The following is a 144,179-nucleotide window of genomic DNA, read 5'->3' as shown; positions in this document are numbered from 1 at the left end:
CAACAGAACAGTGGCTTATGCATTCAGTGGTGGATGAACTATATTGATTAGCATAGGATTCAGTTTGCTACTGCTGAAGATAGTGAATAATTGCTTCCTGTATTGAATATATTTCTACAACAAGGGATAGGACTAGTCTCCTAGAAAACAAACCCACTCAGCCAGCATTAGTGATCAAACAACATGGCTCTGCTGGCTGAAAAGACCCATACTTCTTCAGGCAGGCTGGGAAAGAATCAAAATACGCTCTCCCTTTGCAATTATTTAAAGGCTGTATTAAATCTAAACTCAAATGCAAACCAAAATAGAGCCATCTTTTTCCTGCAGTTTTGAAAATCTATGGTCTTTGATAAAGAGACATATTAGAATATACTGTCTGGCACTGAGGTATTAAATATATTAACTAGTCCCCCCCCCCCCCAAAAAAAAAGTATTTTGCAAAGAAGGATTTTATATTCATATGGAAGTTGAGAATTTTGTCAGGGAAAATATACAGCCTCAGTGAGACAGCCAAATAAATTTATAGTCTACTATGTTACACATGATGGTGAAATGACTTGGCATGGTTTGCATATCATGCTGAAATTTCCTTAGAAGATGTCTAATATATCAAATAAGCTGCATTTCAGTAAGAAAGAAGGCTATTCAATCTGCTCTATGCAGTAACAATATTGAGCCAAATGCCATCCTTTCTATTTCTGTTGCTGATGCAGCACGAAGAGCACCAACTGAAGTGTTTACAAAGTGTGAGAAACAAAAAGTTTTTATTGGTTGCTGTGCTCTCCTCTCAGTTCACCAGAACTGTTTTAGATTTTGTGTATTAAGAGCCCCACAGAACTCTGCCTCTATCTCAGAGTGACTACCTCTAGGAAATTCCTGATGGTTCCATATTTTTAGTAGTACAATGGTACCTCTGGTTACGAACTTAATTCGTTTAGGAGGTCTGTTCTTAACCTGAAACTGTTCTTAACCTGAAGTACCACTTAATTAATGGGGCCTCCTACTGCTGCCGCGCCGCTGCCGCGTGATTTCCGTTCTCATCCTGGGGCAAAGTTCTTAACCCGAGGTACTACTTCCGGGTTAGCAGTGTCTGTAACCCGAAGTGTTTGTAACCCGAGGTGTTTGTAACCCAAGGTACCACTGTACTATTATTATTCTTTTAAAATATTATATACGGTCTTTAAAAGCTAAATTCTTCCAAGACAGCTTAAAGATAAAAATGCAATACAATCACAATAAGTGTACTTAATTAAAGGCAGCTGAATTAAAAGAAGCCCAAGACAAAATAACATTATATATATATATATATATATATATATATATATATATGCAGGTTTTGGTGTCCTCGGGTGTCTTCCTGTGTAAAAGTTGGGGTGTCTAGGCGACGTTTCGACGAGGTCTCACTCGTCATCTTCAGGCTGGTGCTTTCGGCTTCTTGTTACTGGAACAGAGCAGGATCTCAGTGTTTGAGTTCCTATAAATACTGTTGAGGGGGTGTGGTGTATAGCCTCCAATGTTCTGGGCAGAGAGGAAGTTCCCAGGCTAGTGTGCCTTTTCTTCTTTTGTTCCTTAATTACTTGAGGGATATCTTGAGTGATTTCTTGAGTGATATCCTGAGTACCACTTAGGTGGGTCATTAGGTGTGGATTAGTTGCTAAAGTCTTTGTGTCTTGACCTCTTGAACTTTGTGAAGAGTTTTTCTGAGAAGATGGCTGTACTGCACTTAGTTGTGCTCTGGCTTGGCTTCGTGTATAGGGGCGAGCTGTGGTTTTGTGGCCTGTGTCAGCCAGATCTGTGTAGGGATTGCAGGGGGGTGCAGCATCCGGAGGTGCCACCATGGTTTGGCTACTGGATGGTGTCTGTAATTTATCTGTGGAGAGGGTCTGGGTTTGGGTCTGGTGTGGTTGATTGGTGATAGCGTTCTGTGTGCCTCTGGATCTGGTGTCAGTTTTTGTGGGGAGGGCTAATTTCCAGATGTCTGGCAAGCGGGATGTGTCGTCACGCTTGTTCATGTTGTGAGGGTGTTTCTCTATCTCGATGGCTTCCATGATTATTCTCTTGTGGTGATGTTCCATGTTAAAGAGCAATTTGGCATCTGCAAAATTAATTTCGTGTCCTGTTTCTTTCATGTGTTGGAAAAGAGAATAATCATGGAAGCCAGTACCTGTTTCATAGGAAAGGCTCCTCCTCTAAATAAGCTACACTCCTTGCCCTAACAGATCTAGCTTCACATAGGACCTAAGAGGTGGGGTCAGGATGTCCATAAAGGAGAAGAGGCTCCCAGCCCATCAGACAGGTTGTCCACAGGTCTGATCATTCTAGTTCTTTGAGTTTGAAGGTATCAACTTTCCCTCAGCATTGACACAACAGCACCCATCAATACTGATATTCGAGTGCTTTAGATCCTATGTGGCTCAGCTGAACTATGTGGCCTTTTAAGAATGAGACTGGTTTTTAGCAGAGACACATCTGAAGCTGAATCACCAAAGACATTTGTGCAAGCTTCAAAGATTCAGAAAAGTGAGCTTTAGTGGCGTGAAAACAAGAAGAATCATTTCAGGGTACCATTCCTTTTTGTTGCTGTATGGCTTGGCCAGGCTCATGGCAAAATCCTAGTCATTTCACCACTCAGAATGGAATTTTCTGAAAATCTCTGTGTTGAGCTTCCCCACACAGATTTTTTTTCTAATTCCCCTCTCACTCTTTGATCTCATCAGAAAGTGAGTTATTTTCACTCTGGTGCTGCTGAAAATGCAAACAATTCTCGCATATTATTATATACATTAATGCACACAATATTTCTGCCATATGTGTTATACATCTATTTTTGTGTATAATTTTGTTCATAATTAGTCAGACTTTTTTTGAACGCTCAGGCATGAGTGTGTCTAACCTAAGCAGGCACTGACTCAATGCAAGAGGTGGCCTGATGCAGGCAAAGCTCAATCAGGTCAGAACCACCCATTTTGCATATAAATCAGTTTAAAACAGATCCCTCATCCATCCCTATTCACCCCATATTCATTGGCATTCGTGCCATTTCAGCAGTTACATCTTAGCACTTATTTCAGGATGAGAAGAAAGGAAGCAGAATGAGGATTGTTTGGTTTGGAATCCCATTCATTCCCAAACATTGCTTGTATTTGGGCATCTGGTTGGCCACTGTGAGAATAAGACACTGGACCAGATAGGCATTGGCCTCTTCCAGCAGGCCTCTATTAGGTTCTTAAATGAGATTGTCTCCTCAACACTGGTGCAAGAGAGCACTGATGTTTCATAGTAGTCAGCTTCCTCTTGCTGCTTATTTTGGTCTGGTCCCCCTGCTGCTTATTTTTTAATGCCTCTCCACAGATGCAATACAAACGTTACCTTAGGCCACAGGAGCTGAAGCAGCAGCATAGAATGAAGCCAGTAGACTATATTTGTCTTTCAAAACTAATTATCCATTAGGGAATTTGGCATAGGTGATCCTGCCTTAGTGCCCGTTCTTGGATCAGATGACCTTCGGGTCCACAGCAAGTCCTCACAATTCCCTTATTCCACAATTTTCACAAAACGTTTTTCGATTAGCCTACCCAGACCAAATTCATCTCTTTTTCTTTTCTTTTTTTCTTTTTTTGAATGGTTGAGGTCACAGTTTTTATTTAGGCAGAGTGTTTTTTTTTTGTTGTTTATTCTAAAATAGTAGGTTTCAGGGTTTTGTTTTGTTTTTTAAAAAATCACAAAATGAAAGACTGTGTTTTCCATTGCATCACGACTGCTCAGATGGCATTTGTGTTTCTCAGGGGAAACCAATCTCTTGTGAAGGACACTGGATGTTTTGCCCAGGGTAACATCATTCGCCTGCAAGGCACTGTGCGCAACCTGAGTCAGTCCATGAAATTCATCACACACAAGCAAGCAGACAATGAAATGAAAAGCATTCATCTGAAACCAAAGACCAGATGCTTCCATGGTAAGCTTTCAGCATGGTTCACTTAATCCTGTCAAACCCTTTATGATGGCAGGAAAAGAGAGAGTATGTATGTGTAGGTGCGTAATACTTTTTATTCTTTACAAATAACCACCTACTGGAATTTTAGGTCTTGCCCACCACAAATGACTTTGTTTTTGAAAATATGCAAAGTTTTTGTTTGTTTGTTTTTTCTGGGCCATCTTTCAAAGAGATAAGAAGACTAGGCATGGTGTTAGCTGTATAAAGGTAAAGGTACCCCTGCCCATACGGACCAGTCTTGACAGACTCTAGGGTTGTGCGCTCTTCACACTCTGGAGGCCGGGAGCCAGCACTGTCCGCAGACACTTCCGGGTCATGTGGCCAATGTGACGAAGCTGCTCCAGCGAACCGGCACCAGAGCAGCACACGGAACGTCGTTTACCTTCCTGCTATAAAGCGGTATCTATTTATCTACTTGCACTTAAGGGTGCTTTCGAACTGTTAGGTGGGCAGGAGCTGGGACCAAATGACGGGAGTTCACCCCACCGCGGGGATTCGAACCGCCGACCATGCGATCGGCAAGTCCTAGGCGCTGAGGTTTTACCCACAGCGCCACCCACGTCCCCGTTTGCTGTATACAGGGGCCTTAATGAGGTAAAATGGATAGGAAGATTGATCTCAGCCACAAAGAAAGCAAGGAGTGCCCACTTACTTTGTCTTTCTTTTGGGAACATGGACATATATCCATTGGCCAGCAGAGGGGCATATTGGAGAAGAGACTCTGTATTTCTGTATTGTAAAATTAATTTAAATAAGAAGCAGCCTCTCATTCTACATTCCCCTCTGCTGGCCAATGGATTTCTGTTTCAATTGTTAAAGGTAAAGGTAAAGGTACCTCTGACCGTTAGTTCTAGTCGCGGATGACTCTGGGGTTGCGTGCTCATCTCGCTTTACTGGCCGAGGGAGCCGGCATTTGTCCGCAGACAGCTTCCGGGTCATGTGATCAGCATTACTAAGCTGCTTCTGGCAAACCAGAGCAGTGCACGGAAACACTGTTTACCTTCTCACCGGAGCGGTTCCTATTTATCTACTTGCACTTTGACATGCTTTTGAACTGCTAGGTTGGCAGGAACTGGGACCGAGCAACGGGAGCTCACCCCGTCGCGGGGATTCAAACTGCCAACCTTCTGATTGGCAAGTCCTAGGCTCTGTAGTTTAGACCACAGCGCCACCCACATCCCTCATTTCAATTGCTAAAGGTAAAGGTAAAGGGACCCCTGACCATTAGGTCAAGTCATGATCGACTCTGGGGTTGCGGTGCTCTTCTCGCTTTATTGGCCAAGGGAGCTGGCGTACAGCTTCCAGGTCATGTGGCCAGTATGACTAAGCCACTTCTGGTGAACCAGAGCAGAGCACGGAAACACCGCTTACCTTCTCGCTGGAGTGGTACCTATTTATCTACTTGCACTTTGACGTGCTTTCGAACTGCTAGGTTGGCAGGAGCAGGGACCAAGCAACGAGAGCTCACCCCGTCATGGGGATTCAAACTGCCAACCTTCTGATCGGCAAGTCCTAGGCTCTGTGGTTTAACCCACAGCGCCACCCGCGTCCCCATTTCAATTGTTACTTATCCCTGAATCACAATTCATTAAAAACCCAAAGAAAAAGTCAAGATTAAGAGAGAGAAAAACATTGGTTGTATTAAACCAAAATCAATCAATATAGTCTAAGTCTTTCATGGAATGTAGATCCTGAAATGTATTATTATCACCACTCCACTTCCTACTACTACTTCTACTACTACTACTACTACTACTACTATTTTGATATGTTTCTTGAGGTCCCACAAAAGGTTACAATTTTATTAATATCAGTTAAAACAAATTGCAGCTAAGAGAGCAGAACAGGTGCTAAAATATAAGTATCTCAGGTGGCAAGGAACCTGTTAAACACATGCATCTTTGGCGTAGGATGAAAACTAAATAATGAAGGTGCCAGATGCATCTCTGTAGGGAGGGAATTTCAGAGCTGGTAGATTTTCACTCTATCACACTCATCAGCTGGCATTGCGGGTTTTCTCAGGTTTCACACATACATTTTGGGAAACAATTGCCTCCTGAATCACTGTCCAGCAGGAAAGAGCCAAGGAGAAAATATCATGTTGTGCGTAAGTCCAGCTCTGCAAGCCCTTTGTTCATTTCACTCTGATGGGAGGAAAGACTGAAAAGTAACAAAGAATTGGAGCTTTGCTTTGTTACAGCATCAAACCATGATGTTTTAAAATAGCTGCATTGATTGCCAATTCATTTCTGGACCCAATTCAAGGTGCTATCCCTAAATGACTAATTTTCCAAACATCTGAAAGTCTGCTTCCTTCCCTACAGACCCTCTTGGGTGCTAATATCATCAGGAGTGGCTCTTGATAGTCCCACTGTGACCAACAGATCATTGAGTCATCATCCTGGAGACCCTTAGGCAAATATGGCAGAGAGGAGAAACGGCCAATCAGGAAACAGGGAGATTGACAAAGAGAATTTGACAGTTTGATTGGCAGAAAGGGTCCGGCTATGGAAGGAGCTACTGTGCTTAGGGTTTTGTCAGGCAAGATAAACCTGTTTAATTTCCACAGTTGTTGGGGACGGACCTAGAAAGGGGCTAAATGTGCTTTTACAGGAAGAATAAAAGCAGATCGCCATTCTAGGAGGAGATAGTTTTAATAGAAACAGTTCTGTTGCAGAGTATTGTAAGTAAAATTATTGTTTAAACCTGAATCAGCATTTCTGGCAGAAGATAAGAACTATGCCTTTAATAGTGAAACCATCAAATTTTATCACTCATAAAAATAGGTGTTTTGTTTCCATCACACCTCAGCTTTAATTTATACCTAGTTGATGAAATAAGTTGCCACACTAATATCAGGAGTCATGGCTGTAGTTTTATATTATACACTATCACATATGAAGAACCCCCTGAATTCTTTATTGTTTCTGACAAGGAGTGTCCAAGGTTAAATCACGCCAGACTTGGTCATGTTGCCCTGCTCCCACCTTCAATGGGTGTGTGTGTCACATCCGCCACCCACAGGAGTCCAGGGGATTGAAGCCCCATGAAAGCCCGTAAGCTTTGGGATTCCCCTCATGCACAGGTATGTGTGGAAGTTTCATTGTGTAGTTTCTGTCCTCTGCTCAAGATGCACCTCTTTGCTCTGGCATTTGACACTTTAGGTATATATTTTAGGACCCACCCTATTATCTTTTTAGCATTGTATGGTGGTGACAATAATTGAACCTCCAGCAGAATCTTTGGGCTTGCACACTCCCTACTGCTCTTCACACTATGATTCCTAGGCTCCCTGTCTGGTTTGGATTGCTGATTTGGATGACATGAGGATAGGCAAGTCTGTCTTTTTCAGTTTTTCTCTGTTTTCCACATTTCCACATCGGTATGCAATTTTCTCTACAAAAGGCAAGTTCTCATGAAAATTCAGCAGCATTTTACTATGTTTTCCTCCTAAAATACACAACACGGTATGCAATTTTGCCCAATATACACATTATTGCAAAGCAAGTTTCCCTTATATAATGCATTTTATGTGCTATTTTTATGAATATATGCAATTGTATGTGTAAATGCATTTCTAGTAAATGCATTTTTGCACACAGTTCTTGGCAGGAAAGTTACATTGTAATATTCAGAGATGTGTGAATTTTGAAGGTTGGGTCTGTTTCACTTCATTAGATAGGTTTGGCTAGAAATGTGAATTAAACCCAATGTCCCCTATCCCCCCCCCCCATCCCTAGGATGAAATGGCGAGCTATGGTTTTCCTCAAACCATTGAGTAAGAGAGAGAATCATGGTGTACAAAAAGAAAAGGAGTACCCAAACCTCAGGATCCTGCCAGGCTTAGTCATGTTTTGTTTTGGTGTTACATCTGAACCTGCAAATAGCCTGCCCCGAATTTGTCATTTTGTGCATCCCTGCTTCTTTGTCTTATTCATTTAGGACCAACCTTTCATATGCACTTATTTCAGATTTGGCTGCTTAGGTACTGATTTCTAAGAGCAAAATATTTATTTACATTATGTATCTCCTTGAGTAAATTGCCTTTCTTCAGTTCAAACATCCAGCTAATCATACCCATTTCTGATACCCATGCAGCATGTTAATCATACGGAACCCCGAAATGGTCATTACTGCCTTTGTCTCCAATTGAAAAATCATTAACATTGTTTTGTCATAATTAAGTGCCTAAAACAAACATATCCCAATGGGGAACCCTTAAACTTTATGACCCATCCATTTTCTTTTCTCCTGCACTGTATAATTTGTGAACTGCTGAGTTTGCAGGACCACAGTAGAGAGCTTTGGGCAAATCCCTCCAAACCTTTCCCTGCCTTCCTAATTTACACACAGTGTTTTACAGACTGTCAGACGGATGATTGTGAAGTGATAATGCACACAAAGATTAAGTTTCTGATTTAATAACCCAGTTTGAGTAAGGATCTGCTACAATCAATAGCATTTCTTAGGAAAATGGTCCAAACATGCTCCTCTCTCTCTGTCTCTCTCTGCTTTCATTATGCAGCAACAGACCTCCCATGAAATGAGTTCTGCTTGGATAAAAAGCCAAATATTTTGCATCAAGTTTTAAAGGGGAAAGAATGTCATAGAATTCTATTGTCTTATGTTATTAAGGAATGCCCATCTCTAGGCTTCTATATAGGTTGAAATACTTCTCCTTGATGGCTGATGCCTGCTAGTCCTTAGGTACTCTTACCTATTTAGGTGGGGGTGGAAATAAATTTTGAAGGAGAAAAAATGGTAAGTCTTGAGATTTGCAGGTGCTTAGCAAGAAGGACTCATGGGGACAGGGGTCTATTGTTTGCACGTTGTTGCAAACAACGTGCTCTGGGGGCACTGATGCTGCTTTTAAGACTATACCATCTGTCTGGGTGGCTTTTGCTTTCATTGTTAATCTTGGTAGTTATGGGGACGTGCGAAGGAGAGTAAAGGCAAGCAAAGGAAAGCACTTATTGGGTCTGAGTAGGGAACCATGAAGCATGGTATCACATTTTAACTACCTCCCACCTTATCTTCTCATAATTTGTCACAGCATTGCTACCCACTGCCTCTCCCTTGGTGCATGACACACTTTTTATATGACCTTTTCCTGCTATACACTGATAAACATGAGGTATCGGATGTTCAGCAGGTTAAAAGGGCCTCAGGTGAGCACCAAGAAAGCCAGATCAGGACTGATTTTTGAAGCTTGCAGGGTTGGAAACCATTCTGAAATCCAGAGCATCAAATAGGAATGGATAAATCCACCTGTTTCTGGTCTGGATAATGGATTCACCCCCCAAATCCATCTCATCTCCACCTGAATCTGTTTACAATAGATGGATGGATAGTTTACATTTTAATACATTTTCTCTTAAAATTTCCCTAAGGCTGTATTTCTGTAGACACCTCTGAGCAAGCCCCACTGACCACAGTGGGGCTAATTTTGAGTAGACGTACAAAGGGTTGCACTGCAAATACATTTACTTGTATTTTGGACATATTCTTGTATTTTGGTGATATGTGTATTGCTGTTGTTGTATGTGCTTAGCCTGAAACTGCATGCTAACATTTGTCCCAACCGCTTATGGTTCCAGGAGGAGCAGATCATGTCACTTCATACCGGCATTCAGATAGAAGGAATTCTTCTCACATCTCTCTCTTCAAGATGTCACATCTGGGATTCAAATAATAAAAAAGGTGTGTGTTATATGACATTGGTTAGGGGAAATGCTACAAGCATTGCACCTGCAATAAAGAGCTATGAATACAAGGAGAGATGAGACAGAAATGGAGCTTAAATGCAAAGATAGCAGCGGGGGCGGAAGGGGAGGACAAGGGCAATACGTCACCGGCACTGTGAAAAACAGGATGAGGTATTTCCCATGCACAGCACAGTAAGCTAGACACGCAGCTCTCATTAACAGTAATGGAAGTTATCACCTAATGTCCCACATACTGCAATGAAGAAGGGGGGGGGGAGCTCATATGCCGCAATGCCTAGATATAGCTCTTTGCATAAACAAAACGTTAAACCATAAAAAAATGAAATAAAATGTCTGTCTACTTAGCGTCTTCTTAAAGAAGCACATTAACATTCCAACTTGGCTTGTGAACCTAAGTGCTGCAGATGTCCTAAGGGAAAATATGTCTCCTAATAAATTGACATTTTTCTAGCTTTTACAGCTCGTTTTGGAATAAAAGTGCTCTCTCTTTTCAGTCTGCATACGCTTCAAGTAAGAGATGGGAGAGGTTATAACCAAACGATTGCATTTCTAAATATAGGCATAGTGCAGCATTTAGAACAATGCTTCAGCGAAGGAAGCCTCCACTGAAGGCTGAACAAATGGCTTAATTTGAGCCAGGGCTTAGCTGGGCTCTCTTCTGGATCATGTAAATCACTAAGCCAAGGATGGTTTTTCTCATAATTTATTACGTCCAAAATCATCTGAGAGACTTTTTTTAACCTGTTGAATATCTCGTAATTTATTCATTTTGTTATTTTTAAGAAGAGGGGCCATTTACAAGCAGAAATAGTCAATTTCCCCTTATATAATGCATTTTTTTGTGTATGCTATTTCACCAATATATGTGTTTTTATGCATAATTTACCCAGCACATGCATTTTTGTACACATTACTTGGCTGGAAAACTGCATTGCAAAATTCAGAGATGTGCAAGTTTCAACAGATGGCTGTGTTTCAGTTTGCGTATTGTTTTGGAAAGGATGGATTATGTGTGTTTGCCTTTAAATGCAAACAGAATTGAATTTCTCTTCCACTGCTAAGATGAAATGCCAAGCTACTTCCAATTTAACTAAGAAGCCAGAATGAACTATAAATATCGTGCTCCTCAGGAGGAAATGACACTTATGCTCCAGGAGCATTGGGAGGAAATCAGCGTCATGCTTTTTTTCCTGATCATTCCATCAGTGCAAGCATTGTTTCTTGCCAGATGGAATGCTCCCCCTTCTCTTACACACAACTCTGTGTTTTGCTCTAGGGGTTCTCCTGAATTTCTCCAGAGTGGTTTTATAGGAGGTGTGCAGGTATGCAGGGCGAGAAGGAGATCCCATTGCACTAGTGGGATTGCACTGGCCTCTGCTAACACGTTGGATTAGTTGCCACGTTCCATGTCTAGAAATCCCTGTTGTTCTCCTAACCAGACAATACAGTCGTGCCTTGGAAGTCGGACGGAATCCGTTCCGGAAGTCCAACCGGCTTCCAAAATATTCAAAAACCAAATTGCGGCTTCTGATTGGCCGAAGGAAGCTCCTGCAGCCAATCAGAAGCCACGGAAGTCCCGTCGGAAGTTCAGGTTTCAAAAGAATCTTCGCAAACCGGAACAACCACTTCCAGGTTTGTGGCATTTGGGAGCCAAAAGGTCTGAGTTCCAGGGCGTTTGACAACCAAGGTAAAAACTGTACTGATTCCATACCATTTTTTAAAGGGGCTGCCTTGTTCTTTCTTTCTTTCTTTCTTTCTTTCTTTCTTTCTTTCTTTCTTTCTTTCTTTCTTTCTTTCTTTTAAATATTTTATTGATTTTCAAGTATAACGAAACTTGAAAGGCAGTGGGAGTACAGCATGGGGTTTAAATTGCAATGGCACATAATCCACTTATGCCTTTTTCAAACTCTTTATGAAAGCGGTTGGTGCTTACTTCAAGCACTTTGAAGGAAGAAAAGAGTGGAAACTGATTCAAGTCAAGGGGAGTTCATCCACCACCATTTTAAACATTAGTCCAAGATCTACAATTCTATTCTACCAGAGTTGTATAACAGAGGTTTATGTGACAGTTGAATATCTTTAAGCAGATTGGACTTATTATCACTTAACTGGAAAAAAAATATGATTTAGTTCCACTCAAATCCATATGTAAAACCAAGACTCTTGATTTGCTGAGCCGGGAGAGTGGGCCCTGAAACACTTAACTTGTGAAGAAATATGCACCAAGAGTACATTTCCTAAGCAACAGAGGAATCAGATGGAAACCAGAGGCATTTCACAAAGTACAAGCTTTCGCATTGATTTACACTACAGTCCACAAGTTGTGTTTTGTATAATGATGAGCCCAGCAGATCTGGGTTTTAATGAGGGCCGTGAGTAATGATGAACAGCTGGCCATCTTAAATCAGAATGTCTGTTGAGAGTGGACAATTTGAAAACTATAAGCTGGATATTGCCAGCATAGAGGAGGCATTGCCAAAAAGTTCTGAGTAATAATAATAATAATAGAAAAAAAGGTTTTGCTGTCATTTAACCCATAGGGCATCTTTGTTGCCTAGAGATAGCTATCATGTTAATTTAAGTGGCAAGGCAATGACTGTCTTAGCACAAGGTGCTGGTATTTCTGCTCTTTTATGACCTCAATATAATTTAATATTTCAATATAAGAAAAGTTAGGCCTTCTGGGGAAAGGATTGTGACTACCATACTGACAGCACATTGGCAACTGAAAAATGTTACCAGATGGACAACTCCTAGATATGACCTAAAGGCCAATGAGTTTATACACCCCTCAATCTCTCTCTCTCTCTCTCTCTCTCCCCACACAGAGAGAGATAAGATTAGATAGATGATAGATAGATGGATAGATAGATGATAGATGATAGATAGATAGATAGATAGATGATAGATAGATAGATGATAGATAGATAGAGATATAGACACATATATAGATCTTGATACACACATATGTGATTGCTCAATTGGCAATTTAAATTACAAAAGAAGAGAAGAGGGATTTAATTTTATTCTTGAAATAAGAAATCCAAGCTGCCAAAAATCTTCCAGTCACAGCTAGGGCATCTGAATCAGGCCAAATTGTACCCTGAAGGAAAGAAGGAAAAGCAGATGAGATAATAAACAATTTAAAAATAGAATTCATTTCTATATTTTACGCTTATCGCAATCAGATACTTGAAGATCCATTGTAAATAGGCCAAACCAAATCCAAAGGCATGTTTAAGAATTAAACTGAATTGACCAACTTAAAATGTACCCGCAAGATTACCACCAAGCTCTCTGAGTCATTTCATCTCCGAAAACATTACACATCCCATTAGTTTTGCTTGGAATTAGCTTCCACCCTGGCTTTATGTTCTCATCTCTTAACAATATTTCAGCAATCTTTTCCGTAAATCGATACACCATCAACAGCAATTCCGGAGTGATTCAGTCTGGCTCTCCATTCCTCCTAATACCCTTTGTTCTCATGCCACTTCTTAAGAAGGAAGCAGAGCATTCTAATAGTGTGCTGGACAGTTGTGAAAGAGATAACATCTTAAATCTAAAGCCTTCTTGATTAATTGAGGGGGGAGAACATTGTGAATGTCAGTCACTCTTTACAAAATCTTCCTGTGCGAGATGTACAGAATGGAGTATCTGCAAAGCTCATGGCTGCTGAAAGGGTTAATTTAAACCTTTAACCACCGCGACACGCAGGTGCTAACGCAGAATATAACTAGATGTTTGGATGACATGAATTGGTGCCATCTATTGGTGCCATATGGAGATCCAACTACATTAAAGTTTGTTAACAGTATTGTGGAAAATTCCAGCTTCTTGTTTACAATAAATATGGCAAGTCTAATGGGTAACATAAGCCATGTATCGGCAAGATGGTGCCCTCCAGATGTTATTGCACTACAATTATCTCCATGCCTGATGATTGGCTATGATGCCTGGGGCTGATAGGAGTTGTTGTTCAACAACATCTGTAGGGCAGCAAGTTGTCTACCCACAACATCAGCCAACTGCTTGCCTTCCAGCAGGACAGTGTGACACACACCCCGTTGTCTTCTCCCCTACTTCTGCTATGTTCTTTGCACACACTACTGCTTTGGAAATGATGTACACATAATGTTGTTGTTGTTTAGTCGTTTAGTCGTGTCCAACTCTTCGTGACCCCATGGACCAGAGCACGCCAGGCACTCCTGTCTTCCACTGCCTCCCGCAGTTTGGTCAGACTCATGTTGGTAGCTTCGAACACACTGTCCAACCATCTCGTCCTCTGTCGTCCCCTTCTCCTTGTGCCCTCAATCTTTCCCAACATCAGGGTCTTTTCCAGGGAGTCTTCTCTTCTCATGAGTTGGCCAAAGTATGGGAGCCTCAGCTTCATAATCTGTCCTTCCAGTGAGCACTCAGGGCTGATTTCCTTAAGAATGGAGAGGTTTGATCTTCTTGTAGTCCATGGGACACTCAAGAGTCTCCTCCAGCACCATAATTCAAAATTCACATAATGTTAGCTGCAATCTATTCTGCTTCTTCTTATGAAATACTGTGTTTGGATGTGAGTTTTCCCAAAGCAACATCTCTTGGAAAAAAACAACACACCATGCACATTTTTGCAGTGACAAAGGGGAAAGGCCATTGGGACTGTGGGTGAAATTCCAGCCCCATCAATGGACAACTACTATTTGTTCAAATAAGTGCAGGCTACACAGAGGAAGGATGGGTGGGGGAAGCTGGCAAATCCATGGGCTGGGTCAAATCCATGGGCTGAAATAGCCCAGTCCTGAGGCCTCACCCACCAAAGTCAACTGAAAGTGGTCCTAGAGGGCCAGAGTCAAATCACAACAATATAGCTGAACAAAGCCAGTGCTTTTTTTTCTGGGGGGACGCAGAGATATGCATACCCCTAAACATTTTGTGAATCTAACTTTGGCCTCATTGAGGGGCAGTATTTCAATATGAGTAGGAAAATTAGAGTACACCTAAACATTTTTTTAGAAAAAAGTACTGAACAAAGCAAATGTATTTGTGATGAGCGTTGAAAATCAAGAAGGCATTTTTCAGCACTCATGTTGCTGCTGTCATTTGTCTGTCTCAAGAGACAATGGAGTGCCACTCCGGGGATGAAGTCAAACCACTGGAGAATCACAGTGCCTGCTGTGGCTGCAGAGATCAGTAACTCATAACTGCTGCCTCTCACATTGTATTTGCTGCATTAGTAGCACCTAAGTGACCTCCCCAGGGCACCAGCCTGGGCAGCATGTGGGAGGTCCTGGGCTGCCCAGATAACAAAACCCCGCTCTCGACCTCACAGAGCAATATGTTTGGCACCAGCTAGGCTCCAGGAGTTGCCAGAAGGAGGTGTACAATATGCCACCCAACTGTCTTAGGGACTCCACTCTGGACTTGTGTAGGGTTTACTCCTTAGCTTTTTTTCTTCTCCTGAAGATATCCTGCAAGGCAGCAGAGGTTTAGGATTAGAGTTTTCCTTCTCCTAGATGGGCTCCCTTCCCAGGTTGACAAGCCCCATCTGCCCCACACTTCCCTCTACAACATGTGCAGAAAAGGCCTTCTTGACCAGAAACTACCTTCTTGAATGTTCGAGCCACTATTGGTCTTATCTGCTCAATCCTCCAGACTTGTCTTATCATGCAGGGAAAGTCCCTTAATCACCAAGCATTTGACACCCATTGCCCACCTTCACCTGGTTCAGCTGGCCAGTTGAAGCCGTTCCCAGGCTGACAGCTTTTAAGAGCCACAGGTGCCAACTGAGTGCAGGGTGGGGACCAAAGATGTGCAAACTAGCCCAGAAGGAGCATGACGTCTCCCCCACCAGAGGTCCTACCCCTCCCCTAATGTTTATTGTACATAAAATGCTGTGTTTGAACGCGTTAAAAGGCACTTATGAAATAAAGGAAAAAAAGAGGTAAGTAGTGCTGTTTCAGTACGAATTCAGACACAACAGGATTGCTAAAGCTGGCAGTAGGTCAACATGAGAAGGAAAAGCACTAATAAGGAGGCCTTGGCTGCACTTTATCTCCTTTGGAAAGCTTAATATACATTTTAAGCCCACACACTGTATTAAAACTTGCAGTCTGAAAGGCAGATTCATTTGGAAGATCACATTATTTTCTACTGGTTTCAGCTTAGGATGAGTCAAATATAAAGCTCATTGTCTGCGTAGGGGAAAGCCCTGTCAATGATCCATCCACTAATTCTGAGCTGTCCCTGGTTCCTTATAATTACAGAAAGGGCACTGGTGTAATTGAGAACAAACCTCCACTTGTACCATCTACAGCATGCAAAGAGTAGGAAAACAACAACAGAAAATGAACATTAATGTATTTTGCAACTAATGTTCTACGCTTCATTTGATGCTTCACTTTTAATATTTCATTTCAGGCAACCACAGTCGCTCCCTTTTTTTCTAAACTCCTTCTAGCAAAAAAATGGAAAGGGAAGCTTCATCTAACATTTAAATAAGCTGCATCTAAAAATAACTGGTGTACGGGTGAGGGAAAGTATGTTAAAGCATTTAGCAAATAAAATTATTTTGCTTTAAAGTCATGTGCATTAAGAATGTGCGAAAGATGCACCAGTTGTACTTTACTTCAGGCCTGAAGAGCTGTATTTTTGTTTGTTTTATTTTCATTCTGGCTGGGTACATTCAGATAACTATTTTTAAATTATTATTTTTTATTGCATGATAAATGCACATTCTGTTGTTTCAAAGGATCTCACTGCCTCAGAGCTTAACACTGAGGGTGGTATTCAGCTAGTTTTTACTCAGAGTTGATCCACTGAAATTAATGGCCCTAACTTAGAGCTCAGGTAAAGAGTAAGTGGTTTATATGCATTGTATATGCGATATAATACTGTGACATACTGTGATGGCATTGTGGAGTCCTGTCTCTCCCTACCGAATTTCCCTGTATGAGTTTACAACACATTTAGCTGAATCACTTCTTTGACGTGTCCAGATCCAGGCTTAGTCATGTTCCTTAATGCCAATGTGTCTACTCTGAGTAAAACTTGGCCACCCACAATGTTTGGGATTTTTTTGAAATATGTAACAGAGTTTATGCTTCCATTGCTCTAAGGCAGAACTTTCCAAACTTTTCATGTTGGTGACACACTTTTTAGACATGCATCATTTTGTGACACAGTAATTCAGTTTTACTAGCAAACCGGAAGTTTCCAGCCCCGGGAGGAGCATGGGGAGTGTTCGCATGGCACACCTACACACTGCAGCTGACACACTAACATGTTGTGACACACAGCTTGGAAAGCTCTGCTCTAAGGAGTTCTATATGAAATGTGCTTGCATATACTGTATGTCAGACAGCCGTGCCATTTTGTAAATATTTGTTGTGCGTGCACACAAACAAACATTCTTTCATAGCCTCACAACTAACCTGACAAGCTTTCCCAGCATCTTACAAACAGAATATAAAAGTACACGTAAAATCGATAAACCAATTAAAACAGCTATCATAACACACTAAAATGTCCAGATACAAATCAAACCAGCAGTCAATAAAAACTGGCTCAAGTGCAACAACTGGAAGCCTTCCTGGAGAACAACAAACTATTTCACTGCCTTTCCATAGATTGAAGAAGAGTTTGCCAATTAGTTCCAGAGTGAGGATGTCAAGAAGATCCAAAACTGGGATACCTTCTTGACCCAAAGTAAATAAGGCCTTCCTAGAGGACCTTAATGCAAAAGGGGACATATATAAGGGGAGATGCCGCTTCATATACTTCCCACTTTGACTTTTTACAACATTACGTGTCCAAAATAAGACTTCATAAGCAGTCCCATGTGAAAACAGTAGCTGCAAATACAGCACTTTCCTCTTTCAGTTAATTTGATCACCTGCTGCAGAACTCAAACTCACATAACCCACAATGCCCCAAAAAGGGTGTGCAAGAAAATTAACCCAAATATTCTGTGGACAATAGACATACACCAGATATGATTCATAACAACCATGTCTGGCCATACTCCAGATGGGATTTATACAACCATACATACTCATTGGCTGAGGATGCCTTTCCCTCTACATGTACACATATTCAGGACTATTTTGTTGGAATGGAGAGCATTATCAAATGCCTTATTACATCCAAATGAAAATTTACATCTGGAATGTACATGCAGTTTCAAATCCAGCAAGGGAATACATAGAAACTGCTCCCACATGTGAATCTCTTTTGTTTAATTAGGGTACATTTGATTTTCCATGTTTTCAGTTTTGGGATATTTGTTATTTGCTCGATGTTTCACCTCTCTAGAAATGGATTGCATTTCTCCCATATCTTATTTTTCTCTTTACCATCAGCTATGATACTAAAGAATGTCTTCTTCTCCACATCTATCCCCCTTTCGCCATGTGTTGGTGACTGTGATGCAGAGTTTTCTTATGCTTCTGCCTTGCTCCAAGCCCATCTATCTGAATGCCCAGAAGTCAAAACATGCAAGGTCTTCAAATGAATGGCCAGCTCCTGGCTTTTCCAGAAAGTTAGAATGTCGTATTAAAATCCTATTATGAAATAAGCCACATTATCTGGAAACAAACCTAGTAAATCAATCCAGCGGTAATGTGGGTAGTTGATAACTGAAAATCCGAATGGCATAATATGCAGTTAAAAAGTAAGAGGGGGTTTATGAAATAAAACTTTTTAAAATCTAGTTAAAAGTATAAAATGATAGAAAAATGCAAGTTTTTGCAGGCAAAGCCTTCAATACTAAAACAGTGCCAGGTTTTACACGAGACAGGGCCCAAAATAACATGGTTTCCCAAAGTCCTTTATTCAAGACATTTCAAATAGAAACAGCTGTAAGTCGTCTCAGAACAAAGAACTAAGGAGAAGCAGGAAGTCAACTCCAAATTAGTGAATTCCGATTGGAATCTCTCCGGGGGGGGGGGCGACCCACAAGGGACAATTAAAAAGAACATTTATCTCCTGTATATTTTCTCTGGTACTAACGTTTACCCAATCAGTAATGCAAGAAAATGCTTTTTAACCAAACTCACCAATCATGTAAGGCAGGCAAATGATATTTTCAAATCTCATACAAATGTACAAAGTGACTTTGGCATCCCTGAGCACCTATGTGACGTGGAATTGCTCTAAAGGAAATTCAACACAATTATGCATACAAAAGACTGGTGGCTAATAATGGGAAGAAGAAGGCTTTAAAGTGTTGGGCCTGGGAATTATGACGCTGTCAGGGGTTCAGGAGTGGAGGCACAGGAGAAGGAGGAAGCGGAGAGTGAAGGGGAACAATCCGAGGGCAGTGTAGGTGAGGAAGACAGTGGGGCAAGAGATTCCATGAGTCTGTCCAGTGAGTCGGAAGATTCACAGAAGGGGGCACCCATAGCCAGGGCAAGGGGGTTCCCGGGAGGGAGGCACCAGGAGCAAGGAGCTAGCGGTGACTCCCAAAGCAGCAGCTGGAGATCGGGACCAGTTTCCCCACCAGACCGTAGCGGGGGGGAAGAGTCCCAGATGTCAGGACCGGTTTCCACTCCAGGGGAAAGAGAAGATGAGGTAGGGCTGACCACGCCCCTGTCGCTGAGTGAGGAAATAGAGGGGAAGTCAGATCCAGCGAGTCCCCCCCCCCGAAGGGGAAAGCAGTGACAGAAGCAGCGTAACGGTCAGGAGGAAAGTTCCCGGCTGGGCGCGCGCGCCATGTTCAAATACACAGGCGCGCGGGACAGCTGGGAGCGAGGATTGGGAGCCAGGTCCTAAAGCACGCCGGAGGGGGGGGGAAGAATCCGGAGACTCTTCAGCATCAGAAGAGTCCAGAAAGGGCAACACCCCGGTGGGCAGAAGGACCCAGAGGAGAAAGGAGCAAAGGAAGAGGTGGAGCAAGGCTAGGGTCTTGAACTGGTGTCTGGGGGGAGGAGATTCAGACGGAGCTTCAGCGGTCTAGGGTAGAGACGTAGAGCTGCGCGCCACGGCTTTGGAATCGAAACTGAACCTTAATAAAGACTTTTGTATATAACAAGAACTGGCGTTGGTCCTCTGTGAGCTGGGACCTTGGGCAGCTCTGACAGACGCTTATGGGACCAAATTAACCAAACCTTAAGGACTGATTCCATTTCCATCACAGTAACAGAACTGCGACAAACAGGGTTGGCTGAAGAACACTATGAGTATAGCATGTTGTGGGGGGAGTTGGGAGGTATCACTTGCCAAGGCCATTACCATGTTGTCTCAGCTAACTTGTTTTCCTTTGATCTCAAGGCAGGGAGTCAAACAATCAGGGTGACTGTATGAGGGTGATTCAAATGAGACACAACAGACTCATCCACAAACATAAAATGTTAATAGGTTTTCTGGAAAATTCAGAAAAGGAAGAAACAAAGCGACCGCAGAACAGAATGGGGATGAAAATATGGGTGCCCAGCTGTTACAGCTGTGCATGACTCTCCCATTTCCCTTCATAAGCATTTGCATGTGAAAAGCAGCAGTTGCAAATACAGCATCTTCCTCCACCACAATTCATCTGCCAGTTGGCAGCTAATTTGATCCTTCACTTAATTTGATCAAAACCTCTGAAACTAAATCACTTTGTGCTAAAATTACCATTTCCCCCTCCCTCCCTGCACCCACCATGGGCAAGTACCATGACATAAATTTATTCATGGCTTAACAGAGTTGCTGTTTAATTAGTTATAAAAGCAGCTATAAATAAAGGCAAGCCAAATTCTTAGTAAAATGTGGGAACAAGTTCAAGGGAAGCCCACATGAGAATTAAGGGCTAAGCAGGGCATTTTTAAGGGTTGTGTGCTACCCTGACACTCGGCATATATTACAAATGTGGTCAGAACAGCACACTGTAAGAAATAAGGGACTGTCACTGAAGTTGGAAGTTCTGCCTTCTCTCTCATAATATGTATGGCAGATAACTCATTCTGAAGCTGACCGGACACAGGTTAGAGCAATGTCGAGCCTACCAAGTGGTGGTAGTCATGGCAAAGAAGACTTTCTTCACCGCCTCTATTGCATCTGCAGAAAACAGCAGCAGGAGACTCTTTCAGGTGGTTTGCAATTTAGCGGAACTACCTGCTACATCAGGGCCCACTACGGGCCACATGAACTACTGCAATGATTTTGCAAAGTTTTGTGCAGATAAAGTCGCTCGGGAAGAGGTAGACTCCACTGTGGGAGCAGGGCTGGGGCAGGAGAGTGGTAGAGTCCTCTCCAGTCAAGTTGCATGGGATCAATTCCAATCTGTTACCTCTGAGGATGTAGACAGGCTGCTTGGACGAGTGAAACAAACCACCTGTCTCCCTGATCCTTGCCCATCCTGACTTATAAAAGCTAGCCGGGAAGGGCTGGGCAATGGCTTCATGGGGTGGTGAATGCTTCTCTCTGTGAGGGAGCCTTCCCAGACCCGCTGAAAGAGGCGGTTATCAAACTGCTTCTTAAAAAAACGTCTTTAGATGGGGCCAATATGACCAGCTATCACCCAGTCTCAAATCTTCCATTCTTGGGCAAGGTGACTGAGTGAGTGGTTGCTGAACAACTCCAGGCACTCCTGGAAGAAGCGGACCATTTGGATCCCTTCCAGTCAGGATTCAGGCCTCATAATGGGACTGAAACTGCCTTGGTCGCACTGGTTGATGATCTCCAGCAGGCTAGGGACAAAGGTGAGAGCTGTTTCCTAGTTCTGCTGAGAGATCTCTCAGCAGCTTTTGACACCATTGACCATAACATCCTTCTGGAACGTCTAGACGGGCTGGGAGCTGGGGGCACAGTTATACAGTGGTTCTGCTCCTTCCTCCTGGGCCGTGTCCAGAAAGGGTGGATGGGTGTTCAGACCCCTGGGCTCTCACTTGTGGGGTTCCTCAGGGTTCTGTCCTCTCCCCCATGCTTTTCAACATCTACATGCAGCCGCTGGGAGAGATCATCAGGGGGTTTGGGCTGGGTGTTCATCAGTATGCAGATGATACCCAGCTCTACCTCTCTTTTAAATCAGAACCAGTGAAGGCAGTGAAGGTCCTATGTGAGTGTCTGGAGGTGGTTGGAGGATGGATGGCAGCTAACAGATTGAGGCTGAATTGTGACAAGACAGAAATACTGTTTGGGGGGGGGGACAGGAGGCAGGCAGGTGTGGAGGACTCTCTGGTTCTGAATGGGGTAACTGTGCCCCTTAAGGATCAGGTGTGCAGCCTGGGAGTCATTTTGGACTCACAGCTGTCCATGGAGGTGCAGGTCAATTCTGTGTCCAGGGCAGCTGTTTATCAGCTCCATCTGGTATGCAGGCTGAGACCCTACCTGCCCGTGGACTGTCTCGCCAGAGTGGTGCATGCTCAAGTTATCTCTTGCTTGGACTTCTGCAACGCGCTCTATGTGGGGCTACCTTGGAAGGTGACCCGGAAACAACAACTAATCAGAATGTGGCAGCTAGACTGGTGACTGGGAGCGGCCACCAAGACCACATAACGACAGTCTTGGAAGACCTACATTGGCACCCAGTATGTTTCTGAGCACAATTCAAAGTGTTGGTGCTGACCTTTAAAGCCCTACACGGCCTCAGTTCAGTATACCTGAAGGAGGTCTCCACCCGCATCATTCTGCCTGGACACCCACCCTGTGGAACCAGTGCCGAGGGCCTTCTGACAGTTCCCTTGCTGCATGAAGCCAAGTTACAGGGAACCAGGCAAGGGCCTTCTTGGTAGTGGCACCCAGCCTGTGGAACGCCCTCCCACCAGATGTCAAGGAGAAAAACAACTACTAGACTTTTAGAAGACATCTGAAGGCAGCCCTGTTTAGGGAAGCTTTTAATGTTTAATAGACTGTTGTATTTTAATATTCTGTTGGAAGCCGCCCAGAGTGGCTGGGGAAACCCAGCCAGATGGGCGGGGTATAAATAATAAAATTATTATTATTATTATTATTATTATTATTATTATTATTATTATTATTACCTCATTATTAACACTATTACAGTATTATTGCCTGCTGGTAAATGAGCAATGAAACCACCCATATTGTAATTTTGAGGCATGAGGTATTTTTTTTTTTAACATGTTAAAGGGGCGCTGTGGCACAAGGCTGCCATTTTTAGGGACATACCCATTTTTCTTACAATGTAAGAAAGTAGTTGGCAATCAATTATTATCAGTTGGCAGGCCAATGTTTTAAAGCATGGTGGCAACTTGGACATATTGTACCATATATACAGTATTTGCTCTCTCTGTGTGTGTTACAGTAAATACAAGCAGGCTTGGTGTCCAAGGTCAATCTGGTCAGGCCAAGGACACTGGGCTCAGAAGGACCCATTGCTGCTTGGTCCAACCCTGCCAACTCATTCTGCCAGTCAGTTCACCTCACCCTGGTGAGCATTGGGTCTGATATTGTACTGGGTAACTGAACCACTGCATATTGGAGCTACGTGCTGGTTCAGCTCCCATTAAAATGCAGTGAGTGGTTGGCCCATCTATAAAACACCTGTATGGAAACATGGTCAAGATTAAAACTTTCCTTGTTGGGCAGAATAGCTGCTATAAAGATGAATGTATTGCCGAAAATGCTATTTTTGTTTCAGTCCCTCCAGATCGTGGATAAGGTGGAATGTTTTGGAAAATGGCAGAGGGATTTATCTAAATTTGTCTGGCAGGGCAAAAAGCCCCGAATAAAGTTTAAAATACTAACAGATGCGAAAGAAAGAGGGGGGTTTGCCCTGCCGGACTTGAGGTTATATTATGAAGCTGCAGCCCTCTGCTGGTTGAAGGATTGGATCCTATTGGAGAACACCGACGTCCTTGACCTGGAGGGATTTGATAATGCTTTTGGGTGGCATGCATATTTGTGGTATGACAAGGTTAAAGTTCATAAATTGTTCAAAAACCATATTGTCAGAAGGGCAATTTTCATGGTCTGGTCAAAATACAAAGACTTATTGGAGAGTAAAACTCCGAGGTGGCTCTCACCGATGGAGGCCAAAGCACGTAAAAGACTCAATATGGAGGCCCACTGGCCTAAATATTGGGAAATAATTGAAAAAATTGGAGATAAATGGAGGTTACAGAGTATGGAAAAGTTAAAAAACAAGGTGCGAGATTGGTTGCATTATGCTCAAATCCAGGAAGTTTTTAAAGCAGACAAAAAAGTGGGTTTTCAGGAGGAAAAATCGAAACTAGAAACAGAGTTGCTTGAGCCAAAATCCAAGCTAATTTCGAGAATGTATAACTTGCTGCTTAAATGGAACACACAGGATGAGATTGTCAAATCCTCTATGATAAAGTGGGCACAGGACTTGGGGCATAACATTATGTTTGAAGACTGGGAAAGGTTATGGAACACCGGAATGAAATTCACGGCATGTACTGCCTTGAAGGAAAACATTATGAAAATGATATACCGGTGGTACATGACCCCAGTCAAGCTTGCAAAGATATATCACCTGTCCGATAATAAATGTTGGAAATGTAAGGAAGAGGAAGGGACATTTTTACACCTCTGGTGGACCTGCCCGAAAGTGAAGGCCTTCTGGGAAATGATACATAATGAACTAAAAAAGGTGCTGAGATTCACCTTACCTAAGAAACCGGAGGCCTTCCTTCTGGGCATGGTAGACCAGAGGATGGTCAAGAAAGATAGAACTTTCTTTATGTACGCTACTACAGCAGCGAGGATTCTGTTGGCAAAGCACTGGAAGACACAAAATCTACCCACATTGGAAGAATGGCAGACGCAGCTGATGGACTATATGGAGTTGGCTGAAATGACTGGCAGAATTCGAGACTCGGGAGAAGAAGAAACGGAGGAAGTTTGGAAAAATTTTAAGGACTATTTGAAAAAGCTTTATAAGTTGTATGAATGTTAAAAAATGCTCCTTTCTAGGAAGGTATACCTTCAGTATCGGCAAATTTCTGAATTGATAAATAAGACACTATAAGACAGAAGTGAGGTAACGAAATATTTTTATTGTGTGGAAATTAAAAATTAATGCAATTGTATCGAAATGTTTACAACAGATAACACGATAAAATGGAAGATATATTGTTATGTATAAAACAAGTCAACAAATTGCTGAGGTTTTGGTTACACAGGGAATGCAGTGCTCGGGAGATGGGGGAAGTCCATTGGATTTACGGAAGTATGTATTTGAAAGTGGAAATTTGTTTATTAAAAACCTAATAAAATATTTATAAAAAAAAAAAAAATATAAAACACCTGTATGGAGGTGAGTGTGACTGGTGGTGAAGAAATGTGTGGTATTGCACATTAGCACTGAGCCAGGGCCCAGGTTAGAGTCAAGTGGGGGCCTATTGCTGGCATTATGCCAAGGGTGCCATGAAGTCTAATTTTGTCCTTGTTTACAAGGCATTCATGAAGTAAAAAGAGTCATTTTCCAAAGCCCAGTTTTCTTCCAACATGCAAAGAATTAATCTGGAATATCTAAACAAAAATGCCTGGTTTATTTTTTATTTTATTTTTACGATACAGGAAAACAACAGCAGAGTTTTGGTTCCATTTTACTGGGCAGTAATAAGGTAAGAACAGCCTCCAAAAGCATCATCTCCAAGCAATTTGTGGCAATACGGTTTACCAACGCACAAATCGGGGGCTAATGGGAGGCTTGAGGTTCCAGGATTTTAGCCTAATGTTTCAGACCAAAAATGCAAGGCTTGAACATAAAAGATAAGGCTGACTGGTGCAGCAAAGAAGACCTGAAGCAGCCATCTTGAAAGGTAATTGAAGCAGCCCATAATAGCTAATTAACTAAGAGCAAAAATTGCTCAGATCCCTAAAACTCAGAGATAAGAAAATATCCTCTAATTAGATTCTGTGTGGTGTAAGCAATGCTTTCCCCAAGGAAAATAGGACTAACGATGGCCTTCCCTACAGGGAAGTGATCTGTCCTATTATACTACAGAGGGCCCTCAACTCATTACTTCCCAACACCAGAGCTAAGCAGAATCTTCACAGAAACTATGGCATTTGATAGGTTTGTTTAGGAATCTCAATTAAAGTACTCTTTAAAAGAGCAACTATGCAAAGCTGACACTAATCACTTCAGAATTTGCCCGTTCTTGTTGCTGAATTTCTTTAAAATGGATTTTAGCAGATGCGTCAGCCATTTTATTTTCCAAAGAATGAAGACTGCCACCTGCTTTCCAGAATTTGCCCCTGTAAATTTCCCGGGTAAGAGTCTACCTGTGAACTATATGTAAGCAGTTCAGAGCTTCTCCATTCAAAATGGGATATAAGTGTACTGGAGAATAAATCAAAGAACAAGGAAGGCTTATATTGCTCATTTTGTGAGACTCCAACGATTTCTGGAGCTCACTGAATTCCTCTTTCAAAACAATGAAAAGGGTGCAACTCACATACAACCCTGTTCTCCCTACTTCACTGGGCCAAACTACAGGATATGTATTGCCCATGTCTGATGGGGGGGGGGGGCATTTCAATAGCAGTACAGAGAGGGACAGAATCTAGACTGGTACCATGGTCAACCAATCATGTATTATGCAGTCACAGAACTGTTAAGATAATTAATATTACATTTGTTTCAAACTCTTTTTTTTGACAAAGGCAACTCAAAGTGACTTACAAAAGAGAAGACACATACATATATTAAAACCAGGGAGTGAAAAACATTAAAATGATTATTTATGTGTCTGTTTATTTATTAGATTTATATACCGCATTTCAGCTGAAGATCACCGGGAGATTTACAACATAAAAACACATAACATAATAACAATAAACAATAACTAACACCCACCCCTGCTGCCAACATCCTACCCACTCAAAAAAGGCTTTAGATCATCAATGGTCAAAGGCCCAGTTAAAAAGGAATGTTTTCATATGGCGCCTTTTGAGCCTGAAAAGGCCTGTTCTTGTGTTGCCACCCTCTAGACCTCCTGCTGAGGGGGCCCACCAGTTCATATGGCGAAAGTTGGTCCTTGAGACATTGAGGTGCTGGGTCGCATAAGGTATAAGACTGGGGTGTGTGTGTGGAGATGGGGGTTAAACCTTTTCCTCCACCCTGACTACACTGAAAATTCCCCCTCCTTAAAGCTACTATTTATACCAGATTGGAAGCTTGCCACTGGCAGCAATGACAGCTACCCTCCCACACTGCATTTTTACAGCACATTCAAAGCCCTCCCGAATCAGATTCAGGGGAGAGGACACTTCTCCCTTGCATGGTCAACAGACCATTCAGAAGGTTGTCTCTCCATTGGATCAGGGAACCTGCCTATTCAGGAGTCACTGACTGTACATGCAGAGCCTATTTTGTTTACTTTGTGTAAACGTCAATCCTTTCATAAGTCGGTATGATCATGCTTCCTCATGCATGCATGTGAACAATCCTAATGTGTAAGCCATTTAAATATGCCTACCTCTGTGCAGATGCTCTGTATACTAGTTTGTATAGTAGTTTGTCTTGTATACTAGTTTGTCATATGGATTGGTCCCCAGCAAATCAATTGGAGGTGACTGGTGTGGTTGCACAAAAACAAGCAGCACAAGTGAAGGATCGCCCATGTGTGTCAATGACTGGCTGGATGAAGAGGAGCGGTGGGAAGCACCAGCCAGGAAACCCCCCAAGGGAAACTGCAGAGAAGGAAGGCTCAGAGCCAGGGGATTGGTGGTGGGACACCAAGGAGAGTTGAGAGGGAGAAGATTGGGAGGACAGGCTGGAGGGGCAACAGAATGTAGTGAGTAGGAAGAGCCTGTGACAGGGAGCAGTTCAGACTCTGGGCCTGAAGCAGAGGAGGGGGACCAAGGGACTGCTGAAGAATCCAGGGAGTCTCCCTCTCCTGCTGCAACAAGCTCCTATCCTCCCAGGTCTCCAAGCATGCGCAGAGTAATTAGAAGAGCAGAAAAGAGGTCAGAGGTGTGCAGACGCAGTTTGAGAATACTTGAGATGCATCCAAGTAGAAGGGGTTCAAGGCAGGGTCCTTCAGTCATGGCAACTACTCCATAGAGCCAAGTCCTACTGGGAAGTGTGGCTGAGACCACCAAGCTGAGTTGCATGTTTGTTTCCTTGAATAAAGAGTTAACTTCACTGACAACAGAGATCTGCTTTCTTTAAGGCTGACCTGCATCTGACTCCAGACCTGACAATGTGTGACCCAAGCATACCCAAAATGGTTTGGTGCATGAACATGGTGCATGACTTCAGAAGGCTACTACAGGATAGAGCAGTGTTTCCCAAACGTTTTTGGGCAACGGCACACCTGTTTACTGAAAAAAAATCTCGCGGCACACCACCATTAAAGCCCCGCCCCGTGACGTCAGCGCGCAGCGTCACGCCGGGAGGGACGCACAAAAGTGAAAGTTTTTTCCCTCCCCCTTGCTGGGGAACCTCCAAGCTTTGGGGGTGGGAGGAGGCAGCAGAGCGAGGGACTGAGGGACGGCGGCAACTGAGGCGGCGGCGGCTGAGGCAGAGCTGGGAAGGGGGTTTCCAGGGGACACGGCAGCTCCTCGAAAGGCTTCTCTCAGCTGCGCTCAATCCGCCTCGGAGAGGATTTCCCCTCCGGTCCCATGCGTTCGTTTGGGGCATCGCTCCGGCTGCTCCCTCTCCCGCCGCGCAGGAGCGATGCCTCTCTCTGGCTCTCCCTCCGCGCAGGCTGAGGGAGGGAGGGAGGGGCGCGTGTGACCCGTCTCTGCTGGGAGACCAAACCCAGCGAGGCAGAGTCGCGCGGAGGCGCCCAGGCAGCGCTGCCGGCTGCGAGGAGGAGCGCCAGGCAGCAGCAGGAGGCGCGGCCTCTCCTCGCCGCCGCCGCCCCGCCTCTCGCCGCCCGACTCGCCCGCCTCCCTCCAGGCATCTCGCGGCACACGAGGCAACGTCTCACGGCACACTCGTGTGCCGCGGAACACCGGTTGGGAAACACTGGGATAGAGAGTGATTTTCATAATGACAATTTAAATCAGTAAGGCTGGTCATACCAGGCACTGCTGAGTGTGTAACATCAGGAGATGCTTTTCCTTCAGTTGCCATGACGCCTGTTCCCTAGTTCCAAGAATCCCCTTGAAGCCAGTAATACAGAATGACCAGCACTGTAATTTGGTACATGTATAAAAACTACGAAATGGGATTTAAAATTTGAAAAGGAAAGTGGGCCACTTTGCAGGGGGGAAATGTCTGAGAATTGATGACTTAAGTTTTAAACACCGTCTGGAGGCATAATTTCTTCCAGAGATATAAATTATTGCCACCTATTTTTACACTGTGGAAGGACTCCTTTGCCTGTAATAACTGTGTTACAATCAGAAATTCAACAGACATTTTTCATTCTGGGAAAAGCAGCACCTGTTGAACTTCTGCTGGTCACAAAGCAGTAAAAGGCACTGTAATCCAGCCAGAAAAATGCAATAAGCAGATATGCTCAGGAGGAAGATGAAGCTTACAAATACAGCAAAATCAAGTGCTTGAAGCAGTGTTTCTCAAACTTGGTTCCCCAGCTGTTGTTGGACTACAACTCCCATCATCCCTAGTTAGCAGGTCAGGGATGATGGGAATTGTGATCCAACAACAGCTGGAAACCAGGTTTGAGAAATACTGTGCTAAAGTCTTGAGGTGGTGGAATGGAATTCTACCATTTCAGATTGCAACAGATGATCCCATTTTTTAATTAATTAATGATTAATGAAAAGGGGGGAGCAAAGCAGAATGTAGCACAGCAGAATATTGACTATGCCCAAAAACCTTCTCTCTGGTGTTATCAATTTGTTTTATTTTCAATGATTTTTTTATGTAGGCGGAGACATTAAAATATGAGACACATACCCCTGCAAACTGCTGTGGTACCATCATCCTGCTGTTTCTGAATTCTGTAACCTCATATGGGCTCCTTGCATAAACTAGGCCTAAGCATCATGGAAATCCGTGATGCATTTAGCTGCTTCAAGTGTCACTTTAAACTAGTACAGTGCTGAACAATGGTTGTTGTTTTCCCCCCACCAAGTTTTTCAGAGAGGCATTGTTATTTCTCCCTTCTCCACAGGGTGTATGAGAGTTTCTGTGAGAGAAAAAATTCAATAGAGGAGGTAGAAAGCTGTGTCTACAATGTGACTGAGGCCTTTTCTATTTTTCTTTAAGCATTTTAGAAATGTTTTGCGTATATTCCTTGTTGTGAGTCTCTTTGCACACAAGAACTCATCCCAGAAGAGCTTCCTGGAAAGTTCATGTGACCATGCAAACTTTGTTTGGGCTTACCATTGGTAGTTTGCTTGCGGAAAGCAAACCATGAGTGCTGGTTCGTGGAGGAGGAAAATAGATCTGACCCACATGTGGGTAATTAACAAAAGTATCAGCTGGGCAGCTGCATTCAAAACACGGGGTTTTGCACCCTCCAGCGGGATAGAGCCCTGCAGCAGAATTAACAACACTCTCAGAGTTAATCAGCAGCATAATATGGAATATAGGTTGTTAAACCCTTTTGCATATCCCACTTAATCTGTTTTAGAGCTCTTGCCTCACCTCTCTCTATCCCCTGGCAATGAACAGACCACACAGTGTTGAGTAAGTTTAAAAGCTTTACTTACTAAATCCAAAGTCTGATTCTGTGTTACTCCATGCAGCAGCAGCAAGAAAACAGGCAGATTACTCTGGGGTGCGAAATACATAATGTAATTTCAAATATGTGGTCTGATCTTGCAGCAAGTTCAAACACATCTGTCCTGGTTGGTTACTTAGCATGGAGAGGGAGGAAAGGAATGAAATATGTTTCACTTCCTCCCTCACAGAGGTAATGGGGTGCGACATAGCTGTGTCTAGGAATAGACCTCTCTGGTCTTAACACCTTCATGCACTAACTCATGCATAGTTACATTTGACTGCAATTTCCCAGTTCATGCACAATGTTAAGGCATTCTCTGGGTTTTTTCTTACCAGACACACTGATGGATAAAGTGGGGGAGGAGCAAAGCTCAAGTTCCACTTAAATTAGTATTTCTTTTAAACTACAGATTAAAGTGAGATGTGAACCTGGCTATTGTCAGGTTAACTTTTTCATAGTGTGAATCTTTCTTTCTTTCTTTCTTTCTTTCTTTCTTTCTTTCTTTCTTTCTTTCTTTCTTTCTTTCCTTTCATGGGAAAGACTTGCAGAACAGCAGCCTCTACCACTCAACCACCCCAGGATTCAGCCATCTACTTAGTTGCATATGTAGAGCAGGCCATAAGCACTACTAAAATCCATGAAACGTTATGGAGTTAACATTTTCACTGTTCCTGCTCCTATTTGCTTAATAGCATCTTTCCTGGCATACAAAATACTGTACTGCGGGGTAAAGTTCATGCTCTGAATGGCTGGCCTCATGCACTTCAACGATATGAAATCCTCTTTAACAATAATAATTAAAGAAAACAAGCCACTATGAGGCATCTAATGATAAGCCTGCATTTTTATCAAAGCTTATATATTTTATTAAGGCTTGCTTGTATTTAAAAGTGAGCTTTAAAAAAAAGGATTTTCAAATGTTTCATGCCAGGCAGAGAAAAAACCTTGGCTTTTCTCCTAAGACAAGAGGGCCCCATTGATTTATAGTAGAAAAAACAATTCTCAAAGTCATAAAAAGGGGAAATTACATATGCTGCCCTTACAGGCTGAAAAAACACAATTAGGAATGGGTAAATAAGTAAAATGATACCAATGGGCCTCATGTTAAACCTTGAGCTGAATTTTCTAAGGCCAGAAGCAAATGGGAAAAACATTTAGCTGACAGAAAAAAAGAGAACATTTTTAGGAAATCTTCTAAAGCTGTTTCTTTCTTAAACTGAGAGAGTTAAAAAGGGCAATAAATGTTGGGGAAAGGCAACTGGCTTGGCTGGAGAAGAAGCTTCTTTCTACTTTATTTTTAGGCTGGAAAGGGGGGTGAAAGGAGGGGTGTAAACTAAAGAGGCTTCTTTTAAAAGCTGTGTTTTACTGAGTTCCTTCCTTTCTACTTTGAGAAGCCATATTCTTTTAAGAGGCTACCTATGATAATGTATGAAATATAATAGCTTAAATATATTGGCTTAAATGTAATTATGCAAAGGATTTAAGGAATGCTAGATTCTTATTTCATATGGTTGTAAGAGTTGTATTTATCCTGAAATTAAGTCAGCCACCAGCCTAGCCCCCCTGCCAGACAGAAGACGCCATCCAAGCACTCTTGATATATAGTTGTCAGGCATTTGTTTAGAAACCTTAAATGAAGGAAATCTTTCAATGTTGATGTGAACTCAAGATCCTTGACATCTGTTGAACATAAAAATGTAAGATTAAACATTTGTTTTAGAAGGCAATAGGGCAAGGAGGGCAAGAGGTGAGCTGGTAATTAAGATTCCATGTAAGATATATTATTACTTATTTGTCATATATATAGCTCTTTGTCTCCCTTATAAGGGCAAGGAAATGGGTGTATCTTTTGTGGGTGTATCTTTTGTGATTGGTTCTACCAAACAGCCAATAGGAATTTCAACCAGGCTGATTGGACAGAGGCAGCCACAGGAGGAGCAAAGGGGGCTGGATTAAGGGAATATAAGTGCTGGCCAGGATGGCAGGAGGCCAGGCCAGAGCTTGGTAACCATATACCACTGTGCCTCTCATTTATTTGTCTGACAAATAAATTATTATTTTAATTTCTCTATTGCTGCGTTGAATATTTCATTCCAGCTAAGCGTTAACCACAAGCAGAGGTGCTACAACTAAGCTCAGGCAGGAATCATTCGAAGTTGAAAAAGCTGATATATATAAGCATTGACACCTGAGAAGAAAGAAAATTAAATAACTAATCCCTCATACAGTATAGCTTGTAAGCTTCTTATTGAGCCCAAATATTGTTTTATATAATAAAAAGTGACTTTACCAGATGCCATTTATAAGCGCTCAACAATTGCAGAGACATGAATACTTAAAATGGGATGGTGCCATAACATCTAGCTATAAGAGATAACCTCTGTGTTTGATGACAGAAGGTGTGGAGGATTGCATCACCTTTGTCTGAACTTTCTGCCAAATCCACGAGAACAATTACTAGCATCCACACGAGGCATTTTTCCTCCCTCCATAGAAATGAAAGAGAAATAATATCAACCAGTGTCAGACGGTTTTATTTTTCAGGTTATTGCTAAAGTCATAGGTTTCCTGGGCAATTTACATGAGCTTAACTTCTCAGTAAAAACAGACAAGGCACACACAACAAAAGCCAAATCAAGATACTGACAAGCTATTTTTATATTATGAAAAAATGTAAGAAAATTTGACATTTACATCTGCTGTTTTCCTGCCTAATCAACTTCATTCTGAGTGAACCCCCCCCTCTCTCTCACACACACACACTCCTCTCTCTCTCTCTCTCTCCCTCCAGACAAAAGGAATATAGCTGGAGAACATTAATGGGCATCTAAGGTTGAGAGAGGGCGAATGAGATCTATACTGTCAAGATGTTCCCATTAGATATGAAGGCATCACACTAAATAATTTTGTGGCTTATTTTGAAATAATAGGAAGCACAGGGAGTGGGTTAGCCATCATTTTTCCTTTAGAGATCTCCTCTGTATCTAGCAGTTGTACAACAGCCAAGGAATTATTCAGTAGTCAATGCTTTTTTCCATTGCTGTTATCCCTGTGATAGGGAAATCTGCACGTGCTGGATTCCTGCTTCTTACACACTGAAGCACCTCCAATGCTTCCAGATCTTGCCACCCAGAGTCTTCGCACCAGCAGCCACCAGAACGTGTGGTGCTGGCATGGAGACAGGAGCAGTTTTCAGCAGCCTCCACATGAGGATGATCAAATAACCCCCTTAATGCATCTGAAACAGTCTCCACAGGCTGAGTGAAGACCAACAAGATGAAGTTAAACAGGCATGAAGGTAAAGTCCTGCATTTAGAGAGCTGTACATGTGAAAAAAAGGATCTAGCTGTCTTAGCGGATCACAGGTTGGAGGTGAACCATCAGTGTAATGCAACTACAAAAACTATGCGGCCTTACACTGCACTAACAGACATAGTGCCCAGATTTTTTAAAAACCACGTAATTCTTCTCCCTTCTGCACTAATCAGGCCACATCTGGAGTACTGTGCCCAGCTTTGGGTGCACATTTTTTTAAAAACACATTGACTAGCGTGTATCAGAGATGGGCAATCTTGACAGTGAATTGGTGTGAATCTGGGAACCCAAGTCCTACCAGGAAAAATCGGAACAGCTGACTTTGTTTAGCCTGGAGAAGACAAGATTAAGGGGAGACGTGACAGCTGTCTTCAAATACTTTAGGTGTGGGGAAGCTCTGGCCCTCCAGATGGTGCTGAATTACAACTCCCATGATCCCTGGCTACTGGCAGGCCCAGATTTAGGTTTGATAAGGCCCTAAGCTACTGAAGGTAATGAGGCCCTTTATATGTCTAGCTGTCCTTTGTCAACAACAAATTGTCACTGTTTTTTGTGTTGAATATATGCTATATGGTCATTTATAGACCCAATAGGTATCTAAAGCCATTTGCACATAACAAAACATGTATTTCATCAAAGCACACCCAGTTTTTCCCCTTTAAATTATTTTGGGGGGCCCCAAGAGAGTGGGGCCCTAAGCTATAGCTTGTTTAGCTTATACGTAAATCTGGTACTGACCACTGGCCACGTTTGCTAGAGCTGATGGGAACTGTAGCTCAGTGACAGCTGGAAAGCCAAAGGTTTCCCACCTCTGAAATATCTGAAGGACTGTCCTGCAGAAGATGGCACAGACTTTCGTTCTGTTGCTCTTGACAACAAGACAGGAACCAATGTATGGTGACTGCATGGATACAGTTTTTGACTATTGGGCTATTGGGAGCAGTTTCCTAATGGTATGTGTGTTTGACAATGAAACAGAATGCCCCAGAAGGGAGTGGGTTCTCTTTCACTAGAAGTAGAGGGTGTCTATTAGGGGTTGACATTGCTGCAGATCCTGCACTGAGCAGGAAATGGGATCAGACTCTTCCAACTGTACTATTCAATGGTTCATTGTACATCAGACAGGATAGTTGAGAGGTGCGTGCCGGTGCCTCATAGCACATTTCACAAGGAGAAGTATGCCATAAAGTTGGTGGCCTGGAAATAATTGCTGTTGAGATAGTTGCTCCACAATGCCAGCAACTTGCACATTGAAACCTGCAGCTTTTAACAATGCAAAAATACTGCTGATTCTCACCCAGACTTTGGTCGATATTCTGGCAATGAATATAAGCTCAGCTAAGGAATCAGACATCATTGCCATCTGTATTTGCTGAGAATTGTACTTGGTACCTTTCATCTTCCATGACACAATGTAGCCATGGACAAGGAAAGAAAAATGTTACCATTTCAATGCAATTGTGACCAGGACTTATTTCTTTCCTGTGTTTTCAGTGTTCATCCCTACACTCAACATCACAAACCTTGGTCTATCGCATTACCATCTCTCATCTAAATACAGATAACTTAGCATTCATATAGCATTCAGAATGCCTTGTCTTCATTATCTAGTTGCAATGCTTACATTACAATGTAAGTCAGTATTATTATCCCCCCTGATTGCAGGTGGGAGGACTGAGGCTGAGAGAAAGCAGCTTGCCTAAGGTCAAGTTCAGGGTTCAGGGCAGAGGCCTGGGAATTTCCTCATTTATAGCACACTCTTTTAGCCACTTCATTTCAACAGTTCAAATGATTATAATCTCTTGCTGTATTCCTGCCCACTTCAGTCATATCAAAACATTTTTGCCACATTCATCTTCCTCTTCTCTGATTATTACGTCCTCCCCTCTGCTTAAACCTAGTTTACACTAGTGGTCTGCCACTCCCTGCATCAACACCAAGCAGCTCTTCTTAAACCCTCTCAGTCTGTCTCTTTACAATTGTAAATGCCTCTCTATATTTCGGTCCCCATAGGGGTGATGAAATGAATGTCTTCAAACATTTAATGAATGCATGAGGGGTAGTGGAAGGGCACCCATGGACCATGTAGCTTGACAACTGGCTATACCCGCTGGTGTAATTCAGGATCCCTCAGGCATTTACATAAGGAATACATAAGCCAGGAGCTGATGCAAAAATATCTGCATCGAGGTTGCTCAGTGAGCTTTGTGCTGAGCTCAGAAATTAGGGCCCATCCCATCAAAGTCCAATAATCTCGCAGCTACATCATAACAACCCCTTTTTCCAGGACTGTCCCATGACAGACAGATATTCTAATATAAAGCTTTCTCCATCACAGTTAGGTAAAGGAGTGTCTGTTGAATTGACTGCCTCTTAGAAGAAAGAGTCCCTACTAGAGACTAATGGCAAATTAAGCTGTTAGACTATGCTGAAATGGCAAAACTGACCAGGAAACTCAGAGACCAAGAAGACAAGAAATTCAAGAAAGAATGGGAAAAAAATTATAATTTATTTAGGAGACCACTGTAAGCAGGTGAAAACATTAGCTGGATTTTAATCTCACTTGTAAAGTAACAAATATCATGGACAATATGGATAGATATAAAACATAGACTATGAAACAATATGCAGTTGGAAATGTTGACATAGGACCCATAGAGGGGATGAGGGGGAAGTCTCGAGATTCAGAGAAATATCACTTTATGGATATATAACAGGTATTGTAATTAATTTATATTTGTAAAATCAAATAAAAATGATTTTAAAAAAGGAAAGAATTTACTGCCTCTTATCCAGTGTTAAAGTGCCCTGACAAAAAAAAGGTAACAGCTGTATATAACATCAAAGTCAGTGTGTTGTAGTGGTTAAGAGCGGTGGACTTGTAATCTGGTGAACCGGGTTCACATCTCTGCTCCTCCACATGCAGCTGCTGGGTGACCTTGGGCCAGTCACACTGCTCTGAAGTCTCTCAGCCCCACTCATCTCACAGATTGTTTGTTGTGGGGGAGGAAGGGAAAGGAGAATGTTAGCCGCTTTGAGACTCCTTCGGGTAGTGATAAAGCAGGATGTCAAATCCAAACTCCTCCTCCTCTTCTTCTTCTTCTTCTTCTTCTTCTTCTTCTTCTTCTTCTTCTTCTTCTTCTTCCTATTTCTCCATTTTCCTTTATCCATTTTCTGTTACCATACCTGTTTTCATGTTTTGGAACAAGGTGGAGTAGCAACCAGGAGAACAAGCATATGACTTTAAAATTAAATTCCTTGCTGAAGAGTCAGCCTCAGTCTCTCCCATCCTGACACTCCTGGCTCCTGCTGCTGCAACCCCTTCCCTCTGTCTGCTTTAAGGAGCTGGTCTCCAAACGCACTGCACTGTGGTTGCTTTGTCTCCCACTGTGCAGGGAATCTAAAGATGGGAAAGTTATCTGTATTTTCATCAGGCAGCTCTAACACAAAAGCAACCACCGGAACTATTTGTCTTAGAGCCTCCCAAATAATTTTTTTTTAAAAAAAAGAAGCTGGGAAGGGGGATATAGAAAAACATTGTTCAGTTTAATGAACTGGAGAGCTGCAATATCATTGATGCTTCTCTGGTCAAAGGGTTTTTAAAAAAATCATTGCCTTATTAATTATCAGTGCAAATGTAGGACAGTATTTAATAAACAATATTAGCAATGAATCATCAGAACCTAAGTTATAGAACTCCAACTGCTGGAGTCTTGTCTTTCTGTCTTGTCTGTGATGGCTCATAATCATGTTTTTTTAATTAATAAATAAATAAAAAACTAGACACACCCCAAAACACCCTTGGCATTAAAATTGTGAACTTAATTAAAAATTCTCTTATTTCTCTTGAAAGTGACAAAGCACTTCCCCAAAGGCTTCTATCAGTCTATTTATCAAACAATTTTCATGGAAAGCCAAGTTGGCTCATTGAGACTTCTCTGCTACTGAACTTCAGCTTCGTTCTGTATGGAGGCAGACTGGAATAGGACACATGTGCCCCTGCTTCTGCTGCTAACCTGAAAATTGAAATCCTTGGCTCTCCTGAAGGATCCAGAGGTCTTCTGAGGCTCCCAGGTGTTAAATCTCAAGTCCTAATTTTGCAGAAATAACGAGAACAGAGACAGGTCTCAAAAAATGATTTTGAAGAGATGGTCAGTTGTCCAGCACTCCCCCTTCTGTGTGCGAGACCCAGACAACTTCCCTTTGGATAAAAGGTAACTACAAGGTAAATTCCAGCATGGCTTTAGATAAGGAGCAGCCAAACTGCCAATTATGCAACTACCTATTGGCTCACAATACTTAAGAGGATATCCGAAAGCCTAAAGAAGGGGTCAGCTCTTCATTAAGACTACATTCAGATAGTATACCCTCCAAGTGTCCCAATTTTTCACCCTCCTTGGGTGACTAGCTATCTTTGAACTCTGAGATTGCCTATTTCCTACCCAGAGGCCAGACAGGGGTGTGTTAAGAATGTAGTGAAAGTGTCCCACAGCACAAAAGCAAAATTGACATGTGTTGTTCTGTCAACTTTTACTTCTGGTCCCACTAGCATGTGGCCCCCATAAGTTTGCCCAGAAGGAAATGTGGCCCTCAGACTGAAAAAGTTCCCAAAAACAGGTATGTACAGAATATCTCTGAAGTAAATATGCACAGTTCAAGCACTTGCCTTTAGTTGGAATGATCTTCTCCGTAAGGGAGAGGGAGGTTTATTTGTTGTCAAGGTAAAATCAATTCATTGCACAGTTAACAGCTTCCTAAACGCACCGCTTCTCACTCCCCCCCTCCACTTTCCATTTAAATTGTTGTCACTCTTCTTCCAAAGTTTTTACGGCATTATGCAAGGTCATCAAGGTTCAATGATATTCCAGTATCTCAAAAGGATATTGTTGGCTCCTGTCTTCTGTTACCATCTGGTGCCTCACATCATGTCTGTCCATGGCCTGGCCTTTAGCTTGCTCTTTCCCCAACCTTTAGTTCTGCTGCTACAGCAGCAGAAATGCTGATGTTTGCCACCCACAATATTCTCATTATTCTCTCTTCAACCAAAAAGATCATGGCTGGCCTCATCTTCCATGGGAGAACAGGTGTCATCATCAGATGAGAGCGGAATTATGGGTACTCTCATGAAATCAATACCTGATGAAAGTATCGCATTTGCTTTGTGTCGGGCATCCCTGTAAGGCCCACATGAAGACATTCACAATAGCAGAAACAGCATATACATGTGCAACAAACAGTCTTTGTACTAGAGAATTTCCGCAGAGGCAATCAATAAGGAAAGATTAAAGAGAATAGCTGGCTCTTTTCTATACAGTACTGGAAAAAAGTATCATGGCTGAATTGGAAATCAGAAACACAAAGATGTGGGTTCAACATTTTTATAGATTCTGAATGCATCATTTTTCTCTCTTAGTACTAATGCTTTGTATTTATATTATGCTTTTAAGTGCTTGGAACAATTCATATCCATCATTTCAGTAGTTATAATATGATACACATCTTACAGATCAATAGACCTGCCACCAGTACATATACATAGCTTTTCCAGGTAGCTAATGCCTACTCTAGGGACGCGGGTAGCGCTGTGGGTTAAACCACAGAGCCTAGGCCTTGCTGATCAGAAGGTCGCGGTTCGAATCCCCGACAGGGTGAGCTCCCGTTGCTCAGTCCCAGCTACTTGCCAACCTAGAAGTTCAAAAGCGCGTCAAAGTGCAAGTAGATAAATAGGTACCGCTCTGGCGGGAAGGTAAACCGCGTTTCCGTGCGCTGTTCTGTTTCGCCAGAAGCAGCTTAGTCATGCTGGCCACATGACCCGGAAGCTGTACGCTGGCTCCCTCGGCCAATAAAGCGAGATGAGTGCTGCAACCCCAGAGTTGGTCATGACTGGACCTAATGGTCAGGGGTCCCTTTACCTTTTTAATGCCTACTCTGAACCTGCCATTTTAATTTTCCACAATGCCCCTAATGTAGAGTAACTCCAGGACATTGCAGAAAATTGAAATGGCAGGTCTAAGTCACCTTGCATTCATTGCAGCATTACTGGTGCTCACGGCATCTATCAGATACCCATTGATAACCATTGATGTTGGAGGGGCCCAAACACAGTATAGATTTCGGTGATGACCCCTTCAAACCTGGAACTGGTGCTGCAGGAGGGAGGGGGGGAGACAGACAGACAGATGCTAAGGCCATCTATTGAATCCATGGCTGAGGGGAAACATTTGAACAGAGACTTCCCAGCTTCCAGTTAATTAGATTTAGTTTTATTGGGTGGGGGGCAACTAAAGTATAAATAATGAATACTGTTGTTGTGGGGAGGGATAAGAAGAAGTTTGGATCAATTTATAATTTATCTGTTTACAATTTACCTCTTTACAATTTATTGTAATAATCTGCAGTTTCATAAGAGTATATATTTACAGAAGATGAATAAATGAGCAAATTAAGTTAATGTGGATATGCAGAAGATATTAAAAATAAATTTAAGGAACCGCAGAAAGAAGGGGAAGAAGTCAAGCTTTGAAATGTCAAAATGATTGTCAAATTAGTGAAATCTATAAACTTGAAAAGTATAAATATATTTTTTTTAAAAAAGAGGATGAAGTTTGGGTCACTTGTGTTATAGATAATTATGAAACGCTTTATAATTTCACAGAGAACTGATGTGCTCAACAGGAATGTTGGTTTGGGATGTGGGGAATATGGTTCAAATCCTTACACAACAATGAAATTCACTGACTGGCCTTTGGGCAAACTGTTTCTCTCTCAAATTAATTTAACTCTTTTGGTTTTTGTGAGGGTAAAGTAGCTTAACCTTATATGCAGGATACAAATGTGTTGAAAAGGTGGGAAACACTGTATGAAAGTACAGTGGTGCCTCGCAAGACGAAATTAATCCGTTCAGTGAGTCTCTTCGTCTTGCAGTTTTTTCGTCTTGCGAAGCACGGCTATTAGCGGCTTAGCGGCTATTAGCAGCTTAGCTGCTATTAACGGCTTAGCGTCTTAGCGGCTATTAATGGCTTAGCGGCTTAAAGAAAAAGGAAACAAACTCGCAAGAACTCGCAAGACATATCATCTTGCGAAGCAAGCCCATAGGGAAAATTGTCTTGCGAAGCGACTCAAAAACCCAAAAACCCTTCCGTCTTTGCGCGTTTTTCATTTTGCGAGGCATTTGTCTTGCGGGGCACCACTGTAACATCGGTAGCAGCCCAGTTTACAAAGCATTTCACTTGATATAGCAAAATATCACATGTGGCTGAGACAAACAAGTGTGAGAGCCTGCAGTGGGTGCATGTTATGATTCTGCAGGAACTAAGCAAGAAGAAGAGTATAGAATATAGTACTGAGTGCATAATGGCACTCCTCAAAAATCTCAGGTTTCGTAAAAGAAAGGAAGAATGCTTTGGGGAACATGTCTTCTGTTTGGGGTTATGATGGAAAATATCCTTATGATGGTTAAGGTATACATGAAAATGTGTAGTGAATATAATGCATGTTAATATCACAGCATCCAAAGAGTTCACAGAATAAAATTTCCAGTGGTTGGTAATTTAATATCTTGAACAGCATGCAACTCCTGGCCAGGACTAGCACAAACAGCATTAGGCAACACTGAAACAATGGTAGTCTTATGGAAAATAAAATGCATTACATACATTTATCCCATTTTCATAACAGTCACATAATTCAGCTTTTCCCAGTGCAGAAACTGGATTGCCTGGAAAAAGCCATTGCTACCCTCAGTGTCATTATTGTAGAATGGGGGGTACCCAGTCCTGACATAGGTGCATATGAGGGAAACGAAAGAGCTGCATTCGCTACAAAAAACATGTGCTCAAAATTCGTTGGTGTTTGATAAACTTTGTTTTGCACTCATAATCTTTGTTTGTGATGTCAGCAGAAGCAAAAACAAAATGAGAAACACTTGGCAATAGTCACAGTTTATTGTTCTGAGCTAAAATGAAGAAAAATAGCAGGTCATATCTACTTCTCTTGTGTCATAATAAAATAAAATAAAAAAACCACTTTCAGTGAACTAGAAGAGAGGAATATTAAACTTCAATGTCCCTAGGAGCTGGTTGAGATGTTTACAAATCGCTCTATAGAGAATGGACTGTTACTTTCTGGAGATTCAGCCACCTGGAGGAAGATAAAAATCTGACCCTACATATCCCTTGAAACAACTGTCACTTCCGATCAGAAAATCACATGAGCAGAGGGGCATAAATACGGGTGGTGCAGGACAAAACAGGGCAGGTATTACTTCATGTGTTCAGCTGCATCCTTGGGCATGCTGGTGTCTACTCCACTTGGAGTGAATTTGTAAATACCTGAACTGGTCCTTGGAAAATCAGCCTACTGTAAGAAAACAAGCTTCTTAGGTTTTTGAAGAATCTTGTGCTTTGGAGTGTAAAAGATACAAGATAGTCCGTTATAGGAGTAGATTTTCATGCAACATAAACACTGAATATTTTCATAGGTTGTTCATGTCACAGGTTATTTTGTGTGTACACACACACACACAAAACAATATTTGATAAAACTTTTTAATGCCAATATGCCATCTGGTTGGTGAAAGTGGACCAATATCTTGGACATTATCTCCAAAACAGGCAGAAACATCTTGCTTTGATACGATGAGTGATTGTAACATTTTAAATTCGTGTTTGAAATTAATTTAATGATGCTCCCTAGCAATGATCTGCCACGTAGAAAATTTAAATTGGGGGATTTTTCACCACTTATTTCAGTATTCTCTTCTGCTTGATGGTTAAGGCTTTAGAGAATATGTTGTGTTGAATTTTATGTTGTTTCTGCCTTTTGAAGTTTTTGAACCAACCTCACTGTATTTGAGGTGTGGGACAATTTTTATTCCAGGGTTGAATTGGCCCTGACTGGTACCTGCTTCTGATTTAAAAAACAAAACCATAAATGCAATGCTACCTATCATATACGAATAAAATATGGCTGAACTAGCTACTTGAGAGACTACCCAGCCTCTGGCGAATAGAGCTATGAAAATTAACATTGTGTGACCAGCATCTCAAGTATAGTGGTGGACTAAAAGCAAAGCAATAGTAATGGCTGGTAGGAATTTAGCACCTCTCAATCATATTTCATTATGTTTATAAAGAATGTGTAATCTCTAGCTCTTGTTTTGCTCAACAGCAATTCAGAGAGAAATTTGATCAGCATTATATACAGATTATGAGTTAGCTAAATACGAGTCTAATTCCCATATGGCCCTGTTAATAAATAGCCAGATTTGGGAGAGGGGAGTTCTAGATGGGGTAGCCAAAGGTGATCCTAGAAATGTAATGGGCACAATCCAGTAAAGAGTTGTGGCCAAGGCTAAAATCAATTTACTCAATTAGAATTAAGCCCAAATATGAAAAGTGTTAGAGTGAAAGATCCACTGAAATCAATGGGATAATTTCTAGGGTAGTCCGACTCCATTGATGACAATGGGATTTAGTCAAGGGTAATATTTGCTGAATTGTGTGAACACACACCAGTGTATTAAATTTATATTCAGTAATGTTTTCTTGCTTACTCAACAGAAATGCTTCTCTAGTTGGCTAGGCACAGGTAGAAACTGGTGCAAAGAAATGCAAACTCGTTCTTGAATAAATACCTGCAGAATTGTTACAGCATATGTCATCCATTTTCTTATTTATAGTGATGTCTTTTTCTTATAGACACACTAAGCTGTCATCTCTAAAGCATCCTGTAGAAATGAGTCCAACAATTATATATTGGTATTAAAAGCCATTTCCCTTCATCCCTTTTATACATGTCACCTTTTAATTTCATTGAGAGTCTTTGCAATCTTCGGTTGTCAGAAGAAATAAATGCTTGTGTGTGGTGTTCCATAAGCCTGTGTGCCCATTTGTTATTTGTATTTTTAAAATTTCTCATATCTTCACTTATTCTTCTGCTTTATAACAAAAAGACAGCTGGTGAAAATACAAATTGCTCAAGCTGCTTCTCCTCACACGCAAGAGAAACAAAACACCCAAGAAAACAATCTGTCTCCACATCAATAAAAGAATCTGCCCACGATAGGTCTCAGGTGTCAACAGCTGCTTGAATGGAATTGCATAATTGCAGCCATGTGGACAAAAAAGAGAAAATGTTTTTTTTTTAATCCCTCACTCCCCCCACCCCACCCTCTTTTCAGTTGCTGCCATGCTACAGCCATGGCACTGCTTTTTCACAATTACCTGGAAGCAGAATTGAAGTGGAAATCCCACCAATGGCGTTACATTACCCTCCAAGTAAATCCCATGTAGAAAAGATCCCAGTAATGTTAATTACAAGTTTCCTTTTCAAAGGTTCAGCTCATTTTATGGCTTTCTGGTGAGTACAGATGAACAGACTCTCTTAATTCCCCCAATTTCCTTTAATTTCTGTTCCTGTGGGGGGAGAGGAAGCACAAATTACTGATTTCCTTTCCTTGTTTTTTGTTTCTTTTTAAGAAACCATACCATTTCATTGTAAAAATGAAAAGAAAAATCAATGAGAGCAAATCAGAATGTATGCTTCGCTGCCCTGCAGGAACAGAAAATGGCAATGGGGCAATTATGAGAGGTATTCAAGGAGCAAGTCGTAGGCTATTTGCCTCTACACCCTCACATACCAGAAAAGAAATAAACTGGAGTGTGCTTCACAAATTTATCAAATCCCATCTGTAAATGGAAGCAGGCCACACTGCTGGGCCCCCAAGATGGCACCAGTCCTTCCCCCTGCAATCCTTGAGTGAAAGTCTGAAGAGGAAGCCAGCTGCACTTATGGAAATACAGTGGTACCTCAGGTTAAGTACTTAATTCGTCCTGGAGGTCCATTCTTAACCTGAAACTGTTCTTAACCTGAAGCACCACTTTAGCTAATGGGGCCTCCCGCTGCTGCTGTACCGCCGCCATGCGATTTCTGTTCTCATCCTGAAGCAAAGTTCTTAACCCGAGGTACTATTTCTGGGTTCGCAGAGTCTGCAACCTGAAGCATCTGTAACCTGAGGTACCACTGTACATACAGATAAACTGGAGCCCTGCCCAATCAGGCCTGCTAATCACATGGAGGAGACTCCATGAGTGTAGCCATTTCCTCCTTCTGACCTTTGCTACAAGCATAGAGGCTGAGAAGCAGATCTGGGAGGCAATATTGGTGGTAAGGCCAGCAGCACATACCCTTTTCCTTTTATTTAGCACCCACCTCATGAATACCACATGAAGAGAGCTAGGTTGAAACCAGGTCTGGAAAAACAACAGGAAACTAGCACCAAAAATGCTAGCATTATCTCACCTAAATTCCCCATAAAAATTAAATCAACAAAGGATGGCATTTCCAGGAAAAAAAGAGCTAGTGCGGAAGCAAATTTGAATATATTTAGACTGATAGGTCCCCTAAGAGAAATTCTGAGTCATCTTCTTACCAACCTCAGGTGGGAGTTACTCAAAGAAACATATGTTACAAGACGACTTTAAACAAACTGCCCAATAAATGAGCAGCTATGGTCCACCATGGCCATCACTTCACTTTCAGAGATCTAAGACTGCCTACATTTATGAGTCTTACACAAATACACAGCACAAATACCTGCCATGCTTTCGGTCACAGATGCAAAGCAGCTCCGCCTATACTCCAGTAATTTTATCTCCATGGGAGAGGGGAAAGATTAATTGATAGCAAGGTTAAAATCTTCTTCTCAACCTTTCCTCTTGTTCTAATTGTGTCTCCCTTTCCCGATGTTTCATTGCAATGCAAACACCATCAGGATTCAGTGATGTTTGCATCTAGTGGACAAGTATTCTAAAACAAACATCTAATGTAAGCCACTTTGATGAACAGGAATCACACATTGCCCAGGCAGGTGCATTATGTGACCCATGAGTGCAGCAAAATAACCTAACTGTACAACGGTGATGGGATAAAATCCGGTCAAAGCTTTATTGACAGCAGCAGGCAGGGCAAGGGTTGGCATAGCACTGGGTCCCAGGATCAATTCATTATTCCACAAGCCCCATGTTGATGGAATGTATCAACTGGGTTTGGATCACTCCAAACCCGTACCATGGAGTTGGCCAGGGTTGAAACTTGCCATTGTGCAAGTCAAGCAAGCAAGGTCTCACTGGGGGACCAGGGTGCAGATTCCAACCAGGCAGATACCAAACCCACACTTGGGTTTGCCGTGGCCCATCCTCCCCTCAGGCCCCTTATGGGGGGCCCCTATACTATGTTGAGCCTAACCAATGCCATTTCCACTCTCATACAAACAACATTCTTCCATCTAACAAAGGAAAGCCATAATTTCACTGAGGGAAAGGCAAAAAAACCAACCAAGTGCCAATCAGGTTGAGAGAGAAACAAATTAATTTCTGGCCCGGTCAACCAGCAACCCAAAATTGCTCAATGAAGGCTCTGATATGAGGGTGTGTGGGCAGGAAGCTCTCAAAGCAAAATGGCTATAAGCTCCGTGGGAAGCAGCCTTATATGGGCTTCCCCTCCCCTCTGCAGCAAGGGCTCATGGGACAGTTTTTTCCTATAAGGAGCCCATCACACAAAGAAGATACTGGACAAAACCTTGCCCAGTATTTTGCTGCAACCTATGGCCACAGCGCTGTCGGGTAAGGGTGTCCTGTGCTTATTGGCCACGGAACGGGGCTTTTAATAGCTAGTTTCCATTTGGTAAATATAATAAGTTGTGAAATTACAGGAACAAGCAGGTGGAGATTAGCATCTCGTAAGCAAGCTGAAACAAAATTGCTGGGGTGGGGTGCCCTGCCAATACTAACTCTGAAAGATCCACAAGGAATGTGAGACCATGTTTGCTTAACTTAAGCCAGAATGATTTGGTAATGTCATGACGCATGAATTGAATTTAATTAGGGCCTAGCAGAAAAGAAAAGAGTAGAGATGATATAACTAGTATTGTACAGATTAAAAAGATTAATATAGCTGATGGCTTCTTATCTAAAGAGCTTCAAATATTAATGATATTTTCAGCAATGACCTGCTTTGATTGATACAGGTTTTTGTTAATAAGAGAAGGAATTCACTAAATGATTCACTTTGATTCACCTCAAACTCCTTTAAAAACACTCTGTGGTTATCATAGAATCTTAGAGTTGGAAGGGACCCCAAGGGTCATCTACTTCAACCTCCTGCAATGCGGGAATCTCAGCTAAAGTATCCATGACAGATAGCCATCCAATCTCTGAAAACTTCCAAGGAAGGAGAGTCCACCACCTCTCATGGGAGTCTGTTCCACTGCAGAACAGCTCTTACTGTCAGAAAGTTTTTCCGAATGTTTAGTCGGAATCTCCTTTCTTGCAACTAGAGTCCATTGGTTCGAGTCCTACGCTCCAGAGCAGGAAAAGACAAGCATGCTCCCTCCTCCATGTGACAGCCCCTAAAATGGCTGTCATATCTCCTCTCAGTCTCCTCTTTCCCAGGCTAAACATACCCAGCTCCTTCAAGCGCTCCTCATAAGGCTTAGTTTCCAGACCCTGGATCATCTTGGTTGCCCTCCTCTGCACACGTTCCAGCTTATCAACATCCATTTTAAATTGTGGTGCCCAGAATTGGACCCAGTATTCCAAGTGACTAAGGCAGAATAGAGTGGTACTATTACTTCCCTTGATCTGGGCAATATACTTCTCTTGATGCAGCCTAGAACAGCATTAGCATTTTTTGCTGCTGCATCACACTGTTGACTCATGTTAAGCTTGTGGTCATCCAAGACCGCTAGATCCTTTTCACATGTACTGCTAGTAAGCCAGATGTCCCCCATCCTATATTTGCACATCTGGTTCTTCCTGCCTAAGTGCAGAACCTTACATTTGTCCCTACTGAAGTTCATTTTGTTAGCTTGCACCCAGGTCTCCAATCTGTTCAGGTCATTTTGAATTCTGATTCTGTCTTCTGTGGCATTAGCTACCCCTCCAGTTTGGTGTCATCTGCAGATTGGATTAGCTTCCCTCAATTCCTTCATCCAAGTCATTTATAAATATGTCAAACAACAATGGGCCTAGGACAGAACCCTGCGGCACCCCAATTTTCACTTTTTTTCAAATTGATGTGATTAAAATGGTAATAATAATAATAATCAGGCAATTGTTTCTTCATCCTTGCCTTGCACATGAGTAACTTTGGCATGACCAACCCTGTGAAATGCGCAGAGGAGAGGCCATAGCTTGTGTGATAATGGCTGTAAGTAGGATGAGAGCCACTACAGATTACTTACTTATCTGGAGCAGCCATATGACAAATCATCCTTTTTGTGCCTCATTCATTTTCTCGGTGACCCAAGCAGTGTGTCATTCCAGATTGATATGCTAATGCTTTCCATTGAGACCACACTGACAAAGATATAACCCTGGACGGGGGTGGGGGGTGGGGGGTGGGGTGGGGTGGGCTTTGTGCTCCCCCTCTGAATTCATCCCAAGGTCCCTTGAGGGCATGCATACACAAAAGCTGTGAATGTGTCCACTGTGCCTCCAGCTCTCTGGAGGCATTGCATTAGGAAGACAAATGGCTAATTCAGCACAGCCAAATGTTGCACATTTCATGATTAAATACAAGCCTCCTCAGATTTGGCTTCATTTGTTTCCCTTACGATGAAATATGTGCAGGTTTATTTTTTTCTCCATTACTACATAAATACATGCAGTTTATAAAATGCTGGGTGAATTATCAACCTGAAATCTCTCTTTCCAAGCATGGGAATAGACTTGTGCCAGTATTTTTTCCCTCTCTTTAAGTGTCTTGTGCCAGACAGGGATATTTGGGGAGGATACTTATTTAAACAACTATAGAGAGTTTAAAAACATGGATCATATTCAATTCCTCAAGAATGCAGATAGGCCTTGCTTCAGGTTTCTGGGCAGAATGAAATCCTATGCTTCAACTGACACATTTTTGGGATTTGTAACTGTTACTAAGAGATGCATTGCCAGTCCACATTAAACGGATTGGCAATGGAGGCAGGAAGTAGCATGTGATCCTAAGCATCCACAGATATCAGTGTTGCACCCCAAAAGGGATTCTCGTGAGCCCAAGGGCAAATACTCCTTCCCCTGCACAGCTGCACCTATGGGGTTGCTTGGACCACTTTGCATGGCCCAATTTATTACTTTTAACTGTTAGTTGGAGCCAGAGTTTCTTGTTAATCACTTTCTAGAAATGTAATAAAGTTGCAAGCAAAGATAACCATACCAACCATTTAGTGCCATGTCCATTGCTTTTTTCCCCTGGGAGGACACAGGGGTACGCATACCCCTAAACATTTTGCGAATCTAAGTTTGGCCTCATTGAGGGACAGTATTTCAATATGAGTAGGAAAATGAGAGTACCCCTAAACATTTTTGTAGAAAAAAAACACTGACCATGTCTGCACATAAAAGAAGAATACCACAAAAGCTGTGTGGAGATTAGTGCTATGCAGAAACCTTCCCTCTGGTTTCTCAAATGTTTTCTTCCAGTGTGAAAAAGGCTTCTCTTTTTCTGCCTCTTTCTGGGGGCACTTTATAATTTTGATGGGTGCTGGGTCGAGCTTACCTTATTGTTGAGAGGTGTCTATGGGTGGTGTGGCTGTTTTATTTTCTGTTAAACATTTCTCCAGCACTCAGCAGCCTCCCTAGCTACCTGCACTCCCTGGTATGAAAAAAAAAGTCCCATGGGAGGAGTTAACATCATGATTTATTTAAGTGAAGCACAGGCTGTAGCTTGCTAAGAGTGCTGGGAATCTTAGCTCTGTGAGGTATAAACTACAGTTCCCAGAATTCTTAAGAGGAAGCACAATGTATGGCACAGGTGTGACCTTTATTTACACACACACACAAAATCCTTTGCTTTTTTGAAGTGAATTTGATGTGCCAGTGTGACAAATTTCTGGCATACACTTGAATCCATCCTGCAAAATACTTTTGCACACCATCCTAATCTCGAAGCAGTGTGCGATTCCAAGGGTTCCAGGCGCTTACCCAGGGTTCATGTTTCCTTTTGGAATGAGGTACAATGATGTCTTTATGATATACAGTTTATTTACACACACATGCTCCCGTCGTTCGGTCCCAGCGCCTGCCAACCTAGCAGTTTGAAAGCACCTCCGGGTGCAACTAGATAAATAGGGACCGCTTACCAGCGGGAAGGTAAACGGCGTTCCGTGTGCTGCACTGGCTCGCCAGATGCAGCTTGTCACACTGGTCACGTGACCCGGAAGTGTCTGCGGACAGCGCTGGCTCCTGGCCTCTAGAGTGAGATGAGCGCACAAACCTAGAGTCTGGCAAGACTGGCCTGTACGGGCAGGGGTACCTTTACCTTTATATATATATACACAATCTAATCTTACGATAGGGGGTTCACAACATCAACACTATGTTTCTCCCATAATGGCAGCTTCAGATTCAAACAGAAATCAGACATTGCTCTCATTCTCTCTCCTGCTCGCTGCTTTTACTTCTAAGTCACATCACTGCTACTCTGCTCCAAACCCTGACTTCGTCTTCCTAACTAACTGCAAGCTGAGGGAGTGGTCCCACCCAACTTTGCCCCCCCCCCAAGGCAACCCTACTGGCTTATATATTAACACTTGCTGGATCCAGGGGTTAGAAGGGTCTCAGCATAAAGCCTATTTCCTTTCCCTGCCCACCCTCCAAAATTCATAATAATACTGACAGTCTGGAGGCAACCTAAAATAGTCTCAAGGCAACTTACAGAAAATAAACAGGCAAAATATAAAGCAAAGCAACAGAAACAATGCAACATTAAAAACCATCCCATCCAAGAAATACCTATAATATCTCAACCCAGCCTCCAGTCAACATTGCCCAACAGAAAAATAATTTGAAAACACCTATATACTTGGCAGCGGCAGGTTACCTCAGATATAGTAATCTTCAGTCCAGAAATTGAGGCTATTGGCAAATAATGGTACAAAAATTTTTTACACCTGCTGGTTTGTTTGTTTTTTCTTGTTTGCTGGTTCCTGCTAAATTTAATATTTTTAATAAATGTCATTTTATATGCTTCTTTCTTCACCTGACTAGTAATAAGCAGTAAACAACAAAGAAGAAACCAGTATCTTAGAATATCCTTCTGTATTTTTGAACAACTTTTTGACAGTTTTGTAGCCAAAATATGTTTGTATCTTGTGGGGAGAAATGCACATTATGCCATTGTCACTGTAAGCAACAGAAATAAATTAAAGGTAATTTCCACTTTTAAAGTCCTGTTTCTATGGAAATATGAGTAACTGCCATTACTGCAGAGCTTGTTACCATGGTTATGTCAAGTAATTCCAGGGTATTAATGCCCTTCAACCTAAAGTGATAATTTCCCCCTAACTTGCCATTCAATGAAATCTTACCTCAGAGCTCCCCAGCAGACATGTGGGAAAGGAAAAGGTGCGTGGAGATGCTGTAGACTATTCTGAGCACAGTTTGGAATTCTCTTTTTCCCTTTCGACTTATCCGCAAAACACACAGACAAGCGTGCAGAGATGAAAACTTGCAGATGCTGAAATTCAGTAGGCAGAACAACATTGCTTATGCTGTTCTGTGATATAGATATATAAGGGGCGGTGCAGCTATAGCCATTCAAACTTAAAAAAGGAATTGCAACCTTCACATCCTTGTGGAAAATATCTGTGTAGGTTTTAATGTTCACTACTCACCTTCTGAACTGCTGCCATTTCAAACAGGATTCTGGCCAATACGATTTATCACCTCAGCACAATTTCCTTTGGGAAATTTCCTTTGTGAATTTATTCATTTTTAAGTGTACGTACTGTTTTTCCTAAACAGGTTCATAAAGCTGCTGTGCTCACACTTTAAGAGCTGACAATATTTAGGAGGAATTTCTGGGTGCTCTGCTGGAACAGCTACTGACATTCTTATAGCTAGGGATGTTTATAAGGATTGCAAATAATATGCTCCACAGATGAGATTTGCCTGATCTGCCTTCTACCCTAAATTGCCACAATCCGACTCCATAAATTTGTTTGGGAGGAAGTAACTTAAGTATAGGGAGTTTTGTTTCTAAACATGCCGTAGCATCTCTCCTTTTATAGATCACAAGCAGACCTGTACCCAACGTTGCTCAGAAATTCTAAGAAACCAAAAAAATCTGGGATAATTCAGCCTAGATAGATAGTTGATAAATAGATAGACAGAAGTGACACATGGGTATTAACTGAAATGCACTGTCTCTAGAAAGACAATTCATGCTCTCTTAAAGCAAGAATATTGTGTTTGGTTACTATTTGGTCACCCTACTGGAAATAGTTCAGTGACAGGAAGTGAGAGTTTCTTTTGTATTCTGTAACCTTTTTCTTTCAACAGATTTCAAGAAGAACATGCTGGTAACATTAACTATATCCCATGTGACCTTTATGCCTATTACAGTATTTTTCATAAAGGACATGCCTTTTCCCTTTTTGGTTTATAAATCAATCCTTGAGTATAACTGCTATCTGAAAAATGTTAACAATTAAACAATAATTCAGAGATTTTGAATTTAAGTACCCTCTGTGTGAGCAGATTAAGAGAATATTGTCTACGTAATTCAGGAGAAAACCAATTAAGCCTGCTATATAATGAGCAATGATGCTCTCTCACATCTGCCAGCAAAACCAATCAACATAATCTATTACAGAGTGATGTGCTTTCTATTTTGTGTATTACAGGGATGATTCAGCACTATAAATTATATAACTATAATCAACATTTGTTAATATGATAAAAAGGACACTGTTCTCCTTAGACCCAGAATCACACTGAATATGAGCCCCAAACAGGACCTTTAATTCTGAATTTATCAACTGCACAATTCAATTTGTTCTGCTTCAAAAGTCCAATGCTGACAAAATTCCAAAATGTAGGGACTGAGCACTGGGGAGTGAAACAAACTTGGACACAAACTTGGACATCTAGGTTTGAGTCCATTCCCGTTATCCCAGCTACTTCATATATCTTGGTGCCTTCTACTGTCCTCTGGCACTTTTCCAATGTCCCTCCCTTCCTCAATGATTCCACCACGTTTTGTTTCTGTTATCATCACGACTCCTCCAGCAGTGTAAGAATCAGGCCTGGAATGGAGAACGCTAGAAGGAGATAAGGAGGAATGGGAAGGTCAAACTTGAACAGATAGAAACCCTACCCACTGCCCTCACCAATCCCATCTGGCTCTAGTATGGAAATGGGACTTCAACTCTCCTGAGGGTGATGGTACAGAGCCTCAGTCTAGAGTGACTGAGCAGGATTCAGAGAGACAGATCAAGTGCTCTCTGCCAGGACCAGACACTGCCTCAGGAGAAGGGAACAGATGTCCCCACCCAGTGCTTTAAAAAAAAAATGTTTAGGGGTACTCTCATTTTGACTCAAGAAAATCACCATTTCATAGTTCAAATCAAGAAAATGCAGTAAATGGACAAAATGGAAATACAGTAAAGTAAATGGACAAAAGTACAAAGATTCACAAAGTATTTGGGGTATGCATATGCCTGTGTCCCCCCCCCCCCGAAGAGAAGCACTGCCCCCACCTAGACGCAGTGCCCACTTGCAGGTTAGCCACGGGTGCATGGATAAAACCTCTCTCACCTGCTGCAAAACATGACAGTATATTTAAATTTGTGATATCGTGGAAAAAGTAAAGATGCCTGCATACCAAGGACCAGGAGACACCTGAACTACAGCCAGGGACAGCACAACTAGGGTAGAAGAGATCCATTCTGCTCAACTTATTATGTATATTCACCCTCTCACCACAAGGCTTTGAAGAGTCCATTCTGCTTGCTTGAGGCCTATTCCAACCTTACTCGGAAGATACGTGCACAGCCTTCATTTGCATGCCTGTTTATCGGTTGGTCCCTCTAAAGCAAAGCTAAATTCACTGACATCAAAGCAAATCTCGGCCGACTTGTGCTTTTGATATTGCCTGACATCCTGATCTTAAACATATCTACTCAGAGTTGGTGTAGTGCAGTAGTTGGGGGATGAATCTGAATGAATGTGGCAGGCCAAGGTCGGTTGGCCTTGAGCAAGTTACTGTCACATCGACTAGCCTGCTTCAAAGAGTTGTTATACAATGACATAATGAGCATAGGATATTGTTACCTGCCTGAAGGCCTTAGAATAAGGAAGAAAAGATACCCAAATAAGTAAAGGCCTAGTAATTTCATTCCAAAAAGGCTTGCACCAAGGAACATCCCAAAGGATCGTCCATTTAACCAGGGGGTTTTTTCAGCAGAAGGTTGCCAAAAAATAAAATAAAAAAATGAAGAGCAGGAAGAAGATGGAGCTAAACTCATTTAGCATGGTATTGCATGCTGGAAACTGTTGTATATTCTGAATTGATTTAATACCTCATGCTGAGTGCTAAAATCAGAAGAATAGAATTGGGAATGATTTAAATCTCCAACAAGGCAAGTATCCCATAGCTTGTGTCAACAACAGAATTGTCCAAATTTTTAACACCTTACCATGCTGCTGCCAACCTGCTCTGTTGCAACCTGGTTATGACACTCGCTTCAGTATGACCAAATTGGCTTATATTTGAGGATGTCACCTTACATTATAGACTGAATTGTTCCACTGCCACAGGTTCAACTCCTGACCTCACCAAGCACTGTAACCCCAAGTTTAGAGTCAATTGGCCACAGCAACATGATCAAGATTTTACTGTTGCTTCACACTTCCACCTAGATTATATTTTGATAATTGGATTCCCATCTGCATCATAACATGAGAGAAATAATGAAGTCACTGAGTGAAGAAGAGCTGCTTACTTTTCACTGAAGTGTGCAATTCCTGTTCATTATATATCACCAGCATTAGAATTTGACAAGAACCTGGGGGTGAGCTTGACTTGGCAGTACATTATACGCCATATATCTTTGCATTGGCCTTTACTGCATAACTGCCATCTCTGTGCATTCGTACTCCTGGCAGTAATTTGCTCATTGTATTTTTCACTATCAGTGCATTTTATGTACTTCCAGAATGCACCATTTTTAAGACAAATTGGATGGATTTGATTAAAAAAACAACCCTCAACATCTGCCAAGTGGCAAGCTCATGAAGAATACCTTTGAGAATGGATCTTGGGTGAATGTATTGCCTAGAATGCTATTTTTGTTTCAGACATTACAGATTGTGGATAAAATGGACTGTTTCAAGAAGTGGCAGAAAGACATATCTAAATTTGTCTGGCAGGGCAAAAAGCCTAGAATAAAATTTAAGATATTAACTGATGCAAAAGACAGAGGGGGGTTTGCCCTGCCGGACTTAAGACTGTACTATGAATCGGCAGCTTTCTGCTGGTTGAAAGACTGGCTACTTCTTGAGAATACAGACATTTTGGATTTGGAAGGATTTGCTAATAGATTCGGTTGGCATGCATATATCTGGTATGACAAGGTAAAAACTCACAAAGGATTTAAAAATCATATTGTCAGGAAAGCAATATATAATGTTTGGATTCAATATAAGGATTTGTTGGAAAATAAAACCCCTAGGTGGCTGTCACCAATGGAAGCTAAGGAGGTGAAAAGACCTAATATGGAATCCAAATGGCCAAAATACTGTGAAATTCTAGAGCAAGAGAGTGGAAAAATTAAATTACAGAGTTTTGAGAAAATAAAGTCTAAAGTACGAGATTGGCTTCGTTACCATCAAATAATGGAGGTGTTTAAACAAGACAGGAAAATTGGCTTCCAGATGGAGAGATCCAAATTAGAAACAGAGCTGTTAGAACCCAATACTAAGAACTTATCAAGAATGTACAACTTGCTGTTGAAATGGAATACACTAGATGAGACAGTCAAATCAGCTATGATAAAGTGGGCACAAGACATTGGTCATGGCATTATGTTTGCGGATTGGGAACAGTTATGGACCACCAGTATAAAATTTACGGCATGTAATGCCTTAAGAGAAAATATTATGAAAATGATTTACAGGTGGTACATGACCCCAACCAAGCTCGCAAAAATCTATCATTTGTCCAATAACAAATGCTGGAAATGTAATGAGACTGAAGGAACCTTTTATCACCTTTGGTGGACCTGCCCGAAGATTAAAGCCTTCTGGGAAATGATCTATAATGAAATTAAGAAGGTACTTAAGTGTACTTTTCATAAGAAACCAGAGGCATTTCTCCTGGGCATGGTCGGCCAATTGGTGTTAAAGAAGGATAGGACGTTTTTTATGTACGCCACCACAGCAGCAAGGATCCTTTTAGCAAAGTATTGGAAGACACAAGAACTACCCACACTGGAAGAACGGCAGACAAAGGTGATTGATTATATGGGACTGGCGGAGATGACTGGCAGAATCCGTGACCAAGAAAAAGAGACGGTGGAAGAAGATTGGAAGAAATTGAAAGTATATCTTAAAAATTGTTGTAAAATTGATGAGTGCTAAAATGTCAAGGGAAAGGAAAATATAGAATTACAGCTGTAATTGATTAAGTATGAGAAGAAGCTTAAAAAGAAAAATAAGTAATTAATTAATTGGTGTGAAGAGTTGTTGAAGAAATTTTAAAACAGGGATGCAGAAAAGGGGAGGTAAGGGGAAGTCCGAGAAGCAAGGTTTATGAAAAAAAAGGTTGTGAAATTATACATGTTTATATGTTTTTGTTTGTTTATGCGTATGTGTTGTTTTGTTTTTAATTTGTGTTGGAAAACTAATAAAAAAATTATTAAAAAAAAAAAGAGAATGGATCTTGGGAATTGCTGTTGAAACAATTCATCCCAATAATTCATCCCAATAATTATGACATCGTCCTCACCTAACACAGTGTCACCACACCTGCCCCACTATGACCACGGAAATATTATTAAAGGTGATGCCCAAATAATGCTGCATACATGTTTTATTCTAAGAGTTATGATAACAGAGTTTTGCATGGTTTTAATTGGTTTTAACTGGTACTGCTGCTCTTGTTGAATGCTCTAAATTCTTTTCTAAAACAGATGGGCCATCAGCTTGAATCCTAAACTGCTCCGTACCTATATACCTGTCCACCCCCAATGTTCAGTCCAGACACTGAGATCCAGCACTGAGGGCCTTATGGCAGTTCCCACACTGCAAGTAGTAAAGCTACAGGGAACCAGGCAGAGGGCCTTCTTGGTAGTGGCGCCTGCCCTGTGGAATGCCCTCCCATCAGATGAAAAAGAAATAAACAGCTATTTGACTTTTAGAAGATATCTGAAGGCAGCCCTGTTTAGGGAAGCCTTTTAATGTGTAATGTTTATTTTGTTTTTACCTATGTTGGAAACCGCCCAGAGTGGTTGGGGCAACTCAGTCAGATAGGTGGGGTACTACTACTACTACTACTACTACTATGACTACTATTCAGCATATTAATGTGAGCATTAGTTTTGACACGAAGAGTTATTCATTCTGAGGAAGGTTTTCCTCTGTACAGTTTTTGTTGAATGTTTCTCAGAACCAAGAAAAACAAAACCTCTCTGTTTCTCCTCAGATTATACACTGTGTTTTGTTACATTTTCTTATTACAGTGTTATTGGGATTTGCCTTCTCTCTGGACTCTGCTTGCGTTGTTTAAGTGACTTTGCTAACACTAAATAATATCATAGAACTTTACAATGTCTTGGGAAAATGAATTGCTGCTTATTTGTACATTAAATACCTCAGTGCAGTGAACTTCTTATGAGGTCTAGTTCTCTCACCTGCAGGATGCAATCTATAGCATTATCATCAACATTATAAGACAACCTGTGATGAAACATACATGCAACCAGTGACAGGAATGGACAAGCAAAGAGTACAAACAAAATATTATAGAGCTCTGGTAAAATGTTTCATGCACCCACATTTGTCACTGACTTCACATTGCCAGCAAAACAGCAGTGGGAGTTTAGCAGGGCAGCGGGGGGGCAGGGATTTAAACCTATTTAATGGTTGGATAAAATTAGTACTACAACTTCAAACCGGGGCTGATGATTCACCCTAGCAGCATGGGGGGGACTGTGCAAGGAAAAATGTGTTTATATAAAAATATGAATCAACATTTCACGTCACATATCTGAAACACATAGGAATGTGTTGCAGTTAGCAGCTGATGCAAGGAGATTAATTTTCAGCTGCACTATTCAGTTCGCCTTAAGTGAATGTATTAGTATGTAATTGTATGAATGCCTATTGACAAATGACTGATTCTTTGTGGTCTTGCTGAATAGGGAAGTCTGTCATAACAAATTGCTACTGTTAAGGAACAGGAACGTAGAAAGGGCTGATACAGAGAACTCCACTGATTCTTGGACAACACTTCACACAACAGTGGCAAGTCATTATTGTTTTCCTCAGTATTTTCAGTTGCCTCATCCATCAGAAGGAATTCTTTTGGCATTCATGTGGGCATAATGTGTATTGCCACAGGAATTGTGTTCTAATTTAGAATTAACATCAATTAGTACCCATTTGTTGTGAAGAACTTTTGATTTATGCGTACCATTGCACAGCAGAGATGGGCATAAATACTGCTGTCTGTGGCATGAGAAACTATCCCATAATCCACAGCCGCCACCAAAGATTTTATTTTATTTTTTACTCCATGAAAGAGAGACAGATTTAAGGTCAGTTTCAAGAACCTACATGTTGTAAAAACGACATTTTCCTCTGGATTTCATGTGCTAATCATAAGGATTTGTCCAAGTTATTGTGACAGAAATGATGGAAACCCTTACAGATTGTAGATAAGAAAGAGGTATTCTGTTCTCAACCTTGAACCCTCCACTCCCTTTAATAATAATTCTTTTTTTGTCAGTGATGAAATCAAATCCAAAAAAATAAAGGAGGGATATATTAATATTTGTAGAAGATGGAGAGTATTTCCAAGAAAGTGTAGCTTATTGAGATCATAGAACCACCACTCCCCAGATCCTGCAGTCAACATCTGAGGCCCTTCTTTGTGTGTCTCCTCCATCAGATGTCCAGAGGTGTCAACATGAAAATAGGCATTTTCTGTGATGGCTCCCCATTTGTGGAATGCTCTCTCCCCAGGGAGGCTCACCTGGCACTTTCATTCTATATCTTTAGATGCCAGGCAAAAATATTTGTTATCCTATGTCCTTTTAAATGTGTTTGTGGGAAGGGGGGATATTAGTTTGTGGTGTTGGCTGTTTTATTATGTGTTTTGTGTCTTCATTTTACATTTTTACAGTACTATAAATAATAATAATAGTAGTAGTAGTAAAAATTGTTTAAACTACAAGTTACTGCGCCATAGCAGGCCTTTCGCCTGCCAAAGATAGTCAGAGCAGAAGAAACATAAAATTGATGTGTAGTTAAATGGTTATATTTGGTATCTTCTCAAATGGTTAGCTCTGGAGCAAAGGAAATGCTTAAACGAGATAAAGTTAATTGACTGGCGTAAATTATGCTGACTTAGCAAAGAGATTTTACAAGGTTCATGCATTTTCTGGACTTAGGCTGCTCTCCCTCTCCCTCCCTCCCTCTCTCTCCCTCCAGCTTCCGTTGCATTTCTAAGAAGTCATGAATGAAACACAAACTTTCACCAAACTGCTGGTAATTTTGCAAAAACGTGTTTCTGTTTCAGCTTCAAAGATAATACAGTGGCCCTTGAGGTGACTTCCCTGACAATAAACTTCCAATTATCACTTTTTCCAAGGGATACATGATTCCTCTGTATTTAGCATTCTTCCCTCTCCTTGTGCAACAGCAATGAAAGAAGATTTACACTACAGTGGTACCTCTGGTTATGAACTTAATTCGTTCTGGAGGTCCATTCTTAACCTAAAACCATTCTCAACCTAAGGTACCACTTTAGCTAATGGAGCCTCCCACTGCCGCCACACAGCCACCATGCAATTTATGTTCTCATCCTGAGGTAAAGTTCTTAACCCGAGGTACTACTTCCAGGTTAGCGGAGTCTGTAACCTGAAGTGCTTGTAACCCGAGGTGTTTGTAACCCGAGGTAATACTGTACTGTTGTTTCTCCAACCTGCAGTTCTTTTATTTTCATAGTTCTTTCAAGGTTCGTTTCCTGTATAACACCAATTCTGCCAAATGGAGTTGTTGGCACTCATCTGTCTCGGGAGTCAATGGAAGAGTGCACCTTTACAGAGTGAAGCCAAACAGTTGAAAGGTTACAGTGTCTGCTGTGGGCCGGATTTAGAAGGCGATTGGGTCAGATCCGGGCCACGGGCCTTAGTTTGCCTACCCATGAACCAGACCATTAGTACCTCTTCTACACTCCTAGACATTTTTTTTTAAAAAAAAAAAGTTCTTGGCTTTATTAACTGTTTTTAAAGAGTTAAATGCTCTGATTCTTCTCTGCTAATCCTATTAATGCTTCATGATGTTTCCATTTTAACTAACAACAGACATTATAATCTGAAGAGCAGGAGGAGGAGGAGGAGGAGGAGGAGGAGGAGGAGGAGGAGGAAGAAGAAGAAGAAGAAGAAGAAGAAGAAGAAGAAGAAGAAGAAGAAGAAAAAGAAGAAGAAGAAGAAGAAGAAGAAGAAGAAGAAGAAGAAGAAGAAGAAGAAGATAAACATTCCAAAATGTTCAGCTCATTTTTTTAAGGCAGAAGTGAAACTTATAAAGGCTTGTTCTGATAACTTGGAAAGGTTTTGGCCTAGAGGAACAATTTTAATATTGAAACGGCAGCTACACTGATTCATGCATAATTTCCCTATACTTTAAAGGGAGCACAATCTTCAACAGACAAGCAGCACCTTACTTCAGAACCTAAGGCCCTTTTTTAAATTTAAGGAGAAAATGGCCTATTTATGCCCTTGGTTCCCATCGCCAGTCAGCCATTTTACATATCACTTGACAAGAGAACTATTTTAGGTTAATTTCTACTTCTGTAAGCCAATTGATAACCCCACAGTTATCCATTTCTTTTAAAAAAACAAAACCCACCCCACTTCTACTCTTCAGTTTTGGATTATGTCCCTATTGTCAACATTGTTCTCAGAAAATACTTCATTATCAGAATTAGTATTTATAAAAATAAAGGAATATGGTTTTATTCTCAAAAATGGCAGGTTGCCCTCATCTCAGGGATAGTTAGAGGGACAAAGCCTGAGTTCAGAGTTGAGTTAAGTGAATCAGAAGCTGGAAGAAAACAGCACACTGGATTCTGTTTGAATCCAAGGCTGCAGATTTGAGACAAACAAGACCCTCTTGGGGTGTCAATGCTGTGAACCTCTTCATTGTAGGCTCAGGTTGTATATACAGTGGTACCTCGGGTTACATACGCTTCAGGTTACAGACTCCGCTAACCCAGAAATAGTACCTCAGGTTAAGAACTTTGCTTCAGGATGAGAACAGAAATCATGCTCTGGCGGCGCGGCGGCAGCAGGAGGCCCCATTAGCTAAAGTGGTCTTCAGGTTAAGAACAGTTTCAGGTTAAGAACCGACCTCCGGAATGAATTAAGTACTTAACCCGAGGTACCACTGTACATATATCCTGAAGACACCACAGTCTCCACTCTCAAAAGAAAACACGAATATTGAGTAAGCACATGGAACCCCTGGAATCTCAGAGACTGAGGCGGCGTGCAACAATACTCAAACATAATTAGCCAAGTATCCAAACAACTTCCAAGGCTGACAAACCAATAAAAGCCTAAAAACTGTACACAGGTATCAGAATGGCTTCTTCCTGGTAAAGCAAGTTCCACACTTTTTTTAGCATTAGTATTACAGAGTGCAGCAGTTGCCAAGGAAACAAGTTTTGTTTTTTGCAACAACAAAAACCAAACAAACAAACAAACACCAGCTTTGTCAATAAGTGCACACACTATATTACTTGTCTCAGCTGTCAGGGTAAATTACGCCCCTTTTGCTTCAACACGAATTCCCGTCTTTATTGGGAAGTGTGAAGTCTGTTTATTACTTGTATGAGTGACTCTGCCCCTTTTGGCATAATGTGCTCTCCTGTATGGTCAGGTGACACAAACGTACTTACCCTCACGATAATGAATTTGTTTTCCCTAATCAGGAGAGCATAAGAAAACCAACATGGGAAATTAGAGCTCTGTGGCTCCTACAAAATGAACGCCACAAATGTGATAATTTCCCCCAATGAATTAGAAAGGAAGCTTCCCAGCAGGGAAAATATATATATATATTAGAGGAAATTTAACAGCAGCCTAGCTAGCCTTTGGTTATGTGAGGAAATGAAAAGCAAACAGCTGCAATGACATTTTGTTTCCAGATAGCACAGGATAGCAATGACTCATTTTCCTCTGCTATGCCAGAATACCTTTCCAGCATAAGAAGGCACTGAAGTGAAAGCAAACGTAGCAGAGAATTGCTTAGGGTAAATGTATGACTGTCAAGTTTTCCAAGGATGTAACATATTAAGGTGGCATAAGCTGTTACTACAACACTCCATTTCCAATATAACCAGAATTTTGGAAGCCTTTTGATACAGGGAAAGGAAATTGCATTGCACTCTTGCATTGCAAAAAGTGCATTAAGATAGAAATCTGTCTTCAGAAACATTTGTGTAACCTTAGAGAAGCCTGAACCATGCATAGCAGAATTTGACTACCATTATAAGTCATATAATTGGCAATATAAGTCACTTTAAGACCATATGTAATAAACCAAAAAGCTGGAGATAGAGATGTGTAATTCATAACCTGTCTGTTTCTCTAATAATGATGTAGTTTGGTTGGAAAAATGTCACCATTGTGGACTTTTAATTGAGATAAAATAATCCAACGTTTTTTGGTGGTAGTGGTGGTGGTGGTTTAAAAAAGAATATCTGTATACATATTCCTTTAAATAAATAGCTTCTTGTGAGAACATGCTGAGAAACTTCTGAAATTCTGATGTACAGATCTGGCAGTAATGGCATTTGTTATTCCACAGTCTTGCATATGTTTCAAGACCATGTCTTTCTAGAGCAGATGGCAGATTTCTTCCCAATTAAACCACTTGCTTTCTATGCTGATTTTGGTATGAACTATAATGCCATTGTGGTGGCTGTAAGGGACAGAATGTCTCATTTAAGCAAATCCATCCAGGAATTAGCATAGCAGAGTATCTTCTCGCACATTTTTGTGAATTAAAACCCCTCTGCTGTACCCGCACTCCACCTCACCCAGTGCAGAAATGACTTTCCTACCTTTTTGCCAATCTATGATTGTAGTCATCATCATTGTCTGAGAAGCCTTGATTTAGGCACCTAATCCAACACCTACATTATTTTGAAACACATTTCCAGCTCTTAAAAAAAATGGGAATATTAAAGTTTGCCTCAGGAGTTTTAAATCTTCACTATTACTTGTAGACATTGTCTCACCATTTTCTCCATTTTGTCTGCCTGAATTGCAAGTGAATCATTTCTGTGGAAGAATTATTATTTGGAGATGATCTTGAGAACATTAAAGGCTTATACTTAACCTCTATTACAACCCAGAATCAAATTAACCTCTCTCTTTCGTATAAAAGCAGCTAATGTGTTTTTCTTGTAAAATTGTGAAATCTCACATTTTGTCTCGCATATAGTGCTCATATAAATTCAGTGATATTTTCCCCCAGAACATTTCAACATTTCAATATATTTGGTTACAAAGTATTGTGTGTGTGTGTGATATATATATATATATATTTCTTGGAAGTTTTTAACACAAAAAGCAAATAAATGCATTTACATTTGTTGACTGTTCAAAGATAAAAAAGGAGAATAGTTACAGTATTTACAACTGCTGTCTATATACAGTATCAAAACATACAGATATTACTGAGATTGCACTGCATCATGAATAGCAAAAAATGGAGGGGAGGCAGGGTGCTCTCTGTATGATTATGCATCTAACTGGCATCTTGCTGGCAATCCTAGAATTTTGCCAGTTGGACAGGGATAGGATTTCTACTGAACCCCATGTGCCAGTGCAACTTTGTGTGATGATGGCATGCAGAAATCACAAGTGTTGGGACAACAGAGAGGGATTTAGTGGAGGAGTGGCCAGCTTAGTCCAGATCCTCTCTTTCCTAAATAAAATCCTGCCTCCCCAACTGTGGTAACATTAAGATAGCAAAGGAACTTTTGTAAACATAAATATCCATTGATTCAATAGAGTGTCGACATGGACAGTCCCCCAACAGACACCTTATCCCCTTTTTAAAAGTTGATCTACTAATATTTGTCTTTCTGCCTCAGATTTAATATGCACACCTTAAAAACCTAAGGATACTCACACAAACACACATAATTAGGTGTGACGTTAATTGCATGGAATGCGCAAGAAAATCTAAGGAATACGTTTCAATAAATGTACTTTCATAAAACCCCTTCATATGCTACTGTTAGGAGTCCAGGTTCCCGGCTTGATAACACAGTAAGCGCATGTAATTACAAAGGAGGATTTATTGCAAAAAACAAGCAATTATCTCCAGACGGCTCTAGCAAGCCTCTGGCCCCCATCACTCAGTTGACCCTTCTGAGGAGTTCTTCCTGTGTCGACAGAAGAGATTGACCCTTCGACCTTTACGTTTCTTATTTTGCTTCCTGTGTAGCAGCCTTCCTATACACCTACGCCTTGGACTTATTTGGTCAGCTGCAGCCCTTTCCTGTTCCAAAAAGCTGTCTCTGTGGCTTTCCGTGCCTGTTTGGGCTTCCAGGGAACTTTGGCTGTGTTCCAATCTGCTCTCCTTCCTCCCTTATCAGCCGTCCGTCCAAGGTCAGGGAGACTTGACGCTGGCAGCTGTGGGCTCTCATGTGTTGGCGTGAAAGCCCAGCCTCCCTGTTCCTGACTGCATTCTGCAGCCGGCTGCAAGATTTCACTTGCAGCTGGTGTGTTCGTGACAGCTACTTGCAAAAAAGACAGATTACATTGAAAGGGGCTTGCAAAGTTAGCCCTCCCACTCAAAGTCACACAGCTCCTCCTGGCCCCATTCTTATTATCCACATGTCAGCATGGATGTCTGATAGACATGTGAGGTGAGAAAGCCTTCACACATAGATTTCTCCTGGAACCATGTATGATCAGTGTTCTTGTATCTAATGAAGCCTCTGCACATAGATGCCTTCATATTAACCTCAGACATTACACTCATACATGGATGGCAAATATGTGTCTCAGAGGAACCATGTGACATGAGAGATGGAGTTAAAAATGCCACCCCGTGGTACAATTTAACACATATTGTCCGTTCCTGTGAAAAAACATGGGAAGGGGGCTTAAGAATATTTTCAGAAAAAAACCATATATGCTAGTGTGTCATCATACCTAGTTTTTGCCAGGATTGCTGCTGAAGGAATTTTCTAAGACTTTACTGGTAAACACAACAGACTATTGTGAACTTGTTTATCAAATCCTAATGAACAAAATTTTATCATGACTGACATTTCCTTCCAACAACATCTAACCTTCCCATAAAGAAAAATCTGTCATTCGATAAAATATATGAGCTGCATCACCTGTACTCTCACTGACACCCCACATAAGCACCCACAAAGTTGGGGGTAATTTTTATCAATCTTGTTATCAAATTCATCAGCCTGGTCTAATTATTTACTTGCTAATCAGAAATATTCATTTATCTGTGTCTAGCTGCTTATCCATCATCACTTGCTGAACTTAATCAAAGTTGTTGACTTTATTTTCCTAAGTATTTGATTTATTTTCAACTTTAATCACCCTGTCCTCTGCATACTTATTCAAAAGTTCAAAACTTTATTGTCTAAAAAAACTTTGCATTTATGTTATCGTGTGGGGTCTGTGGGTTACACGTTATTCTCCCTGCTCTCAAGTTAATTCTACTGATCGTTTAGTTCGTTTAATGTATATTTTAATATTGTTCTCCCTTTGGAGAGCTTCACTTTGAGAACTTGAAAATTCAGGTTGAAAGGCAAGCTTGATCTTTTATCAATGCAGTAAATTGGATTCTATGCTACTTCTGTAATGTTTGGAAATCACAATGATGGTAGTGATAAGAAGACATCATGGGCTAAGTGCCAATATAAGCTCTCCAGTTCCTGATGGAGTTGGCTTGGGAACATACCACATGACGTACTCTATTCTACATGCTCTCTCTTATCCTATTATTACCAGAGTGGTTAGGAACCCAAGCCCTATCTACTCTAACATTATGTTTTCATAGTGGCCAGTAAGCTGACCATTGCCCACATACATGAGTGCAGTAGCACTTTTATGCTGAGTGACTTGTCTGGTGGGATGGAGATGATGATGATGATGATGATGATGATGATACATTTATACCCCGGCCCATCTGGCTGGCTCCCAACAGAATATTAAAAACATGATAAAACATCAAACATTAAAAACTTTCCTAAATAGGGTTGTCTTCAGATGTCTCCTAAAAGTCAGATAGTTATATATTTCCTTGACATCTGATGGGAGGGCATTGCACAGGGTGGGTGCAACTACTGAGAAGGCCCTCTGCCTGGTTCCCTGTACCTTCACTTCTCACAGTGAGGGAACCGCCAAAAGGCCCTCGGAGCTGGACCCCAGTGTCTGGGCTGAACGATGGGGCAATAAGCTCCTGGCAGCACCATCACTGCCCTATACCATGAGGAGTGAGGCAGCTTGGGAGGTCCAGATGCACTAGCTGGAGCACTGGATTGGTTCCACCAAAGTATCCACACGGCCCTGACGTTAACACCATCTCAACCTTCCCCTCTTGATGAGTGGCAGCAGTGTTGCTGCTCCTGAAGCTCTGTTGCTGCAGTTCTGCCTCACCAGGTGAGCCACTCCTGCTCTTATGGTAACTCTTACAGTAACGTGTGTGTATGTGTCCAAAATGTCCACCTGACACCAGAACGTAGCAGACTGAATTACAAATTACGTTTGGCTGTAATCATAAGAAGGCATCACACAATCAGAAGAACCCAATGTCATGCTAAAATGTTCTGCCCATGCTCAACCCAGCTACCTCTCTGTCCCTCCCTCTTGCTCTCACCATAGCCAGTTGGGATGGGGGGTTGTGAAGGCACACAGGGAGAGGAGAGGAAGGAATGCCCCGTTGCACCAGTAGGAGCCCTTGCACTGGTTCTGACTAGGTGAACTACATAATTGAATCGGTCAATATTCCAAATGGACATAAATGTTCCCCAAAATGTGCCCTGGAGCTTGATAACTATAAAGAAAAAAATAAGATCTGATTAATTCCCGTGTGGAATGCTTTAATTTTCCAAACCCATGTGTTTCCCAAAAGTGGGACAAAAGATATCCTTCAGACATTTTGCAAATTTAACATTTAATTTTTCAATCAACTGATATACCCTTATAAAGATAGGCTGAAATCTGTGTATACCTACCTAGCCCTTGCACTCTCCATAAATTCTGCATTTTCATAAGCAGACACTCTGTAAAAGCTTTTATGAGAAAATATGGTTGAGGACAGAGACAGCTGGCATTTAAATTAGCCAAGTGAAAGAAATTACTCTTACTCATTCACCAGATGCTTTTATTCATATATAAATTTTTAAATTAATAATTTCATAATGCTATGCAATCCACACTGTTTTGCTCACTGACCTTAACAAGCTTTGACATCTTTTTTCATTACTTCCAAAGAGTGCAGCACACTTTGCCAACTTCCATTTTGATGAAACATTCTAACAAGGGGAGAGAGGGAGCCAGCATCCACAGGCAAGTTATGAAAAGTTTTGGTAAGTTATTTCTGCTTCCGGTTTAGAATCAGAATCCCAAGAAGGTCAGAGATAGGTAGGTAGGTAGCTATATGCTATCTGTAAAATAAAAAATATTTTTAAAAATCTTGTATTCATCTTCTTTTCAGTATTTTGATTCACATCAGGGGTGGCTGAGGGATGGACTTTGGTAATCTTTCATAATATGGCATCCTGTGCATGGCCAAAATTTGGTGCCTTCAAATGGATCTTCTCAAATTATGGATCTTCTCAATTTTGCATCCCTCAGCTCTGTGCCCGGTGCAGGGAAACTGCCTGCACTGCCCTAAATTTGGTGCTTGTAGATTAGGCTGCAGGCTTTTTGCGTCCTCCCCAAACTCCCCCCAATATAACCTTTTTTAAAAAGCCAATATTAACCTATTTTCTGCTTTCTCCTCTTCCACAATAGGCCTTGGGGCATCCAAAACAGCTTCAGTCTCTCAACCAGGCATCTCTTATTGCCTTTAAAAGGACTTTTTCTTCATCTGACATTGCAGTAAACAGCTCTGGGAACAAGACGCAGGTAAACCAGCAATATCTTGCTGCTGCTATGTATGTGTGTGTGTGTGTGTGTGTGTGCTGCTAAGTGTCTGCTGAGTTTGTTTTCTGCCTCCCACCACTGCATGTGTGTATCTGCTGTATGTGGAGGTGTGCACATGAGAATGGCTGTGTGCATGCACTCAGAGGGGTGGACAGTCCTCAGTGTGCCCTTCAAGCCAGCAAGGGATAGCTGCTCTGTTCTGGCCAAGCTGCCTAGCCACCTGCTATAATCTTGGTTGTTTGTGTGCTCTTCAGTACAGAAGAACCTATGATGCTTTGACATACTAGTATATGACATATGTATGTGCATAGAACCTAAATATATTTCATGTTCAACATTATAGCAAGAGTGACTTCAGTTATCTGACCTAAAAAAGAAAAGAAAAGGAAGACAGCCTAGATCATCATAGCAGTTATACTTTGCTTAAGTGTGTACTTCCAAATTATTAACACTGTTGTAGCTGTTGGAGACCTAAAGGTATTCTCTGATCTGATACTCTAAGATCAGTATGCTTTATGTGCAGTGAAAACCATCTACAGATCATAAAAGACAGAAATAATAACCCTGCCAAGCAGGTTGCTTCAGAGCAGGTTACTCCATAGAGTGCTTTGGAAGAACTCTCATTTTTTCTGACATAAAACAGTGGCGTTTCAATATTTTCTTTTGTGCAGGCTGTGATTCAGAAACGTAAAGTACAGTAGCAGTACTGGAACTTCTACTGCTCTATATGTGTCATGCTACATTCAATTTTTTGAACAGATGCATGTTTCGTAGGTATTTGAGAACACCTTGTGTCCTGGGCCCACGGGTTTACAAACTGAGAAACATGTTAGGAATCAATTGCAGTCAAATATCTTAAAGCCTTCAATTGTACCCCCGGATGAATATCCTTCAAGTTAAAAGAGGCTAGATTTTTAATCTAAACCAGCATTTCTTGGCCTAGGGCTACCTAGGATGCGAGTGGCGCTGTGGTCGAAACCACTGAGCCTCTGGGGCTTGCTGATTGGAAGGTCAGCGGTTCAAATCCCCACAACAGAGTGAGCTCCCATTGCTCTGTCCCAGCTTCTGCCAACCTAGCAGTTCAAAAGCACACCAGTGCAAGTAGATAAATAGGTACCGCTGCAGCGGGAACGTAAATGGCGTTTCCGTGCGCTCTGGCTTCCATCATGGTGTTCCATTGTGCCAGAATTGGTTTAGTCATGCTAGTCACATGATCCAGAAAGCTCTCTGTGGACAAACACCGGCTCCCTCGGCCTGAAACAAGATGAGCGCCGCACCCCATAGTCGCCTTTGGTGGTGTATAAGCAAGGCCATTCAAAGATTTTTGCATGCCATTGTTAACCAAAAGGCTGAGGTCCTATGCACACTTCCCTGGAAGAAAATCTCACTGAATTCGATGGGGCTTATTTCTAAGTAGGCATGTGTAAGATTGTGTTGTAAGGCTTGCAGTTTTCAGATGTATCAGATGTGAGCCCATCAGGATTGCTAAAGGAAAGACTCTGGGTTCACAGCATAAGTGGCACAATGTTAGTAGATGTGAAAGATGAACTACCTTGTAAGTAAAGGTAAAGGGACCCCTGACCATTAGGTCCAGCCGCGGACGACTCGGGGGGTGCGGTGCTCATCTCCCTTTATTGGCCGAGGGAGCCGGCATACAGCTTCTGGGTCATGTGGCCAGCATGACTAAGCCGCTTCTGGCAAACCAGAGCAGTGCACGGAAATGCCATTTACCTTCCCGCCGGAGCGGTACCTATTTATCTACTTGCACTTTGAGGGGCTTTCGAACTGCTAGGTTGGCAGGAGCAGGGATCAAGCAGTGGGAGCTCACCCCATCATGGGGATTCAAACAGCCGACTTCCTGATCGGCAAGTCCTAGGCTCTGTGGTTTAACCCACAGCACCACCCGCGTCCCACTGAACTACCTTGTAGGAAGTACCTATTACTGGAGATTCCATTCCCAGCTTTGTGCAAGGAATACTTTTTCTCCTGTGCTTTAAAGGGCTTTAAAGGTGAGCATTAACTGTGAATTGTGCCCAGAAACATACAAAGATCCTTTAGGATCAGTGTTATATAGTTTCAGTGGCCGCTCCCGGTCTAGCTGCCGCATTCTGGATTCGTTGTAGTTTCTGAGTCACTTTCAAAGGTAGCCCCACATAGAGTGTGTTGCAGTAGTTCAAGCATGCATGCCCCATTCTGACGACTACAGGTTGTAATCCTAAAACTAGTATAACGGGGAGAGAGTTCATAATATAAACAAGACCAAGCAAAGAAGGAGAGCAACTCTTCAGCTAACACCAGTCTGTTTCATTAGATGGCCTCTTAATATTACAGTGCAGTCCTATACATGGTTACTCAAACATAAGTCCCACCGAGTTCACTCCCAGTAAGCTGGCCAGTCGCTTTATAGGACAAAGAATTTGGGATGCTTACCAATCGGAATACAAACATAGCAAGAATAATAATAACCTCAAGGTGCTGTTCTCCTGGTGTGTTTTTTATAATAAAAAAAGAGTTGTAAAAAAACCTCAATTTCTTTTTTTAACAAAAAAATATTTCTGAGCTCAAAATTTCAGAAATGTCAGGGTGGGCTTTGTCAAGACTTATACAGATTCCTATTGAACAAAATAAATGTACTATTTACATGCTCAAATATGCTATTTTCTTTATTGTTGCTTCTCATGCCCAGGTTGTTCTGGCACTGAAAACCAGGTCAGTTCTGAGTCCTGTTCAAATTAAGTCTTGTTGTTGAATTACTGATTGTCTACTTTATTCTAAAAGCTTAAGTTGTTTAGTAGACTCAATAACCCCTTATTAGCCCCTCAAGGATAGCAAAGGCTTTAGATTACTCCGTATCAGGAAATTACAGCAGCTTGCATCAATGCACTAATTAACTTCACTGACTCATCAACAGCAAGAAACAAACAAACAAAAATCTAGATCTCCAACTGGACAGCATAACTTTGACCTTTACATCCAAACCTCTCTCCGTGTTCGGGGGTTGGAATACAGAAACCAAACTGATTCGCATGACTCTCTGGGGGCTGGTATGCACTCCCTGTGCACACTTTGACTAACACAAACAAACTTCCCCCATTAAGGAATTCTGCAGAACCATGTTCACAATGCAGAAAAACCAGTGAACGTGCAAGAAAATCCACAAGAGGAGCAGCGTGGTATAGAGGTAAACATTGTAATGGTGTTTTTGTTTTGTTTTATGCTAGTCGCAAAAGTAGACAACCATTCCAAACTAAAAACCATCTCCAGCCACTTAGTCTCCAACCTTCCCTGTGTTGATAAGGGGGTCAGGTCTGCAATGGGCTTTAATTCGCATCTCTTGAACACAAGTGGAACACCCTATGAATGCTGTTCATACATGTGCAGGGTTTTGCTTTGTTGACAGGAGTGGTGGGACACTTTTAGCCTTGCCCCCAACATCTCTAATGCTTTCTGCAATGACTGTGTGTTGTGTGTGATGGTCTGCAGTGAAATTTCAGAGCGCACCACGTGATTGGGACACCTGGTTGTGCAAGTGCATCATGTGAGTAGGCGCTTGCACCTTAGCATTTCACTGCAAACCACCCTGAGGAACATGTCATTGTTGCAGAAAGGATTAGAGATTGTCGAGGGCTCAGAAGCATATCCCAGTGAGTTCATTGGAACTTACTCCCTAGTAAATAAGCATGGTTTTGAGGAATGGCATTTCAAATTCTCAAAAATCAGCTCACTCTGACAGGCCTTGACACTTCAGCATCTTACAGTGACTGAAGGAATCAAATAAGGTGCTTTATTTGTTCTATTCATGACAGTCAATGCATAACTGAAGTTTCAGATGATCAGATTCTCATATAATAGCTGCAGGAAAAGAAAGTGTGTGTGTGTGTGTGTGTGTGTGTGTGTGTGTGTGTGTGAATCGACTGCGCTAAGCCAATTCTACAAATCTCTTGTTCTATCACAGTCACAGATAAAGGAGATATTGCTCTTACCTAGTGTTTTTGGCTTCTATCCAGCTCCACTTTTTTTGTAGCAATATTAATTTCTCTTTCTATCAGTTGCAGCTGTGAACAAAGGGGGGAGAAGTCATTTTTTACCATCTTAGCAGGATAGAACACACATTCTAATTTATCACTGAATTAAGTTAATGATCAACTGCTGCAAAACTTCCTTGGAATGACCTCGAGACAGTTGGAGATCAGCGACATCGTTTTCTTGCATCTGGTCCCCCCACTCACTCTGTGCTTTGACTATGGCAATAGGTACACATTATAGCAACTGATTTAGAGAGAACTTATTCAGCACTTTGTAGTACAGGAGTAAACAAATCAGCCATTGTTTTTCCACTGGGGTGCATAAGCCAATCTACACCAAGAGGCATATACAGTGGTACCTCTGGTTAAGTACTTAATTCGTTCCAGAGGTCCGTTCTTAACCTGAAACTGTTCTTAACCTGAGGTACCACTTTAGCTAATGGGTACTCCCACTGCCACTGTGCTGCTGCTGCATGATTTCTGTTCTCATCCTGAGGTAAAGTTCTTAACCCAAGGTACTACTTCTGAGTTAGCGGAGTCTGTAACCCAAAGTGTTTGTAACCCAAAGTGTTTGTAACCTGAGGTACCACTGTATTCAAGTTCCACTTTGTTGGAGGAAGCAGCCGAAACAACACTGGCCTCAGCAGTCAGTTCTAGAGACTAACTGGAATGTTTGGCATTCCACAAATTCCAATTCCATGCTTGTCACCTTCAGGGGAGACTTTTAGCACTCAGGAACAAGAGCAGACTATCCATATTTTACACTGCCACCAATGAACCCCCATATCTTTATCTAGGTAAGCAGAGACACCTTTGGATTCAGCAACAATCAGAAGTCAGTAATAATTTAACAGAGGTGACTCTTTACCTATTTTGTTTGCCTCCTTCCATATCAAAACTACCATGTTTTCTGCAGCTGGTATTTTTATGGAGTTAGATGAGAGCTTTTGATCACCTTGGCGGGGGCAGGCATCCTCAGGCACAGGGATGAAATGTGACTCTCTGGGCCTTTCTCTTTGACCCTTAGGATTCTTCCCAGACCCCACCTCTTCCTGAACCTGTGCCACCTCTTCTTCAAGTGCTTTTGTCTGGCTGGAATGGGTGCTTGACCTGTCAAAATGCCTCTTGCTTGCTTGGATGGAGGTGTGTGTAAAAACCTTGGACTTACAAAGCTGAAATGTAAGCCCACTGAGCAAAAACACTTACATGGCTCTCATCCCAACACTTCATTACTCTTGCTGTGGCTGCTTCATCCCAACCATCACCATCCTGACAAACACAACGCTGCCACCATGAGGATACCATTGCTTCCCCAACCTGCCAACAAGCCACCGCCATATTTGTTTGAAGTCTTCCATAGAACAATGACTACTTAACATACAGAAGAAACGCAAGGAAGAGATCTTTCAATATACAAAGGGTAGACTGATCTAGGAATCCTAATCTTTAGATCTCATGCAAGTTGGGCCAGCCAAGTTGGATGCTTTAACACTCAAGGTAACTACAGACTTCATATAAAAGGAGAAAAGCTTTATGTTTCCATCCCACCATCTCACACCACAATCTACAACACCTACTGCAAAACTCCACAATGTGCGTGTGCTTTTGCACAGTGCAAGAATTAGTTAATGTGTGTACCTTTTCCAGCATGGTTCCATTATACAAACTGAGACTAAGTAGGTGTAGGGTGGGGGTTAGAGTGTCACACTATGGCTTGGGAGACCAGGGTACAAATTGCCACTCAGCCATGAAGCTTACTAGGGTGACCTTGAGCTTAGTCACTGCCTCTCAGCCTCCATGGTTGTTTTGGGAATTAATGGACGTGGAAGAGAACTATGTGACCATTTTGAATCCCTGGGAGAAAAGGGTAGATATGAATGCAATCAGTAAGTAAGTATTTTGTTCATTATAAAATTATGAATAACTCCAGGTTATTTATTTGGGGCTGAAAGTCCAAGGAAAACGGTGGGTTCCTTCTCAAGGAACACATTATGTGAAATTGTAGACTATACTGCTTGCATGGTGTGGGTGTTAAGGCAAGCATCTTAACTTTCAAAATCAATGTGTGTGCTTTTTGTGGAGTGCCTTAACTGTGGCAATAAGAAGCTTTCCCCCCCTTAAATCGAAAACAGTAGCTCCCAAACTTTTTGTTTTCCCACAAACAACTTGAAAATTGCTGGAGATCCCTTAATTATTTTTCTGCCTGTTTCAGCAGTTGTAATGTGCTGTGCCAGATGCTGTATGATTTTTTATTGCTGCTTTTATTTCTTATATATTATATTTTATTGTATTACAATTTGAATTCCATAGAATTAGAAGTGCAATACAATAAAATACAGTAGAAGAAATAATTGAAGCATTAAAAGAGAATTAAAAATCAATATGCATACTTAATTCTGTGTCCCGTATTTAACCACAAATCCGCAGACATGTTGTGGATCACCTAAATGAAGCTAGTCTGCCACAGGTGGTCCACAGATCACAGTTTGGGACCCACCCACCCCGGTGCTAGAATAAGATTTCATGCACATATAAGCATCCTATCTGGGCCTTTCAAAATGGAAAAGTCAATGTCAAGCAAGGAGCTATGAAGCTTCATCAGAGTGTATTCTTTAGAAAATCTTTCTGGAAGCTTGCATGTTTCTTAAACCAGATACATGCCCTCTGATTGCCTCCATATAGTCAGCAGAGGCAATGGAACATCTGCTGGTTTGGCCCCACCGTTAATTTTAATTGGTCTCTCTCTCTCAGCACCTGAATTAATTGTGGGTATTTGGTCTAAACACTGTTTTAAACATTTCTGATGGTTCTGGTGCATCCCTTTATGAGGCACCAGATGTGCAGGTCCTGAAATAGCTACTATCAACTTCTACCCACAGGGAAAATGATGGGCATTTGAAGTGTGGGGTTGAAAAGCAAGGATAAGGAAGAAGCCTCTAGTTGTATGGTGTATATGTGTTCATTATAAAAGAAAGAGGGTCTAGCGAGACCCCCCCCCCCAAAGTGTTATGAAATGTGTTTTTGCATTTCCCCAGGCTTGAGAGTTGCAGCTGGATGGCATTAGAGGCCTGGTAACATCAGCACATCATGTTACATTTGACATTTCTTCCCCTAACTTTTTTTAAAGTCTCCTTAATGCCACAATATCCTCCAAAAGGTTATCAGTGTGTTTTTGCAACCCTGGAGCATTTAAGCAGGTGAAGTGCAGGGCACAGGTGATTTAGCAGGGTGTTCATGCCATCAGCTAAAGCAAAGCAGCCTCCTCAGCTTCATTTGCCTCTCTTGCTCTGGTTTCCTAAATTAATCTGATTCTCTGAAGAGCAGGTTTAGACAATCCCAGTACTGGGACAAAATATCAACAGAAAAGAGGTACAGTTCTTGCAGCAGTTCTCCCCTAGGCTCCAGCAGCTATGAGAGAGAGAGATGGAGTGGGGAGTCAAATGTTTACAAATGTATACTTACAGATATGCAGCCTAATGTTATGCATGTTACTGTTAAGTATAATTATTTGACACTGAAATGGAGAATGCCTATGTGTGTTGCTGAAAGGGTTTAACTGGAAGATTCCACTGAAGCTAAAGAAAAACGAAAAGGGCTATCTGAGCTCTCTAATGGTTCGATAATTAACTGTTGTTGTTCTTAAGTAGCTAACACACGAGTGTCACATGAGATCACATGAGAGCTATTGAATTGCAAATTTGCCATCTTGGAAGGGTGGCGGCTGAGTCTTTGTACTCTGTGACAGCGAGGATGTGTAAATGACTCTCCTGAAGGGAGTGGATACAGCTCAGGGCAAAATGGAGGCTGTAGAAAGAGAGACTTCTGCTTCTAGGTCTGTTTGGAAGTATATTTTATTTCTAAGATGCTGAACCTGCACTGGACAGCACAAGATATTCTAGGGAATTATTTGGATGTATCTTTGATGTTTTTGTTCTGTTTTGAAGAAAGTTCTGCAAGTAAAGTTTTGAACAATCTAATGGGTCTGGCCAACGTTTCATTCCAAAAGGAGTAAGTTTTTGTGCATCCAGTCACTCCAAACTGCGCAATATTAATATCTGCAATAGTTAGTAACCCTCCCCAAGCAAAAATGGGCCTTACTTCCAAGTATATTTCCATATAATTCAATTGGTAGTCTTGAATTCATTTTCACAGAACTGTTTGTTTGCAGCAGTCCCAAACACCTGTATTCATCCACAAGGAGTTCTCAAACATCCTGTCTCTGTGGTACATATCGAAAGAAGTTTCAGTGGAAGCTGCCTTATACTGAGTCTGCCCATCCGGCTTAGTATTGTCTACAGCGACTCTCCAGGTTTTCAGGCAGACGTCTCTCCCAGCTTTACCCCAGAGATGTTAAGGATGGAACCTTGGGCTTTCTGCGTGCTTTATTACTAAGCTATGGCCCTTCCCAATTTTTCACAAAGCTTAATAAATACATTTCAGATCTACAGTGTTCCAAGAATATTTGGCTTAACAAATTTCTTCAATAGAAAGCAACATTTCCAGGATGCGGAACTTCATGAGTTTGGTAGAAAAAATGTTTGAGAATGTAAGACTAGTTAATTTATTTAACCTGTTTCCTTACATTTATATCCCAGCTTTCTTCCATCATGGAACTCATGCATGCGGTGACCAGACCCAGACCTACTTCATACCCTCCAATGTTCCTCAGATGAAAATAGGGACATTTCTCATTCTCTCCCAACTGATCCTCCTCAGCCCCCCATTTTTGTTCCCCTACCGCAGAGCATTTCCTGTCAGAAGAAGGATGAGTGCCACTACCACTATGCCAAAGGGACACAGCACGCATGCCCTCCTCTTAATCCTGATTTTGTTTTATTTTATTCTCTGGTAGATTTACAAAAAGAAAAACACACACCAATAAATAAATTTTAGAAGGGAGCAAGATTAGATGCAGACACACAATGCATTTTTAAAAAACAAACAAACAAGAAAACCTACAAGAATTGTTGCGCTCTGCTCTCCAGCAGCCACTATGAGCTGTCCAAGGTAGGAGACCAGCAGCAACAGCCATGGAGAGGCTATGCCATGCAACACAAACATGGATTTACACAAATATATAAATTCCGTTGCTGCATAAAACGTACAGTTTAATAAATAAAAAGGACAGTAAAAAGAATTGCTCAGTTGGCATGATGGGCCCCCAAAAGTCTCTTGCAGGAGACTCTAGATTTTGTGCTGCAGTCCTCATCATTACATAGCAGTCCTTAAATTGCACCACTATTAGCTGTAACTATTGACTATTGTCAGAGCTTTGCTGCCGCCAGTGAAAAGGTCAGGCCTTTTCATTTGTGTTGTTTTTATGTGATGAATACCAAATAATAAAACACACAGTTTATTGGGCTGCTGAGTTTTGTTTTGTTTTCTACAAATCCTCAGTCATCACTTTTGCATCTGCCTCTTCCACCTCACCCTCCCCCCCCCCCGTTACTTTTAATGTAAGCTAAGAAAGTAGCACTTTATATTAGTGCTGTTAATTTCCCAGAGAAGAATAACACCAGTAGCAATATCCCTATAATCTGCCATATGCTTGGCTCTAAAGAACCTAAGGATTTTGCATTGAGGACATGACGACAATGAGGATTTCCCCACTAACTTGGCAGATTGGACTTGGACTTTAGGGAACCAGGGGCAATGAAGATTCATTACCCACTGAAGTCAATCTTTTATGATGTACTTTCTTAAAGGTTTGCCAAAAAAAAAAATGCTTGCTATCAGGACGCTGAAAGAAGTGTGTACTGCTAAACATGGCAGTACCTATTCAGAAAAGGGCGATTAAAATGACTAAGGGGATAAAGCCGCTCCTCTAGGAAGAACAGTTGCAACGTTCATGACTTTTTAATCTAGAGAAAAGGCACATAAAAAGTGACATGACAGAAGTTTATAAAATTATACAAGGCATAGAGAAAGTGGATAGAGAAAAGGTTTTTTCCTGCCTCTCTCATAATTCTAGAACTCATGGACATCCAATGAGGCGGAAGGTTTGAGACAGAGAAAAGAAAGTGCTTCTTCATAGGAGTATTAAAGTATTATGCGTTGTATACATGAGCACTATACGGTAATTCCTGCACCCAAAATGACAGATAAGTAGTCAAATAAGTAGTCTGAGGATGGTTCTCTGTGTGTGTTGGGTGGGAGAGTTAAGTTGTGATTCGGAAGGGCAGAAGTTAAGGATTGCTGCTGGTCTAATGCTCAGAAACTAATTAAGCACCCTGCGGAAGCTATTAGGTGATGAAAGGCTCGGACTGAGCTCAGGCATTGCCCCCATTACATTTGCCTTTAATTGCTTAGGCAGCAAGTTTTCAACTTGTGGGCTAGTTTTTAGAACAGAGCAAATGCCAAGCGGGGATAATGAGGGATTTTCTGATACCTGATAACCACAACAGGAAGTTTTGCCCTGCTCACATCTGCAGCAACTCTTCTGCAAGAGCTGAAAAACATACAGAACACTTTGTGTTCCTCCCCCCCCCACCCCCGGGGCTCAAAGAAGAAATGCAGCAAAGTATGCTTAGCTCCTCGCAGGACTGCCAAGATAATAATAGCAGCGTGGAGCCCTTGCCACACTGTTTTCGTGATATTTACAATGTGATATTCAGCAAACACAGCACTATGATTCAGAGTTTGAAAGGATATTCTAACCAAAGCGAGTGCTCAAAATAGGGATGACACTAGGGGAAAGGATTTGGTTATTTCAATAACTGTGTAGTTGCCAAGACAATTGATAGTTATAATATACGCCTTTCTAAAAAGAAATCCTCCTTATAAACTCACATAAAGCCTTGTGCTTCCAAATTTCAAACAGAATCTCATCCCTATTTATTGCCTCCCTGCTTCCTCTGGCTTCTGGAATTATTGCTCCCCCATCTCCCTATACTAGCACTGGACAACCAGCTGCCCTCCTGATGTTTTGGACTACAATTCCTATCATCCACACAAAGCACTGGTTAGGACTGCTGGGAGTTATCGTCTAAAACATCTGGAGGGCACCAGGTTGGCAAAGTCCTAGTCTGTATACCTTATTGCAGGCATCCCCAAACTCGGCCCTCTAGATATTTTGGGACTACAACTCCCATTATCCCTAGTTAACAGGACCAGTGGTCAGGGATGATGGGAGTTGTAGTCCCAAAGCATCTGGAGGGCCAAGTTTGGGGATGCCTGCCTTATTGTCTGTCTAGTCTGTATTACCTTATTTCTACCTTATTGTTTCTCGATATTTATTTCAGACTGTAAACCCCTTGCCAGGAGAGATTGGTGAATATTGGACAAAGGTAATGAGAAAGCAGCAATTCCAGAGGCAGCAGGAGAAGGAAAACAAGGAAACATAGGAATGACATTGAGTTTGAAATTGGCAGTCCTGTTCTTTGTAAAGTGTTGTGTACATAGATGTCATTATTAATTATTATTATTATTATTATTATTATTATTATTATTATTATGGCTGTAGAGCAACAACACATGGTAGTGAGGATGCAATTATACTTCCTTTTTCGTATTTCCAAGCCTTCCACTGTGCTTCTCATATGTTGCAAAATACAACTGGATGAACTTTGCTATTCACAGACTCGTTCTCCTGCAATCCATCTAAAAGATCTTCAGAACCAGGAAGAGAAAGATGTACCGTAATGATCTCCATAGCTTTGGTTTTGATGAAAGTGACATGAAGCAATTTCTCTTTCAAAGGGCAAACAACATTCTGCTGAGTTTCTGTTAAAGGATGTACCTGTGATCCATTTTGTTGTGCTATGTGCAGGAGGAACACAACTTTTGTGATTGCTTGTTCATTTAAAGCACTGATCTATCCTACGTACCATGTAAAAATGGATGGATGACAGCCACATCAAAGCACCTTAGAGAAGGCACAGTAGAAGTGTGATGAGAAGGAAAGCTTCTTTATGACTCTGTATCTTTAATCCCATACTGACTTCCTTCTGTGGTAAAAGTTGCTTCCATGAATTTTCAGATGGCAGTGTAGACTTTTGATAGCTCTTTGTCCTTCATTATAGACCTATCAAATAACAAAACACAATGGATCATATTCAGTGTAGTTCTAAAATGAACATTCAGTGTAGTTCTAAAGTGAACAATGATTTTTCCTTCCATGGCAGGATGTCCTTCTCCCCCCTCTGTGCATCTATTCTATGTAACCCCTCAACCCTCTGGAGCAGATTTGTGGGTGGTGCATGCCAGGGAGGAGAGGGAGAAATTCCCTTGTGCTAGCACAAAAAGTTCATTGAATACTTCTCAATGTCCCAATCCCAAGTCATTATTATTATTATTATTATTATTATTATTATTAAAAGGACTTTGTATGTAAGCTCTGAGCACTGTTTGTCTATAATGGTCTATAACTGTGGTTCCCAATTGGTGGTCCATGGTCCATAGCCCACTCAGGGGATCTGTGGCACCAGTCACATAACCAAAACTACCACAGAAGTATCAAAATTTGCAAAAGTAGAGGGTTCATGGTTGGGCTTTTGAAAAATAGGGGGTCCACAGTACTTAGCTAATTGGGAACCACTGGTCTATAATATACACTCATCAAATAACAAAATACAATCGCCTGAAATCCAGCAAGTTCTCCCCCCCCCCTTCAAAACAGGAATTGATATGTGTAAGCTCTATCAAAGTGAACTGTGGTTTTATATCAGCACTGCCTGATGGCTTAAGCCCACACAATGTATTTGATATGGAAACATCTACAGAGATAGATGAGAGGAAGAAGACTTGCTAGAGTTACTTTATTGTTTCAGAAGAGTTGCTAGAAATATTTATGTTGGGCTTTGCAACAATTATCTACTTTCATTAGTTCAGTCCATTTATTTTCTGGTTTTCCTTCCTTCAGCAGCATTGACTCAGATAGAATACATACTCTAATGTTTGGTACCCACTGAACACTAATCACACATTTGTAGTATTGATCCATAGCTTTCACATCTACTACAGTTAAGCTGAAAAACAGTCACCTAAAAAATTCAACACTGCACAGTTTTTTGGGGCTGGGAGCACAAATAAGACACAATGTCCTGCTTTGTTATCAGTTGGTTATATTTTATCAAGATTTTGCAATCTAAAGCGAGATTTTTACAGGTACGCTTCTTCCTAGTTGGGATGAGTTTTTAAAATTATCCTATGGTGATATTCAAGTGGAAACTGATATTTAATTGAGTCCAAAAAGTAATTTGTTCCCCACATGAAGTAGGAAGCAACCTTATTTTATTGAATCAGCTCATTGGACCATCTAGCCCACTATTACATATATCAACTAGAAACAACCATCCAGGACTTTTTGAGACCTGTCACATGAGATCCTATAGCCTGAGACATCAGAGCTTGAATCTGGGACCTTCGATATGCATAGCATGGGCTTGACAATGGAGCGAGGGTCCCTCTTCTTTGCAAATAGCAAACCTAAATTAGTGACAACACAAGGCGTATCTACCACTAGCGTGCATTGCCAAATGCGAGGGCAAGGAAGGGAAATATTTGCACAACTTTTACGTCAATATGTATGTAGAATTTTAAAAATAAGATCCAACACAGCACAAGCAGATGTTCAAGCACATAAAGGGGTTTTGTCTTACTCTCCTTCCCCCAGTGGCAACCTCTGGGGGGTTGGGGGACTCTCCAGAGCAGATTTTGGAAGTGTGTGGGGTGCTGGAGGAGTGGAGATAAGAAACAGGAAGTCTGGTTTGCAAATGGATACCTGTTGTGCATGCAGGCTGTCACAGCTGGTTCTCTCCCAATTGCTATAATTAAACAGAGATACAACACTTCTCACAATAACGGGGAAGACTGTGATCAGGTGACCTTTGGGCCCACTCAGGCTGCTGTCAAGGCGCTACCTGTTGACAAACAGCTTCTTCTTGTGTTCTTAAAATAATAATGGCTCTGAATTCATAATGCAGTCAACATCTATAAAACCACGTGGTGCAACACAGAATTGAAACCAAAGATTGTTTTGAGGAAGTTCTGCTCCCACCCACTCCCTTTTAATTTGAGCTTCTCAAGGCCAGGTAACAGCTTGCTGACTAGCTCGGAGAACCACGTTTAAGAATCTTCACTCCAAGGCAAATTCCTTCGAACTCACATGAGATTGACAATGTAATCCTAGGCATGTCTTCTCAGAAATATTATTGTATTACTGATATTTAGTTTTATTTATTCATCACTTTTCTCACAAAACGGGTCCCAATGGGGCTTTCAAATTAGTAAGATACAAATAAACACATAAGGCATTGGAATCACACAAACATAATCAGGGAAACAAAGTACCTAAAATGCTCATCCACCAATATTTATAAAAAGGACAAATCCTACTTACCCATTCTGCTACAAGATGACAAACTGAGGGCAGGGGAACATATCTAACTACCCTCCAAATTAACTTACAAAAGCTGGGTGGAAAGAAGTGTTTTAGTCTGGTGCCTTAAAACAGAGCATGTTGGCTCCAAGCATGCGAAAGTCTAATTGAATTCAATGGGACTTACTCGCAGGTAAAGTGTATATAGGTTGAAATTCTATACGCATGTGCCTGTGAAAGATATACATGGGATTGCAGTATTACTTTCCCCCTTATAAAATAGATTTCACCTCCCTTTTCTTTCAGCCTCTTGTTTCTTTCTGTATAGCTCCAGCACCATCACTGTCTATTTCCTGATTCAACTGTTCATACCACCATAAACATTTAGCCTTTAAAGTGCCACTGGAGTCCGTTGTTTCATTTTTGTGAGTAATTCTACAAAAATCCTCCTGGAGTGATCCTATTCTATTAAATATTATTAGTACACATAGCCCATAATATAAAATAAAATAATGTAAACATGGGATCTGAAAAAAATCTATAGCCCTTTTCGTTTTCGGTTTTAAAAAATAAATTTCTTGCTGACTTCATTTTGCCGCTGTGCATTACCCATTACGTATATTTGAAGGGACATTGGCCATTATAAGGATACACTGTGGTTGCATACTACCATCTAGAGTCTAAGGATATACTCACAGCCCTTTCACAAGACTAAGTATTTTAAAATATAGTTTCCCACATATAGGGAAACAAGGGAAGTATTTTCCACATCATTTCAGTGGCCACAGGAATCTCTCTATAGCTCTCTAACATAAATGCACATACCCTGTGCCAAAGGTTCTGGCGTCTTCATCAGGGTCAAAAAGTAGCTCAGGATGAACTTGGACTTATCCATTCATTTCACGTCAAGGTATCTTCAACTGACTCTATGAGCAGCTAGCTCTGAAACAAATTCGGGAGGAAATTCTCAAGCAAATTCAAATTTGCTTGCCTTCAAAAAATATCAGTACTTTAATTCTCTGCACATTCCCAGTTATGGGTGGTGCTGAATTTAGGGCGTTAAATGTAAATTGTTCAACATTAACACTCCCAATAGGATTCAGACTCCAGAGCCCAATTCTTACATTTTGCCACATATCAGATAAGCACATTTTATTTCAGCGATGCACATAACACATCTCATTTCCAGAAACCTATGAAAATGGAAGGGCCCTGCTTATTTTGAGCTCCACGTCACCTTCAGCCACTCAAGGAGTTTTGGAGGAAAATGCTTTGCTATTTTTTTTTTCCTTTTGGCAACTCTAGCAAAGCCTTACAGTCAGGCTTTATAACTGCTGGCGGGGGGGGGGGGTCAAAAATGCTTAGTGAAGAGCCTGCCAACAGCTATACCAGTACAATGTCACATCTGGTTTTATGCCACATTATCGGGGATTTGCAGATTGAGAAGGAAATGGGAAAAAGCCCAAGACTGCAAAGCACCAGACAGAATTAGTAGCCACTGATAGCCTTAGCCTCCATGATTTTTTTCCTAATCCTTTTTTAAGGGCATTCAAGTTGGTAGACATTGCTACATCTTGTCGGAGCAAAATCCATACTTTGTGTACTGTGTGAAGAAGCATTTCCTTTTGGCTGTCTTAAAACATTCAACATTCAGCTTCATTAGATGCTCCCAGGTTCTAGTATTAGGGAGGAAAGCATATTTCTCTTTATTTCTGTCTGTCTGTCATTTATTCAGTGGTCTGTGTTTGCCTGGGCTTGTGTCAGGACTAAGGATTCTGAGCTCCTGTGTTCTGATCCGATGAATGATATCCAGTCACAGAGCATTCCAGGATTTGGGCCTCTGCCATTGGCCCTTAAACTCTGTGTCATGATTCACAGCTTGGAAGTTTAGACAGCCAATCACGTTGGAAATGGGAGTGGCCCAGGCCTTCAGAAATGTATATAAGCAGTTGCTTTGCCCCTGTTGTCCAGTTCTGTTACTTCAATAAAGGCTCCTACTGTTATCACTGTGTCTTGCCTCATGGAAACCCACCTACACTTCTGTCTCTCTCTCTCCCTCCCTCCCTCCCTCCCTCCCTCTCTCTATCTCTCTGCTGTCTCTACACCAGGCATAGGCAAACTCGGCCCTCCAGATGTTTTTGGGACTACAACTCCCATCATCCCTAGCTAACAGGACCAGTGGCCAGGGAAGATGGGAGTTGTAGTCCCAAAACATCTGGAGGGCTGAGTTTGCCTATGCCTGCTCTACACCATGCATTATTATGTCCCCCCTTCCCTCACCATTTTCTAAAAACAACAACAACTAAAAAGACCCTAATGTGGTAACCTTTCCTTATACAGAAACTGCTCCAGCCCCTTGATCATTTTGGTCTCTGGTTTCTGAACTTTTCCAGTGCTACAGTATCCCTTTTAAGGCTGATAAGCACACTCATCCAGCCACACTCTTCTCTGGTCCCTGCCTGATTCATGAATGTGATATGCCAAATGGCCCATGATCCGTCATGGCATCTAGCTTGACAAACACTTCATTTATTTACTCTCCTCTCTAATCTATCCTCAGGAAAGATTCTCTCTCTCTCTCTCTCTCTCTCTCTCTCTCTCTCTCACACACACACACACACACACACACACACCCCAAGATATAGTAAAATGCATTTGTATGGTACTTGTGTTTCAATAGGAAGCTTCTCTGTGGAGGGGCTCTTTCTTGTATCTTTTCAAGGCAGCACTCACCGACAGCTCTTATAAATAATAGTAACCTAATAAGCCATTTAGAATTCAAAGCACAACATGTCAGGGTGAGAAAGGAAAAAAGAAAACCAGGGGCCTGTATGCCTCTAAGTTTCTCTCTCTCCCCCCTCCTTTAAGATTCCTTCCTTTATCTCAGGCATGTCAGCCTCTTCCCTTTCTGCATCTCTACATTTTTATGAATATCTCTTTTCCTCAGAGAGTTGCCTAGAGCTATCGGTGGTCCATAGTGCAGCGGAATTAATGCAGTCGGTAAGCGATAAAATGGAGAGAATGTTGGCAATATGCGATTACAGATTAAATGATGCAATTTCAGGGTCAGCACTACAGAAGGCACTTTATAAAGAGACTGACAAGTGAAGATGAATGGCAAATGAATGAGGGCAGTTACAGTATTTAATGCACATTTGCCTGTCCTGAGATCTACAGACTTTGCTACCATCTGCTGGTTTATGAAAAAGAGCCAGAGAGTCTATATAAGAGGTTACATGCATAATCTTTCAGCTGTCTCTCATTATGAGAACAGCCCTCATTCCAGGTTATATCACACCTCCGGCCTCCATGGACCTGTCAATTAGATTCTCTTTTGTATGCGGACGCATTTTCGGCAGTGTGTGTAAGAGAAGCTGGCAAAGGAGCAGAGGGCAATGTATTCTACCAACCAAATATTATGTCCTGCATTTCCAAAATGCAGAGATTGTTAATTTTATTAAACACCCTGCATTCTCCAGGACACAGACTTGAGTGTCGTCTGAAAGGTATGCAGTCTGATGCTTTGGAGGGATATGCATTCAGCCATTTAGTTATTTATTAAAAGAAATTGACGATGTTGTAAGTGAGTTGTCCTGGTGACTGTGTTAGAATGTCACAACAAACTGTGATCCTGGTGACTGTGTTAGAATGTCACAACAAACTGTGATGTATCATTACAGTTTATCATCATTATAACCTTTGGCTTGCATGCTCCTTCATCACCCTCTGGTAGGGTCATTCAGTCCGGACACTGAGATCCAGCTCCAAGAACCTTCTTTCTGGTGGTTCCTTCATTCAGATAAATAAGGTTACAGGGAACCAGGCAGAGGGCTTTTTCTGGTACTCATGCCCACCCTGTGGAACACCCTCCCAGCACATGTCAAACAGATAAACAGCTATGTGATTTTTTAAAAGACTTCGGGGAAGTTTTTAGCGTGTGACGTTGTATTGTGTTTTTACTGTTTTTTGTTAGGAGCTGCTCCGACTGACTGGGGCAACCCAGTCAGATGGGTGGAATTTAATTTTATATTATAATTATAAGATTTGAAACTGACTTCTGATTTCAGTGTAGCATTATGTCCGTACCTTTGCCTTTCTAGTGGAGGATAAGACTACCAATGGCTACACCTGAATGGCTATGTTCTGAATACAAGCTGAGGGGAATCACAAGTGGGGAAAGTGGTGATTTGCTCAGATCCTTCTTGTCATCATCTGGTCAGCGACTGGCTTGAGAACAGGCTTGATTCAGCAGCCTCGTCTGATAGTCAATACAAATCTATGGTGCAGCCACATTTGGAATACTGTGTACAGTTCTGGTTGCCCCATTTCAAAAAGGATATTGTAGAGTTGGAAGTGGTTCAGAAAAGGGCCACAGAAATGATCAAGGGGGCGGAGCAACTCCCCCATGAGGAAAGGTCACAACATTGACACCTTTTTAGTTGGGGGAGGGAGAATGAGAGAAAGAGGCAATGTGGTAGACATTTATACTGTGTAGGATTCTGGATTGAAATTTTGTAAAGTTTGAAGTGATAAGGAAGCCCATCACCCTTCTTCCCCATATGTGTCCGGGCCCATGTGTGACTATTCTTCAGCCGCAGTAAGGATGGGAACAGAATTCAGTGTAATTTGCATTTAAAGGAAAAACTACTTAAGCCACACTTTCCAAAATGATTCACAAAGAAAAAACAAAGCTATCCTTCAAAATTTGCACTTCTCCAAATTGTGCAGGGCAGTTCTCCAGCCAAGTAATGTGTACAAAATGCAAATACTAGAGTAAAGCACACATCAAAATACATATACAGCAGTAACTTGGTTCTCAAACTTAATCCGTTCCGGGGGTCCGTTTGACTCCCGAAACTGTTGAAAAACCAAGGCACAGCTTCCAATTGGCTGCAGGAGCTTCCTGCACTCAAGCAGAAGCCGCGTTGGATGTTCAGCTTCCAAAAAACGTTCGCAAACCAGAACACTTACTTCCTGGTTTGCGGTGCTCGGGAGCCAAGCCGTTCAAAAACCAAGGTACCACTGTATCAGGCAAAATAGCGTATAAAAATGCATTATATTAAGAGAATTTGCTTTGCAAAAATGTGTATATTAGGCAAAAGTACATACAAAAATGTGCCTGTTAGGAGAAATTCACAGTAATATACTGGTACATTCTTGTGAGGACATTTTTTTTATTTTTTTGAAAAAAATACATGAACTGTTGTGAAAGCATGGAGAACTGAAGAGCGGCAAAGCCAGACACTGAAACTGAAATTGAGAGATTCTCCCATCCTTAAGCTCCTATATCTCTGAGCACTTTACTAATTTGAGGCACGCAAATCTCTCTGTTTTGATGCACCTGCTCCAACAGCCTCTATTTACAGCAACATTAGGTCATTATTTTGTGTATTGACTATGAATAGACTAGAGGCTAAGAGTGGGCCACTCAATACAGTATTATCTCCAGCTGCAATCCACTTTGCTGCCCTATCCCCCTAAATTCTGAAAGGGCATCCCTAATGAGAAGTGCCTCCCTCACCTGACAGTCCTGCAAATGATTTGGAGGTAAGTCATCGCTCAGACTATCAGCCCCTTTGCAGGACTTTTCAACGGTCCCCTCAGCCCCTCTAAAATATTTGAGGGGGCCAAGCCCCTCCAAAGCTGATGGGCATTGCCATTCAAATGGGGGGTGCCCCCTCTCATGATTGATTATGCTTACCTGCCCCCCTATTTTATTTAAGTTGGCACCCTTGTGAATACACTTCCACAATTCCTTGCTTTTCGTAGCTTCTTAAGAACAATCCCATGCTGAACAGGATAATGAAATATTTAAGCCCACACCTGCTAACACCCTCTTATTTACATCTCCAATGCTTTTTAATAGGAGATTGTGCTATGTTAACATTTGCTTTAGGAAGGAAAGATGGATAAGAAGTTCATAGAACTCCCAAGAGAATGAAGTAACAAGAATTATAGGTTGTGTGTTGCTCAGTATCAGCTAGGTTAAAGCAGAATCTGGAAAGAGAGAGGCTTTGACCAAAACATTTAGATAACTTTGTTTGATGTAATCCATTAAGGACTGAATTAATAAATCAAGCATTTGCATTGACTGAGGAGACTGAGGAAAGAGGCCAAGAAGCCACACTAGGATCACATCGGTAGTTGGTCCACATCAAAATGCTATAGCAGTCTTTATTTCCTAGTAAATCACTGCCTCTATTTTTCCTCTGGGACTGTCTTTCTTAAAAAGAAAAAAGAAAATAAAAGTGTGTGTACATATGCACTAGAATAGTAGAAAGCAGAACAGGGAATAGAGATTCAGCCAGTGCTGGATCAGTGTAACACTTCCGGAGATGATACAGATTCGCAGTTTGGGCATGTTCCTGGCCTCATCCCTGAACGTGAATGCCCACATCTCTGGGGTGGGCTAGAGTGCATTTGCACAGCTAAAGCTAGTGTTCCAGCTGCACCCATCCCTTTAGACATCTGATTTGGACACAATGACACACAACTTAGTTTCATCCTGTTTGGATTTCTGTAGCATGCTCTATGTGCCTTTGAAAAGTGCTCAGAAACCTCAAATGGCCCAAAGAAGTACAGCCCAATTGTTGGCTGGTGCTGATTATATAGGGAGCATATGACTCCCTTGTTACAACAACTCTCCTGGCTATCAGTCTGTTTCCTGGCACAAGTCAAAGCATTGTCTATAACTTATAAAGCCCTATATGGCTTAGGGCCAGGCTATCTGAAGGACTGTATTCTCCCATATGAACTTGCCCGGGCTCTCAAATCTTCAAGAGAGGCCCCACAGTCAATCCCACATGCCTCACAGGCATGTTTGGTGGGGATGCAGGAGAGGGCCTTCTCAGTGGCTGCTCCCAGACTTTGGAACTCCCTCCCTAGAGAAGCTAGACTGGCTCCCTCCTTGTTGTCCTTCTGCTGGCAGGTGAAGCTTGTTTTTTCCCCAACAGGCCTTTAGGAACTGACTTTTTAAAAAGGAAAGGGCTTTTAAGAGTGTTGTGCTTTCTTTTCTTTTTCTTTTTTTGCTACATGTATTTTAATATATTTGGTTTTCTGTTGGTTTGATTCTATTTGAGTTTAATTGGTCTTTAAACTACTATATGTGTTTCTTATATATCTTTTATATGTGTTTATCTTTTTGTATTTTACCTGTGTTGTTTTAATTTGTGCAAACTGCCTTGAGTCCCATTCTGAGGAAAAGGTAGGATATAAATAAATATAATAGCAATAGCTCTTTGAGGGGTAAACTACAAATCCCAGGATTGAGGGGAGGCGGGGGGGGAGCCATGTGTTTTCAGTGTGCTTTCAGTGTGCGATGTGGATGTGACCATTAAAAAGTCCAAATAAATTATAAAGTGCCTGTGAAAGAGGAAGAAAAATTGAAACCTCTTTCACCAATGAAGCAAACTTTTGAGAAATGGGAAGGACAGGTTTCAGGACCAGACTGCGTCATCCTCAGGAAGAACTCCAGCATCACAAAATATCAAAACCAGGGGAGTAACTGTTTCCATGGCACAAAAGAGGAGGAAGCAGAAGAGTAAAATGGACTGTTTTTTAGATAAAAGGTCAGCCATCTTTACAGAAGCTAATGAATCAAATGTCATTATATATAGAAGATACAAAAGGTCAAATAAATATCCTGAACTTGAGCTAAAATGTTATTGAACAATTGAAGAAAGAGAAGGTGAACAACTTTTTCCCATATAATAAACTATAATTAAGGCTATAACACTGATTTTGGCTGAAGTGTTGTTGCTTTAAAAAAAACAAAACAGGGCACTGAAACTACTGAACTTTAGGAAACAGAGAGAGAAAGAGGAACAGGAAACAAGCTTTACATCCTCTCAGGAGAAGAGGGGGCTTAACCCCGCTGAGTCTACTGCAGAAATTAAATTCTGTGGTCCTTAACCCCTTCATATACTAACTAGCAAATATGCATGGTTAGGTCTGACTGCTAAAAACTCCCAGTGTTTAGTAACACTGGATACAAAGTCCTCATATTCTCATATGACCACCATCTTCTTGCATTGAGATGGTTTGCAGTGCTGTAGAGCTAGATTCACTCTCTTTTACTCAGGGGTCAGAGACAGGATTTTAAAAGTAAATGAAAATACTCCCTCCTTGTAGACTTTTTAAACTTTCTTGCCTTTACAGGTTTGTATAAGAGTGCTGATATTTAAGAAGTTGCGGGACTGAAACTATTTAAACTGGAAAGGCCTGTTTTCAAAAAGTGGGGAGACTTTAGGAGAGACTCTGCTCCATCAACCAATGCTATTCTTCTTTAAATTTTGCTGACTGTTTCACCAGAACAGCATTCCGAGTCAAGGGGGTGGAGAGGAGCATTGCTCCAAGGAACAATTTCATAGCAAATAGCTCTCGTCAAACACTGATGGTACACCAGCAGATTTAATAATAAATTTGGATACCTGTCAAGTGAGATCAAATAGAATGAGAAGGAATTCCTTGTAGAAAAGGGGAGACGGGACATTTCCAACACTTGGGAGACAGTGGACTAAGCTCAATTCATTTTAAATTCAGATTTAGTTCAAAGATACAGAAGCCTCTTGGATTGGGGGGGGGGGGAGAGAAGTATATATATTTTGAAGGAAAGCTGATAAAATATATTTCTGAAAAGGGAACACTTACAAGTTTTTTTTATATAAACATTTAAAGGGGGAAACACATGTTTAAAAAAACTATAGAAGCTAACCACATGAAGAGAGGCATATGCACTTCTATAAGGTGAAACATGGTCTTAATAACTTCTATAATAACAGTGCACAATTATGCCTGATTAGGCAAAAGTGAAGATAATCTGGCAATAAAACTATCAAGCTACCAGCATGTAACCTAAGAAAATTATAAACTTTGACTGAAATCTCAACGCTAAAGGCAATTAGCTGTGTGGGCATATGATCTTACAGTCTTGTGCAAATCCCTTTTTGGATATGCTTTAAATAATGGAATCTGCAATTTTGATTTTTGGAAGGTGAAATGGCAATATTACGATTGAATATTAAAAAAAAGATCCATAAAAGTAACACAAGAGGCAACAAATAGCTCTAGGCAGAATATTATGTCGGCTGAACTCATGAGAAGATTTATATTTTTTGTTGTTGTTGTTGTAGAAATGAACAACCAGAGGGATTTAGAGATTGGAATAATATTAGGTTATGCTTAAATGCAAGCCCATAAAGTGGTGCAAAGAAGCACAGTTGCATCTTCTCCAGTAGAATCATGATGGCTTCATGTCAGCAAACTGAGGATCTGGACCGCAACATTTTTAAAATAAAGAGCCTACAGCAGCAAACTGGAGACAGAAGCTCCAGTGGTGCTCATAATGTGAGTGCCTGGTGAGTATCCAAGAAAATATAGGAGCTAGCATCAAATCTCCCAGCTAAACGTTGTCCATAAAATATTAACTAAAACTCTGAGCAAAAAAAAGAAGCCTACAAAAGATAAATATTTTAAATCCAGGTCAAGTTAGTTGTGGGCCGGGGAGCTAGCAGTAGTTAAGAAGGGTGTTCAACATATTGTTTCTGACAAGACTAAATGGTATCATCTGCAATGTGCTTCAGGGGGAATGTGCCCTGGGTGTAGAGGGTTTCATGATGTTGATGCATCACCTGAGCCTTTGAAACAACCTGAAATGGAGCCTATGGCTTTTAGCTGCTTACCTGCCACAAGGGTAAAGAGAACCATAGAAGCATGAACCTCTTGCGGCACAGCATCAGCGGCAAGGTAGCTCTGTTCACTGCCGGGGAAGCCCTCTTCACAAACGTGCTCGTAGCTAAATCTGTACGAATATGTGACTCCAAGGGGGTCCAATCAACCATAAGATGCCAGTGATACCTCTAGTGACTTTTGGTGGCTATTCCCATCTCTCCATCTTTTAGTCCTTCTTCTCAACCTATTTCCCTAGCTCTGTCTATAGAACTCATCTGGACCAGGAGGAGGGATGAATCTGTTTTAAACAGATTTATATATGGCAGACATGTCCAACGCATCAATCGCGATTGAACGGTCAATTGCGGGATGGATTTTGGTCAATCACACTATGGCAATATTTTTTGTGTGCATCCTCTTTCCTCCTCAGAGGATAGCAGCCCCCCCCCCAAAAAAATATACCCCTTATCTTTTATCTAAGTTATGGAAGTAATGGAAAGGAGCATAAGGCGATCCAGAAGGGCACAAGCTTCAGCCATGTGCGCCCATCCCTGGGAGCTGCCAAGGGTCCTGCGAGTGGTCGGCAGGGCAGTTCTGAAGCTGATTGCAGCGTTGGGCTTCAGTTGAGCATGAAGTTTGGGCCATCTGAGAGGAACCCTTCACCCCATGACGGAATGGCCCTGCAGTTTCGCATAAAAATATATTGATTTATGGAAGTGATTATCATTTGTTTGTTTTTTATCATAAGCTCAGCCAAATATAATATGTTTAAGTTGAAGAATGACAGTGGGAGAGTTTGGTAAATCGCTGCCAGTTTTTGATACTGGATAGTAGATCGCCACCTACTTGAAGTTGGACATTCCTAATATATGAAATTTAGTGGTGCTGACCTGATCAATCTTTGCCTGCATTGGACCACCTCTAGTATTGAGCACACACATACGTTTGAGCCTCCTGCACATTGTCAACTGTTTTTTGTTTTTAAAAACTTACTAATTGTATGCAAAAATACATATGGTATACACATCAATCCCCATGTGCTACTATATTTCTGAAGCATATTTTTTAATATATGAACACATAAGTATTTTTATACAGTTATCTGCATTGTTGTATGTTTTGTTTATGTGCTGGTTACATTATGAAACCTGTATATGCATATAATAAGTATATAATAATGCATGTAATATTGCAATAATTGCTTTTTTTTAGCATAACCTGGAAAACTCCCTGCCTTCTTAGATCAAGCAGGCTCCTTACTGTACTCTTCTGTGCCTGCTAAGAATGTTCCTATTTAGACAAGCCCACCCAGATGCTTAGAAAGTTGAGGTAATTTTAAACTTTTGTATGTTTTAAAGTAGGGTTGTGATTTTTTCTTGATTTTACTGTTTTATCTTTTTTTAACTGCTTTGAAGTTTCTCACAGTCAAGCGGCGTATAAATTTTATGAATAATAAAACAAACAAACAATTCATTTCTCATGAACAGCAAGAAGTGAGATGGAATTGGGGGGGGGATCCATTTGGATTAAGATCAGGTTTTCCAGAATTTCCATCCCTAACTAGGGCCATCTTCAGCCTGAAGCCCACCCACTCACCTTCACTCATAGCTGTCAGTAATTTGACTTTCTTGACTGCACTCTTGCTCTCTTCTCCTCATTTGTCTTCTAAATTCTACAGCAAACATTTCCAGTGTCTACAAAAGGGAAAGGGGAGCACATGAGTCTGAGTTTTTCCACAAATCCCAGAGATCCAGAGGTGCTTTTAGTCCTTTTCCCACAGGCCCAAACCATGTAGGACACATGCACCTGTCCCCACACCATGCATTAATTGGTTCCATGTGCACAGAAATAAGTTGTAGGTAGGTAGGCTCTATATCCTAGTATCCTGCCACCCTCTCCAATTTCAGAAAGAGAGCCTACACACGTACAAGCTGTTCTGTACACCCAGAGACAGTGTGCCTGGGAGTGAGGGGCAGCAGACACAATCCTGCATCTTCCGAACACATCCATTGTACATGTTTCCAAAACATGCCAAAATGAAGCAGGTAGCCAACCAGGTAGCCAACTGTCATTCCCAGTTTTTGGTGAATTCCAACCTGGCCAGAATTTGTTCCGCTGAGAATTAAGCCTACTTCCCAGAAAGTCATTTCTTCACTTAAGAAGAAATAGCACACAGCTTTATCTGATCTAAACGTGTCATTTGTCACAGTTTGGGCTCCTTATGAGTGCCACTTGGAACTTATTTTGTCGGCAGTCTGTTTCAACCTTGCAGTTGTGCTTGTCCATCAAATTAAGTAAAGAATTCCTTCCACCAATGTCTAGAAACTAAGAAAGGATTTCACTTTTCAGAGCAAGACTTTCGGCTCATCCCCTTACCTGTTATCTCTCCTCCCCTTACCTACTGATAGGTCTTTTCTTCTGAGTTGAAGCCAAAGATGCTTAAGGCATTACAAACATTTTTGCTTTGTGAAAGCAATTGAATCACTGCTAGGGTTGTATGATCCTACTTTCATTGGCTATATTTCACTGATGAAAGCTTGTTTTTTTCAGTTGATTGATTCATGTATGATATCCCTGCTTTCAGTATCCCATTCTTCCTTGGCCCCTCCCATCATTATTTACAAATATCTATATCACCTTCTCTGCCCACTGCAGGTGGGTGCTGAATTCAGTTTTTGCCAATGTCCTCTGGCTGCCTATTTATCTACATTTCACATGATGAGCACTCTTTGGGTTTGGTCAGTCAGTCAGCCACAAATCTACCTATCAGTTGCCTCTTCACACCGTGCATAGTTAAGTGATTGAATTCGCTCCCACAGGAGGCAGTGAGGGCCACCAGCAGGGATGGCTTGAAAAGACAAATTCATGGAGATTAAGGCTATCAATGGTAAGAGCCGTGTTGGCTGTCAGAGACATTGTGCCTTTGAATACCGGTTGTTGGAAACTGCAAGAGGGAAGAGTGCAGTTGTGCTCAGGTCTTACTTGTGGACTTCCTCTGGGAATCTGGTTAGCCACTGTGAGAAAAGATTCTGAGCTAGACAGACCTTTGGCCTTCTCCAGCTTGGCTCTTTGTATGTATGTATGTACGTGTGTATGTATGTATTTAATATGTGGGACACGGGTGGCAATGTGGTCTAAACCACTGAGCCTCTTGGGCTTGCTGATCGGAAGGTCAGTGGTTCAAATCCCCACAACGGGGTGAGCTCCCGTTGCTCTGTCCCAGCTCCCGCCAACCTAGCAATTTGAAAGTATTTAATATCCTACCTTTTCCTCCAAGATGGCCAAGGTGCAGTGCATTATTTTACCCTTCCCCACTTAATCCTCCCAACAACCCTGTGAGGTAGGTTAGGCTGAGAGGCAGTGACTGGCCCCAAGTCACCTAGTGAGCTTTGTAGCTAAGACTGGACTCCTCGTCTCCCATTTCCTAGTCTGACCATCAAACCACTGCACCACACTGGTTCTCAATATGAAGATAATTATGTTCATGCTCATAATCCCCATGCTCCAGATGCCACCACAGTTGCTTACCTGGTAAGGGCAGGAGATGGTGAGATACGAAAGCACTAGCAGACATGCACATGGCAGAGGGATCAGCAGGACAGCTGGCAGGGCCATCTCTGAATAGTCCATCTTTGCATGTTCTTCGTCTGCACAGAATCCTTTACTGATTTGTCTTGCCAGTGTCTATGAAAGCCACACCACAATACATGTCTTTTCAGGCATCCAATACGTGGTGGTGGTTGTTTTTGTGAGAGACGCAAATGGGAATACTCCAAAGGTAGACTAAAAATTTCATTGACACAATTTATAAGCATGAGCTTCAGGGAGCAACTCTCCTTGTCTCTTTCTCTGCACCCAGCTGACAAAACATAAACATAATTATCGCTACATTTTTGGTTCTGATTCTGGAGAAACCAGTGGCTCTCCAAACAGTAGTGGTTTCTACATGGATGGTGCACCCTGTGAAGTGATTACAGTCAAGGGACAAGCACTACACAGGAAGAGTAATCAGCCAGATAGGCAACGGCATTGTTGTTCGTTGGTGCCGCAGCTGGCAGATCATATTCTTCTTTAATTATTTGATTTGTTAAATATTTATGAAGAGTGTCTGGTGAACAAAAAAATAAAACCACCACCCAGATGTTTGGAGACCTTGTAGCTGAATGTTAATTCGTAGCAGGGTGCCCAGTGGCACAGCGATTTCCATTCAGCCGAAAACAAACCACCCTAACAAAAGATAATAATTCAATTAGTATAACAGAAGGGGCAAAACATCAGGATCCTTTTAGTTTAGGATTGTGTGCACAATGACTTACTTCTAGCATGCAAGGCCAAACATGCGCTTTGGGCAGGATTTACATTCACTTCATACCCTCTGCCCCCTCTGCTTCTGTTGAACATGTTGATATCCAAACCCATTGTTCAGCTGGAATAGTAAAAAAGGGGGGTTCACCAGTGAAGAAAACAACAGGTATGACTTTCATTGTTATGTAAGGAACTTATTTGAAAGGAAAATATGCGTGTGGGTCTCAATTAATTCAGTGCAGAATGGTTTTTACTTTATTTCCCCCCTTGGTCAATAACAAGCTTTCTGGGTAGCACACAAGGTAAAAAAATATTTTTTCAAAAAACAAGAATACAATTTCAATAGAATAATTATATAGTTATTATATTTATTTATATCCAGCCTTTTCCCCTGACGGGGACTCAAGGCAGCTTATAGCTAAAACAGAAACAGCTAAAAGTATGGGGGGCAGAATTATAGCAGCAGATGAAATGATGCAAGGAAATAGAGAGAAAGTGGTTGAAGCAAAGGCTGGCAAAAACAGCTTTCCAATGGCCAATCCCTTTTGGCCTCTTCCAATTTCTGAGAATCTTCAAATCACTTGACTTAAAAGTTGTTTTGGGATCTTCCTTAAAATGCCTCTGATCCCATAAAACAGAGGTTTTCAACCTTTTTGTGTCCACAGCTCCCTTGACCAACCACATTCTTTCTTTGGCACTTCTGAAGGGCTTAGGAGCCCAGTTATGTCACCCCTTGCCTGAAGAGCTAGAAGCCTCCCTTGTGGAGTGTTCCCTCCTCAGTCTGCTCTCTTCTCCCCTCTCTTTGGGAGTCCTCCGGGCAGTCGCTGCTTCTGCCCCGGTCTCTGAGTTGCACCCCCTGCCTCCAAGAGAGGTGCCTTCCTACAGGGGCCTGGGAAGAGGATGCCCCCAGCGTTAGTGGCCCAACGTAGACTAACAAAGCTGAACATGAAGCCAGCACCTTATCTTGGGAGGCAGCAGTGGCAGCAGTGAGTGCTGCCAGGCCTGCATGGCAGAAAGGCTCCCCTTCAGTACCAGGCACTCAGCTGCCAGGCAGGCCTTGCACACAGCAAGCACAAGAAAGGCCAGGCATCGCCTGTCTGCCTGCTTGCCTGGCTTCCCACTTATCTGCCCATTCCCAACAGCAAGGGCTGGTGGACTGGCTGACTGGTCCCCCTCACCCACTTGCTTGCTTACTCCGAGGACACCTCAGCTCCTGGCAACCAACACCCCCTGGCCAGCCCCAGAGACACCATTTGCTTGCAGAGCTTGTAGCCAGGGCTGCTGCAACAAACAGCCGTACAAGCCTTTGGGAGGCAGACATGCAAGAAGGCAAGAGAGGAGAAAGGGAAGGAAAGTGGGACAGAGGCCAGTGTTGCCTGTGGCACCCCTGACTATCATTCAGAGCCAGTGTGGTGTAGTGGTTAAGAACGGTAGTCTCGTAATCTGGGGAACCGGGTTCGCTTCCCCGCTCCTCCACATGCAGCTGCTGGGTGACCTTGGGCTACTCACACTTCTCCGAAGTCTCTCAGCCCCACTCACCTCACCGTGTTTGTTGTGGAGGAGGAAGGAAAAGGAGAATGTTAGCCGCTTTGAGACTCCTTCGAGTAGTGATAAAGCGGGATATCAAATCCAAACTCTTCAAATCCAAATCCTTCTATTCAAGGGACCCCAGGGTGCCATGGCACACTGGTTGAAAACCACTGACCATAAAAGCGTTTGTTTGAGGGAGGAAATTATTTACCTTTGTCATTAATATAGTGCAAATCAGATGCATCAAGTAGCCCATAAGCAAGGCCTAGGGAAGGCTAATAACCCTTCTCTGTTGTTAGTCCCCCCTGCTTCAGCAGACTTCAGATGAAGGTTACTTCTGAACCTGGAGGAGGAAAGTTGTCCATCAGTGGATGTTTGCTGAAGTTGCTATAAGGAACTTCCAGGTTCAGAGGCAGTCTATCTCTGAATATACTGAGGCTGGGAAGGCCAACAACAGGAAAGAACTTTTGACTTCAAGCCCAGCTGTGTCTAACCTAATTTAATGGCTGCAATCCAATCTGAGGCTGCAATCCAAACCTCTCTCCCCACCCCCACCCCTGAGTATGGAACAGGACCACTGCCGCATCCAGAGCCCTGCCACACATGGGCGGGGGGGGGCAGGGTGGAAGGTAGAGGGGGCAGGCAGACTGCTGCACCACAAAAAGGAGGATCTCAGCTTGTATAGCTGCAGAGCTATTAGGAGAAAGTCCACACCTCCTGAAATGTACCATTTTAAGAAAATACTAAAACTACAAGAGCTTTGTCTCTTACTGAATCTGTCAAGCCTGCACTCATCTAAAGTGAGATATTGGCGAAATGCTAAGCTACTCTCAGAAAGGTTATTAATTCAAATTTAGATATTTTACTGAAAACCACAAACACTCAAGTTCAGTTTGCAGATCTGCAATCACCAGATCTGTTTCAGCTCTGCTGAAAATAACCTTTTAAAAAGCGCCTGAAATGAATGCTTGCATTCCAGCTCTCAAAGAAGGGGGAGAAAACTAAGGTCAAAGTTCTCTCGTTTGTTGCTGTAAGCAAGTGTCACTGCAGCAGATAAAATAAGTTGTTTTAGGTGAACAGGGAAGACTAGCAGGCCATCCTAGATCTGTATCATATCTCTTGCAGCGGCTGGTACTAGAAAAGACTTTTTAAAAAAATAAATAAATCATGAAACCCCAGTGTGTACAATTACAGAATAATTTGTCCAAAGAGAAAGTTTACTTCCACAGCAGGCAGGCAGAAATGGGTTTATATTATAAAACATCGCAGCTTACATCTTGCCAAACAAATTAATGCAGATGTTTATATTTTCAGGATTCAGGCGGCAAACGTGAATATGTAAACAATAGGGCTGTGCACCAGATTTGGCCAAGTCAAATATGGCCCAAATTGGGCTTATTCTGAGGCATTCTGGTATCAGTCAAGATGGGATGAGACAGCCCTGGATCATTGCGGTTCAGGTTGGATTACGTAAAGGAAACCTTTTGCAAAGCTGCACCCTGCAGAATTGATGCTTCCATACAACAGCTGTTCTCTGCAAGGAAACCACTTGAGAAGGAGCCCCCCCCCCAACTGACCTCCTGCTCTTGGTGTGTTTAATTAGGGGTTTGATTTTGTTTTTTAAAGCAAATTAATCATTAGCCCCATCCCAAACTAAATCGGGACCAGATCTGGGGCAAGGAGTCCCTGAATTGACCCTGGGTGGGTCAGCCTGATTTTTTTTGTGGGGGGTGTGGATGGATCAGTGCAACAGAGCAGATAGTGGGGTTCTACACAGCTATCAGAGCTATCTTATATATTTTTCCTCGTTCTGTCCCACCTAAAAATGAATATGAATCGTATGAGCCTTCCACCAATTTAAGCCTCTCTAAGGCCCACTAAGGGTGCAGGTCATGACTGGACCTAATGGTCAGGGGTCCCTTTACCTTTACCTTTAAGGCCCACTGAAGTCAAAGTGGGGAGTGAAGCATCTGACCTTAGGCTGCAGTCCTCCACACTGGGGGTAGGAAACTTGTAGCCTTCCAGCAGGTATTGGACTCCCACCAGCCCCAGGCAGCAGAGTCACTAGTCAGGGATGCCAGAAGTAGTCCGAGAACATCTGGAGAGCCATAGGCTTTCCATTCCTGCTATATGCTATACCTGAGAATAAGCCCTGTTGACCTGATGAGGCATACTTCTGAACAGGCATGTATAGGATTGTAAACTCTTATCCTTGGCTGAATCGTGCCATAATTTGAGCGAGGAGAGAGAGATGTTTCGACCACCATTATTCATCTGTTTAAACAAACCTTTGATTTGGTTGTTGCTTAATTTAATTCATTCATTTATTGTTAGCTCTGACTTTCTATGCTCTTTCTGCCTTTCTCCTTTTCATTTTGGTAAATGATTTTGTTTTGTGGAGAATGAAGGAGATGTTACTATGGGGAGGGACCCTCTTTGCACCTGAAATGCGCTAATATGTTTCATTAAGCTCCATCTGCCTCTGTGGACATCAAGCAGTGGAATGTATATGTACGAATGGCAACGAATGGCGACAAAAAAAAAACCAGGTGTGTGTGGATGTTTGCATGACAATCCTGCACCAACAAAAATTGGATTTGAACAAGGCTGTTTGCCCAGGACATTTATTCCTAAGAAAACATAGAAATAGCCACTGTAGATTAAGCACTGGCCACTTCAATGGGTTTGATCACAAATATAAATGTAAGTCTTAATGTAGAAGTTTAAGCTTCTTTTACCTTGAAATCACTACGCTTAAGTGACAAGTTTTTATATTAAAAATCACTCAACACTGAATAGTTTTTAATTATGAATAAGCTATCACTTCATTTAGCACATCATTTCATAATTCAATTTACACATTTCAATGGCCTCCCAAGGAGTCTCATCTTATAGTCTTTCGTCAGCAAACCAAAGCATATGGCAGCATGAAAAATGATTATCTTATTAAATAAATAAATAAAATGCAACCAGATAATTTAGAAAGTAAGACTGAAATCATTAATCCATTGATATGAGCCCTCAAAGTTATAAAAAGAAATTTCATAACATGGATCTTTAATAACAGTTAGTTCACAAAAGTTTTCATACATTTAGTTCTTGTCATAAGTGATATTTTCCTAGTATTAGTAAAGGTACGTGCTATTTCCCTTAAGTTTCTCAGAATATCACACGAATTAAGACACTGTGATATTTATTTTAGTTGATTAATTAATTACTTTGCTAAACGAGAGCCAGTTAACTTACTGTACTATATTTAGGCTAAGATTAATATTGTGACACGTTCAAATAATAATTCCATGAGATTTTTTTTCTTTTTCTAATATTCAGGTTTTATCCTGTCTTTTCTTCTCTTTGCTTCCTGGAGTATAACTGATGCAAGGCATTACTACTCCCAACCTTATCAGATAGCCAAATAAATGGGTTCACCGCATCTCACAGTAAAATGATAGCCATTTGGCCTCCAATAGCGTTTCCATCCATCACAGGCAATTTAAAACTGCCAAAGGTCCAGAATGACTCACGAAGAGTGGCAGGTAGGACTTGGAGAATAACACATACATTTGTGTTGGTCCAACCTTATCAGCGGGACATATCCTCACACCTGATAGACTGCAGCCATTAACTAATACTCCACACCGTAGCTGGATAACCAGCAGGAGAAGAGAAGGGTTGACAGCTAATTTCTAAAGTGCCTTGATCCTCGAGTAAGTGACAGAGCAACCCTAATTATAGGAAGCTGGTGGAACTAACAGAGACTTAAGGCATCCCTGTTCCAAGCTGTGCTCAGAAGTAGGACTGCTGCCTCCTTAGCCAACACAAGCCTGGCAGAGGGAAAACAAGCCTTTAAAATAGAGTTTGACTTAGCATCATGGAACCATAGAATGGTATAGTTGAAAGAGATGCCCAATGACCATCTAGCCCAGGGGTGAGCAAACTTTTTCAGCAGAGGGCCAGTCCACTGTCCCTCAGACCTTGTGGGAGGCCGGACTATATTTTTTGGGGGGGGTGAATGAATCACTATGCCCCACAAATAACCCAGAGGTGCATTTTAAATAAAAGGACACATTCTACTCATGTAAAAACACTGATTCCCAGACCCTCTGCAGGCTGGATTTAGAAGGCGATTGGGCCAGATCCGGCCCCCAGGCCTTAGTTTGCCTACCCATGATCTAGCCCAATCTTCTGCAACGAGGAACCTCAACTGGATCACACGAGACGGTGATTTATTTGTGCTTTTTGTCTCTTGTGAACCACCCTAAGATTTTTTTTTTGATGAAGGGTGGTACATAAATTAAAAATGGCCACCCAACCTCCGCTTAAAAACCTGCAGTGAAAGAGAGTCCGCAATCTCCCAAGGGAGACCATTCCACTGTCAATCAGATCTTGCTGTCAGAAAGTTCTTCCTGATGTTTAGTCAGAATCTCCTTTCTTGTCATTTGAAGCCGTCGGTTTGAGTCCTACCCTCCAGAGCAGGAGAAAACAAGCTTGCTCCATTTCCCATGTGACAGCCCTGAAGATATTTGAAGATGGCTATCATATTCCTGACTGTAGGAGCTGCTTGACAGTGGAACTTGACTCCTTCGGAAGGTGGTGGACTCTCCTTCACTGCAGGTTTTTAAGCAGAGGTTGGATGGTCGTATGTCACAGATGCTTTAGCTGTGATTCCTGCATTGCAAGGGGTTGGACTCGATGACCCTTGGGGTCCCTTCCCACTCTACAATTCTATGACTCTATGGTTCTGTGACACAACTTTGTGGGTCCTAGACACTTCTGCAGTCTGATAAGAAACAGCAATAGAGGAGAATAAATGAAACCAGGGGAAATCTTAAGACATGGCAGACAGATTCTTGGCAGTGTTGGGTCTTGTTATTTCAGGAACTGACAAAAAACTTTACCTGAACTTCTCTGAATGGACAGCCTGCATCCTGCTCTTATAGAAAGAAGAGTCAGGCCCATTATGAATGCTGTTTTTATGTCTAAAGCAATTGAATTCTGAGCATTCTGCCTGCTTCCCTCATTGGGATGTAGAAGCATTTCTTTCTGATTAGTCCCAATGAAATTTTATCAGAAAACAGTTTGAGGCATATCTAGGATGCTTTTATTTTATAATCAGTTATGGTTGGTGGTGGTGGTGTTTTTTTACCACATTTTCATTTTAATGACTATCAATTTAGTGTCAAAAGTGTGTTCAACTAGTAATGATATAGAAGGCAGAGGAAGCATTATTACAATATGAAGACTAAAATCCACTGCATAGTTAGGTAGGAGTAAGCCCCTCTTAGCTTAATTGAACTTTCTGAGTAACATACACGAGATCAGGCTGAATGCATGCTTTCCAGTGTAAATTGCAAAATTCAGAGCAAAGTACCCTCTGTCTGTAACGTATGGAAATTATTGCCATCTCTCCCCCCCATAGGACATTTTGAAATGGAAATGACAAAACATGAATTTAAATGCTGCAATTGCTTCTTAGCCGACTTATCCAGGGGGGCTAAAGTGTGCGCCCACGCACACACAGACAAACCTATCACCATCCTCATTGCTTTGTTCTTAGCAATCTTATGTGTCACTGACATTTGATAAAAAGTGGATTGGAAATAGTGTTTAAAACTCCTGCGCATGTAATCCAAATATGCATTTCTTCTCAAACAATTTTACATCAGTGGCTTCCAACATTTATCAAGGCACAAGGAAGATTATATGGCAGATGAAGAAGACCTTTGACCACATCTTTGCACCTAGACAATGTCTTTGGGAGTCAGCTCAGTTCACATGATTGACTTTGAAATACAAGAGCAGGCTCCATTCCACTGCCTAGGTTTGCATTAATTGATTGATTAAAAATAGTCAGCACAGCATCCGTGTTGGGACACTGAGTGCAGTACTTTCATCCAGATGGAAAGTTGCATGTGAAATATTGCAGATCTGTGATATCTTTTATTGGACCAGCACTGAACCAGTTCACACAAACATCACAACATTATGGATGAACCAAGAAACACACACACTTTGCTTGATATAAAAGGGCTGGATTATATAAAAATTGCAATATATAATCAATATGTGTGTGTGTTTCAACACACTGCAGCAAGTATAGATTATAAATGCATTCCAAGCACTTGAGAGCAATCAAAGGCAATTTTTAATTTTGGTAGTGTATGACACTACCAAAGCATGTAGCAAATTTGTAGGAAGAATCATAAACAGTAGAGTAGGTAGGAGTCTTTTTTCATTATTATTATTTTTAATGCTACTGTGTAATAGAAAGGTGAGGGGTAGTAGGAGGATGGAAAATGTAGCAACAGAAAAGTGAGCGATTGAGATTTTGATGCATTTCAGAATCAAGACTGAAGGGAGTGGGCAGCTGGTACACATGAAAGTGTGGGGGACTTGTTAAGAATAGGTTATTGACAATGGGTAGATGGCATCAAAAATATCCTGGAACTATTATTATAAAGTCACTGGGTTTATATGCCTGCTGTTTTTGTCCATGGAGTTTTCTTGGCAGGAATACTGAAGTGGCTTGCTGGTTCCTGCTCCAAATCAGCCCTGAGTGCTCACTGGAAGGACAGATCCTGAAGCTGAGGCTCCAATACTTTGGCCACCTCATGAGAAGAGAAGACTCCCTGGAAAAGACCCTGATGTTGGGAAAGTTTGAGGGCACAAGGAGAAGGGGACGACAGAGGACGAGATGGTTGGACAGTGTTATAGAAGGGAGCAACATGAGCTTGACCAAACCGCAGGAGGCCGTGGAAGACAGGAGTACCTGGCGTGCTCTGGTCCATGGGGTTATGAAGAGTCAGACACGACTAAACAACAACAACAACTGGGTTTAATCTGTGCCTGAGCTGAATCTATATTGTCTAATGCTGCAGTTGGGGATGGGTTAACCGTATCATTTCAAATTCATTACTGTTGTTGTTCTAGAGCCTAGAACCTTTGTTCTCATGTAGCATTGCAGCTGGAAGGTCAGGAGATTTTCAGGGCATGTATTTCTATATTTGTCTTCCATAATGGGTACCTGATAACTTATATTCTGATTATGGTAATTAGAGCCTGTAAGTAGGGAAGAACACACTGCCTCCATTGCCATTCCACAATATGTAGAACTTAAGATCAGCAACATAAACCAGCATTTGTTTTTGACACCATCTAGCATACCTCCTACTCAGATACCATGAGGCTACGTTGTGCATAATAACATCCAACTCTTTCATATTTCAGTGGCTTTCATAGTTGCAGACTTATACACAAAATAAGGGCATGTCCCAGACAAGGTCAATACAGTGATGGAAATGTAGAGGTGCATGTTTAACCACCACAGTGAAAGCCATGATTAAATGCTTAACTGTGGTTAGATAAGGGGTGTTGGGGGGTAGTACTTCTGGTGGGACACATCCACTTTTGGTCTCCACACTGCACTTCTCCCCTGTGGTTCCTAGAAGCTGTCAGCATGTGACAGTGGCCATGTCCCTGGAATTGCTTCAACAGGCCAGCTAAACAAAAACAAACAAATAAAAAACTGGCCAGCTAAACCAGGTGGAGTTGGCTGATGGGTTTCAAACCCTTGATGAATTAGGGACTTCATGCAAAGACAGAGTCTAGTGGATTGAGTGGATGAGACCAATAGTGGGTCCAGTGGTCAAGAAGGCTATTTGCTGTTGCGGGAACTGAGGGGTAGATGAGGCTCCTCAACCTGGGAAGGTAGCCCATCTAGGAGAAGGAAAGCTCTTATCCTGAACCTCCGCTACTTGGCATGATATCTTTAGGAGAAGAAAAGGCTAAGGAGTAAACCCTATACCAATCCAGAGTGGAGTCCCTAAGACAATCGGATGTTGTATTGTACACCTCCTTCCAGCAACTCCTGCAGCCAAGCTGGTGGCAAATGTATGACTCTGCTTCCTTTTGGACCACATCAGAGAGGCCAAGAGGAGGGTCTTGTTGTCTGGACAGCCCAGGACCTCCATACACACTGCCCACACTTGTGCTCCAGGGAGGTCACTTTAGTGTTGCTAATGCAGCAGTTTGACTTCACCCTGGAGGCACACTCCATTGTCTCTTGAGACAGACAGATGCCAACAGGTTAGAACAAGACTGGCAAACCTATGGCCTTCCAGATTCCATTGGACTCCAAGTCCCATCAGGTCCAGCAAGGGTGCTGGGAGTCCAGCAACATCTGGAGGTTCCCCATCCTGGGTTTAATTATGCCCTAAGTCTTTTATTCACATATTATTGTTTTCAAATCCATTACTATCTCATTCTTCTTCTTCTTATGCTCTTCAGGTATACAGAGTCGTACCACTGGTCTACCTACCCCACTACTTTCTATTCTGACTGGCAGTGGCTCCCCAGAGCCACGATAGAGGTTTCCCCCAGTCCTGCTGCCTTTTAAGTAGAGATCACAGGGATCGAACTTGGGAACTTCTGCATACAGAGTGTATGCTGTACCATCAAGCTACTACTCTTTTCAAAGAGCTTCCATGTAGAACTCGCAGAAATTACACACCAAGGTGCTAAACACTTACATCACTCCAGTTTGCTAATAGATTGTATCCTTAAGGCTGGCTATTAAATTAAATGAACTCTTTATTTTCACACTCCAAGCCAAAAAAAGTCAGGGCAGCCTGTGAGATCTTGCCAGTACCTCAATGAAAATGAAGAGGCTGAATTTAAAGGAGGACTTGTGGCCAGGGGTGAAGAGGGGAAATGGAATCTGGTAGTATTTTATAAACTAGTTGCAATAAAAAAATTAGAATTCTTCTCCTTTTTTGCCTTTTTCTTCTTCTGCAGTGCTTTGAAACACACACACACCATTCTAAACAATAAGAAGCTTCCTAAATGAGCTACATAATGTTCCTTGCCATAATCACCACTGCAACGAGAAAATTGCTAACATCATTCCCGAGCCAGATTTGTCAGTCATGCTGCTCTGTGCTCTGAGTAACAATGTTCTGTGCAATTAATATCAAACCTTCCAAGGCAGCTCGGTCTGGTGAAATTCAGTGTGCTTCTGCCATCAACAGAAAACTGCAATGATGCTATACAAGAGTGTAGAAAGCAAAGGGGTGGAGGAGAAGAGAAACAGCTTTGTACCCGATTGGGCTAGGAATAGAAAGATAATTGCAGTGCATTTTGCACAAAATTGCAGCAGTTTGAAATGTCTCCCCACTCCCCACCACCCCGCCCATTTTCTGTTTAATTATAGTTATTATTGCACTCTTAAGAAATTCAGCTGGTGAGAAACAATTCCTTTTCAAACACATTCAGCCCAGCCATTATGCACTCTTCCTTTGTGACCTGAGATGAAACCCAAGTGCTAGTTGATTCCTATTTACACTCGGGGTCCTTAGGTGCAATCATTATTTTTGGGGGTCAGCATGCACATCTTGCAGAAGGAAACGGACAAGGCGAGGCGGGGAGACAGAGAGGTAAACAAAGCTATTCTTCTTGGCCTCTTGCTGTGCTTTGTAGTGCGGCGGTTTTTCGCTGGTATCCAAGAACGGCATTATCAGGCTGTAATGAATATGGGAAGGACCCAGTGGAAAGGAAAACAATGTTTCAGGTATGCATGGAGCAATCTGGAAACAGTAACCCCCGTGTGTGCTTAAACAGATATGAGCCTAATGCTGTGATTGGCAAAGAAACAGTCACAGCATTAGCACCGAAGAGGCAGGGGACGAAGGGAAGGAGAAGCCCACAAAGGCATCCCTTCAAAGCCATGCAATCGAGGCTTATAAATGGCTGGTTAAATGCACTTTGCTCATTTGAAGCTAGCCAGCATAATGCTCAAAAAGAAGATCCAGGTTAGAGACATTCTTTGATTGGGGTTTGGATTCCAAAAGGAAGCAGCTGTGTGAGGTAATGCAGGATGGAAATATACTGGAGCCCGCAGGACGCAAGATGGGGCTCATTTCAATGTTGATATGGAGGGTAATGCCAATCAACTTGGTCCTCAATCCAAAGAGCAGTCCTGGTGAAATCAATAAAGCCACTTGCACGGAGATGCTATGCTGGCCTCCTCATTATTAAAAGAAAAAGAGGTGTTAGCCTGTCAAAATGTAAACAACTCGGTTTTCCTAAGGGGTGGATAGAATGGCAGGCCCTTATGCTGTTGACTGTTGTTAGTTGTGGGGATTTATAATTCAGAAGCTGATCTGAAAAGTACATATTGTGTACATACGGAGTCCCAGGATCAAAAATCAGCAGCAGCTCCACCTGAAGGACCTTAAGCAACAGGACCAGTGAAAACCAAGCAGCAGCAACCTATGAGCCACATTCTGTCTCGAAGAACCCATATAGAAGTTTAGTAACAGAGTACATGGCTTGCATGCATAAGTTACCAAACTCAGTCTCTGCCATCTCCAGCAAAATGCGTATCTACATTGCAGAGCTGATCAGGGGGATATTTCTGCCTGAGACCTGGGAAAATTTCACCAATCGGATTGGATGTGTCTGAGTTAGATGGGCATGTGGTGTGGCTCAGGATAAGGCTCAGCTCCATGTTGTAGTAGGGTGGAGAATCTCAGGTAATTTTTTTGCTTTTAAAGAAAGGGAGTGATCTTTGGGTTGCCTATGAGCTACAAAAAGCATCAGCTCTCATCAACGTGGAAGAGGATGACCCCCTGTATAAATAGATAGTGTCTGTTCCATATGCCCCCCATTACATCACTGGAGCAGAGGAAGGGAGTTGGGAACAATGGCAGAAAGGCTTCTGCTGATGAGAAGTGACATCCTTGGCTGATTAAGTACATGCTCCATTGTGTATGAACCTCTTACTCTTGCTGTTCTCTTTCTGCTGCAGTACAGATACATATAGAAGTCATTAGAACAGGTTAAAGAGGGTCAGAAACAATGGAGGATGGTGTTAATTGATGGGAAGGGCCTGTAGAGGGCATCTGGGGCAATGCTATACTCAATAACGTATTGTGTTTCATCCTGTAACATCCCATCCAAAGCAGTTTATCTTATACTTGCCAGGGCAGGGAGGACAATAATCCAACTAATGCATTACTGCCAAATCACTCACCCTAACACAGGGTGGGGGACCTTTTCCAGCTTGAGGGCCACGTGCCCTTCTGGGCAACCTTCCAGGGGGCCACATGCCATTGGTGGATGGGGCCAGAGGGGAACTGGGTGGAGGGATGAATATATAAGATGGTATCTGCAGGAGGCTCTCTCCTCCATAGCTCAGTGATCAATTGTTATTAGAGGAGATACAGAGGAGAGGAGATATTAGAAGAGATTTGCAGCTTGAACATATGCCTTTTTCAGTTTATTTTTAAAAAACAAAAAACAAAAAACCTCAGAAGTACCAATGTTCAGCAGCACTTCTTCCCCTGATGCAAAGGTTTTAAGCCTTAATAACATGTGAATGAGCAAGCAAAAGTGTGTGTGTGTGTGTGTGTGTGTGTGTGAGAGAGAGAGAGAGAGAGAGAGAGAGAGAGAGAGAGATCCCCTCTCATGTGGCATCACAATTTTTTCACCTTTAACTGCAGGATCTCATTGATAAACATCAACTTCTTCACCTTCTCCCTTTGCCACATGCAACGCCAACAAGGAAGATTGAGGATGACACAATGGCAACCTCGTGTTTGTTCCTTTGTTGTCGGAACATGTTCCGTTAAAAACAAACGCCAGTATAATGATGCCAGAACGTTTTCTTGTCCTGCATCTGCCAGACTGGTTGCAGGATATATCGAGCTGCTGATCTGGTGAAATTAAAAAGCATGACTTGTCGTAGACACGTTTTAAGGGCACTGACAAATTAGAGCATGCCTAGAGGAGGGTGATCAGGAAACCAACTCCTATGAGAAATGAAGAATTATATAATTGTAAAGTTAGAAGCAGGAGTGCCAACTTGGCCCTGCAACTGTGGGTGCCCGGGGCCGTGGGTGCCATGCAGCATGCATGGCCCTAGTACCGAAATTTGTGGGTGCCCAGCCCCTTCGTGGGGAATTTTATGGCTGCTTGGGCACCCAGGCCTCAGGGAGTTGGCACCTATGGTTGGAAGGGACCCCAAGAATCATCTAGTCCAACCCCATGCAATGCAGGAATCTCATACATGACAGATGGTCACCCAACTTCTGCTTCAAAACATCCAAGAAGGAAGTATCCACCACCTCCTGAGGGAGTCTGTTTCACTGTCAATCAGCACTTACTGTCAGAAAGTTCTCCCTGATGTTTAGTTGTAATCTCCTGTCTTGTAACTTGAAGCCATTGGTTTGAGTCCTAGCCTCTGGAGCAGGAGAAAACAAGCTTGCTCCCTCCTCCATGTGACAGCTCTTTATAAATTTATCATATCTCCTCTCAGTCTCCTCTTTATCAGGCTAAACATACCCAATTATTTCAACCATTCCTCATGAGGAAGAAGAAATATTAAGGGGAGACATGACGGGTGTCTTCCATGATCTGAAGAGCTGTCACAAGGAAGACACAGCAGCAGACTTGTTCTGCTAGAAGGCAGGACTCAAACAAATGGGCAGAAAATGCAAGGAGGCAGATCTCAACTAAATATTAGGGTAAACTGACCAATGGTGGAGCTGTTCAATAGCAATGCTGACTGCTTTGTCTTACATGATAATCAGAAGTATAGTAAGGCAGATACAAAATGTTTGGGCAATGTTTCAAGCATAGAATTGATGAGCACAGGATTTCAATAAAAAAATATGCTTACGGCAAAGATTTCAGCAGCAATGTGCTTAGTTAGGAGCATTTTAGCAGCATACTTTGACAGATGCCTAAAGTAAAGATGGAATGTTGAAGCAAAACAGGGTACACATGTATTATGAGGCAGGTTGAGATGAAGAAATATTCTTGTCTGGGACAGTAAGGGCAAGGAAATAGGTGAAAGGCTGTGACTGATGGTGATTTAGGGAGCCAATCAGAAAGAGGCACCCCAAGTTAGAATAGGATATAGGGGTACAAAAGGCAAATAAGTTAGAAAGAAGGAACAGGTCCTAGATGTGTGAGAATGTTTGCTTGTGATGTTTATTCTCTCTATGCTCTTTTTATTTGATTCTCTTATAGTTGTAGCTTAATATACTTTTAAGATCACTAAAACGCATCTGATCTATCAGAACTGGATTTGGGAAGGGGGGGAGAGAATCCAATGTGCTCCCAATTTACCTCATCCAGCAGGGTAGTAGAATCCCAGTCAGAGAGTGTTGGGCTTGCGTCATAAAATATCTCATAAACATAAAATAAGATTCCTACTGAATGAAATATTTGGTGGATCTGTCTCATTTTGAACCTGGCAGTAAAGTTAAGAGCCTTGCTGTAAAAATAGATGCCCCCAAGTTGCTTTCCGCTGTTGCTTGGCAGCAATAATAGTCATGTTTGGGCCCATCACCATGGAATGTGAGCTTCTGGGGTCATGGCCTCACCACTATGGGTCTGGGATCCAGACAACAAGGGTATTCAGCCTCATGAGACAGCCATTGCCCACCTCTCCCCAACTTAACAGATGAGTGCTCTGTCCTCTTGTAACTCACCCACTGAGAAGTTGCTGGTTTTGCTGCTGCTTCTGAGACAGGTTAGAGGCAATAATGAGCCAAATGGAATTGGGGTTTGGCTGCAACGGATATGTCAGGTTTGTGTGAGAGAAAGAAAGCAGCATTGCTAAAATGTGTCATGTTGATTTAGTAAGCACTGGCACCCAGGAGCTCCCAGATTGATTTGGGGCTGGGCAGTGGTAGGAAATGCCACACCCCTTGAAAAGCTCATCTTATGGAGGCATTATGAGGCACATGCTTGAGCATGGATGGTGAAGAGTGGTGCTTGCATCATAATTAGATGTTGCAAATGGTCATCCCTGACCATGGTGGCTGGGGCTGATGGCAGTTGGAGTGTACCAACTTCTGAAGGGTGAATATTCCAACACAATGACATCATGGCATGTGGGATTTTCCCCCAACTATACATTATCAGGGACATGTGGGGAGAAGGGGAGACATGTAGTCCCAATCTATGTGTACTGTATTGATGATGAAATTTTCTCTCAGTCATTGAGGCTGCAATTCTAAACTCATTTGGTAGGGAGTAACTCCAATCAGAAACACTGGGACTTACACTGAATGAATACACTTAGCATTGTGCTGTAAATCCTCTTTAGACCAGCACAGATAAAATTACCAACATTTCCCTTTTTTTCTAACACAAAAAGGGGGGTGATCAATATATTTTGCCTCTGAAGAAAGGGGGAAGGAAGCAGTCAGGATTCTCTTATTATATGTCAGAAATGAATTAAGCTACTTAAAGAGCAGTAACTTGTTGGCTGTGCAGAGGGAGTGTAGGTGTGAAGAGCTTTATTTAATTGATCTGTTAAAATAAGACTAATTAATAGAAAATAGGAATCGCAGCTGCAAAGAAAAATGGCATATGGAGAGCGCTCCATTCATTGACACGTCTTTAAGAACTGCAAGGAAAAACTAACATCTGCAAAAGTCTTTCTTCCCTGCAGTGAGAAATTTCCCATCAATCTCCTTGTGATGTTTTCTGCTAGGATGCAGGCTTGTTTTCTCGCACATATCTTACTCAATACTTTAGGGAGAGGGAAAAAATATCAATGCATACGTAGCCAAGGGTAGATTCAATTCTCTGGAAGAAAAGAAAGAAAAATGAAAGGAGGGGGGCAAACCATTTCTGTCAACTATTTTCATGCGTCAACCAACTGACCCATTACTTTCAGGGATGCTGTTTATATCACAAACCCAGAGTGATTAATTTCAGATTCTAGGAGCAATTAAAGTTGCAGTGTTGGTAGTTACAAAACTACAGATCTAAGCATTAATTTGATCTGCTTACCAATATGAAACCCAATTTTGCTTAACTGTGCGCATGAAACTATTGATTTCTTGCTCTTGAGTTATGTTCTCACCGTGAAATCTGAAGTCATAGTTTTTCCATGTAGAACAAATTAAGACATTCAGAACAACAGCTGAACTTCTTGCCCTCAAGAATCTGAGAGTAGGCTTTCTTAAACAGGGAGCATATAGATATAGATATATACCTGTATAGGTGGGGATATGAAGTTGTGAAATATTTTCTTCTTTACCACATAATATAGTTGAATCTTCTGTATAAAATAATTAGCCCCCAGCCCATCAGTAAAACCAAATGACTGAGGATGTCATCAAACCACTCTTGCTACATCTAATTGCTCGCCTTATTCTGCCTTGGGTAAGATAAACTTTATTATTTTTTATTATAGGGATTATAATAAGAGCAATTCTCCTTAGAGCAATTAAGATCTGCTGGGGAGACACCGCTTGCTGTCCTGCTGTTGGGTGAAGCACATTGTGTGTTGATGTGGGCTAGGGGCTTCTCAGTGGTGGCACCCAGCTAATAGAATGCCCTCTTCTCTCTGAGGTGAATGATGCTGATGCAGTTTGCCTTTCAACACATGCTAAAGAGGCCCAGGCTTTTACAGGGGCTTGAGGTAATGAGCCAGCTGTGAATTCATAGATTCTGACTGCATATTTTTAAAGATTGTCCTCATTTTAGATATAACAGAGAGCTCTGGCCTCAAACAAGTAAGGATTTCTGCTCAAAGTCAGCACATGAGGGAAGAGGGGGAAGGTGAGGGAGGAACGTACAGACCTGACACTCTTTTCATGATTTGTGAACCTTTCAATATGATATGTTGGATCTGTACCAGGCCACTAATGCTTTCCTCAGAGTTCAAGATTTCCCTGTACTCCATTCCCACTAAGGTGCAGAGGTACAGTCACGTTTCTTAAAAAACCAGCAGGGAATGACATTAAATATACAATACACCATCTGTACAGTAGCAGTGAGGTAAACTGCTTAAAAATATAATTTGCAAAAATCATTATCCCGTAAGAAAACCTTACTGAAATTCTGACTCTGTCATAAAGATTCTCTGAGTCAAAGTAGGCAACTGGCAAAGGTCCAGATATTCACTTGCTCAAGGTGGATGAATTTCCCCAAAGCCAGATATTTCATCCATATATTTATGGCCTGAATGGCAGAAATATTATACCCAGTATTCCCCACTTGCATGTCAGCACAAGATTGCCAAGAACAGACTATGCCTGTTTTTGAACTCAGTAGCTCATAGGATTAGTTTAGACACTGTAGGCATTTGCCTTAACGCCCAGGGTTCAAATCCAAGCAAGGTCAATAGGGGCAGCTAAATTACCATCTAACAGGGCAGTTCATTGATTTGTCATACAAAAGCTGAGTTGGCTACAATTGTGCAAATCACCATGGCGTAGTCTCAGTGCAAAACAAAATCTCACCAGAGACAGCGTTCCTGAGTACTTATCACACCAGAACTCATGTATTCAAACAGATGCAAACGCACACTAGAGTATCTAAGACACAATGGCTCAGAGTCTCATGAGACAGAGAACTCATAATGCATTTCCTTGTACATGCTAACATCTAGCTCTGGCTTCTTCCTTTGCCAACCCACCTGTGTTATGCCATTCAAAGACATGCCTTGAAGCTCTGATGGAAACAAGTGCTCTTTCTGGTCATCTTCCATAGACTCCTCTCAGTGGGGCTATGCAACTCACCACCCCAATCCCATATCAGGACTTACCCAGCTGTGTGGAGCAGGAAGAGGCTTACAGAAGCAGTTCCAGAAGACTGAGGCCTCTGGAAACTGAAGGAAAATGTTCTGTTCTTAGCGTCATGGGGACACAAAGCAACAAGCAGGCCAGTCATGTATCCTGAAGGACTGTCAGAGCACAGTCTTCTATTTGAAGGGCTGTCCTGCCCATGTCTGCTTAAAGATAAGGAACAGGGACCTTGAAATTGCCCAACTGTTAGTGCCTGGACAGGAGGCTGAACAAGCACACAGGTCACCTAGCCGCAACCTTCCCCACAATGGTGCCAGGCATTGTATTTCTATTTAAATTACAGTAACAATTTATAAATTTGCATATATTTGTATATATTAGCATATGCTAATCTAATGCAAATCTGTGGCCTTTTTTTTTTTTTTGTCATGCACTACCTCTTTTTTAAAGATGCATTTAGTGGGCAACGTAGCCAGAAGTCATGGAGAGAAGAAAACAGTCATTTGCTGGCAAAGCAGACAGTCTTTGGTCTGGTCCCTGCCAACCTTCTGTTCCTCCTTTCTTCAGAAATTAGAAGTGCTTCTGGGTATCACAGCCCTTAGATGCTGACAAGTCCCACATTCAAGACCAGCTGGTCCAAGAGGTTGTGACGAAACACCTCAGGGCCCCACTGTTGCACAAGTCATTGCTGCTTCTACCTTTCCAGCTTTAACAGAGATCAATAACCACCATGATATTCCTGCATTTCAGGGGGTAGAACTAGATGAACCTCAGGGTCCCTTCCCAGTTCCATGGGATTTTTTTTTTTTAATGGAACTGTCCTTACAATCAGTAGCAAATGCCTTTTTAGTTCTTTGCACTATAAATAATTACCAAAACTTAGAATAGTTTGTCATGAATCTGAAGGTAAAAATATATTTACTGTCTGATTGCCAAATGCAACATGTCTATAATTACTCTCTGAAAATGAATTATTATTTCATATAAATTACACACTTGAAATCATTACTATTCTGACAGTCTATGGCATTGCAACTTCAATATATTCTGGGGGGAAATAAGCATGCACATACAAAACACCGTCTGACACCTAACCATAAAAACACCACTTGACATTCATCATGGATAAAACTGAAATAGATCACTGAATAGCTGCAAACCGAACTTAGCTATTGTTGTGCTTGAACAAACATAAATTGAAATTGTTAATTGTTCATGAACACTTGAAAGCCAAGCATGAATTGTGCAAAATGGTTTTTGCAAAATGTGGGATATTTTGTAGAGCTAAAATAAACTGAAGGAAGAAATTCTTTAGCAAATTCTCCCAAGTCAAATTGACTTGATGGGGGGATAAAATGAAGGTTTTACTAATTTGATTTATTAATTTATTATTATTATTATTATTATTATTATTATTATTATTATTATTATTATTTTGTTCTGGTGTTGTTAGAGATTCATTGGAACTTAAGATGTAATGCAGCTAGTTCATGTCATGAACACCTTAAAATTCACCAACAAGATTTTGATCTTTCAAAGGCATTTCATACAACAAAATTTCAAATGCAAAATTTCAAAATGAGAAAAAAAAACCATTCAAATGGTAAAAAATAAATCTATTTAAGTAGAATTTGATCTCAGCTTTTATTATTTATAGACCTGTGAACAAAACCTAGAGAAACTGGAAAGTGGAATTGTTATTGCTGTTTGCACTTCTATTGCACTCAATCTGAGTCAGCAAAACAATACACTGGAGACTTTAGCATACACTTCCATTAACAAAGTTACTATCCCAAGGTTACATTAATAACTCCTATGGATGCAGGCTAGAGCAAAGCTCTAAACTTGAACTTTAATTTCCCTTAAATTACATTTAGGGCACAATCCTCGGGTCTCTTGGGGCACATCGCAGGATCCGTAGGAGAAAGTGTATCTCCCCCTTTGCTCAGAGAGCGAGAGATCCACAGAGGGGAATGCCCATCCTGAGAGGTCTCCTTGCAGCCACAGAAACCATCATTACCACCTCCCTTCTGCTTTTGTGCTTAACAGCACAGAGGAGAAGAAAGAGGTGTTCTGGGGCAGGTCCAAAGCTGCCTAATCTTGCCCCGATTCAGGGATCAAAGTATTCAAGCCCCACACATGGCAGGGGGGACATTTCCCACACTTCTGCCCTGCTGGTGCACCCCCCCCCCCCCCCCAGGATTTGGATTTTGAGATTTGTCTGCCTGTGATTCTCCCTTCCTTGGCACGGTATAATTGGTCTGCTCATTTTCATTTTTTTCCAGCAGCAAATGAATGGATAGTGCCCTATATACTTCAATGTGCTCATATATAAAACTGTCCATGCACTTTCAAGGGTGTCTTCGTGAGAAGGCCTAGAAAGGTGGAAAACCACAATGCTCAGGTCTTCGTAAAGAAAAGAAAAAGCTGTGATCTTTGCACACCAGGCAGGCAAGAGCAAAGGACAGCCTTGTTAACAGCCCATTTGCTGTTTTGAATGGATGCTCCTGCTGCCGAGACATTTCTCTGACGTCCTTCTATATATGTATCTTTCCCTCTTGGAAGTCACTGTAATCATAAAGGTCACCCAGAGAGATTTAAAGGAGCTCCAAATGTTATCTGTAGTGTCCGTATATAGACTGCTGGAACCTGAGGTCAACAGTTAGGACAACGCAAAGGTCAGTTACTAATGGCCGGGACATTGCTGAAGTTTGCTGGAGTGATTTGACAACGATGCTCCTGATTTTCAGTTCCAGGTTTTTCATAATGCGAGTTTTCAAGGATGCCTGCAGCTAAGCTTCAAGGAGCTATTAGAGGCAGGTTGAAGAGCAGAGCTTTCGAGTTGCTCTGATTGGAGTATCAGTTTCTCAGCTATTCCTCTGTTCCCAGTTACCTTTCCAAAGTCCCTAATGCTCAATGCGGCAAGTTCCATCACTTGGTGAAGACCTAAACTTGCCTGAGGGATGAAAAGAAACGATGCCAACTCTTTTTGACTTTCTTACTTTAAAAAGCACTCACACCTTGGGCCTTCTCTCCTCCAAGGAGACCACACCCAGCCACCACTGCCCCAGAACTAGTTCTCACCACTCAGGGAAGCAGAGAGCATTTAACATTGTTTCAGATATTCAGTGGATTGATGAAGTAGATAGCCTGTGACAATGACAATCCACAAGCCTGGCATCTAGGGATGGAGGAGAAATCTGATTCCCTTTCTTTCTGTCTACATTACAGTTCCCAGAGATAATTCCATGGCGGCAGCCCCCGTGCCAAATACTGGGGACATACTACAACTGCCCCTCATGCCATGTATGAAATAATAGCCTGAGCAATTAGAGAAATGCAATACTGTCTGTACCCATCTTGGTATGCCTTGTGGAGATTGCAGGCTTATTGGAACTGATTCGGCATAGGAAGTTCCAATCCCTTCATCTTTTTTTAATAAAACAAAAACAATAGTGGATATTTTAAATTAAATTAATGTAGTTGGGGTTCTTATGTTAGTTGTTATATATGAAATTATCGTTGTTTTCTTGTTGGTTTTGTCATTTCCTCATTTTTGAGATTTAGCTGCTGTTTTAAGTTAGATTTAACCACTTTTAAGACCTGTGGGGAACTGGTGGCCCTTCAAATGTTGCTAGAGAACCTGTGGGGATGGGGAACCTCTGGTTCCCCAAAAGCTGTTGGACTTCAACTCCCATCAGCCCCAGCCAACATGGCCAATGGTCTTGTATGATGCAACTTGTATTGCAGCAGCATATGGAGGTTCCCCAACCCTGTTTTAGACAAACATACACAAAGAGCAATAAACACTTATTATAAAGGAATCAATACTGATCTGGATAATAGGGGAAAATATGAAACACCTTTTGCCAAGGAAGAATGAAAGATGCAGTCTGAAAATCTATACCATGCACATTCAGTCTTTGCAGAGAATACCACCCAGTGTTCTAATTAGTGTCAATATTAGGAACAAACTGCTGGCAATTTAGATATTGAGAGCCTCTACCTTTCTCTACCATGCTCCAGCAGCCATCAAGAACTGCATCCCAGAGAAGTTCTGTTTCTGCTGTGAACATATTTTGTGATCAAAAAGATTGCCTGCTCTTACTTAATTGCCTCCTAATTAGGCAGCAAAAAATCAAAGGAACTGTCAAACTTTTAATTATAAAGAGAATCTCTTTCAAGATTACTGCAGGATTTCACAATATTTATGCATTGATTTAAATAATGCCCTGGCTATTTATGGGTCCAAAGAGTACAAAAGGGATATTCCTATTGTATCTTCCTGTCCCTTTTTTGGATCTCTCCCAGTCTGTCATATCTGAAAGTGCAGAGGGGGTGCTTGAAGTACAGGTGCCAACATGAATGCTGGATCTTTGCTTGTCATCACTGGTATAATGTTGGCAGGCAATTCAAGACCTAATTGCTAAGGCAAAGGGAAGTAAGTACAGTGGATGCTCGGGTTGCAAACTTGATCCATGCGGGAGGCATGTTCGCAACCCGCAGCATTCGTAACCCGCAGCGCCGCATCTGCGCATGCGCAAAGCACGATTTAGCGCTTCTGTGCATGCGTGAGTGTCAAAACCCGGAAGTAACCCGTTCCGGTACTTCCGGGTTTAGCGCTGTGCGCAACCCGAAAACACGCAACCTGAAGTGTCTGTAACCCGAGGTATGACTGTATTCCATCACAGAAAACTATAAAAATTGCTTGGAACTTCAGTTTATGAGCAAGGTGATGGGGAGTCAGCTCAGTGAGATCTGCTCAGCTCTAAGCATTGCAGAATGAGACTGGTTTTCCCGATCCATTTCCACTGGGCGTTTGGCAAGGATTCGATATAAGACACTATCTTGGTAGTCTTATCTAATCAGGGAGTATGTATTGTCCTTGTTTGAATCCCTGTGATGGAGTGAGCCCCCATTGCTCTGTCCCAGCTCCTGCCAACCTAGCAAGTAGATAAATTGGTACCGCTGTGGTGGGAAAGTAAATGGTGTTTCCCTGCGCTCTGGCTTCCATCACAGTGCCCCCTTGCACCAGAAGCAGTTTAGTCATGCTGGCCACATGACCCAGAAAGCCGTCTGTGGACAAATATCAGCTTCCTCGGCCTGAAAGTGAGATGAGCACCACAACCCCATAGTCACCTTTGACTGGACTTAACATCCAGGGGTCCTTTACCTTTATTGTCCCTGTTAATATTACTGGGATCCACGGCTAGCAACTTGAATAAAATATTGGGAGGGCCCAGGTAAGCCCGCCCCACATAACTGAACAAATGACATGGCACATGCACACCATTTTATCTACAATGGTACCTCGGGTTACATACGCTTCAGGTTACAGACCCCGCTAACCCAGAAATAGTACCTCGGGTTAAGAACTTTGGTTCAGAATGAGAACAGAAATCGTGCAGTGGCGGCGTGGTGGCAGCAGGAGGCCCCATTAGCTAAAGTGGTGCTTCAGGTTAATAACAGTTTCTGGTTAAGAACAGCCCTCCGGAACGAATTAAGTTCTTAACCCGAGGTACCACTGTATAACGATATACTTCCTTATTTCACTAAGGGCCACACAAGATATTTCTGAGGGAAACAAAGCATTCCCAACCTACATTTTCCCTCTTAACATCATTGTGCTGGCAGGAGGAGAACTGGTGCACAGGACTTTGAGTGACTTTCATACTGATTTTTCTCTGGAGCTTAGGCCCAGCAATAAGTAGCCGGCTAGTATGTTTTTGCCAGGTGACATCTGCCTCCACTCTCCATGTCCTCGGAGCAATTCTGCTTCCCATTTTCCTCGCTGCAGTCAGGAGCAGGTGCCGCAGTTCCAACCCTGGTGGTTAGCTCAAGAGAAGGAAGCTTTGATGGGATGTAACACTCTTCCTTCCTGAGGCAGAAGAATGACAGGGTCACCTCGCCTGCTGTCACCTCTGCTCCAGTGCAGATGGCGCTGCTGTTGCTGCATTTGCTGGAGCGGGGAAGAATATGACTCTAAAAGGGTGGCAAGAAGATGTCCCTTCACTTTTCATTCTGTTGTTCCCGCTGCATCGTGTGAATGGAAATAAAATGTGACAAGTTGACACTTGTAGTATCACTGCACTGCAGGCTGAACAGAACCATGATGGCTTTTCAAAGTAATGCTGCAAGGCTTCAGAAGATTCCGGCTGACTGACAGCTCCCAGGGGTCTTTTCGGCCTCTTATTATTATTAATGCATCATAAGAAATTCAGCTCCTTTGTGACTAATTGAGCTTCTGTCCCTAATCCTTTGCAAGAGGAACTGGGAATCCTTCCTATTTACACGAGAGCTTTGCAAATGAACAAGAGGCAGCAAGCCTTGTTGAAGCATTTTGCTCCTCTGAAAAGAGAGGTGACTATCACAGTAACATTCTTAGAAGGTATGAATAAGTCAGAGGCATCAATTGCTCAGAGTTACTTTCACATGGCCCCTTTTCTCCTATCCACACAATTCATCCACTCTTTTATTTTTGACAATCCAGATTGCATCCTTTTAAAATCACCAAAGGCCTGTCTTTTTCCTAAGGTGCCACTGTTTAGTGGTCCTTTTTAGAACTTCCAGCACAACTGCAACACTGACTAGTTCTAATTTCTGTTTTTGTGTGTGTGTTGGGTTTTTTATTCAGTCATTGCTGTTTCTTGATGGAGTCACACACCATCTTTCTCCATCACCTACCTGCCCCTTCATCACCTTCATCATCCCTGTGTGCTGCTCTCTGTTGAAACTGACCAGAGGTAGGAGGCCAGAGCCTGTAAGTTTCAACACTGCCTTATCTGTTCCTTATTTGATCAAACTACCTTTGTTTGTACCAGGCTGATGTACAAACAGGCTCTTTGACTTTAAAATAAAAACTTACTCAGAAAACTAATAAGTGGTACAGAATGGCTAGCTCTGCAAGTGTGGCTTTCCCATCTTTTTTCCCCTACTTCTTAGCCTCTCGGTGATGAGGAATGGTTGTCAAAGATCACAACCAGCTTGGTGCATCACATGGATTATCTAATGAGCGGTGTCTTCTAAAACTTCAGATAAATGGCTGGGGACTTCTAAAACACTCCGTGATAGTAGTAGTAGTAGTAGTAGTAATAATAATAATAATAATACTTTATTATTTATACCCCGCCCATCTGGCTGGGCTTCCCCAGCCACTCTGGGTGGCTTCCAAAAGAATATTGAAACACTGTGATACATCAAACATTAAAAGCTTCCCTAAACAGGGCTGCCTTCACATGTCTTCTAAAAGTCTGGTAGTTCTTGTTCTCTTTGACATCTGGTGGGAGGGCATTCCACAGGGAGGGCGCCACTACCGAGAAGGCCCTCTGCCTGGTTCCATGTAACTTGGCTTCTTGCAGTGAGGGAACCGCCAGAAGGCCCTCAGTGCTGGACCTCAGTGTCCAGGTAGAACAATGGGTAGAGACGCTCCTTCAGGTATACTGGACCGGGGCCGTTTAGGGCTTTAAAGGTCAGCACCAACACTTTGAATTGTGCTCGGAAACGTACTGGGAGCCAATGTAGGTCTTTCAAGACCAGTGTTATATGGTTTTGGCTCCCAGTCACCAATCTGGCTGCTGCGTTCTGCATTAGTTGTAGTTTCTGGGTCACCTTCAAAGGTAGCCCCACGTAGAGCACATTGCAGTAGTCCAAGCAGGAGATAACCAGAGCATGCACCACTCTGGCGAGGCAGTCCACAGGCAGATAGGGTCTCAGCCTGCGTACCAGATGGAACTGGTACACAGCTGCCCTGTGGTTCTGCTAACACTTCAAAGGGGCAGATTTTTTAAATCAGTGACACCTTTTAACACACTTCTCCACTGTTTTTCTTTCCCTTTACTAAAAGGACTTAAGAAAAGAGCAATGGTAGCAGGAGGGAAAAGGAAGAGATACCGTGGTCGTGGCCAGGGCACCAACTATAGGCGGCGGAAAGGGGCTCAATATTTGTAGGGAGGTGGCTGAGCCCCACCAATATTGAGGGGGCTGTCATCCCCTGCCACTTACAGGAGAGCAGGGCCCCTCAATGGAGGGGGGAGTCAGCACCGCTGGCTATGGCTGTTGATGCTGCTGCCACAACACAAACATCCCTCAGCCACCTCAAAGAAACGTAAGCATGGCAAAAAGCCTGCACTACATCCATGAGAATCTGTGCAGCTGAAATTTGATAAGAATTTCTTTCTTTTTTAAAATATTTTTTATTAAGTTTACATTTTACCGTAATCACATTCCATTACATAATCTCATGACCAACCAAAAACATTGCTCAAACTGAGCTTCCACTTCCCCCCATCCCACTCTCTGGCTTTCATAGATGATCACTTACATCTTAGCATTTCTATCACCACTTATTTACCTTCTTTCTTTCTTAATAAAATTTACCTTGTTAAATGTAAACCAGCTCCCGATATTAACATTACAAAATATTTCAACTCAAACCTACAAATGTTTTCAGAAGTTTACAATGTTCTTTCATGTATTGCCATTCTTCCAATGTTGGAAGTTGCTGCTGCTTCCATTTCTGGACCAAAAGTATCCTTGCTGCCATTGTAGCATACATAAACAAATTTACATCTTTTTTAGGAATTTCATCTCCAATTACACCTAACAAAAACACCTCTGGTTTTTTATTAAAAGTATATTTAAAAAGCTTTTTCAATTCATTATATATCATGTCCCAATGGGCTTTCACCTTAGTACACATCCACCACATGTGGAAGAAATTCCCCTCTTTTCTCCTTACATTTCCAGCATTCTTTATCTTGATTTCTATACATTTTGGTAAGTTTTTTTTCTTACCAAATTTTCTTGCCATTTTGAAATTTTTTGAATTCAGTTACTTTTCCCATTAATTGATAGAGAATGGTTTTGGGTTTTTTATAAAGGAAATTGCAAGAGAATGCTCATAGAAAAAAATCAAATGCTTGAACTGAGTCCAGTGTCACTGACTAGTGAGTTCATAGGGATGGCTGGAAAATACCAGTGGTGGCATGCTTGTAGTTTTGAATAGTCTGGGATCTTCTAAACATGTTGTTGATTCATCCTAAAGATAACTGAGCCATCAGTGAGACATTAACTCTGCAGCTTCACGGTTCCAAAACAACCCTCTGCACATAATCTGGAACAATAACTGTTGCACTGGCAGGTTATGGTTGGCAAGGAATTCTAAAGCCTCAGGATGGGCTATTCCAGAACGAATTTCAAAATCAAAACAAAGAGCCAGTTCACTTCACTGTCCACTTTTCCTAGGGAAATCACACTTTACGGCTAATTCCTGCCCTTATAAGCTGACTATAACATAACTTATTAGCTGACTCAACTCTATTTTGTGTGAAAGACTGAGGATAGCCTCCAGCTTTCATCCCCTTTCATTCTAATTATCAAGTGTGTACCAGATTAAATTCAAAATGAAGTAGCCGGGTCAGGAAATCTACTTAAAGTTTAATGGAAGTTAATGATTCATTGATCAAACTCATTTATGCCTAATTAAAGCTTTCCTGCACTGGAAAAGGCAAGGGGGAAGTTTTATAATGCACCTCTTTCCTGCACATGGCAGATTTGAAGCTGGAGAGAATAGAAAATTCATGGCATCTGGATTCTGTGTTTCAGTAGCACATGGCTTGGCAGAAATAGTGCATATTTAAGGCATAATTATTTTAGATGACTTCACCAAGTGGATTCTTTTTGCATGACACTGCCAAGCACAATGCTGGGATCCAGCTGCATGGAGCCAGATTGTCAACTAAGCTTGCCTGCACCAGCATCAGCTCCCAATAATTAAGCTCTGAGAGGATTATAATAATTAGGCTGTGTAAGAGTTTCAAGGCTGCATCTCAGCACTCACAGAAAACAGGAAATAGCGACAGCTTGAAACTGAAAGGCAAATTTCCATTTGAAGAATGCAAGCTTGTTTTGTCTTCTTTTTTTAAAGAAACATTTCTGGTTGGTTTGTTTCTTAATCACTTGCAGTAGGCAGATACCTCCACAAGTATAAAATCTCCCCACTTCAGCAGTCTAGCTTTGCACACCCAGGACAATATTTTGTAAGATCACAATCACCTTTATCGTGCGTAACTGATCCTGAAAATACCCACCTTCGCTACTTGAACTGTAAGACACACACACCTACATCCATATGTCAATGGATGAAGAAGACAGGGGAGGCATATACCCCCAACGTGCATGGCAGCTCTGTCCCACCCCCACTCTCTCCATCGTGATATACACACTAGCACTCCTTCATGTGAGACGAGACCCTGGCTGGACTAGAGTCCTCCCACCTGGATAGAAGAGGTCTATATGCATATGCGGAGCCCCTTCCAACAATGGCTTCTATGAATGGCTTCTAGCCACGAGGGATACACTCGTGAGCATGCACTCAGCACTAGAGCATAGAATCATAGAATGGTCCTTTCAGTTTGATGCGGAATGCTCTCCCCAGGGAGATTTGCTCAATGTGAAGACTCTCTTCTTTCCATCACCAGATAAAAATGCCTTTATTTGCCCAGACCTTTTAGATTTGATTTCAATGCTGTTTTATCACAGAATGATTGTTAGCCCTGCTCTTAAACCTTTTATTGGTTGTTATTATTTTTTATTGGGGGGTTTTATTTAAGCAGTGCTGGGAGCCTTCTTGGATGAAGAGCACTGCTGTCCAAAGTAAATAAATAAATGGATAAGATCTCATTTGATCTCTTAATTCTGAGAAGCTGTTTGGTGTCATGGGTTGGGAAATCTCAGGCCTGTGAGCTGAACATGGCCTTCTAGGCCTCTTTATATGGCCCTCAAAACTTTTGCCACACACACACACCCCAGCTCTGCTCTGTGCCTTTCTCAAGTGCTTCTCCCTGAGAGGATTGTTGTGTCCTTGACCTGTGATAATGCCTCCCACTGTGTTCCAGTGCGCCATGCACTTTCCCCATGTCCACTTTTGCCACCAGTCACACCTACCACTGGGGATGCATGTTGGGATTTTGGGTGGAACTCAGCTTGCAGAAGAGGGATTTGCATGGCGTTAAGACAGATATAGAGTGAAGGACCTCCACATTCCCAGACTATCCCTGTACCTTTAACCTAGCAGCATACTTCTCCATCCCCATGATATGTCTCAGGTTGCATCCTGTTTACAGCTTCCTCTTCCACCACCTCACACTTGTCTCTCAGACCTCAAGTTTTAACTATGCTCTAAGAGAAGAAAGAAGCAAGCATGACTGCCTTGTTCTTCTCCAGACTGATTAAACCAGCACAAGAAACTTTTCTATCCAAGTTATGTATTTTCTACAATAAACAGCTCCATTGTTTTCTTACCTGCAAGCATCTGTGGGTGTGTGATTGCAACAGGTAACATCTACTCTCTAACCAAATTTCACTAGCTAAACCCTGCTCACTGCATACTAAAGGGTTTCAGAAGGTAATTTGGACCCTGTTAGCCCAACAGTGCAGCCCTCCCACTGCCAACTCAGGCTCTCCACAGGCTCAAAAAATGGTTCCCTACCATGAGGCTAGACTATTGGGTCTGGAACTGGCAAGCTTAGGACCACAGCCCCACCTTGCTTGGTTACTTAGCTTATTCAGAAGCCATGGTAAAGTGAATGGCTCTGCCTCCAAGCCATCTGAAGCCAACTAGGTATGCAAGGTATGTCTGCTAGATGCACTAGATCCAGATGTGAATCTTTATTCCTAGATGCATGCAGCCAGTTCAACAAGCTGATGTGAGCATCTCAAAGTGGAAGATGAAGGGTATCCATCTTTCATCGGCAATGCAGCAAAGAAGGCTGTGTGTGGATGTGGCTCTTGCATGCTGGATCAAGGTGTTACAGCTTTACCTGCGTTAGAAGGTGTCACATGGGAAGATGCTGTCCAGTGCTCCCAAGGGGAAGAGACAGGTACAAAAGTGTCCCTTAAGTGGAGAATGGGATGAATCTGAGGTAGGGACATCACAAAAGGCTATACCAAAGCCAGGGCAATTGTTTTCCAGCAATGAATTTTAAAGAAAACTTGATGTGGGAAGCTACAGATGTTCTACCCATGGATTCATCAATGCTCCACCCCATAAGCTCCTTGGAGATGAATGATCTTCAAGCTCCCCCTGGTGGAAGCTTTGGTATCTACTTCTACAAGCAAATTTAACAAGCATTACACTGTTTTAAGTTGGGCACACAACACGAACAGAGAGAAAGCTTAAAACTACTACGATAATTTGCCAGTTGATTGTCTAGAAATCTTTCCCCGACCAACTATGTAGGGGTTACTTTAGATTTTGAAATCACAAGATTTTGTGAGGCTTGGCTCCTTCTCATTAACGCTGTCTAAATGCAGCTTCCGGCAGAGGAGGCAAATCCTTTGAAACAGGTTTCTGGGAAAGGAAGCAAATAACACAGCTCTAAAATGCCAAGAGAAGGAGTTAAATTATTCTTACCATTTTTCAGGAGTTCAAGCGATAATTACCAAAGCATAGCTTGTAGGAATGTTTGCAGTGTTCATTGTATTTCTTAAAACCTTCCTCACAGTGATAAAAATAATTTGAAGGAGTGCAGTGCTGCATGCATTAGAAAGGGCTGAACAATAGCTCCATACCTTAAGGCATCAGGCAGCCATTTGCAAAGGGAAAAACCATCTTAACTGAACCCTTTTTTCCCCCATTGGCAAGGCTTCTGGCCCCTTCTTCCAAGACCCCTCATCAAAAACATGAATGGTAAGAGAGCCATTTCCCATTTTGCTGTGATGTCCCATGCCTGACAAATGTGTTGTAGAAGAGGCCACACTTAATTGCAGAGCTACAATTTCCAGAGTTCCCTGGTAAGAGGGGTTGATTGTTAAACTACTCTGGGAATTGTGGCTACTGTGTATGAGGAGAATGAGGTCTCCTAACGGCTCTCAGCATCCTCCACCAAGTATAGTTCCCAGGATTTTTGCAGGGCGGGGGAGAGCAAAAAAGAAAAGGGGGGGAAGCAGGGGGGGAGCAGAGACATCACCGTGCAGACAAAGGTCCATATAGTGAAAGCTATGGTTTTCCCAGTAGTGATGTATGGAAGTGAGAGCTGGACCATAAAGAAGGCTGATCGCCGAAGAATTGATGCTTTTGAATTATGGTGCTGGAGGAGACTCTTGAGAGTCCCATGGACTGCAATAAGATCAAACGTATCCATTCTGAAGGAAATCAGCCCTGAGTGCTCACTGGAAGGACAGATCCTGAAGCTGAGGCTCCAATACTTTGGCCACCTCATGAGAAGAGAAGATTCCCTAGAAAAGACCCTGATGTTGGAGATGCCTCCCGCAGCGGAAGACAGGAGTGCCTGGCGTGCTCTGGTCCATGGTGTCACGAAGAGTCGGACACGACTAAACAACAACAATGATTGTTGAAGTGGTATACAGTGGTATCTCAGGTTAAGTACTTAATTCATTCCGGAGGTCTGTACTTAACCTGAAACTGTTCTTAACCTGAAGCACTACTTTAGCTAATGGGGCCTACCACTGCTGCCGCGCCGCGGCAGCACGATTTCTGTTCTCATCCTGAAGCAAAATTCTTAACCTGAAGCACTATTTCTGGGTTAGCGGAGTCTGTAACCTGAAGCGTATGTAACCTGAAGCGTATGTAACCCGAGGTACCACTGTAATTTAAATGCAAGGTCCAGGTGTGACCAAAGAGTACATGAAGGAGAGACATCTGAAGGGCTGTCAACCTCCTCTGTGTTGCTCCAGAGGATAGGACTAAAACAACATAGAGGAAATTACAGGGAAGCAGATTTTGGCTTAAAAGTAGCAAAAAACTATTCAACAGCAGGTTTTTCAATTAACTTTTTTTTCTCTGTGTGTAAACAGTATTTCTCTGCTGCAGCAAGCCACCATGGTGACACACAACCTGTCCTGGCACTGCACCCAGAATGCCTCACTCTAAGGAGGGACACACTTGGCCCTTCCTCAGCATCAGGCAAGGAAAATGAAGTAGAGGGGGCAATGGAAACCCTTGCCTCACCAGGTGGGTGGTGGCACTGGTGGCGGCAGCAGGACAAGCAGCCTATAATGGGGAAAGTGGGGGCGGGAATCTGGGGTCGAGCGAAGCCACGGCTTCCTGTGCCCCCTGCCTGATACAATTGTCTCACTCCACATTTTGAGTGCGCCCATCTACACATGGGAAATATGACAACTCTGATCAAATCCAGGAATGCAATCCCTACTTCTGTTGTACCCAAGTCCAAATAAGAACATTCCAATCACACTTCCATTGATGCCATCCACTTTTGATGGATTTAGCAAATCACAGACCTTTAAGGAAACTGCAATTACTCTTTGGGGAGATTTACATCATTTGTGGAAGGTCATTAGCAAGCACCTAATATGCCTGAAGTGCCTCTGAAAGATTGAACAGGCCCGAAGCAAAGGTGCTTGAGGATGAATAATCATTCATGGGTGTTATGATTTTCCACCCATTAATATCATCTTGACAACTTGCACATCAAATACTGAGTAATTAATAACTGCTGTAGGAGCTTTAGGGCCTTAATATGACATAAAAATAAGACTACATTCATTTGCGATTAGGTGGCTAACCAACAGAATGGAGTAGCCAGTTCAAGAGGGGGGTTGATTCAAAATGAATTACTCTAGGTGGTGTTTTCAACCGGGCAAGGCCAAAAAGGAAAACCCACTGGCAACAGCAGCTGCTACTTTATGCAGACATTTTCATGCATGCACACACACACAAAATCATACAAATACATGGAAAATATTTGCAGGACAATACAAGCCTATGGGAGTTAGGAGCCAAATCACTGCCCTAGCACCTAGGATTGATCTACAGAGTAAGTTTGTTAAATGTATGCAATTTAAAAATTAAATTACATATTTTTATTGATTGATTTGTTATGTTTGTACCCCACCTTTCCACCCAAAATCTCAAGTCGGTGTACATGGTTCTCCCTATTTTATCATCACAACAACCCTGTGACGTTGGTTAGGCTGAGATGCAGCCAGGGTCACCCAGTGTCAGGGACTGGGCAGAGGAGGAATGGTGGTGACCGCCTCTCCAGCTTGACCCTTCCAGGGAGGAGGAAGAGGGAGACAGTTTAGATTTACAACATGGGCTTGTGGGAGGTCACAGTTCAGAGGCAGATGAGGGGAAGAATTGGGAATGGGGAGAGGAGGAGGAGGAGGAAGAGGAAGCACCAGAGGGGGGACAGCGGATGGACACAGTGTCTTTAGAAAGCATTCCAGACCCCTCCTCTCCCAGAACCCAGCGAGCCATGAAAGTAGGAGAGCAAAGAGCTCAAAGACAGAGGGCACTTAGCAGCACCTGTAGAGATGATGAGATTGGCGAATGAAGAAGTGGGAGAGACGGGGGGGCGTGGAAATTCACTCCGGACAACACCATTATCCAAGAGGCTGGGTTCTATAGCTTCTATCCGCAAATACTGAATAAATTGTGGGCAGTAAGAAACATTTCCTATAAAATAGGAGAACAAGAAGAACATCTGTTTAAAGATTGCAAAAGTTTTATTGACTATATGGGAAATAATTCTGTACAGCTGAAAATGCTGGCAGCATTAAGATAAATTCAACAGTGTAAATAAATTTTGATGGATGCGATAATGGAATACTGATTGGTATAGTTTTTGTAAAATATGCAGGGATTTTTGATACGTAAAATGAACCAGGGAAAGAGAAGAGGGGAAGTCATAGATATCTTAAGAATGTAAAATGAGTAATTGAAATTGTAAAACAGAAAATTTAATAAAAATTATATATATATATATAAGAAATATTTCCTTGTCTTTGTATGTTCCTGGCAACCAGCCATGGGAGTCACCCGCAGCAGCCTGAAACCCAGGCTAGAACCCTGTCTTTGTCCAATACTCTAACTCCTACACTACACTGGCTCTTCATAATGCAGTAAAGTATCATGTAGTCAGCTGCTTTACTGAAGCAATGAATGGAATGGCTTTGGGTGTGGCCTGGGGGAAGGGCCACAAAGGGATATATAAAGGAGAACATTTGCTATAATAATAATAATAATAATTTATTATTTGTACCCCGCCCATCTGGCTGGGTTTCCCCAGCCACTCTGGGCGGCTTCCATAAAAACCAGAAATACACTAAAATATCACAGATTAAAAACTTCCCTGAACAGGGCTGCCTTAAGATGTCTTCTGAATGTAAGGTAGTTATTTATCACTTTGACATCTGATTGGAGGGCGTTCCACAAGGCGGGTGCCACTACCGAGAAGGCCCTCTGCCTGGTTCCCTGTAGCTTTGCTTCTCGTAATGAGGGAACCGCCAGAAGGCCCTCGGCGCTGGACCTCAGCGTCCGGGCAGAACGGTGGGGGTGGAGACGCTCCTTCAGGTATACTGGGCCGAGGCCGTTTAGGGCTTTAAAGGTCAACACCAGCACTTTGAATTGTGCTCGGAAACGTACTGGGAGCCAATGTAGGTCTTTCAAGACCGGTGTTATGTGGTCTCGGCGGCTGCCCCCAGTCACCAGTCTAGCTGCCGCATTCTGGATTAGTTGTAGTTTCCGAGTCACCTTCAAAGGTAGCCCCACGTAGAGCGCATTGCAGTAGTCCAAGCGGGAGATAACTAGAGCATGCACCACTCTGGCGAGACAGTCCGCGGGCAGTGATTCTTTCTTGGGTCATAGAGCAGCTCCTACTCTGGTTGGTGTCAGCTTGCACCACTAAGTCACATGAAAAGTTAGTAAGGCTGCAGTCCTAACACCAGTTACCTGGGAGCAAGCACCATTGAAATCAATAGAATTTTGCTTGAATAGATGCGGTTAGGACTGCATTGTTAGCAGGTAACTGGGCCCCATTATGTATGAGATTCTAGGTAAGAAAGTGAGGTTTTAAGAACATAAAAGTCTTGTACAAGCATCAACTGGATTGATAACAAAACATAAATCCTACTTGGAAATCTACGTAGCCCCACTAAACGTAGCATGCTTAAGTGGAGGAAAAATATTGTAATTTTGGATAACAAAAGGAAGTGAAAATACATCCCCATTATTACCTCTGCATATTTTTGGAAATATGCACTGAAAAACACCAAAGGGTAACAGCAACAACCCCCCTTCAAGCAAATACACAGATAGAATGCATCCAGCATCATCGGTTCCTGACAAAACCTCTCAAAACCTTTTCAGCAAGTTGCCTTCAGCTTTAATATCTTTATGTAGTCCAAGTCAGTGAACCAAGTCACATGCTCCACTGGCAATAAAAGAAATGCACACCCAGGCACTAATCAATTATTTCCCACTAATCAAGCCCAGAACACAAGGAAAAGCCATCTCTCCAGCCTTCCCAAGGGAAAATTTGCTAAAGGCAGAGGGTCACACATACCATTCAAAATCCTGTCAGTAGTTAATGGGAGATTAAACAAAGGGATATAGAAAGAGTTAGGAGATTTCATTGGGCCAGGATTGAAAAACCAGAATAAAATCTTTACTTTATTTTGTTAGAAATATAGTATATCCCCCCACTTGCCTTTTTTTTAAAGCAACACTGCATTAGCATTTTGTGATTGTGCCCCAACAAGTCTGTTTTTCAGTCGATCGTGTCAACTTCACTTCGGTTTACAACATTCTCCTTGGGAGTCTGCTGTCAAGCATGAAAACAGCAAATCAGCCTTTATGGCTATGTATTAATGTATTAATTTCCTGCTACTTCAAAGGACAGATTCTTTTTTATATAAAAAAGGAGAACATTTAAAAGTGAGCTTTCACCTTACTTGTTCATACATAGATTTATTTGAGATTTTTCCTGTGTAAGCATGTTCGCTGAGGTTTTCCTCTGAAATGGAACGAAAACACGTGAAATCATTTTGAAAGCAGAACCTACATCAGGGTTAAATGTATGTTGAATATATCAACAGCAGCGTAGCTACACGCTTGAGGGGTGGGGTGAGGCACCTGTGGGGCAGGACAGGGCAGGGTGCACCAGAATCCCAGTGCCCGAGCCCCTCTCCACTACGGTGCCCTACAGGCCCATGTAGCTTTTTTTGAGCAGCGCAAAGCCTCAAGGTGCCTGAGCCACTGCGTCACTCCTATGGGAGAGATGTGTGGCTCTGGTGTGGTAAGTGCCACCCCCCGTGGTGTAGTGCCCAGTACCCCCACCCCCATTAGTCCAGCCTTCTATTTTCCACAGTGGCCAACCAGATGCCTACAGGAAGCCCAAGACAAGTTCAGGCAACAGCACTCTCTTGCTTGTGACTCTCAGCAACTAGTACACCATCTCTGATACTGGAGAGAAGATAGCTTAGTAGCCACTGAAGCAGGGCCGTCTTAAACACATAAATGTCCTCTGCTTCCCACCGCCCCGATCCCCAGCATGGTGGCAGCAATCAAGCAGGAAAACGTGCTGGCGGACATGCTCTTTGCCAGGAAGCAGGAAGAGGACAATGGGCCATCTTTAGTAGATGCAGAGGCTTGCATCCCAAGCCTCTACAGGGATTGCTCTCCTCCTGCGGAGGCTTGGGAAGGAAGCTGCATGCCCGCCAGGCATAGAGTTGGCAGGGCGCAGCTGGTGGGCGTGCAGGGAAAGGGGAAGCTGCCAGCAAAGCCGTGCATCTCCCCCACTCACTAGGGTGCCCCTGAGAGGCCAACGCCCTGGCGCAACGAACCACTAAGACCAATGGGAAAGATGGCTCTGCATTGGAGCCTGATCTTCTGTGGACTTGAATAACGCCCCTTTAAAGCCATCCAAGTCGTGGCCTTCACTGTACCTTGCACTAGCACATGCCATAGTGTTAACTCTGCCTTGTGTAAAGAAGAACTTTGTTTTGTCTGACATGAATCTCCCACCATCCAGCTTCATTGCATGACCCAGGTTCTACAATTATCAGAGAGGATGAAAAACTACCCTTGGACACCACAGACATTAAAGCTTCTATTTTCAGGGGAGACCCCCAGTTGGTCCCTTTCTGCATTTTCCCCCAGCTCTAAAATACCCTTTTTGACCTTATCCTCCCATTCAGCTCTAAGGATAAGAAAAGAAGTGCAGCCCGACAGCTGTAGTTTTGCTCAAGTCTTCTAATGCCTCTTGAAATCTTAGTTCCAAAACAATTGTTCTATTTAAAAGTAAATACAGCGGAACCTTGGTTTTCTAACGTAATCTGTTCTGGAAGACCATTCGACTTCCGAAACGTTCAAAAACCAAAAACTCAATGCGGAAGCCTCAAAACAAAAAAAGAAAAACTCAGACAGGAAGCCCCCACCTCGGAAGTTCGACTTCCAAGGAGCATTCAAAATTGGAAGCATTTACTTACAGGTTTTTGACATTCAGGTTCCAAAACATTTGTCAACGGAGACGTTCGAAACCCAAGGTTCCACAGAATAATCAGGGCAGGCTGCAAAGGGGTGTTGTGCAGCTAGCACATCTAAGGTCAGCAACCTTGGGTCCCCAGGTGTTGCTGGACTACAACTCCCATCATCTCTGGCCAGTTTAGCCAATGGTCAAGGAGGATGGGATTGTAGTCCAACATCTGGGTATCCATGGCTGAAGAAGGCTGATCTCAGCTATGCTGGGTGACCACACCCTAAGTTTGGATATTCTAAATGGGGAAGGAGAGCATGAAAGGGCAAGGCATGTGCTTCCTAGTCTTGCTCTCATTTAGAGCATCTGAATCTGTAACCCCTCACCCCTGCCCTTGCAGAGTGGTCCCCATGACTTAGGTACAGGGAACACACACTTCACAAACACATACCACTACTCACCAAAAAAGAAAAAGAAAACAGATGCAGGATTTCCACTTGGAAGAGGAAGTGCAGTTAGCTTGTTCTTCCTTCCCGCTCGGCAACAGCTGAGAAAGGTCTAAGGCTGATTTGCTCAAAAATCTCTAGTCCAGAAGCACTTTTAGAAAAAAAGAAGCAGAAATAATTCCCTTTAAAGTAGGAGTTTACTCTGAATTTAAAAGAAAAAAAACCCCGATGGTCAAAAAGAAAAGTCAGGTCCTGCTTATTTCGCACTGTCAAAACCTGTGTCTATGTTGTCATTTTATTTTTACTGTTTTTTCTTTAAAATTCTTATCTCTGTCCCGCCACTTCATTTGCTCTGAGCGCCATTGTCAAAATGACTTTGCTCAAAAAAAGAGCTCCTCTCATCTCGAACCGTTTTTCTATTTTATTAGTCTCATTAGTATTCTACTGCCCTTTAAATGTCACAGGTTCAAGAGCACAGCTGTACATATCCTGGAAATATTTCTGTTTGCTGTAATAAAGCACAAGGATACAATTTCCTGGGACATAGATAAGCTGAAATGGTGGGATGTGGAAGGAGACAGGCCGAGGCTGCGCGATCGGAAACGCGGGTCTGAATGGGAATAAAGGAGAAGAAATGAGGGCCTTTAATGTCCCATTATGATACTTGGCTTATTTGTTTTGCCTGTGCCTGCAACAGGCATAGGCAAATGACAACGGCCCTCTCTGACCCATCTGTTAACTTTCTCAGAGTTGCATAGCCACTTCTGACAATGAACTTTTATTAGCAGTGATTTACGGGAAGTGAGAAGACTGCAGAAACCTCCATCTCGCTTTATTGGCCGAGGAAGCCGGCGTACACCTTCCGGGTCATGTGGCCAGCATGACTAAGCCACTTCTGGCGAACCAGAGCAGCGCACGGAAACGCCATTTAGCTTCCCGCCGGAGCGGTACCTATTTATCTACTTGCACTTTGACGTGCTTTCGAATTGCTAGGTGGGCAGGAGCTGGGACCAAGCAACAGGAGCTCACCCCATCGCGGGGATTCGAACCGCCGACCTTCTGATCAGCAAGTCCTAGGCTCTGTGGTTTAACCCACAGCTAAATATATAAATGTGCTAGGGTTATCATCAAGAGCAAAGTGGGACTTGCACCTTGACATCAAGAGCCAGGGGAGAAGACAATCAGAACCTATGGGTCTGCTGCTGAGAATATTGCTTCCATGGTGGGAAAGGCCATCAATGACTTCTAGCCATGTTGGCTATGCTTCTGAATACCAGTTGCTGGAAGCCGTAAAAGGAAGACATACAAATGGCCTGTAAGCAAATTAAGATGGATCCAGGATAAATGCCCATTGTTTTATCACTGCCCTTTAAACTAATCAGAGTCAACAGACCAGACTTAGGCCACATTCACACCATGCAATTCACATTAAACGAGCATGGCTTCCCCCCAAAAATTCTGGGAGCTGAGAGTTGTTAAAGGTAAAGGTAAAGGTACCCCTGCCCGTACGGGCCAGTCTTGCCAGACTCTAGGGTTGTGCGCTCATCTCACTCTAGAGGCCGGGAGCCAGCGCTGTCCGCAGACACTTCCGGGTCACGTGGCCAGCGTGACAAGCTGCATCTGGCGAGCCAGCGCAGCACACGGAACGCCGTTTACCTTCCCGCTAGTAAGCGGTCCCTATTTATCTACTTGCACCCAGGGGTGCTTTCGAACTGCTAGGTTGGCAGGTGCTGGGACCGAGCAACGGGAGCGCACCCCGCCGTGGGGATTCAAACCGCCGACCATGTGATTGGCAAGTCCTAGGCGCTCCCTCCCCAGGGAACTAGGGCAAAGTGCAAACAAAACCATACAAAACTATATTAGGGAAAATAGCTTTGCAAAAATGTGCATACAGTGGTGCCTCAGGTTAAGAACTTAATTTGTTATGGAGGTCCGTACTTAACCTGAAACTCTTCTTAACCTGAGGTACCACTTTAGCTAATGGGGCCTCCTGCTGCCGCCATGCCACCAGAGCACGATATCTGTTCTCATCCTGAAGCAAAGTTCTTAACCTGAGGTACTATTTCTGGGTTAGTGGAGTGTGTAACCTGAAGCGTTTGTAACCTGAAGCATCTGTAACCCAAGGTACCACTGTATTAAGACAACAGCTTACAACAATGTGTATTTTAGGAGACATTTCACACTAAAATGTTGATGAATTTTTATGAGGACTTCCTAAAAAAGAAAATTCACACACTGACATGCAAATGTGGAAACTGAACTAAGTGATACAGGATCACACCCTAAATGGTTAAATTGCACACACACAAAAAATCTCATCTCCTGTTAAATTCAGGCGATGCACAAAGCTGCACGTGGGTTCCATTGAGGCTCTCTCCCCTTCATTTCCTGTATTCAAGATATTTTATACTTTTAGAATAAATATAGGCACCAGAGAGAATGCATTTCAATGCTGAGTAAAGTGGTTTCCATGTATATAAAAGTTTGAAAGCTCTCCAGCTTCTTTCAAATGAAAAGACACTGTAGCATACATGTATTCATATAAAAGCAATCTAATAGTATATCAAAAGAAGGTGAAGGGTAATTGAATATATATGTTTTTCAGGGCAAAGCACTTGAAACTGCTAGGAATAATCTAAATGTTCATCTTTAAAAGCAGTGTGATTTCTTTTATGCAAAAGGAAATGAGCAGAAAGCAGAGAGGTGGGTAAAAATGGAAGACACCACTTTTCTTGTTTTGTATTTTCAAAGCTTTCTGCTTTAGGAGACATGAAAGGGGCACAATCTTTTATCTCCTTTGTGGTGTGTCTGCAGCACCACAAAATTGATGTGCTTCCATTTGGGGTGGTCTTGCTTTCTCAGAACAAAGGCAAAGGGAATGTGTTGTAAACAGAGCGCATCTTCCCCCCAGGCAGTTCTCGCCATTTTTGTTTCTGCTGTTCCCACCACCCTTTGGGGGAGTGAGGGGCAGGAGAAGCTTTCTCTTCCCCATGACTTGAAAGGAGATAAATTACAGTCAGTACCTTTTCTAGTTTTGTGCTCAGATCAAAGGAAAGCAACTCCTCCCCACTGAGAATCAGGATAGCTTCCAAGAGACAATAGTCTCTTTGGCCAGGTACAATTCCGTATCGCTCTGAGCTGAAACCAAACCTGCCATCTGCAATGCAAAAGAGAACAGGGTGGATGTGAATTGCTAAGCAGTAGTGACAGGCCCAGTGCTTTGGATGCTCAGATCCCTGGGGCAGGACTCTGCTACTCTGTAAATCATCACTCATGCTGTGCATGCGTTCCTCAGTCAGTAGCAAATAGGCCTTGTGTGTATCTTAAGAGGCTTTTGTGCATTCTCTGGGCAACATGTGTACTCTCCATTGTTTCCTTTATCTAGTTCCCAGATGCACAACTCATTGCTTGCAGTCCACTGTTGAACTCTATGGTACTTGCAGTATTGGTATCCCACCAATCAGCTGAGCGGTGAAGAAAACAGGACGTAACTGCAGCAACCTGTCTCTTGCTGCTGAGCTGTTCCCTGCCAATCAGCTGAGCAATGGGGGAGATTGGGAGAGGAATGAATTTTGATGCCAGAGTGGTTACTGCTGCTACAAAAAAGCACTATACATAGATATGCATACATTGGGGAGTTAATGGGTCTGTGTGACTCCATTCACACCCAAAGCCATACACACCTATGCATCCATTAACAAACATTTGCTGCAGCAGTGATAAAGTGATTAGCCATCCTTAGCAAGGGTGCTGCCTGCTGAGTGCTGCCTCTGCATTTTGTGCTCTAACTTTCTTCAGAAATGTCAAATTGACATTTCTGAAGAAAGCCTAGGGCCCCTGTTGGCTCAGGTACATGTGTTCCCCCATACCTCTCTACCAGGGCACCTGGCAGACATGCTCACATTACCTGCACTCTTCCCATCCCTCAGTCAAGAGTATACTTCCTTGCCTGTCACTGGGTCCTTCGATAGCCACAGCCACACTTTTGGTAAGCTGCATGCCCTTACACAGCATGATGGCTATGTTCTGCCTCCGTAGTTGGAGGCAGTTCTGCTTCTGATTTTCAGTTGCTGGAACCTGCAGGAGGGGAGAATAGCCTTGGGCTGGGGTCCCACTTGCAGGTTTCCCACAGGCATCTGATTGGCCACTGTGAGAACAGGATGCTGGATTAAATGGGCCATTGACTTGATCCAGCAGGCTCTTATGTTCTTACAGTCCAGCCCAGAAGCTGCCAGCTACATCTCCTTGGGTAAATTGGAATTGCACTCTGGCCAATGCAGTGACAGAAGCCTTTTAAATGCTCTCCAAATGAGTACCCTCAATATTTTCGATTCTTTTAATCCGTCTTGCATTTTCCTTGCAGACCATGAAGCTGATGATTGGTTTGTTTTTGGCCCAGTCCTCTCTACCATGTCCATTAAACATTCATACTTATGACCATGCAGAGCTGGAGAAGGCCAGAGGGTGTACTTTACTAAGCTTAGCACATTTTGGCAATAGGGTTTTATCCTCTTTGCTTACAAGGGGGGAAGACAGCCCACAAGGAGGCAAATCTCCAGAGCAAGGAGGAGCTCACGATAGCAAGCAGAGTTTAAAGAGAGAGAAAGGAAATGCTTCTATGCACACAGAAGCACCCACACAAAGAGATCATAGACTTGGATCTAATTCATTTTTTCTGTTTGAGAAATGAGGAGCTGTAAGCTGATGCCCCTCTTAAGTAGCCAGGCCCTGTCAACACTGACCTTAGCAGGTGATTTGTGTGTGTGCCGTCTGTAGCACAGGCTCGTATGCTGTCTGCTGGCACTGGAGAAGACCGTTCATCATCATCTGCCGAATTACTGGAAAGAGATGAAACTTTGTTCTGTGTGCGCTTGCGTAAAAGCCAGGAGAATTTGTTGCTGCCTTGGGGCCTGGCTTAGGTTGTGCTGCAAAGCATGGTCAAGAGAGAGAAAGAGAGACGGGCTGCTAGAGGGAAGGCCAGACATAACCACATGCCTACTGGTTTGACTCAAACAGGCAGTTTGTTTGAAAATACACAAACAAGGTGTTGGAACTCAGTGCAAAGCCTTGCATCCTGGCCACTCAATATCTAAAACCCCATATTCATTATCTTAGCTGCACAGTGAGCTTGTTGTGATAGTCAAACTAAGTCAAGGAACCAAAATACGCACTGAAAGCAGAGGGATGCAATCTAAGTGCACATGACAAAAGATGGAGAAAGCGAACCAAACCTCGCTATTCTCACTTGGCTGTTAGATAACGTCCTTTGCATAATATTCTACAACTTGCAGGCTCCTTGCATGCAAAAGAGGAGCTCGCGGCCCAGCAGCGTCATGGGCTTCAAAGGTTCCACCAACTAACTCCTAGGCACTCTCAGACTTGTAGGCCCCCGAGATAAATCCATAGATGAATCCACAGATATTCATTGTATAGGTTCCATAATCACAGGTCTATACACGTGGGAATGCTGGTGCTACCCAGTTGTCATTTCCAGCATATTCAGTGAGAGAGGAAACCCATGAATCGTCACCTCTGTGAGGAAGCTAGAAAACAAGAAGCTACGTAATCTGTGGAGCTAGATAAAGACAGAGAGAGAATTAAGTAAATAAGTCTCTCGAGGTCTGTGTATGAATATGAGGTGAAGATAAAGAACTCAGTGAGTTCTTTAATCGCCATTATTTTCCCCCGGGGTTATGCTTGCTTTATGAGGGAAACGTACAGCAGATGACTGTGCCTCTGCCCTAATGTCAGCCATGCAACCAAATTAAATGTTCAGGTATTCTCTGCAGATGAATAACCTACAGGTTATCTCCCACCAACAGCAACAGCAACATAGCAGTTCCCCTTTTCTCCCTATCGCATTCTCTAAATTTTTATCTACGGTAGTTGTCGCCCTTAAAAATATTCAAACCTAGCTTTCTCCCCCCCCCCCCCTTCTTTGCCATGGTAGGCCATAATCCTATTTCTCTTTCCCATGTTCTGCATCTGGCTTCTTCCTCCCACCAAAAGTCCCCATTCACACACATGCTGAAGCCTGGAACTCTTATTCCCGCTTTTCATCTGTTCAGGATTTCCTTTGGAAATCCAAGCAACTGCTGTGGGCAGTTTCTTACCCAGCCATTCTAAATGGCTAGCAGACCACCCAAGTGTCCCTATTTTCCAGTGACAGTCCTGGATTTACAGAAGCTATCCTGGTTTCTGATTTGACTCTAGAATAGCTCGCTTTTCCTTGTTGTTGTTATTGTTGTTGTTTAGTCGTTTAGTCGTGTCCGACTCTTCGTGACCCCATGGACCAGAGAACGCCAGGCACCTCTGTCTTCCACTGCCTCCCACAGTTTGGTCAAACTCATGCTGGTAACCTCAAAAACACTATCCAACCATCTCGTCCTCTGTCGCCCCCTTCTCCTTGTGCCCTCCATCTTTCCCAACATCAGGGTCTTTTCCAGGGAGTCTTCTCTTCTCATGAGGTGGCCAAAGTACTGGAGCCTCAGCTTCACGATCTGTCCTTAGGGACGTCCTAAGGAAAAGCGTGAGCACTCAGGGCTGACGCTTTTCCTTAGGACGTCCCTATTTTCATCAGAGAAATGTTGGAGGGTATGGAGTTATACGACCTCCAAACCAGGGAGATAAGTTACTATACAACCTTTAGAAGACATCTGAAGGCAGTTCTTTATAAGGAAGTTTTTTAAAAAATATATATATAATTTTTATTAACAAACCAATCAAATCACATTAATTCCAAATTACAGAGCCAAATTTATAAATTTTTGTTGGGGGTACCCATGTTTCGAGCTCAGAAAGGGATCCAATCCAATCATCTCTATTGCTGCTGCTTTGATGTTCACAGTTCTGTCCAAATAATATTCACATTGCTACCCATTCTTCTTTTTATTGTTTTCCTCATCTTCTTGTTGTTATCATATATTTTTCCTTTCTTTGTGACCTCTGATAGTCTCCACAAGCAAGTTGAAAACAAACGTATTATAGTCCTGTGTGGATTTTTCATTTCTCCAAGAGCCATATTCAAACAGACAGACGCCATTTCCACACTTCCGTACAAAACAATCTTAACATCTGCCCATAAATCTTTGCAGGCCTGTCACTCCTTCCTCGATCTTCTTAGGGGGTTCTGCCAGGTCATACTCAGTCCAATATGATAACAAAGCCGTTGGCCTCCTCCCCCTCGATCGTAAATCTTGCAACAAAGCCTACCTCTAACGAGTCTCTTTTTATAAACTGTGTCATTCCAAAAGCCTTTCATTCCTTTCCAGATATTCCACAAACCATGTCTTTGGCTAGTCATTCATTTCCACACAGTTCTTAATCATCCCGCTTATAATCAATTGTTACAACGGTTCTTCTTGGGGGGGGGGGGATTGTTAGGTAATCACATAAGAAAAAAAAGAGAAAAGTCCCCCCCCCTTTCCGTCCCATTCCAACATACCAACAGCTTTTATATGTCTTCTTCTTGATATATTTTCCTGTTGAATCCAGCCCGTCACTCAACTTCACAGAGGTCACTTCACATAGCAGTCTTAACTCCCGTTCTTCACTCGAAACATGTGCATTTGTTGCTCTTTAATTGTTTATTTTGAGCTGCTGCAACCAGGCGTGCTATCAGAGACAGCGTCAGGGAGAGCCATAAGGAAGTTTTTTAAATGTTTCATTATGTTTTTATATTTGTTGGAAGCTGCCCAGAATGGCTGGGCAACCCAGTCAGATGGGCGGGTATAAATAAAAAAAATATTATGATTATGGAATAGGACTATCCTATTTTCACCAGAGAATCATTGAAGGGTATGGGCCAGCAGTAGAGTCCACACCACGGTCTGGGTAGGTGGAGTCAATCCAGGAACTTCCTCTGAAGTTCAGTGGTTTACCAGGTGGCAGGAGTGCCAGCTTGGCCCAGCGACCATGGGTGCCCAAGGCTAAGGGTGCCATGCAGCATGCATGGCCCCAGCACCAAAATTTGTGGGTGCTTGGGCACCCAGGGCCACAGGGAGTTGGCACCTATGCCAGGTGGGGCAGCATCACACAGAAGTCATGAGCTCCTGAAAAGCTCCAACCACCTGGTGCCTGACAATGCTGGCCTTCTAATGCCACCTCTACAACATTAATATCAGCAAACCATTTAAAAATAAGTTAGAACTTGCATTATCGGGAAATGGACTGAATTCCGGTCCCCTCATAAACTGTAAATGTGACACTTTCAACCGATATCCTATTTTGTTCCAGATTAGCTCTTTAGCAGCTGCTGTGTCTGAGCTTGCTTCTCTTACCCTTTTCTGCTGCTGTGTTTTCTTATTTGTTCTCTCCTCCCGGCTCGCACACACCACGTTTTGACACAGATGTCCTTAGGTGGGGTTTATCACTTTATTTCAATAGGCCTGGGTGCATGGAGCTTGTAAAGATGCATCCATGTGACACAAAAGATAATTAGAAGGAAAGGTCTGGGGTCGCTAGTAAAAGCTGCTTTTTGCCTTCTCAGAGAAACACAGGCATCTCCTGGCAAGGGAACAGATTTTGCATTTGTGCTGCAGTGGCAACGAGATAAAGCACCAATAAACGGGTAAAATTTATGTGAGCTGAACTTCCTTTTGGCAGAAAGAAAATAATGTTTCGGTTTTATAAAGCATCATGCCACCGTTGTCACTTTACAGGCCAAAATAACAAGCAGCAGCTCTAGCAAGGTTTGGTAAAGCTGATGTAACCCTGTTCTCCACAACTGAGAACTGGACTGTATGAGATTAGAAGGAGCTGTTGTAGACCCTTTAACTAATCAAAACATTTAAGGTAATCCAAAGGCAGATCTAGGGGAGCCTGACAGGTGCAGTCAAACTGGGTGCTGAGCTTCTGGGGTGCTGCAGCAGGTACTGCAACTACGTATGACGTCAAACAGAAGGTGAGAGGAAGAGGGTGCCAGATTTTGCCATTGCACAGGGCACTGCTGAAATTTGAGCCACCAAGGTCCTCCTTCTAGGCTAATAAGGCAAGAAAATACTTTGCAGCAAAGCTTGAGGACTCTCCTCTGGGGGGGAATCATACAAAGATTGTCTTGTATGAGGAGAATTCTTTTGCAAAAATCTATCTTGGGCAAAACCACAAAAAAAAAAACCTGCGTATTTGGAGAAATATGCAGCAAACGCTGTTAAATTTTGATGAGGGCTTTTTAAAAAACTGATGCGGGAATGTGGAGAACATAATTTAAAACTGGGGAAATGAGAAGCTGAAATTGTCAGATTCACCCACCTCAAGAATGAGTTCACACAATCAGTGCAAATCATCACATTTGTAGTGATTCTCGCTCCATCTCCTTCCGTGGCCTGGTTTGTGGGAAGTGAAGCAACTTTTGCACCCTGAGACACAGACAACTGTTGGGGCCAGCTGCAAATTAGTTTACCTGAGCATGACACAAGCTCCTCCTTCTGCTCCTGTGTGACTTGGTCCTTGTTATACTGTGGGTTTTGACATGGTTCCCATTTATGTAGGAATTTTCCCCCTCAGGTCCTAATTGGCTTTGGATTTCTTGGGTGTCACATAGCCTTTGGTCGTCAGGTGGTTTTTTAAGGCCTTTGTTCACCATTCTTTGGGCAGATACAGTGTGGGGTTGGGTAAATCAGGATAGAAAGGAAAACAATTGCTGAGCACCTTGTGACTCCATTTTGGAGATGAAGTGGTTCTTCTTCAGACTTGCCCATCAACGCCACAAGGCTGAAGGGCAGGGACAGGAACCAAACTTGAGGACTAGTGGGTTCAACTGCTTAATGCCTCATAGCCTGGGGGGAGTCATAAGGAGCTCAGAATTCCCTCAGCACCAGTGGAGGAGGAGGGAGTTAACTACCTTGATGCCCTCACCCAGAGACTGAGGTTGAGGGATTATGCTCCCACCCCTCAAATTTATAGGAGCCTGCACTCTTTGAGCGAGTTCACACTACAGTTTTACTCAGGTGCAGATCCAGTTGAAATAATTTGATATGCTTGGTGCCATTTTAAAACCCCAGCTTTTGTGTCACTATGTTTTATGGGGTGCGTGGGTGCCACAATCATACAGAAAATCAGATGATGTGCATGCATAAGCGGAATCATCCCAGAATCTCCTTCTGGGTCCTGTTGCTCTGTGAGTTGAGGCTCTTTAGCTGTGGCAGAGCAGCAGCCAGAATGAATAGTTGCTGCAGCCTCACATTTGGGCAGGACTGAGCATGCTGTTGAATGCAGAGGTGAGTCAAGGCTTTCCAGAGGGAAGCTGCGGTGTGGGGTAGAGAGAAACGTTGTTTAAAAACAGTTCCTTGGTGAATGCAGAGTGTCTGCTAGGTGTGCTTATCTTCATC

General features: G+C 42.3%; 1 long non-coding RNA gene across 3 annotated transcripts; it reads right to left on the bottom strand.

Moving 5' to 3' along the window:
* Positions 1 to 52,497: 52,497 nt before the first annotated feature.
* LOC309367560 lies at positions 52,498 to 111,426 on the bottom strand. Of its 3 annotated transcripts, XR_014167214.1 has the most exons (7): positions 111,117 to 111,426; positions 96,105 to 96,214; positions 95,317 to 95,647; positions 93,385 to 93,460; positions 79,628 to 79,824; positions 71,760 to 71,831; positions 67,068 to 67,741 (listed from the first exon to the last, which is right to left on the bottom strand). It is a non-coding gene; the product is annotated as an uncharacterized lncRNA (long non-coding RNA). The 3 variants fall into 3 exon arrangements; XR_014167213.1 differs by lacking the exons at positions 67,068 to 67,741; positions 95,317 to 95,647 and adding an exon at positions 52,498 to 52,677; XR_014167215.1 differs by lacking the exon at positions 95,317 to 95,647.
* Positions 111,427 to 144,179: the final 32,753 nt, after the last annotated feature.

The sequence above is a fragment of the Podarcis melisellensis genome (genome assembly GCF_964234715.1).
Source record: "Podarcis melisellensis genome assembly, chromosome: 3".
In the NCBI taxonomy this organism is placed as follows: Eukaryota; Metazoa; Chordata; class Lepidosauria; order Squamata; family Lacertidae; genus Podarcis; species Podarcis melisellensis.
This window is presented reverse-complemented; position numbering and strand designations above follow the sequence as displayed.